This window comes from Biomphalaria glabrata, chromosome 1 (assembly GCF_947242115.1).
Source record: "Biomphalaria glabrata chromosome 1, xgBioGlab47.1, whole genome shotgun sequence".
NCBI classification, from domain to species: Eukaryota; Metazoa; Mollusca; class Gastropoda; family Planorbidae; genus Biomphalaria; species Biomphalaria glabrata.
Genome location: NC_074711.1, coordinates 71,038,280 through 71,160,175, shown reverse-complemented (window position 1 = coordinate 71,160,175; position 121,896 = coordinate 71,038,280). Strand labels below are relative to the sequence as shown.

Here is a 121,896-nt window from a genome sequence, read left to right as displayed (position 1 = left end):
TGAAAAATGCAGAAAACGCTTTTGGCTTAGGGGCTTCGCCCCGAACCCCACTAATAATAATTAGCTATAGATGTCAGGAGAATGCGTTTCTGCCCTGAAAGACGCAAGAAAACGATTTTTCCCACTGGGAAGGCTTACAGCGCTCCCGCAGACCCCCGAGCTATCAAGAGAAAGCCCTTAACATATATGACTGCTTTTTGTGTTTTTTTCGCCGAAGGTTGAGAAACACTGCTTTTTTTTATTTACTTATATATATGTATACTGTTCGCACGTCTTTGCTTACGGTTAGGGTTTACTAACCGTTAGGGATAGGGTTTGGAAAAAAAATCGCCCCCCCCCCCCCACTTCAAAATTCTGGATCCGCTAGTATGTCGCATCATTTAGGCCTACCCAAGATACGCCACTGATATAGGCTAATAATAATCAGTTTTCAATAGTTCAGTGTTAGCTTGCAAAGGGCCGCTTTATTTATCTTCAAAAGCCTTTTTTGGCTCGCCATTTACATTAATGTCATCATAGATATAGGCCTACTCCTGCTGCGAAGTTAAATTAAATTAGGCTGCCTGGTCGTGCGGTTTGCACGCTGGACTGTCGTTCAGATTTATCGATGGTCCCGGGTTCAAACCCTGCACGCTCCCATCCTCCGTCGTCCTGCGGGAGGTTTGGACTAGGAAGTAATTATCTTCAACTCTGAAGGAACATCCGAAACATGTAAAACATTTTACAAAACAACATAATAGGAACTATAACTCTTTTTTTTTTTTTTTTAGTAATTCTGTAGGCCCCTAGGCATAAAGATTATTACATACATTTATAGATCTGGTTTCGTGGACTTATTCAATTTTCCAATCAATGAGATTTTATTAACGGCTTTAATAACCGACGCTTCTAACAAGTTTGTTCACGAAGGTAAACGAATGTTATTTCATCATCATCATGCGGCGCGAAACCTTTATTGGTCTTTGAAATAGTTGATCTATTTTACATTTAATTAATCTTTTTAGATATATGCCACTGTTAATGTTGAAAAATCATGTAAACAGTCTACATAGAGTAGATCAAGAGTTTACATAGATCTGTATCAAATCTTATCTAGAGAATAATCTAGATTTCGATCAGTGACAAGATTTATACGTTTATACTGATCTAGATCGAGATTTTGTTTCGTTTCTTCCAAACATTTCATAAGATCTAGATCTATATAAAATATCTTACATGTCTAGATCTATCTACTCTCAAATCTAGTTTGTAATAATGAAATAATTTTACTTGCCCCCCAAAAAAGCATTTTTAAAGTTATACATCATTATGATCATATTTTTTCCCTTCTTTTTTTACATGTATTTCATGTAGATCTATATAGATCTAGACTCTAAGGGTTACTTAGATATAGAACTAATACTGAATCAAAACGTCCGCGATGCGGCGCCAAGTGTAACAATATCACGTGATCATCATAGTCTCTTGGTAAATCACAAAAAAATTCAGGTGGGTTATCCCGAATAAATATTCTTTGTTCTGTTACTAATTCTATCTTTAAATCATTCCTATTTGCTATTTTACATCGTAATATTTTTTGCTAACATACGTTTGAAGTTATGGATATATTTTACCATTGTTTGAGAAACAAAAGGATAGAATTGCTGAGCAAATCAGGCAAAAGGTTTTAACCAAGGCTATTGTGGTCTAGAAATTAGAAGAAAATAAATTCCAGCATGGCGTCACGTTTCTAGATTTCTATTTCAGATCATCTAGCTAGAGTCTAGATCTAGAATCTAGATTAATAAATAATCTAATCTAGACTTATTTCTAGATCTAGATCATAATGTTCATTACACTCTAATAATAAGTATAGAAATTAGATCTAGAGTCTTGATGCAGAAAATTAGATCTACAGTAACTTACGTTTATCGAACAAGTTAAGCTCATTCGCCGACATTTTTTATGTTTGAATTTGTGTATCTCCGTAAAAATTAGACCTAGAAAAAAACTGATTGTATCTGTGAACTCCTCATCCATTTTTCTTAAAAAGTAGACATGTTTTATTTTATTACTACTCATAGTTAAACTTATATTTGATGTTAAAATGGGTCAGGTTGATGATTTCAAAAGCTTAAATTATCGAACACTTTTTTAGCTTTATCTTATCTTATCGAACATATTAAGAACTTATCGAACACACGAGAAGTATGGTGTTTTAAAAGTGTTATAATCTTAAAATTTTGTGAAAAGTATGGTGTTTCATAAGTGTTATAATCTATATTTTTTTTATTTATATCATTTTCTTTTTCCGCCATGTCAAGAAAGACAGATTTTTAGTCATTTTCAAATGGTCCACATCGAAGGAATCTATCACTGATCAGCTCTGCTTAGAAACTGACGGTGCTAAGCCCAGTAACGCATTACCGTAGTACTTATTTAGGTCTAAGCTATTTTGAGACATAAGGCCATTAATAAATTAAATCCAGATATTATTTATTTGAGGGAGAGCCTAATAAGCTTTGGACGCCAATAGATAATCCCGCCCTCCCCAAGTCATTACAGGACACAACAATTTAATTGGTTGACCTAAAAACGAAACATACGGTACGCGGCCCTACGTAACTAGCCGCCGATCTAGCACGCTCGGTGTATGTAACAGCCCAAAAGTCAGTGCTAGATATTTTTCGATCTGGGCGGGGAGGGGGGGGGGTGCTGAAAAGCTATGGTAGCTTGCAAGCTGTGTTACCTATAGATGTAGATAAATCCGCCCTCCCTAAACCACCTGGTTAACCAAAAAAAAAAACGTATTTTAGAGCACGCTTAGTATTTGTCACACACACACACACACACACAAACAACATATCTATATATACTACGTATCTATCATGCCTAGTGTTTGTGACCTAATTAGCGGCTTGACCGTAGGTACTCGACTGATGGCTCCTCCCCCTTTCCCCTCAACATTGTTCTTACTACAACTTGAACAATGTTTTGGGGCTGTGTTGATGGCCTGGTTTACACCTGTGTGTTACGCTATCACTGACCTTTTTTTTTTGTTGTTGTGTGTGAGTCTGGTGGCTGCGTTTGGATTGAGTCTTGAAATTATATAATTACGTTGTTACTTTGCACTGAAAAAGTGTGAATGTTGGAGAGTGGAAGCGCGGGTAAGGGGGTGTAGGCAGAATAGGAGAGTAGTTATATGCGTTATTGTTATTATTTTGTGTATTTGTGATGTTTCAAAGGAGTGTCTTTGTAGCGCTTTATGAGCTTTATCATACTTTATGGCAAATATATATATATATAATTTTATAGACTCGGCGCCACACGTCTAGATCGAGAAGCACAACTGACTCTTGTATTTGAGGCTGACGTCACATTCTAATGGTTGATCAATTATTGATGATCTCTGGATACAGTGTCTTGACTGTTTCTCTCCCCCACCCCCCGACCTTTTTTTTACCTGCCCAAGACATTTTTATTTCAAAATACCATATCTGCATCCCCCTTTGCCCTTTCGTTTTATTAATATCTCTTCACATCAAGCACATGCGCTAGGTATTGGTTTATAACCAGACCTGCCTACCAAAAAAAGTCCAAATGCGTAACGCTGATGGTCAAAATGCGTATTTTGGCACCAGAATGCGTAACACTTACGCGAACCACTGTTTTGTCATATATATATATATATATATATATATATATATATATATATATATATATATATATATATTAATATATATAATATGAGATCTAGATGTCATGATTAGATCTACAATCTAAATCAATACGACAATAGAGATGATATCTAGACTAGATTTGGATCTATGTCTATATAATGAATATAATCTACTCTAGATATAAATAAATATAATAAATATAAATTATAACACATAATTCAGAAGTTAATAGAATGGGGCAAATTCAGAAGTTAATAGAATGGGGCATCTGAAAAAGAAACAACAACTGAATACATTCCACAACTGAATACATTCCACTCTGCTTCTCCCCGTAGTGAAACACAGATGCTATTAGCATCAAGCTATAATATATGTGTCATAAAATCAAGCTTTTAAAATGGGTACAATTAGTGCATATCGATGTAAATCTATTTACTTAAAAAAATATAGCACATTTACGGTAAACCACAAATAGCTGATCTGATACAAATTGTAACATATGATTAATTTATATCTGTACTTTGCATTACATTATTTTAAAAAAATAACAATTAAAAAATATATAATTTAAATATTTTGTCTTCTTTGGGTTATATCCCTTTGATGTTTATTTTTAACATTAAAATGGCGTTCGATATCTTACGAAGCTGAGATTGCTTATATAAAAAGTGCTATTATCGAACACCCCCTTTTTAAACCTCAATTTTCATGTTTAGGTAACAAAGGACACTTTCAAATAAATAGTTGTAAATATTTCTCAGCCTAATTAGAAGCGTATTATATAGTTTTTTTTAGCTGAAGCATCATTAGCATTAAAAAATACCCTTAACCCGAGACTCACTCCACTCTTCCCAAGAGTTCAAAAAATGTGAAATTTTTATACCAATATTACCAATGCACTTTGAATATAAGTAAAAAAATGATCCTCGGGTGAAAATGAAACTAATTATAACTTAACTATCAAGAAATGGACGATGCACAATAAGAATGGACTAGTTTCTTTATAATCATCGAAATAAAGTAGAATTTTAAAAAATACAATGGGGTGTTCGATAAGTACCTTAAAACGAAGGTGTTCGATAGATGTAAGTTACTCTAGACTAGTCTAATTTAAGTTTACTTCATATCATACCTTGAAATATTTTGTAGTTCAGTTGGTCTTGTCACACTTGTGACTTGTGCCACTGTACTGCATTGGTAGACTGTAAGATTTTATTATTTTAGACTATTAACAAGTTATTAAAACTGATTTTTTTCAACAGTAGGTACTTCAATAAAAATTTCAAAATGATCACAATGCAATGGAACCTATTTAGTTCGATAGAGCTTGAGAAATGCTTTCCAATGGTACCAATTTTATATTGCTGAGTTAATTGTGAGGGAAGTTATTAAATTTTTAATGGCCAAAAATTAGCCTTCTTTAGCCTTTGTAAATAAAAAAAAAATCTGTGACCGAAGCAACTGACAGTTGAACTTAAACTTAAACTTAAATTAACTGTATTACAAAAAGTCTTAAAGATATGGGGTTGAAACTTCACACTCTTTTACATTAACCAGTATTCTGTTAAAATAAATTTAAAAAATAAGAAAAAAAGTTAATTAATATATAAAAAAAGCCTTCGACAAAAAATAAAAATATATATGTGATTTTGTCATCATGATCATATGAGCCCAAAAATCACAAATAAAACAAATCAGATCTGTATTGTGTTTTATTTTGTTTAATTATAACTCTACTGTATTTAAATAGCTATTTATATGCATCAGATAGATAATTCTTATAAATGAAAATAGCACTGCGCAGAAAAATATTTCCTAAAATTTTATGGCTATAAGTTTCATAAACTTCATAAAAAAACAGTTTTAACCTTTTTGTAGAGCACTGGCAAATAATCATTTTAAATGCCTTAATTTAAATGCTTTAAAAATTAGATTGTAAATGAAAAATTTCTTGCTTCGGACAATAAAATAAAAAGAAACCTTGTGATTTTTTTAGAAGTTATTAAAAGATTTTTTACTTGAATTTTTGTGCAATAATAGCTCATCATTTTAAAAATATAATGTACTCATTTATTAACTATTAATTTACATGTATATTAATAGAAAAAAACAACACACAGAAAAAAAAAATTAATTATTAGTTCGCTGAGCTAAAAATATGAAAAAAAAATTGTAATATTTAATCATTAATGTTATTTTTTAAAGTAATTAAACTTTTACTTTAAAATTTGCAGATTACAAAGTCATTATAATAAAGACACATTCCCTCTCCATAATCTAGCATTTAAACACTATAAAAGTTTATCTAAATGAAAAATTCCTGTGTCCTTCTAAAAATAGCTCGTGATAGACAGAAATTGACCATTTCCAGTAAATCACAGTGTTGGTTGTTACTAAAAAATAGATTTTAACCATCAACTTAATAATAATAATATCTAAAGAGTGCGCCAAGCTACAAAGTTCAAACTTAGCACACATATATATATTAAAACATGCTAAATTCAATAGAATTAGTGAGATTGTTGTAACCATAAACACTTTTATTTTATTTAAAAAAGAAAATTTTACCCTTCTTTGTCTTTGTTAATTTTAATATCAAATATCTTTATAGTGCGCCAAGAGAATTTAATGAAATTTGAAATATACATATTTCATAATATGATAAATTATTGTAGCAAACAGCATTGTTGTAACTTTTATAGGAAAAAAGTTGTAAAAATGTCAACTTTCACATAAACTTTTGTTAAGAAAAATTTAACAGATTGGCTTCAAAAGCAAATAAAAATGATCTCTGATATCTTATGTTTACAAAAAGTAATCATAATTATTTCTCAAATCAAATACAATATGCTAAAACTTTGATGGAAATGACCACCCCTAAAAAAAGGGTAAAATGTGCTGACACACTTTTCAGTAAAATTTCAGCCATTTTTTGGGAGAAAAAAAAAAAGGATCTTGGTCAGTTTATCGAAGTACCTATCAACAGAATCTCGATATGAGAATGACTTGAATGACAGAATTCAAGATCATTAGTATCGTAATCGTAGTACTCTGGTGTTTGTAGAACTAGAAATCTAGATTTAAAATTTTGAATCTTACTCTGATTTCAGGCAGTAAATTTGATCAAAGTAATCATGTTGTCTATACTCATTATGACATTATCTTGGCCAAGTCATTCACATTGTAGATCTTTGTCATTTCTTTGAACTGTAAGCCAACAGAAGCTTGCCTCTATCTGCCTGTCTGTGTAAATTTCTTACATTCTTATTTAGTGATAGTCTCTTGTTTTTAGCTTCTGGAACATTTGTTGTCATTCTGTTATCTGGTTCTGTTGATCACGTTGGTTGGGACAGCTTGTTATAGAAGGGCAATGCCAGTAGGAACAGTATTTCTTGCTTGAAATTTGGATGAGAGCTCCTCCATTTCTTTTTTTTTTTTTTTTTTTCTCATTTCTTCCTATTAGAGAGGAATTTTTGAATGTTTTTTTTTTCTTCTTCCATCCTTGATTCTTAGGCCATTATCATTTATGTCTACTTTTTTTTTCATTTCCTTCTATTTCAATGTCAGCTGGGTCGAAGAACGATTTCTTTGCTGTTGAGGTTAACAGGAGTCCGTCATAAATTATTGTAGGAAGCATCAGTGTGTTTCAGACCTCTCAAATGACTGCCCTGGCATTAGTCAGGAAGACAATCTGGCTATTCAGCATGTATGGGTAGCTTGTTAGCTTGGTAGTTACTAGGCTTACTAGCTCTAGTGAAGTGACTCAAGTGCTACTCTCACTTTTCTATGATTATGATTGTCAGTCCAGTTACAATGGACTTATCTATTCTTTCTCCATTGGACTATTCAATTAGTAGGCCAGATACTTCGTTTTTGTTAGATTCTTGATAAATGAACTCAATACCTTTTAAACTAAGTGGAATATTTTACACATTTTTTCTCCGACTTCTCATTCTCTGATCAGTTCAAATTTTGCTCAATTATTCATTGTCGCCAAAACATAAATTGCTAAAAAAAAAAGATAAAATTACTTAATCAGTTGTAACTAATTAATTTTGTTTTATATGTGAAAAGTACTTAGCTAAGTGGAGGTAAACCTTGCAATACCGAGAGATATGACAGCAATTGAAATAATATATATATATAAACTTTTTTTTTAAAAGTATTTGTTTTCTATTTTTCTTGTTATACCTTTGTCTTTAACCTTTCTTATTCACTGGCTTACATATGAGTTTATTTTTTATATGTGGGATTGTAAATTACCAATAATTTAAAATATTTGTTATTCATTTTCAGTTTGAATCTTGTACATAATAAGCTGTACATAAGGAAGTTGTAAGATATGAGTGCATCGGTTGGCACCATGCGTGGTGGCTCAAACAGACACAGTGGTACAAAAGAAAAAACATTGAAGGGTGAAAAAGGCACTGGCTCTAAGCAGAAATCTTCTCAAAGCACATTGAAAAGTGAATCACAGTCCTCCAAAATGCATCCTACCCAGGAACAGATAATCCTGGCCCAAAGGTTAAACACAAATCATTCAGATGCAGACCCTAAGACCAAGAAGCTTGTTGATGAAGTATGTAATGACTTTTTTTTTAACATGCTTTATTGCTATCAAATTTTGATTTAGGCCTGTCTTAAATCTCAAGGCATTAATGATTAATTTTTTTTGTTTCCTCTCTAGCTAATGGAATTGACAGGTAAAAGTGAAGATGTTGTTGTGATTGCACTTCATGATGCAGAAAATGATGCTGACAGAGCAGTAAATATGCTTCTTGAGGGTGACAATGAACAAGTACGACTATATATATTTGTACACATGAAAAAAAATTCAGATTATTTTATTATGTTAATAAATGTTAGAATAATTTTTATCAATATGTATGTCGATTGTAAGCCTACAATGATTAAATTTGCAGCGTGGTGAGTGGCGTGAACAAGGTGGAAAGCGTAAAAAGAAAGCCACAAATCAGAAAGATGGATCGAATCAGGGGAATGAGGACAATGAAGGCCGTGGTAACAAAGATAGAGGTGATAAAGAAGATAAAGACCAAGAAGGAGTGGTGGAACGTTTTGATGCTCCACCAAGGCGAGGGAGACAGAATGGTGGCCCGCCACCTAGGCTTGCTCGAGGGCGTGGAAGAGATAGGGGAAACTTTGGGGATAGAGATCGTAACAATGCAGAAGACTGGGATATTGACAAAGGAGAAGATAGACGAGAACGAAGTGGTAGTGATAGAGGCCGCCCACGGGGAAGAGGTAAATATTGCTCTTTTAATATTTTACTAAGTATTTTAAAAAATAGCACAGAATTTTTTAGTACAATTTTAAAAAAAAAGCCTTTGGGCTTAAATTGATTGGGGTATTTCTAACACTTCTGATGTTATATTTTGTTTTTCTTCTCTTTAAGGTTTTGGAGGCAAGAGAGGTGGAGGCGGACGTGGTCGATTCAACAACAGTTCAGATCGAGATAACAGGTAATTTATTTTAACTTTTTAAATTAAAATTATTAAATGATAAACATTTCTGTTAATAAGTTAAACTGGAAAACCACTATACTTTGAAAAATTAAGATTTCCTTTATTAACACCTTGAAATAGATCTTAAAGCTCTGATAGCTTTAAGTTGTTTGGTCATCTCTTCAGAAGAGTATTATTAAAATGTTTAAAAATCTTTAAAATTACTATATGGTACATATTATGTGTAAAAGATAATTGAAATATCTGATAGTTATCTTGTATCATTGAAATATATAGGCCAGATCAGATATGATGTAATACACTTAGAAATTTAGATCTGCTTGCCCGCCTAGGGTCTTTTTACATGTTGCTATTATATTACAGTGTTCAGAATACACAATTTAGTTTTACTTGTCTTGTAATAAAGTAACTTCATAGACTTTCTACTATCTACGTAGTCAACAATAGATTTTTTTTTTCATTAAAGATACCATTTAGCCAAAGATTTACTATTTACATTTTTTTCAGTCTTGTATAAATTTTGTGCTTTCAAATTATCATTTACCCTATATTATTGAATACTTTGAAGCTTACCTATTAAATTGAATAATTTTCTTTTCCGATTCATTGCATTTAAAATTTTACAAATGCTTTTAAATTGCTCATTAATAAATGTCTTTATATTGACTTAAATTACAATTTTTTTTTTTTCTTTGCAGAAGTTTTAATCGTGTTCCAAGATTTGAGAAGGCTAACCACTCTCAGCCTTTGGAGGGACCAGAAATCGACACATGGACCAATGAAACTGCAGAAACGAATACTAATAAAGATACTGGTACATATTTGGTCTCATAACTAACATTATTTTTGAAGGAATGAAGTATATTTTTAACTTTAAAACACAGAAACTACTGATTTCCCCATTCTGTATTTTCCAGATTGGGATAATTGGAATGACACTTGGGTGAATGAAGAAGATCAATGGACAGGCACTGTAAGTATTATTAGCTTTGTTAAGTATATAATCATGATTATTGTCATCACCTTCCTTCTGAACTTCCTTCTTTTGTTTGTATTGCCTTTTTAAACTAGGAGAATTATTTATTTAAAAAAAAAGTTTTCAAGTAATATTTGTAAGTTTGGATTTCTATGTTCAAATAATCTGAAAGTTATTTACTTTTTTATTTTTTTTTATTTTGATTAGCTGGAGGAGACTAAAGTTTTTACACCATCACAGATGAAGATACCTGAACCTGATCCAGTTATAAGTGAGCCCCCCAGTTCTCTAGGCCAAAGGTAAAAAGACATTTGTAAGACATCTGTAACTCAAAATAATATAAAATGTTTGATGTTAATATGCAATATAAATATGATCAACAAAAACAAAAAAAAAAAAGATGGCTTTCAAATAATAAAACTTCATTAACAATTTCTTAGGTATAGGTATTCTACATTTTTTTTTATATTAATGTTTTTAAAAAAATTTACATATCAAGTAGTTTAGGTTAGGTGACTTTGCAATATTATCCATCTTGAAATAGTATTAAAATCAAGTCCAAATTTAAGTGTGGAATCAGTGGCGTAGCAAGGTACCCGTAGGCCCTGGTTCAAGAATATTTTGATAACCCCCCCCCCCTTCCACATGACAAATTATGTGTGAGACAAAAAAAATTGTTAAAACAGTGCCAGAAGAATATTGTACTTTCTGCTCATATTGTAAAACCACTGTTGCCTTGGCCTCGCAAGTGAAGAAAGATGGTGATTTTGTATTTCATGGAGTATTTGTTCATTCAGTTCTGCAGACTTCTGGTTTTCACAACTATGAAAACTTACAAATGACTCTCTGATTGCAATTTCTTTGGATAGTTCACAAAACTATTTCAGAAAATAATATTAATCTAATCAACTTTGAATATTTCTTGAGTTTTGTCAGCCATAATAGATAAAAATGGTGAAGATTGGATCTTTTTTATTATTTTGGTAAAATTGCATTGCCCAACAGGTCTTTTATATCGCTTTGAATCTGTGGGTCGATGTAAGGGGTTGTGATTTTTTTGTTGTTTTCATAAAAATGTATGTACTGCTAAGAAATTTTCGTTGTTACTTGTGTCCCTAAACGATAACCTTCGCGATGATCACTATATAAAAGGTTGTTGCATGCTAATGTTAAAACTAACATTCACTATGCGATGAAATTTCCGTCAGTAATTGTCAACTTCTTCAATGTGCTCCTTGTTAGTATCATCCACCGTTCTCAGACATTCATGTTGTCTGTATGTTTGACAAGCTTGTTTATGAAGTTAATGAATTATTAGGCCTATAAAGTTTTGTTTTTTTTTTTTAATTCGGTTTAATAACATCAATGCTGTCTTGGGGTATAAACCCAAGACCATCCGAACGACAGTCCATTGCACATTCCATACAACAAAGCAGCCATTCAATTGAAAGACACTTTACCATGTTAAATCTAATTATTATAAGCCTCCTCCCCAATTCAGTCACGATAAGTAGTGCAAAAACGCAACATCTCTAACGATTCCGAAAGTAACACTGTAACAAAATATGTTTCTTTTGCTTGTTTAATATCTAATATACATTTCTGGTAACAGAAAAAAAAAGATGTTTACTTTAAAAAAGAAAAATACTATCAACGATTTAATTAACATAGAGGGAAAATAACCCAAAGAGAGAATGGGACACAAACGTTACTCCCAATGCACCGTAAGTAAAAAAAAGCTTGCCGGCAAGCGCCAGTCCGACTGATTTGCAGGCTCTGTAGCAGACTTTTTTTTTTTTTTTTTTCACATTCATGTTTTGATCTTTCAAACTAAAACTTAATAGGTCGAATTCAAAGAAAGACAGGAAGTTACAATTCTTATTATGGTGCATGCACTATTTCTGAACTTTTGATTTGTATCAAAAACGTAAACAAAAGTTAGAAACAAATCCGTATGGCCCCGGCCTGAGACGCCTAATTTAGTAAGTAGATCTAATTCTAATAAGTCTGATCTGCTGGCATAAAAATTGAAACCAGACCTAGAGGCTAGATCTAGCCTAGAGATCTAGATTCTAGATCTATTTCTACAATTTAATATGATTTTAGAAGTTGAACGTATTTGATTTACCAGAAAATGTGAAATTACTGTACCGTATCATCGCCGTATGAATTACTATGAATAATCATATGATAGTTTATTAGTTAGTTATAAAACTTTTATAATAATATAGTCTTCCTTTTTTAAATAAGTTTTTTTATTATTAATATTAGATCTAGAATCTGATATCTGATAATGCTAATAATAGATTAGATACTATCTACTTTTGATCAACGCTGCTTCTGCCCAGGGACTAGATCTAATCAGGCTAGTGGTATAGTCTAGTGACTCTAGTCTAGAATAGTCTAGATCATCTCAGTAGATGCTAATATGATAGATCGATATCAATGAGTATTAACTATTAGATCTAGATAATTAGAATAATTAGTTAGAATCTTACAGTTACAATCTACCACTAGCCTGACTAGGTCTAGTCCCAGGGCAGAAGCAGCGTAGATCAAAAGTAGATCGTATCTATTATAATCTATTATCATATATAATATTCTACTAGTAAAGTCAAGATCTAATTAAATTTAGATTCTAGATCTAATAATAAAAAACATATTTTAAAAAAGGCAAGACTCTAGATCTAGTAGATGATTCTGCCCTAGCTAGGGCTAGACTTCTATCATCTAGCATTACTAGATTAGTGTCTAGATCTAACTTCAAGATCTAGAACTAAATCTAGAATATATAATTTGGATTTAGGTCTAATCTAGACCTAAATCTAGATAACATCTAATATCTAGTTAACTATTACTATTAGCTCAAGTGACACTCTATTCCTAGACAAGTTAAAGTCTAGACTTTTTAAAAAATTTATTTTTTTAAAAAATAAAATTGCAGTTATTTTCCCCCAATATTTGCCACTCCTGGGTTCATCAGACATGCCTACAGTCCCGCATTATGCGGAACCGTCCCGCAAAAGCATCAAAAAGCTCACATGTTCCGCATTCACGATTTTTTGTTCCGCCAAGTCTGAATTCCGACATATAAAAAAAATCGCCGATTTTTCATTATTTATTAATAATGCGAAATGAAAATACTGAATGCAAAATAAAATATATATACTATAATATATAGGTCTGTGTTTATTGTTTACATTTCATCTCCTCCCGGACCCGGTGTGTCCTAAATTTACGAAGATACTGTTGAGCTAGATCTAGCTAGATCTTAGAATCTAGGTCTAGAATCTAGTAAGTGCTAATAAGCCAAATGTTCCATTCAAATCCCTTACTTTTCCCGACAATGGCTCTACTAGATCTAGTCTAGACTAGACTATTGCTATTTTAAATATTTAGAATCTAGATCTAGATCTAGACCCTAGCCCTAGATTCTAGTATTGTCAGAGTATTGTCATTGTCACTAGATGATACTAGATCATCTAGATCTATAGACTATAAACGATAGTGACTATTCTAATACTTGACTTTGACTAACTCCTCAGGCTCAACTGGTTAGTTTCTAGATCTAAGTAATCTAAGAAAAGGATTTTTTTTTAAATACGTTATTAAAGACCTAGATCTAGACCTAAATGTAATTAATTAACTTAAAGACAGTAAGGCTAAGGCCTAAATAAGTATAGATCCACTTATTAGTATTATTATAGTTATATTTATAGTATTATTACATAGTCTAAATTAATTATTAGTATAGAATCTTAATCTACTAAATCTAGATAGATCTAAAAGTAGCCTAGTAGTAGTAGGACTAGCACTAGATTTTAGATAACTAGATGATTATTGATGGTACTAAATCTAGATCTATCTAGAAATAGACTTAGAAGGTCTAGATTAGATTCTTAGTCTGATTCTAGATTTCTATGTATCATTATGATGATTATGTAATAAATTTAGTTATCAATAAGTCTATAGTGACTAGACTCTATACATCTAGACATTAATTACTGTTTAGATCTATAATCTATAATATTATTATTATAATCTGTGTTCTTAGACTTAGAGTGACTTAGAGGACTTATTAGTTAGATGTAGGTCTAGACTAGTAAGTCACTAGTAGACTCTTAAATTATTTTAGATTTAGAACTAGAGACAACATCTAGAGTGATTAGAGTAGAGCCATAGAAAAGGGTATATAATCAAGTAGATCTAGAATAATCTAGATCTAGTCAGTAGATTTAGATCTAGTAGTAACAAATAAAAATATATATAGTAACATTTTGAGTCTAGATCATTAGAATACATTTTAGTTAGAATTCATCATTTAGGAGTTAGAACTATTGATTTCAAACAAAGGACATAATTATGAATTAAAGGTTTTCTTACTTTTAATTATAATATTTACATCTAATTTATAAAAAGCAAACTAGTATTGTTATTAAAGTAATATAATTGAAGTTTTATTTATATTGCGTACAGTGCCGTACAGTATAGTATGGCTAACAAACATAAACGCGTTTATGTTCCACATTGGGGCCCAAAAGTCCACATTTTCAACCTGAGTGTTCCACATTCTGGGTCTTGGGGGTAGACATGGTTCATGTGTACAGATAACAATTGGTCATTAGTCACGCGCCATGCAGTGCCGACTTAGAAGGCCCTAAGCTATTTGAAATAAGGGGCCCCATATTAGTTCAGATATTATATGTATCTACTAAATATTTCTTGAGGGCCCTAACCCTATAGCTTATGTTGCCTATAGATAAATCCAGCCCTGGCCCAATGGTTGTTACACCATCAGATGTGGGCCCCTAAGTGTTCGTGGTCCCGGGTTCATTGAACCCCTTCGCGCCATGGATGCTACGCCACTGTGTGGAATCTATATTTACTTTAAATACGGAATATTCAGTTAATGTTGTCATTGCAACAAAAATACAATTTAATGTCTGTTGGCAGTACTTTAGTAACTCTGACAATAGCTTTGTCTGCACCAGATGTGAAAAAAATATGCAGGTTGCACTGGGTTTGCATAGTCATGAAACATGCATTTATACTTACTGAATCAAAGACATTGTCATTATTATTAGTAACTTGAAGCTTTTGTTAATCTTTGCCTTTAAAAGCTGTTGGTGTAAAGATTTTTTAAACACATTAATACATTTTTTTAAAATTGATATAAAACTAATTTTAGAAGTGACACATCAGCCTGATACATCTGAGTTTATGTTAAGTAGAATCCATTCTAGACGATAAACATTGTAAACAAAAAATTGAATTGAACTTATTTATTTTTTCTTATTATTCATCATTTTAGAAAAACTTGTATGTACTTTGTTAGAAAAAAATTTGAAACACATATCTATCTATCTATATATATATATATGGCCTCCTTCAGTCGCGAATATATATAGTGTGTTGTTTTTTTATGTGGATTAACTGTCTTGTAGCTGAAATACTTTGCTCTAAATTGTACTTTTTAATGTTGGCTTTTACATAAGCTTAAATAATTTTTTTTTCTTGTCCTGTAATGGAATATTTTCTCAAAAAAATCCTAGAAAACTGAATATTTCACATGGGGAAAAAGGGGGGGGGGGTAGAATGAAAATGTAATGACAATGTTTTCTTACCTAAACCAGGCTTGATGTTGGAAGCTTGTTTATTGAATCTGCCAAGTATTCTAAAGCACCTGACTACACTAAGCCTAGCAGTGATGCATACATCACACAGTTTAATCAGGCTGCCACAGAATCAATCAAGAACACCATAGGGGTTAGTTTATTTTATCATATTGTATAGTTAAAGCTTAACATAATTAAACAATTGTTTAGAGACATTTTTAACTTGACATTTTTTTTTTCTATTCCAGATTGGTAGTGCATCAAGAGCTCCTGCTTCTTCCTTAACAATTCCCCAACAGTCCTCAAGTAATACTCTGGGTTTGTCCTCTCTTACCCAAAGTTCTGGACATGTTCAAAGCAGTGTTTTGGGCAATTTAGCACAAGGATCTCAATCTTCCATGTCACAGACCATGACACAGCTGTCTCAGATAACCCAGTCCTCAAATCAGGCCATTGGTCTAGGTTCTCAGCAAAGCAGTAGAGACCAGGCTCCACCTGCTCAATCTAGGATACAATCAGTCATGCAACAGCAGCAACAACAACAGAATATTCCAACCAGTTTGAGTGCAAGCTTACAACAAAGGCCCAAGCCTCCAAGATCAAAACTACCACCACCCTCAAAGGTACTTGTTGATAATATTTTTTCAATTGCAGGGTTCCTAATGCTCCTAAAATTCTGCAAATCTCCTTAAATTTTCAATTTCTGCTTTACATTACTCAAAATTATATTGAACTGTTGTTTAACTTAAAATTTTAAGTTACGTTGCTATTGTCTTCTTGGTCTGTTAACTGGGCTAAATGAAGCTGGTTTAATTGTTTCTACCACCAGTTATTATTGTATGGACAACCATTGTTAAAGCTGCTTGTTCATTAGATTTATTACTTTTTTTTTTAAAGGTAAAACAATGGTAAATATTTTGTTATAAGATTAGTATACAATTTAAAAAGCTTTAAGGGTATTGTGCAAGTAGTTTAGGATATTTAGAAAATCATTCATCTAGAACCAAATAGTTGTACATTGGACATAAATGACAGGTTAGAGTAAGGACTAGAGAGGTTGTTATTTAACAAGCTAGATCTAAAGCGATAATGGATTTGGTGCTTCAGAATAGACAATAATGAAAAGTAGATTTAATCAGTTTGCTAATTATAGATCCAAAGACTAATTGAAGTATTTCTAGATATTTACATTGTTAGCCTAGCATTATGTTGTCTGCTTTTCTAGAGCATCATCGTTTCAGATTAAAAAAATGTAATTGTAATAATTCAACAGTTGTACTACTATACAGGGTTTTTGTGGCCTAATTTTTTGGTGCAAATTTTATTTCCTGGAATTTTATAATATAGAATTAAAAAAAAGCTTTAAAAATACTCATTATCTCTATTAGGGGCTTGTACACTGGGGCTAGACATGATCTCTTCATATAGGAAAGTTTACAGCTAGCATAGCAAAGCAAACTGATAGCAGTAGTACTGTACCGTAAACAGCTTACCATACTGCGGTAGGAACTATAACAAGATCTATTATTGCATCTACTAGTTAGTTTGTATCTCTAAGAAGTTTAAGTGTATAAGAGTGTAAACATTTATATTAAAATAGTAATTAGAAGTAATATATAGTATGTAATTTCAAAAATAATAGCATGTCTGGTGATAGCATAGTATTTATTGTTTAAATGCAATAGACATGTTTTTAATTAATGCGAAAGTAATTCTCAGTGTTGATGGAAACACAAGTAGGCTTGGCAGCAACTTGCTTGCATTGTTTTTGGCTATTGCAAACTCCCTGTAAAGGCCAAATGGGGGCATTAGTGCTTGCATCCATGCTTATATTGCTGTGACATTCGATGATTTTAAATTAAAAAATTTACACATTCAAAGTTGCACTCAGAAATAAATATTTCTACCTTAGGCAATGCTAATTCTTTCTTGTCTGTGACAGCCAGTGTAAACATTGGATGCCTTGTAAATCTAGTGAAAAAAATTTGATCACTTCTATTGCAAAGATACTAAGACATGGGCTGTATTAATTCTGATGTTGGTTGTAAAAGTTTAGTAGATGGATTAGTATGAAAGGCATAAATACTATTTTTAATGAATGAAAATATTAAGGCTAAATTTAGGATTATTTAGGTATATAATATTAATATAATATTATGGTGCATATAGCCTACAAAAGTCAAGAATTTTGTAGTGAAAAAAATATCTCTGTGGTTTTAAAATTATATTTACACAAAAATCGTCCATGGTAAGAAGACTAGAGAAATTAATAAGTATTAGAACTCGACTTGTATTACTATTCATTGTTTTCTTTCCTTTTTTTTTTTTTTTTTAATGGCTATTTTGTTCAATAGATTCCATCTTCTGCTGTGGAAATGCCTGGTCACATTCCCAGAAATCCACAGTTAGACTTACAGTTTGGAATAGACTTTACTTCTGACTCTGGTACTTCATTTAGTTTTGGAGCTGGTGATGATGGTGAGGTACCAAGCTCTTACCCTACATCAACCTCTAATGGGTAGGTAGTCAGTATTTTAACATGATGCTTGGATATTTATTTTTTTCTTAAATACACTTTTTGTATCTAAATGCTCTGAATCTGAATGACTTTAATTTTTTGTGACAGCTCTCAATCTGTGATATCTAACCACCTGAGTCAGGCTCATGTGGCTAAATCCAATGACAGTAATTCAATGGTGCTGAACATGAAAACATCTCCATCTGCTGGGTCTAACAAAGTGCTGACATCTATGGAAGCTCAGCAGTCTAACAGAACAACAACAGTTTATCACAACTCAGTTTATACTTCCTCTCCACCAAAGAATGAAAACCAAAGCCTAGAAAGAGACCAGAATAAGGTAGGAATAGATTTTTTTAAAATGTGTTCAAATAGAAATTTTTGTCTTTAGTAGATATTGTAAAGCATTTCTTTACCACTCATTAAATTTTACAGAAAATTTTTTTTTGTTTGATTCTAATCTTTTTTTTTATATATTAACACTTTTTAATTTTTTCATTATACTTACATTATCTCGTGAGACATGAGGCTTTAAATGCTCATCTGTTACTCTACTATCAGTAGTTGAAATGATGATTAAAAAGACTTTCGTTCTTCTGTAAATTACTGAAGAAATTGTAAACTCTCTGATCAGCTATGTTACACAATATATAAAACAACAAAGTTTGTGATGATGATTATGTGGTTGGAAGAGAAAAAAAATACAATTAATGCTATTTATATATTTTTAAAAATTCTATCTGCAGTTGGAGCACAAGTCCAGTCCAATGATGTCACAGCGTTCAGGTGAGATCAGTGCTTTCTAAATAAAAAAATTAAAAAGCTATGGTTTTAGTATTAATGAAATAAATAGTAATAAAAAAAAAAGAAATAGTATTCTTATTATAAAACTTGTTTCTTTTTAAAATTAGGATCTACTTTGTCTCAAAGTAAAGAGTCATCTTCAAATTATCCCACCGCCAATGGATATGCTCCATCTTACCAGACACACCAGAAAGCCTCCAGTATATCTCAGACTCAAACATATACTCACACAACTAATTCTCAGCCACCACAGAGTACCAATTTTTCAGGACAGTACCCTGCTAGTCAATCCTATCCTTCAAATCTTTCTGCTCCACCCAGTGCGACACAGTATCCCCCTGGACAACCTCCCCAGTTCAACAATGCTCAGAACCAATACTCTTCAGGACAAGGTCAATTTGCATCAGCAGGGTCATCAAATCACACAAGCATCCCTCATGCAAATCACCAATCGCAGTATTCTGGTACACAGAACAGTTATAGTTCTGGGGGACAGTCGCAGTACTCAAGTTATCCAAACAATAGCTCATTCCCAACGCAGCCAAACTATCCATCTACTAATCAGTCTGGTGGCTCCAACAGTACTTTGTATCCAGTCACCACACAATCTGGTGGATCTTCATATAATTCTCAGTCGAATTCATACCAGTCACCATCTGCTGGTTCCTATCACACCAGAGACAGCCAACAAAATGCTTCTGTCACTACACAATCCAATACAGGCGTGACATATCCAACTGCTTCTCAGTCAGTTTCTTTGAAGCCTGCCAGTTCACAGACCAACACTAATTACAATTCTCAAAACTTTGCTCCTGCACCAGTGACTTTGCAGACATCCTCATTGACCAACAAACTTGAGCAAAATCTTTCAAAAATAACACTAAAGGATACTGCATCATTGGATGGTCACCCTTCAGCTCAGGTAGGATAAAACATTCTTATTATTCATGTCAGTAATAAGACAATACATTCTCATTATTAAACCTTTCTCTTTTTTCAAAGCTCTAGATGGGCTCTCTAAAAAGTGTGAATTAGGGTTTATAAGATTTATTTTGTCTTACATGTGCAACTTGTAAAGAAACTGCAAAATGGCCGTTGTTGGTAGAACAATTTTTATGCATATTTCTGATATCTGAAGTTTTAAGTTTCAACTATTTTGGTTGTACTACAGCTGTAAATATAAATACAGATTTCATTTTAAATACATTTTTCAATCATAAAGTATTTGTTAAAAATAGTGTTGCAATAAGTTTTGAGACTGATTTCAATTCTGACATTTGGAAGGTATTTTTAGAATTTGCCATTTAATTTTTAGTTGAGAACAGTAACATTGATAATAATTCTGTTACAAATAAATATATATTTATTTATTTTGTTTAAGCTTTAATTTAAAAAAAAAATGAATAGTGGTGATTATATTTTTGAGCTTCAAATATATCTTTCAAAATGCTGAATTAAAAATGAATTACTTTGTAGCTTAGTGCTCAGCTGAAACAAAGGATGAAATTAGCATAACAACATAACATGTACCTTGTACATGAAATAGTTATTGAGAGAAAAGGCTCTAGAAACAATCTGGCAATGACTTGCCCAAAGCCTGCTCACATTCTTCTAAACTTGATTTTCACTTACCATTATAACTTGGCCAACAAGTGTAGGGGCTACTTGTATCTTATAATAATATTACAATATCTTTTTTTTTTCATATAGACACCTTTTTTTTTTCATATAGACACCTTTTTTATTGTAAAGATAGATTTGTCCCAGTGTCTGTAAACAAAATATAGCTTTAATGTTTAAGGTTTAAAAAAATGCTTAAGTATCTTATTTGATTAGTTTAAAAGACTTTCTTCTGCTACAATATTGTGAAAAATTGTACTGACATTTTTAATTCTTAGCAGAAAAGTAAAAAAGAAAGCATTTAGACATACTTAATCCTTGTTCATTAGATTGAATTTAAATTAGAATTGAATGGAATTAAAATTAGCATTGTTTACTTGACCTTGTATAAACATTTCTAACTCCTTCACAAATATGTCAAATAGATGAGATGTAGATTACTGTTATTTTTTTTGTATTTTTTTTTTTGTACATGTGACATGAACGTGTGAATGCTGTAAAAATTTTGGTTGTCTTTTTCTCTTTACTTTCTATGACACAACTTCTTAGTTTTATATCTATGAGTTTGTTGCTAGTGGCCCCAGTAGGAGAAAGGTGCTAAAGATGCTGTCTGTCTATCCTTTTATCTATAAGGTTTAAATCTCAAAAACTAAAAGTTTAATGAAAATCTCTAGAATGTTTTTCTTGAATGGATATAAAATACACTGTCATTAAGTTCATCAATTTAGTTTTATCATGTTTGAGTTTAAAAAAAACAAAAAAAAACTAGAAAAATAGGGCTGGGATGAATCGGCCAGTGGATTCTGAAGCTTATGAAGTGCCCTGACAAGGGTTATCAAGGATTGAACAAGCTTAGCCCAGTGCAGGTTCTTATTTCATACTTTTCGGGTCAAACTTTGACTCAATATGCCCCATTCTGAGAAAGAGGAAATCTTTTTTTTTTCTTCAGTAACTCAGAATTACATTTTGACAGGTCGGTCAAGTCACTTGCTCTTCACTTTTTATGGAAACACGTATGTGCGCTGCACAACTGCAGGGTTTCAATGTTGTGATTCTAAGTGATACAATTATTCTTGTTGGAGTTGTTAACTAAAGCATATAGTGGTATTTCTATTGTATTCCTTTCTGAGTTTTGTTGTCGAGAACCAAGGATCTTTTAAATATCAACACAATGTAAGATTTCAAAATCGGTTCATGTTATTCCAGAACTTTTATGTGACTTGGAAGTCTGTATGTAATGAAATGTAGACTATAATAGATATCCTTCGGGCTGCCAACGAGTCCCTTTTTCTAATCGCTTTTTTTTTAAAAACACTTTTTCTGGTTTTATCATTTAGCAATATGTTTTGTTAACAACAAAATAATTCAATGAAAACTATTTTATATACTATTTTTTCCAACCTTTTACCTATTGAATAATTTTCACACTGATAGAATTCATTTTGCCCATTACCATTACTTAATTAGAATTAACTTTCTTGATAGCCAAATTCTTTTTTTTTTAAGGTAGATAATCAATGCGAATCTCCACATAACATTAGCTTGGATTGAGGCTGACACATTTTTTTAGTTTACATTTTATTTTTGAATATATTTAGATTTTTTCAAGATCTAGTATTTTATCTGAATGAGTATTTCCATCAGAAGTTAATAACATATTTTTGTTCTTCTGGTGCAATGCTATACCTTGAAAATCCTTAATTTTTACCTTGAAAACCTGCAAAATTCCTTTAAAATTAATCAAACTGGAAAACTAATTCATGAATTATGTTAAATATCTTCCCTTAAAGTAATCACTGCATTTCTTCCATTCGTGTTTTTACATATTTCACACAAGTGACTTTGGTCTATTAGTTAACTGTCTCCACTTAACTATTCTAAAACCATGTGGGAAGGTTTAATGTAGTTCGCATATTTATGTGAAACTCAAAATTTGAAAAGGTAGGAAAGCAAAAGTTTGTTATATATTAGATACATTTATAATCAATCCGACACACTGACTGGCATATCACTAATTCCCTCACTATCTCAAAATATGATTTTTATCATTTCCTATGGACTTGAAGATGACTGTAAAGTCCAATCCTAGCTTTAAAAAGCTGGCCGCATACGTGGCATGGGTGGGTTAGGTCATTTGCAGATAGGCCTGTTTCTTCTCTCAGCTTTTTGTTGGTTTGGCGCTCTTTCGCCCTGGCCACTCTTCTTGCTTCATATCTTGAGACTCACAGCTTCATGCCTTTAGGAGCAATCGAGAGCTAGTGCTTCACAGCCATGAATGTCGATATCGCATTCCTTGAAGGAGCTCTTGAGAGTCTTTGTATCCTGTATATTGGCCTCCCTGGGAGTGCTTTCCTGCACACAACTCCCCGTATAGAAGTCGTTTGGGAAGCCATTTGTCTGGCATGTGGACTACATGTCACGCCCATCGAAGTTGGGCTAAAGTAAGGCTTAATACATTTGTTATCACGTATATTCAGTGATGTGAATTTTCCGAAAAGTTTTGGAATTCTGAAAGTTTTTTCTTTTTTAATAGAAAAAAATCCTGATTTTATTATTTTCCATTTTCTGAAGAATGCGAAATTAGATTTTTGAAAAGTATAGTATCATCATGCTCGGCCGCTATGCGCTTTGAATTTTTGCTCTGTTGTTATGATGGCCCCTAGATTTGTCTAATTTGAACCCTGCCTGTTGACTTCCTTGAGTTCAAATGGGAATAGATTTAGAAATCTAGATCTATTATAAGATCTAGATCTAGTAGGCCTACCTGCCATGTATATTATATAGACAGACTTAGATGTAGGCCTACTTTCCATGACTATAGTCACACTATAGTGAGTTACTTAGTAAAAGTCTGATAGATTATAATAATCGGATCAAGAGTCACTAGAGATCTAGATCCAAGTTGTTAGATTTAAGTACATCTAGATTATAGATAGATCTAGATCTATAGTGAGAAATATAAAAGTTTTTTTCTATTATATAACTAATAATTATATTGTATTTCTTTTTCCTGATCTTTTTTAAAGATCATGGCTTATATAAAAAAGTAACAGCAAATAATTTTTTTAAGGATTTGAATTAGCTGTGTTTATGAATATTTGTACATGTGTGTGTATGTGGCAAAATGTGCCATGAAAGAAAATACTGCTAATACTAACTTGATAAAGAGGGGGGGGGTATTCTAAAGTGTGAAAATGCTTAATAGGATTAGAACATTTTTGGGGGGGGGGGGGGAATTATGTATTACCTGCACCTTTCACATAATTGATACCAAATTAGATTTCTTAAAATGTGTTAATTCCTTAGTAATTCTTTGTTATCAATATCATCAAGGCTAAAATATTTGTTTAGTGCAGTGATGCCCAAACTACGGCCCGCGGGCCAGATGACGTGGTTCAGACCGGCCCGCCTAAACATCGGCACAAAAGATAGGAAATAGAAAAAAATTTTAAAAGGTTGAAAATTTTATTTTCTATGTTAGGACTCATTTTTTCTTTGATGGATTTCATTCTAATTTTTCGTCTTGTAGTAGTCACGTTAATTTTTTTTTTTTCTATAAGAACACAAGTTGTTTTTTCGGCGACAAGAATTAACAGTTGTTTAGAGTCTTGGATAGTTCTGCGGCTGTCTTGAGCTAGCCGTGTCCTTGACATCTAATGTGTATAACACAGCGCATCTTTTCTGCATCATTTTGATTAGTGTTCTGTCGTTCCATGTAACATTTGTTCGTTATTGTAATGGGATGGTTGAAGAAACGAAAATTGGATGTTAAAACTTTCAGGAAAAGTGGACAGATCTTTTTTTTTTGTAGAACATAATAAATCAATATGTTTGATCTGTACAGTAATGTTTTTAAGTAACATAACATAAAATGCATTCTAAAACAAACCATTACAAAAATATTGAGGCATTGTTGTCTTGAGCCACTACGAAAAGATCGGGAAGTTACGTCAAACGTTGAGAAGAGTTTTGCGATTGGCGAAAATATTTACCAAGAAGTCAAGAAATGAGTCGGCTGTAATAGAGGCTACAGACTTGCTCACATTTTAAGAAGAGAAATGCAGCCTAAAAAAGTGATTGCTGGCAGAGATGGAATACAATCGTCCAGAAAAAAAGCAACAGTTGTAGCTTTCAGCTTTTCTGACATGAAAATTGCAAAATGAGTGAAAGATGTTAGTGAAAATCCAAATTCAGAACTAAATGACAGAGCAGCAGATTTCGAAATCATTTCTATTGCCGCTGAGAAGTGACACCAACTGGAACTGATTGACTTACAAAGCCAGACTTCCCTGCTTGAGAAATTTCTAGCAATACAGACAAAAGATTTCTACGCCTTGTTGTCCTCATAAACCTTGCACATATGCGAAAACAATTGCTGGGTATGGTCACAATGTTTACAAGAACTTAATTTAGTGGAAAAACTTTCAGTTACAAGACGCCTGAAACCATTGTTGCATATTGACTTATGTGTGTAAGTAGATCTACAGCCTACATGGGATTGTGATAAAACTATTTAAAATGTTTTAGTCTCTATTTCTTTTTTTTTTATCTTTCGTTATTGTGGCCCGCGACACGAGTGTCGGAAATTAAAATGGCCCGCAGGCCGTATAAGGTTGGGCACCACTGGTTTAGTACATCATATAACTTAAAACATGTTTCCAGCTATTGGATGCTAATCTATTAGCAAGGTTTTTTATGTTTGTTTTTTTTTTGTATCCTGTGTTCAGAATAAAGGAAGTGTTAAGATGAGTTGTTTTTTAAAGTTAATTTTTTTTTTTATTTAATTTAATTTTATTTTATTTAGCTTTTTTCTAAAAGCTTTTTAGTTGGTAACATTGGAGTTCAATTTAGTGTCCTTGACATCATTTAGTTTTAAGTGAAAATCTGTAGTGTTCTTTTTAACACTAATACATTATTTGACCCAATAGTTAAATTTTTTTTTCACTATCTATTTCAGTATGATCATTCAAATACCTCTACAACAGTCTCCACATCTCTGAGCCTGCCATCTTCCACCAGTTCAGCATCACTTTCAACAGGTACAACTACCATTTCCTCTACATCAACTGCCACATCCATCACATCTACATCCAGAATTGCATCTATGCCATCCACAAGTAAGTTATGAACACATCTCAGTAGGATAGTTTCATTAAAAAACAACAATCACAAAATCTATAATTTGTTACTACTTGTTTTCTTCAGGTAAGGCTCCACCCAATTTACCTCCAGGAGTACCTTTGATGGGGCAGTATATAATGGGGCAGAGTACAATGCCACCTTATTTTGTAAGTATCTGCTTGTATGAACAAGTGACGATAAGCTACAGTGAACTATTGTGTGCATTTGGTTTTGTATTTAATCTTCAAAAAAAAAATTTTTTTTTCAGACTGTTCCACCATTATATGGTTTTGAACCTGATATGTTGTTACAACAAAGAATGCCAATGGTTTGTGCTATATTTTATATTTGGAAAAAGAAATCAGATCTAAATAGTTCTGTTAGTCTTTGAAGGTAAAACACAATGTTCTAATCATTCTGATTGTCTCCAATATTTAGCAAACAGGGAGCTATTATGACATTGGTGCTTTCCCTGCTCCAGCTGGATCAGCTTTACCTACTGGTCGTGATCAGCAGCAACCTTTAACTACAGTTTCATTTTCAGGTGGGTTATAACTAGAGCACTTTGGAAATAGCATTTTATTTTGGGAAAATCTGTAGAATGAGACAAAATAGTTTAAAATTGTTGGTATGATGAAAAACAGATGACTTTCGTTCTTCTGTAAAGTATTGAAGACATTATCAACTGACCAACATATAAAGTTTTATAGAAGGAGTTATTTTTCTTTCTTCTTTCATCTAGTAGATTTCAGTGATACAATTATTTAAATGATAATTTGATAAGAAAATATTTTTTAGGCACATCAGCAGACTCCAGTAAGATGACTCGAGTAGATGCCCAAAGTCCAAACTCCACAAGCCAACCCCAAAATGCCCAACAGATACCTATCAACTTTCACTATGGATACTACTACCCTTCAATGTTTCCTGGGGCCACAAGTATCCAGTATCCCCCCGTGTTTCCTGTAAGTTGATCTTAAATGAAATATATATAGATTATATTTATATATTATATATAGATTATATTTATATATTATATATAGTAACAGGACCATGATACCAGCTTATAAAGGATTTTTTAATTGTTTGAAACAGGTGACTCCAGTGACCAATACAGCAGCTCACACAGGTGCTACAGCCAATCCTCAGTTTCAGAAAACATTTGCTTCCGTGTATGCTCCCAAAGGTATATATTTTCATTGTAAATAATAAACCTGATAAAATGTTTAAATGCTTAAGTGTGCTGCGTGGTGAGAGTATAGCTTTAACATTGACAGGAAAATGTATAGTTAGATATTTATAGATTTTCTGAAATATTAAACCCAGCAAACTACTATGCACATATTTTTATCAGTTATGCTTTTTTATTTAATTTTTCTAGTACTTGTGATTCAGTAATTTATGCTTATAAAGAATATAAATATTGTACATTATTACTTTGGTTTGACAAGGTTTGCGCTATTGAAAATGAAATATTAACTTATTTTAGACGTAGTCTGCACAACGAAGAAGATTTCTTCTGTTTGAAAAGCATTGATACATTTTATTGCACTAATTACTGAATCTTTATTTTTATGTAGTTTAATGCTAGTCAACTTACCTTACTATTCTTATGAAAATGTAGCTTTTTTTTTCTCCAATTATTTGTATTTATTACATTTCCATTTGACAAACAAATTTAGTGTGTGTGTGTGCTTTGCACAGTTCTCTTTCTTAGCTTTTATAAATATTAGGCTTTGGCTTCAGCTAATATTTCAGTGTATAATCTCAATCACCTACTGTCCTGTCATGTTATGTAATAGAAGAGTTAAAAAATGAAAAACCTTGTTTGTCAGGCTATGATGAATTAAACCAGGCCCAGGACTTTTCAAAGACTGGTTATGGCAGCTCTTCAAGCACAGGAAAATCTTCAGGAACACGTAGGTTTAGTCACTAACATGTTTTATAACAGTAAATATGTTTTAGCTGTTATTATTGTGTGTGCTGGTTGCACAATTAACTATCTAGTGTCACTATTCTGTTGTATGTATTCTATTGTATTTTTTTTACTTTCTATCTTTACTAATAAGTAGTCAATTTACTTTCGCTAGAATTTTCTCTTTTTGAATTTCAGTACATTTGTTTATAACTCACTTTAAAAATTAAATAATTAATTTTTTTTTTGTAAAATGTATGAATTTTTTAAGTTACAGTTTTTTAAAAATCTTTTTAATTAGCAACACTATTGGAAACAATTATATATCAAAAAAGGGTTTTTTGTTTTGTTTTTTCTATTTTAGGATCTGGAACATCAGATATTACTCCTAATGCTTACAACAAGACTCATTCGCAGGTAATGAATGGATTTTTTTGTTTCACTCAGCACTCTGCATCTTTTCCTTTTTTTTTTTAACTCAAGCTTTCACATGCCTTATTTGTGTGAGTTTCTCATCTGTAGCTAGATAGCACTTTAACACTTACTGGTAAAAGGTTTGAATTGCTAAATGTAGACACATTACCTAAACTTGTAGTTTTGAGTTTTCATATTTAATTAGATATTTCAACTTGCTGGTGAAGGGATTAATACTTAACATTGACACATTTTCCAAACATGCCTACAGTATGTAGTTGGTTCTGTTGTTGAATGCTAAAGTCAGTAAAGTGGCTGGCAGTTAGAGGCAATATTTGTATCCTGTGAGGTTTCTTACAAAGTTCACCTTGTAAAAAAATGTCTATATATAGGATTGTCTAGATATATGTATATGATTCTTTAGACTGAGGTCTCATTAATACCATTACTACTCTACCTCTTGAAACTTTGTATCCCTATCTATTAAAAGTAAGCAGATTTTCTGTAAAGTAATGAGCACAGATTGCATTAGTGCTGTTTGACATCAACTATTAATAGACCCTAACCATCTTTGATGACATTTTAAGTTATCTCAGAACTCACTGTATTAGTTTCATTCTACTTTGCATGAATAAATCAGGAAAATGATCCAATTGTATTCATGATCTAAATTTTGAATAGTGAGATGTTTTAAAGTTAGACCATCACTAACATTTCATTAAGAAAAAAATGAACTATATACTAGTAATAGTTTTGTTTTAATAAAAACAAACAGGTTGATGAATTCTTGCTACCATCAATCAAATAATAGATTTATACAAACTTTCAGATTGACTAATAATGTAAATTGTGTACTACACTAGAGCACAATTATATTGTGAGCATACATATACAATCTCAGATGAGCTGAGACCAATTATATCCCATTCCAGTTGCTTCAGGAGGAGTATTAATGGTAGTAAAAAGGACACATTATATATTCATTTAAGTAGCATTTCTTAAGTTTCATGTTATGTCATTGAGACTAGTGTCCCATATCCCTTTATATTCTCAGGCATTTGACAAGCAGGGTTTTCATGGTGGTACCCCTCCCCCTTTCAATTTGCCTCTAGCTACAGCCACCCAGGCAGGACCAATGGCAGCACCCACAACACCCTATGGGGCCCCGTTTGTGCCTGTCATGGCCGCTCATCAGCCTCACTCTCAGATGATGCACCATCCAATACAACAGGTGAGCCCACCAGCCAAAATACTTCTTACATTACAGTACTATATGACAGCTAAAGTATTAATTTCATTTGTATTTTATATCTGAATCTGTTTCCAGAATTAACATTTTGCTCATTTCAGAACTAATCATGCATATTTATTTTTCTTTATTTATACTTTTACTTTTAAACTAATATTCAGACACTAATGACATTAAGTATCTCTTATTTGTAGCCACTAAATAACATCCAATTCAATTTTTTTTTGACATTTTTTTTCTTATCTACAAATTGAAAATGTGATTTTAAAAAGGATACTTTCAACATTACAAAACAAAACTTACTCTTTTTTATGAAGACAGGTATGGGCTAAAATAACAAAACAAATAGAAACAAATCATAAATAGCTAGAAACATTGAGTTTTCACAAAAACAAAATAGCATAGACTGGAAGAGTTGTATTAGAAAATGTCAAAACACTTTGTCACTTCTTATTTCATTTGATTACATTCTAATTCTATCTGAACACAATGTTCTGTTGTGAATGCTTTGTATGCCAGTATTTTTTAGATAACTTGCTAAACACACACAGATAAAGGGTGGGGGGGGGGGGGGGAATGTAATGTTAAAATATTTATTCCAACAATAATCACCTTAGACATTTATACAATTATAACCTTGGCTAATTCTTCTCTACCAATCCAAAACCCAGTACTCATTTAAATGGTTTTATTTGATATAGTTATTACAAAGATTTTCTTTCTGCTGTAGAATGAAGGAATGTTTTATTTAACATAAAAATTGTACCAATGAATGAAATATCATTTATTGGGTTTATTTAGCATTTATGTCAAGTTTACAAAAACCTTATGAAGTTTCAAATTACCTTTATTTTTGTTTGCATTTTTAGCTACATTAAAAAAAATTATGAAAATTATTAATTCACACTAAGTATTTATATTATTGCATTTCGCTATGATCAGAATGAAACAGGACCTTTTATTGATTGTTGTTTTAAGTCCTCTAACTTTTTAATTTTAGGAGTTAGTCTTATAATTAATAATGTATCTGTTGAATGTTTTTACAATGGCATTTAGAACCAGTAATTACTTTTTGTGTTGACTAAATTAGCAGAATCATAACCACTTTTACATAAACAATTGTTATATATTTTATTAGACGAGAACATATTTAACATGAATCACTTATTGATATGATGATGTAAAAAGACTTTCGTTCTTCTGTAATATGCTGAAGAAATCATTTACTCTGATCAATTTTGCTGGTGATAACATATATATTTGTGAACACCAAATCACACCATTATAATCCTGTAAAAGTTAGGATTATGTAATATATAAATAATTGTTGTTTTCTTTCAGGACTCCAACAGCTCCACGTCTCGTGGCTTGAATCAACAAGGCAATCAAAGCAAGTCTGGAGGGGCTAAAGGTTATGGAGCACCCCAGTACTGGAACAATTGAAGTTGCCTTAATCTGGATGACATGACAAGCCAACTGCTACTGTCACTGCTACCAAGTAGACATGTCCTTGGCCTCTTGTGACAGTAAATAAAGCCAACCTTAGCATACTGTCCTTTCATGTTTAAAAAGCAGACAAAATGTATAGATAAAATAAGAAAATAGATTCCTCTGTTTTTCTTTATTATCTGTGTGTTAGTTTACGGCACTTTTAAATTTGAAGTTGTGATTGTATGTAAGGGTGGTTGCTTTGACCCTTTACTTTTTAAACTTAAACAAACTTTTATTTAGTAGTGTTTGTATTATCATTTTTTTTAATTTTTTTTTTTTTTTACTTTTTTCCTAGTGTTGTGTATATTTTAGCAAGAGTTCCTTGTAAATATTGTTTGTTGTTAATTGATTGTGTCAGCCATGAAACATCTGTTTTTATTTATCTCTGGTTTGGCCAATATATATATACATGTTTCATATTTATATTATAAACAAAGGGATTGTCAATAAAAGAAATAGCCAATCATACATTTTTGACACAATCAAAATCATTGACTTGCCTATATTGTTGACGGGAGGGTTGCCCAGTGACATAGTTCTCAAAGAAAGGAGAGTATTTGTATTTTATTTTTTTTTGGTCTATTTTGTAATTTGCAACACTGTAAATAAGCTTGACTTTTTTTCTCAGCAGTTAATTTTGGTAATCATGCTGTAGTTGCTTATTCATTTCCCCAACATTTGATCATATATCATTTTTAAAACCCTACAGATTGCCAGTCGTAAGTGACTTGTTTATGTATATAGCTACCTGTACAGTTTTGAAACAGACTTTTTTTTTCCCCTCCACCCCACCCCTCTCCCTTTTCCAATTTCATTTGACTCCATTAAAGTAACAGATTTCTATGAACTGTTGCACTGATTTTTAAATAAACCAAAACAGTAATTGTTAATTATTATTTTTTGGCATTGAGTCTTAAATGTGTTTAAAGATTTGTGTAATAAAAATAATGGCTCTATATTAATTACAAACATTCTATTGATTTTGTTTACTGCACAAGACAAGGATGAAGCATGACAAACAAGAAATAGATCTATGCCTATTAATGCTTTTTTAATGATAGTATCACAACACAAACTAATAGTTGTAACAAAATAGCACCAAATATACATGCAATATGGCATTGGAAACCATATGGTTATATATTCCTGATTCTCAAGCACAAAATGAATACACACACATGTAGAGAGCAAAACTTTAAAAGAGTATCACAAATAATCCAACATGTTGGAATTAATGCTTAATAGTTGAAAATATAGTAAACATGTATGAAAATGTTAATATTTAACATAGTATATGTTATGTATATAATATTTAAAATATACAGTAGTGCTTAAGAAACCCCATATGCATTGCTTCTTAAAGGAATTTTGACCAATTAAAGGCACTATTTAAAGTAAACCAAACTATCTAACAATTTTTTTACCCATCCATGGATTTGTAATTTGAAGGTACAAAGAAAAAGATTGGCAGAGTAATTTTTGTCAACCATATTGTGCAGCTCATCAATGACACTGCCTTGGAAGGTTCAAAGCGACCTTCAAAGCAGTATTAATGCTAGCAGGGTGCAAAAAAATACACTTAACACTCAAATAAGGGTTACCTGCGCACAGGACAAATCTACCCTTACATCTATGAGAAACACATCTATGGAGATATTCATATAAATGGTGGAAAATCTGGGATGCATGACTGATAGGCTTTTATTCATATAAATGGTGGAAAATCTGGGATGCATGACCGATAGGCTAAGTACACTTTGCCACCTATGAAGGGGACTGAGCCGTACACTTTGCCACCTATGAAAGAGACTGAGCAGAGTTGTGTTTACTGAGTAAAGGCAGCACCGAAAACCCTTCTCACCCCCCTCCCACAAATGAGTTTGTGCCATAGCGCTCTGAACATGCTATAAGCATGAAAGTAGCTCTATATAAAAGCTATAATTTATTTAATTAGCAATTATTTGGTGTATCTGGTGTACAAAACATAAGAATGATTTTTTTATGGAGGAAGCTTACTACATTAACTTATGACAAGACTTGCAACTAACTAGCAGTAATATGATACTAAGCTTGACTGCCACACATTGAGATGTTCAAATTCAAACTCAGTGTCTTTGCCATTATTCAATTGATGAAATCTCCAATAAAACATTTACTGGTATATAAATACTATGTTTTTCATGAATTGACTTATAGCAGCAGTCATATGGCACACAATTATAGGTCTAGCTCATGTACACAATATTTTCTACTTTTAGATCCTTAAAAAAAAAAAGGTGGTTTACAGAAACATTCTGAACGCTGAAGTCTATCTTCAAATGCTTTGAGTATCGAACCTTTGTTTGATGATGCTTACAGTATTTGTTTTACTGTAAAATATATTAATTTTCAATGTATACATCCTATTAGAGCACTGTATTGTCAAATAGTCGTTGTGGTACACTTGTGATTTAGATAATTGAAAAAGTAATTTTTACAAAAAAAAAACACTTAATTTTCATTGATTTGACAACTGAAATGCTGCAGCCACCATGTAAAGATAGATTCTAGCAAGTAACTACACTGATGGCAATATGTACTTAAGAAGACCACAACATCCTCCAAGAAGCCATTTGCTATCAAAGTCAATTATTCATTGGTAAGACATACAAGCTACCTGCTATATTTGTTACACAAATAAGGCCAATCACTGCTGCATTCTAAATGTTTGGTTTAAGCCAACAGAGTAGAAATTGTGGTGGTCCTTGATTTGATTGAATGGTAATATGCAACTGCCTTAAAGGTAATAATAAAAGCTGGGTATTTTTGCACTATGGCCAATGCCTGCCAATTGAAGAACGCTTCCATTAAGACATGTCTATAGCCTATTGTTGACTAAAGGAAGAAGTGAAAATGTCCAGTTTTAAGTAAAGCAAGTACTTTCTGAATTTGTAAGGGAACTACAGTCCCTTAACTGAGAACATTTCAAGAGTGTGGCCAAGTTAACTACCAAACACAGATTATATAATTTGGATTAGGTAACTATCCATTAATGAGTAGCTGCAATAATTCTACTTAACTATTCACTTGTTGCAGTGTCCTCTAATGCAATGAAAAGATTCTCTAGTAGTTGACAGTCCCCCAACATTAAGAAGATTGAATATATGAAGAGCTGGCTGTTGAATCCTAAGTTTCAAAGGGTCTTAAAACAAGACTTAGTTTAATTTACAAAACAAAAATATAACCAGTACTAGAAATGATTTTTAGGTACCGGTTTTTAACACTGCATATAACAAAAATAATTAATAATTAAAAATAACAGGCTAAATGAATACAAAATAATGTAAGTAGACACTATCATTGTAACCAACATCTAGCTCACCAAGGAAACTAAAACATGTATTCCATCCATAGTTTCAACATATCCTTTCTTACAAAAGATTCCATATCACAACCTAGACAAAGAGAATCTTTAGACTTAAAAAGCACCAAGTTATACTACTACAATAACAAAAATAGAGACTAAAACAGTAGTTGTGTGTTAAAACTCAAACCACTAGTTGTTGTATATGAGCTCATTGACAAAGGTGTACAAATTCTAACTTTGTTACTTTGTAACTTGTAAGACAAAATGAGTCACATGGTTTGTGCTTGTAAGTAATACAGTGGACCATTACATAATGCTTAAATATTGAAAAACTTGACCTAGAATTGTTTGGTTACGCTCAAATTAACAAAATAGCTGTCACTAATAAAGCAGTAAAAAATCTTGCAAATGTAAATTCTTAAGATATCAACTTCAGTGGAGATATTAAAAGCAGTCAGTGTTGAAACTATGCTCAAAATTGCCCTTAATAAAAAAAAACTTTCAAGTTATTTCTCTCCTCCATAGGTTGGATTTTTGAAAGTGCTCTTGGGATCCTTATAAATAGGGTTAGCTCCCTGAAACAAAACAAAAAAAAAAAGAAATGAGGATAACTTAACAAATGGAACATTGAACATATTTTAACCTAACAACTACAGTTTTAGTTATTCTGTTTTATAGTCTTAAAAAGTATAGGTAAACTTTGCATTTTGAGACTGCATCTTTTAAATTGGAAGAGTATTTCTACAGAAATGTATGGGTATGAATAGTGGTCAAATAATTGAGATTCCCATTTGGCTTGAAGACAACTTACATATTACGATTTGGCTTTAAAATAAAAAACAGTTTTTAGATTTTCATTCTACAACAACTTAGATTCCATTTAGATCTAAAACAACTTACAGATTCCCATTTGGCTCTAAAACAACTTACAGATTCCCATTTGGCTCTAAAACAACTTAGATTCCATTTAGCTCTAAAACAACTTACAGATTCCCATTTGGTTCTAAAACAACTTAGATTCCATTTAGCTCTAAAACAACTTACAGATTCCCATTTGGTTCTAAACCAACTTAGATTCCATTTAGCTCTAACAACTTACAGATTCCATTTAGCTCTAAAACAACTTACAGATTCCCATTTGGTTCTAAAACAACTTAGATTCCATTTAGCTCTAAAACAACTTACAGATTCCCATTTGGCTCTAAAACAACTTAGATTCCATTTAGCTCTAAAACAACTTACAGATTCCCATTTGGCTCTAAAATAACTTACAGATTCCCATTTGGCTCTAAAACAACTTACAGATTCCCATTTGGCTCTAAAACAACTTACAGATTCCCATTTGGCTCTATCTCTTTCTTTCATGAAGTCAGCATATTCTTTGGCATCACGACGATTTCTAATCAAAATGATCAGACAGATAATGAGGAGTGGAATGAGAACTACAGCAGCTACTGTTCCACCAACTATGGCTGCTACATTGGCCGCTGCAGGACAATCTAAACAGAGAAGTGTTACATCATTACAATTTTAGAGAATAATTATACAGAAGCTATGTAAATTTACATTGGCAGAAATGGAATTGAATAGGGCCTATTTTGGGTCATGATTATGTAGTTATGTTGCCAGTTGGGAAAAAATTAAGGTTGGACAATGTGATGGTCACAGAGTTGGGAAACTTAAAGATTCACGATTTGTAATTGTCACAGTCTCAGTTGACATTGCCTGCTTTATGTTCACCTCTGGTTAAGAGGGTGAAAAGACATGTGAAACTCCTAATATAGAAACAGGTTGTAAGAATGACTAAAATGACTTTTAGTCGAGTAGTAACCTTAAGGGTCGAGAGAGTGGTCACTGACAGTCGGTAGTATCTTTTGGTCAATTGGAGAGAGTAGTAACTTTTAAGCAGTCGAAGTCAGTATTATTTTGGTCTGTTGCGGACAGTAGGAACTCAAGTTAAGATGAGAGTAGTCACTTGAAGTCAGTAAGACAGTACACATATTTTGATAGCTATTTTGCATTTGGAGCTAGATACATATTATTATTGTTTATTGTTACCCGCTGTGATGTGGACGTTAATTGTAGTCTATTCTGGAGAGCTTAACATGTTCGATATATTTGATACCGCTGCTATGGATGTGATTATGTTTCTTATTGGATTATGTAACTAACAAGAAGTGCATTATTATTATTAAATAAACTTGATATTTTGTCTGCTAAAGTGGATTTAAGTCAATCTGTAATATCTATGTTTGTCACTTGTTGAGTGGATACACGAACCCAGCATTTTTCTACCATACACAACAAGAGTGTTACAGTAATACTTAAGTTAAGTACTGGTACTTTGTAGAGAAAGTCTTCAATAATGCAGTCTAAAATCATTGTTAACAATAACAAACAAAAAAAAAGTCTACCTCACTTAGCTTACTGAACTTAAAGAATTAACTGAATATGAAATTTTGGTCAACCATGAGTGATATTTTGGTGTTTTAAACAAAAATCCATAACTCCAAATTGAGCTATGAGGCAGAGAGACAACTACCTATCATGAGAGGCTTTGTTAACTATCAAGGGGGCTTGAGTTTGACACCCAACTTGAGCTTAGATGTGTTTACAGAGTGCATAAAGGCAGCACAAAAAAATCACATGTATCCCCTCCTCCCACTGGTCCACAAAAGAGAATGCAATAAGCATGAAAGTTGCACTATGTAAAAGCTATTAAAAAAGAAAAGTTTAATGAAACATAAGAACCTCCTGCAAATTTGTCCTAGTATATGGAACAAAAAAAGTGCCTTTATCTTTGTGTCTGAGAAATCTATGCAAACTAGGTGGTTTATTAGGGTTATTGTGTTATCTTTTCTGGCACTAACAAAAAAAAAGACAAGAAATATAATATTCTCAAGAATACAGTGAAACATTGTATATTCAACAATACCAAGTAGAATAGTTATTGTACTTTTAAAACTATGATGGCTTGAAATTGAAATGTTTGTTCTAAACACTTTCTAGTGTGACAAGGAGTTAAAAAACTGATTTTTGTTACTTGAGTGAATGAATTCAGATTCAATCTGAATTTTATTGATCACTTATACCAACAGTTTAAAATCATTTATTTTAATACAATATTTCAAACTTTCATAATAGCCCTAAAAAATGATGATTCCTGTCAAAGTTTAAATTACGCTAAAGAAGTGCATGTATCATTATAATAACTGTTGCCAAATAAAAATGCTAACATGTCTCAAGTTTTACTCCAGACAAGTAGACTAGATGGCCTAGCATAGATTGATAATCGAACACATTTGACAGTGTGTAAGTGGTTCTGTGCAACCTTTTATTAACCCTCTAGCATGTGTATAGTTGGCAAGTGTTACATTGGATAGAAACAGTTCAACTGTGATCACAGAAATGAATGACACCCAAGTAAATTGGTTTGAATAGAGACTTATTATTATAGATGGTCAGGCATGTCATACAACTATGAAGTTTCATTGTATGTAAGTCAAATTATTCTTACCCTTAGTTTTCTGTGCTTCTATTAAAACATCATTTGATGGTGTGTATTCATAAGTAAAGAAGAATGTACAGCCATCAACATCAATGCCATCACACTCTTTTATACCTTTACCAGCTTAAAGAAGTTTGGAAAATAGATAAGATATTATTATTATACATGCATGATTCAAAATGTAAAAAAAAAGCCAAGAAAAACAAAAAGAATCAATACTATTTTCTAAACATGCTGGGCATGAAGCAATCACTCATCTAGAGATAAATAAATATATTTACATTTAAGTGAATCCACTAGAGTGACGTTTTGACAACTTTTATCGCATTCAAAGCGATTAAACTTTCCAGAACTGTGAGCTTTGCATTGAGCACAATCAATATATTGACTGCATCGACTTGGACAATTCTGACAAGACAATTACATTTTGTGTGAATGATTTAAAAAAAACACTCAGAAAATATGACATGCAACTTTTGAACTCTTTTGTTCCAGAAGAAATCTAGTGCTTTTGCTATGGGATGAAAATAATAAAACTAATACTATAAATTAAATTTTTATTACAAATTACCTGAACAGTTGTTTACTTACTGGACAATCCTCACAAGTTGGCCCCACCATACCTGAGTTTCTTTCACATTGGCATTTACCACATAAGCAGTCTCCAAACCCATTGCACACTTTCTAAAACAACAAGACAAGAAGCTGGTTCAAAACAATGTGATTATACCAACAAGCTGAACACAGTCCTCTGTCAGCTCTTGCTTTCATTTCAGTACCGGTAGCATAGAAAATTTCAAATGTTTGTTCAAAAGTAAAATGTATGATATAAACAAACTGAACACAGTCCTTTATCACCTATCCATTTCATTCCAGTAGTAGAGAAAATTTCAAATAAAAATGTACAGTAACGAGTGTTTAGACAAGCTGAAAATTGTCCTCTATCACCTATTCATTTCATTCCAGTAGTAGAGAAAATTTCAATAGTTTGTTTAAGAGACTATACATTTTTCAAACCACAGTTTTTTCATTTTCTGAGTATGTACAGTATCATCTTTAGCTGCTGAAACTAATTGGATCTAGATTTCCTGTTTGAAGAAGAACTTGATTAAATCCTTGTTAGTTACATACCCCATTGGAGGCCAAGCAACTTTTTGTATCCTTTGAACATTCACAGTTTTCCCCAGACCAGCTGCTGTCACATACACACTTCCCACACATACAGGATCCTTTGGATTTGCCTGAGGACATGTGCAAATGAAAATTTCTTAAAGAAAAGAAGATTGAGGATTAGACTAGTTAAAGAGAAAGACACAAGTGAAGACTTGAAGATAGAGGAAAAGACTGGTTAAGGAGAACTAAGATTTGATGCCATGAAGGTGTCAGAGTCTCAAGTTGAAGGCAAACATTTGATGAACTCAGCTATAAGGCGGAAAGTGGAGCTCAAACCCAATCAAAAGCTCTACTGATGCTACAAACATCCCTCCTTTTGAGCCAAGAATTCAGTTCAAATAAATATTTTTAAATGAGGCAAGGTGTCTAAGCTTGACTTCCCAAACAGGGTCCGGAGTTTGAATCCTGGTGAAGACTGGGATTTTTAATTTCGGGATCTTTGGGAGCCTCTTGAGTCCATCCAGCTCTAATGGGTACCTGACATTAGTTGGGGAAAAGTAAAGGGGGTTGGTTGTTGTGCTGGCCACATGACACCCTCATTAATTGTAGGCCACAGAAGCAGATGACCTTTACATCATCTGCCCTATAGACCACAAGGTCTGAAAGGGGAACTTTTTTTTACTTTTAAATATTTGTAAAAATTGTTTAAAATCTACAGGTTTAAAAAAAAAGTAAAAAAACAACAAGGTTGTGGACATTGTAATGGCCCCCCAAAAAATTCTAACACTAACCTCCACAGATCCCATCAGGTCCATAAGGGCAGTTATAATCGTTGCACTCACAATATTGCCCAGAATACCTATGTGCTGTATCAAAGCTCAAGTGAAAACAATCACATTGACCACAAATACAGTCTCCATAGCTAGAGCATACTCCAGTATCATTTTTTTCTGGACTGAAATGAAGAGCAAAAATATAACACTAAGACATGAAATCAATGAATTGAGCTGTTACTTTCCTTAAATTTCTTATTCAACAAAATTAAGGAAAGCATTGATTGAGGATTGACACAGAAAAAAAAAGGGTTGGCAGAGAAGAAGTTAATTGTCAGAGAAGGTAAAAGGTAGATAATGTAAAAGGTACAGAAGGTAACTGGTAACAGTAGATAATGTAAAAGGTACAGAAGGTAACTGGTAACAGTAGATAATGTAAAAGGTACAGAAGTTAACTGGTAACAGTAGATAATGTAAAAGGTACAGAAGGTAACTGGTAACAGTAGATAATGTAAAAGGTACAGAAGTTAACTGGTAACAGTAGATAAGGTAAAAGGTACATAAGGTAACTGGTAACAGTAGATAAGGTAACTGGTACATAAGGTAACTGGTAACAGTAGATAAGGTAACTGGTACATAAGGTAACTGGTAACAGTAGATAATGTAAAAGGTACATTAGGTAACTGGTAACAGTAGATAATGTAAAAGGTACATAAGGTAACTGGTAACAGTAGATAAGGTAACTGGTACATAAGGTAACTGGTAACAGTAGATAAGGTAACTGGTACATAAGGTAACTGGTAACAGTAGATAATGTAAAAGGTACATAAGGTAACTGGTAACAGTGGATAAGGTAAAAGGTGCATAAGGTAACTGGTAACAGTAGATAAGGTAAAAGGTGCATAAGGTAACTGGTAATGGTAGATAAGGAAGAAGGTATAGAAGGTAACTGGTAGAGAAACGCACTTGTACAGAAAAAGGGCGCTTGTACAGAAAAAGGGCGCTTGTACAGAAAAAGGGCACCAGTAGAAAAAGGCTGTGGAAGAACAACAGGTAACTAGCAAAGAAGAATTAGAATCATTATTTTAACTACTCCCACAGCAGCCTGTGAAATAGTCTCCAATATTGAACCTCTCAAGTTAAGGCGCAACAGAGCAGCATTAGAAGCTATTGAGAGATACAGAAGGTTGGAGGACGATCATCCTAATAAACTACTAACACAGAGAAATAGGAAAAACAACCAAAAAAAGCAAAGGACTCTGATCCAACTTACTGACGAACTAGCCCTAAAACACCACCTACCCAATAACAGAGAAAAATTACCAGATTTTCAAGCATAATGCCCGGACTAAACTACAATCAACCAACCATTAAAACACATTTACTAAATAACACCTTAACAAAAGAATCAAATCCACTGGAGCTCAAAGTAGGCATGCTCAAAACAATTGAAAGCTATCCAAAAACAACTATCCATATTTATACAGACGGATCGGCCTTCAAAGCCACTATCAATGCTGGTCTTGGTGCCTTCCTGGTCTTCCCTAAAAATAAACACTTGGAAGTAGTAAGTGCACCCTGAGGCGATTAATGCTCAAAATTTCAAGTTGAAATTGAGGCAATTACCATAGCACTACAGACAGTGGAAAACAAATTATATGAAGGAGTGCAATCACAATCAGATATTGTTGTCTTTACAGACTCCCAATCCACTCTGCAAGCACTTAACAGCAGCACCTCAAACAGCCAAAGAGAGTTGACAACACTAATTGTGTTAATCCATAAGATGATATCAAAATTAAATATCAATATCACACTACAGTGGATCCTGGACACATTGGCATCATGGGAAATGAAAAGGCAGATAAGTTATCAAAGGCAGGTTCATCTATGGAACAACCAGATAGACCTGTAAACTACCTAAAGTCAATGTTAGTCAACAATCACAAAGAGGAGTGGCTCAACCAATGGGCATCATGAAACACGGGCAGAGCCATGTACAAAGAAATGACTATGCCTAACAAACTGGACAGTATTAACTTCCTCCCCCACAAAGAATAATCTACAATTTTCCAACTAAGAACAGGACACACACCTCTATTAAATTACCATCTGAACAAAATAAACTCCACACAACTGCCCCTTTGCAGACACTGTGCCCACCCTTATGAAACTGTAAACCATATCCTCTTTGAATGCCCCTTCCTAATCCACCTTAGGCAGACCCTACTTCACTACAGCCCAACATAACCAACACCCTGTACGGCAGTGCTGTACAACTGAAGAAAACAGCACACTTTTTTTCCTTGGCACAGTCTGCAAAATGCAAAAGAGCTCACAGCTCAGCAGCAATAAAGCTGGCTAGAAGAAGAACAAGCTAATAACTTCTTTCCTTACAAATGAGTTGGTGACATTCTTTTATGTCAAAATTTCTAAAAATGGATTTTAACCAATCAGTTGTGATAGGTCAAAGTTCATTTAGTTTTGTTGTTGGAAGACCTTTTTTAAGTCATCAGCATTTTTTAGTTTTCTAGAATTCCCAAGCACCATACAACATAGGAAGTTATCCCCCAATTATGCTATTGAAACTGCCAATCTGATACAAAGATAGATTCAGTTTACTTACTTTATGCACTGTTTCAGGGAGTCAGCACTGGAGATTTCTGACTCATCACACTCACATTTACGCCCATAGCGACCTTCATTACAGTTGCATACACCACATTCAAAAGTTCCATTTCCTGCAAAACACTTGTCACTTTTTTGTATCTGTGAATAGAGGACAGAATTGTGAAAACAAAGTATGAGTTATATACCAGCTAATGTCTTGAAAGAACTGTTTAGTACTACAAAGTATGAGGTATTTACCAGCTAATGTCTTGAAAGAACTGTTTAGTACTACAAAGTATGAGTTATATACTAGCTAATGTCTTGAAAGAACTGTTTAGTAATACCCAGTACAAAGTATGAGGTATATACCAGCTAATTTCTAGAAAGAACTGTTTAGTGCTACAAAGTATGAGTTATATACCTGCTAATGTCAATGAAAAATATTCATCATTAAAAAAGTAAACAGTTAATTATGATCCTAGCTTTATAAACAATGCTTTAAAGAGCTAAAAACAACAAACATTGTGAGTTGAATTCTATTTTAAGAGATAAAGGTAAGCACCTCATGTTCAGCTCGCTCACACTCACATTCACAGATGACTTTGAGTTGAATCAACATCTGCTCATTCAAGCCCACGGCATCAATGATTACGTCCTTGTCAACTTCACCACCAGTGTTTCCTTGACAGATGTCACTGTTGACTGTTATGGAGACATTGAACTTAACCTGAAGGCAATAACAAACTTAACATTACAATGTATCATTATCATATGCTACTAGGTCAGTACATCAATATCTAGTCAATGCATCTTTAATTAACTCCTATGTATCTACAGTTACAAAACTCAAAAGTAACTCACAACATCTCCTATCTCCAGATTGTCACACACGGAGGTTTCTCTTTCGATACTTAAAAAAAAAAAAAAAAAAAAAAAAACAAACAGAACAAGATTAGAGCAAGGTTATCAATTTTTTTGTATTTAATGCTGTAAAATTTAAAACATTAATTTGCTATTGAAATTTTGTATCTCTTTCTTCAATGTTTTAAAAATAAATTAGTTCCGAATAAAGGATTCACTTATTCAAAAAAACAAATGTCTAAATTCCATTTTAAAAAATTCATCATTCCATCAACAAATTTGAAAAAAAAAAAAATTAAAACTTCACATTCACAGACCAAAAGGAAAATTGACAGGCTAGATATTAAAAAAATGTTAGTAAAACAATGAAAGTTTTAACATACAGGTTTGAAAATTGTTATACCCAACCTCTTGGGGGTCAAATTTTTTTTCAGAAATCAAAATTGTTAGTTTGAAATAACTCTACATGTGGTCAATTTTCTGTTTCTTTTGCAATGTAATACTTTTTAGGTGCCATCAATAGTACAATTCATATGAATAATTCCCAATTAAAATTATATAACTAAAAAACAGTTTACTAAAGATATAACTAACCATTATATTTACATGTACTACTAAATATTACAAACTTAAAATGGCTCTAGAATTTAAGCAAAAAATGTGTTTATATTGTTATGGTTGGGATAAGGAGTTTTGTTTTTATTTCTATTAACCTCAGCAATGAACCTGATAGTCTCTCAATGTACTACAAATAAGTCACTAATTACAATTCAGTGATTCAAAGCAAGTCTTTGTCCTAACTTTGATGGAAGCAAATAGAGCATGGTTAGAGACAGACATTTGAAAAACTTCAATAAGAAGTAAGTTTGCTAAAACAATATTTGATATGAGAAGGCTTTACACAATCAAAATTAATATAACAAGGCTTTATACAACCAAATTTGATATAACAGGCTTTATACAACCAAATTTGATATAACAAGGCTTTATACAACCAAATTTGATATAACAAGGCTTTATACAACCAAATTTGATATAAGAAGGCTTTATACAACCAAATTTGATATAACAAGGTTCAGCTGTAATTTTTTAATCCATAATTGTGGTATTTAGAACTTTTTTTTTTTTTTGCATTCAATCCATTGTCTCTTACCTTTTGTCCTTACAACTAGAGTAAAATTTGATATCAACAAAGTCACTATTACGTGGCTCAAACTTGATACGTGACCTGAGTTCCTGATTTGGGCAAACAGAGCATGCATAAAGAGGTGTTAGGACACACATCACCATGACAACAGACACATCATCACAAACACATTTCAAATCAGTGTAAAAAAAACAACATGATGCAACAAAAATTTAAAAAAAAGAAAAACAGTTGGTTTTGATGTTCAGCACATTTTGTTTGATGAGTTGATTCAGCTGGAGTTGAGGGTAATATTTTGTATTTTGGGAAACATTTTGGCAAACCATGTCTAAATAAATCATTAGATTGGGTGTCCATTAAATATAACCCCTCTAAATATTGAAATACTTTTAAGCAACTTTTTTAAGGGAATCTCCTCATTTCTCTAGTCATCAAGTTGCTATATTATAATTTGTCAAACAGTTCTGATGCAATGGTATTATATTTAATGAAGTGTTTATGTTAAATGTTTTTAAGATACGTTTTGATATACACTGATGATTTAATAATATTTATTCATACATCCGGATGTATGCAAACCGACATGAAGCTCTTCAAAATCAACAATAGCAGTCATGGATTGCAGATGTCATACACAACAGAAGCAGAAAGAAGGCTGAAAATGCAACAGCGCCTGGTGATTACATATGCCCAACCTGTGACGGCAGCTGTGCATCAAGAATTAGCCTCTTTAGTCACACAAGAAGTTGCAAAGGGAAAAGATCGTCTCTCAAGATGTAAAATGCCACAGACAGATTTATTCATAACAATTATTTCAAATCGTTTTTCATAATTAAAGTAACATTATTTAAAATAGCAACAAGAAAAAATGTTTTTTAAAACATTTGAAAGAGAATTTTGTAGTTAACTTTAAGGGATTTTCATGGCAGCAATAATATAAGACTAAAAACATTTTTTTTTACAAATAAAAGTTACAATAACTGTCCCACACAGCACATGCATACTTCTTCTAGCCAGCTTTTTGCTGCTGAGCTGTCAGCTCTTTTGCAGACTGTGCCAAGGAAAAATAGTGTGCTGTTTTCTTCAGTTGTTCAGCACTGCTGTACAGGGTGTTGGTTATGTTGGACTGGAGTGGTAGTAGGGTCTGCCTAAGGTGGATTAGGAAGGGGCATTCAAAAAGGATATGGTTTACGGTTTTAAGAGCAAGTTGCCAAGACCAAAAACTTCCTTAAAATGCGGGGATTATAATATATTATATATATATAAAGCCTGAGGAAACACCCAGCCTACACTAAATGGCAAGCACACACATACAGCACAGAGGGTGTGGCTATGAACATTTCGTACAAAGCTGAATCAAGATTGTCTGGAACACATTCTTTATTGTGTCACACTCAAATGCACATTTCTGCTACGAACAAGCCATAATCAAAATATGGGTAAATTTTTTGTGTGCATTGGTTCAATGAAAACATTGGAAAGTCCTTGAAAAGATTTTTTGCCAATTAATTGGTGGATCACAGAAAAAGAGATATCTCTAGTTAAGGGATAAGCCTAGTCTTCTAGTGAAAACTTTTTAGGAGGCTTGAAAGCCAGACAAAATATTGCCTAATTGGGGCCATTGGTCATTAACATTGTTCACTTTGCTTTACTAAATATTGAGAAAGTTTTTGTCAGTCAAGCTGTTTTACTTCTTGTATGATTTATACAGTGAATGTAAATATTGTTTATTGTTTGGAGTCTTGATTTCATTGAATTGAGTTTAAAGAGATTAAACTAAAAAAAAATAGAATTTAACACTGAGTTTCTTCAGATTTGCTACTGTACAGGCAGAGCCTGCAGATGTTAATTTTACTTTATGAGACAATTGATTGAGTGAACAACACAAGTGTCAAAAACAAAATCTTGACACTAGGATGTGTTCACATAGATCAAAGATGTAGTAGAATTTAGAAAGGAATTTGTCTTTCTAGTCTGAATATGCTCAGTTAAATCACGGTAACAAAAATAGTTTGTGTTCTAATTAAGTTCAAGTAGTTAATTTCTTGGATCTGATTCCGAGTCTTTACAAACCTGAATGTCATTTGAGAAAAAACAATCACACACACTTAGTGATACCAAAAGTACCATTTGTTTAGTTGTTTTGTTTTATATGTTTTAGATGGTCCTTCAGGAAAAAAAACTTGAAAAATTGAAGAGCTATTTGAGAATGAAACTAAATAGAATTTTTAAAGTTGAAAATTGTTTTGCTGCATCAATGAATTCCCCTCCCCCCATTTAATATATCAGATCTATGAGTTATTTACTACAAAAAAAAATGTGAACGATTTGATTACAGACTAATTTCTACTCCTCTTTAAAGTATTCAATGTTTTCACAAAGTCTTTACAATTATTCTAGATATTTCTTTGTCTAAAATTGAAAACTGTTGAAATGTGGAGACCAAAAAGATTGTTAGTTTCAGAGACAAAATACAAGCAACAAAAAATTACATTCATTGAAAAAAGCAACATAATGCACTAGAGTAACAAAACAAAACATTCAAATGTTATTTTTAATCATATTATTTAACAAAAAAAAAAACCACAAACTATTTAACTATTAGTCTGAGAGTTCTTATGTTGTCTGAGCTACTGTAATACTGTAAACTATGACACATTTCCTTAGGTTTTATGATACCAGGCACACGGACACTTGTAGGCCGAGGCCCGCACAAGTATAGATATTTACAAAGTAGAATATGCTTAATGGACAAACAGTTCATTGGATCAGACAATTATAAGAATCAAATTCTACAGCACAAAAAAAACCTATCCTAAAATATGATCCCATGATCGTGTTCAAATTTGACACATCTCAGAATACTAAATCACTTGCAGGTATATTTCTTGAGCCCTCAGACTTTTTTTTACAATTAACTCTCATCCCCCCACCATGTACTACTCTCTTTATCTATTCTCTTAGCATTAGTCTATCATTCAGTAAGCTGATATGTTATAAAATGTAACCTTAAGGTTAGGACAGACAATGTCTCATCTTGAAATGGTACAATTAACCACATTATCTCTGGATTACGTCTATATAGTGATAGGAGTCAATTTTTCTGGGAAAGGACAACATAATGTGTATGCAGTGATCATGATAAGCCTGCAAAATTTGAATACTTACATAATATTTATCATTGATGAGTTGCACAATATTTTCTGATTGATTTTGCAATACTCCTACCACAGCTCCATCCAGCAGATGAGCCAGTTTAGTATAATGTTTATAGACGTTGTCCATCACTGCAAATATGACATTGGCTTTTTTCTCCCTCAATTTACTGGCAAGCTGACTGACTGATGGATAATCCTTAAAATATGCAATTTTTTAAAAAATAAAAAGCCATACTGAAGGAATGACACTAAAAATTAAATAAATAAACATGCTGGAAAAAAGTTATTCACTGTGTAAGTAGATATTAATTTAATTATGCACTTACATAAATTTTTTCATATTCATATTCATTATTCTTTAAAGCACATTTCAAATTGCTTTGCCTTGTAGCTCCACCAAACTTAAAGAAAGAATGGAAAACAAAACAAATGATACATTTCACCAAAAGACAGTTTAAAGATATATGAGAGCAAATGGGAAAGGGAGGGGGGATAAAAATTGTATGGAATTCAATTTTTTTTGTTATATTTGTTTCTAAGAAATCTATTTATTTTCATTGTAGCTTAAGGAACAATAAATTATATCAAACATAAAATCAATCAACAAACTTACAGGATAGGACATTTATTTACAAATAAATTATATCAAACATAAAATCAATCAACAAACTTACAGGATAGGACATTTATTTACAAATAAATTATATCAAACATAAAATCAATCAACAAACTTACAGGATAGGACATTTATTTACAAATAAATTATATCAAACATAAAATCAATCAACAAACTTACAGGATAGGACATTTATTTACAAATAAATTATATCAAACATAAAATCAATCAACAAACTTACAGGATAGGACATTTATTTACAAATAAATTAACTAACATAAAATTGTTACTTGATTTTATTGAAATTTGGATTATATCATCCTTTGAGTAATGACATTGGTAAAAAAATTACAAATTCAGCTTTACTGGAAAATGGTGCTTTATGTTTTGGTCAATGAAACTGCAGAGATTGACTTCTGAACCAAGAGGTCAAAGGTTTGAATCTCTGTGAACACTGGGAAATTAAATTTTGGATTACTAGATCAACCTTAGGTCCAACCAACTCAACTCTTTCTCTCCTGATTAATGATGCCAACGTTGATTTGAGCCCCATTAAACTAAATTTATTTTTGGATTTATAAACTTTTAATTAGTGTTGTGTAAAAACAACATGCTTTCTCCTACAATTCAATGCCAAATATAACATTTTCTGATAACAAACAAAAAACAGGATAGTGAAATACATATAAGAAGAACAAATAATACTATCGAAATGAGGAAAATAGTTACAGAGAAAAAGAGTTAATGGATACCTGACTTTAGAGGTTTCAGGTTTGAATCTCTGTGAAGACTGAGATTTTGAAATTCGGATTTTTAGGATACCCCTAAATCCACCCAATTCTAATGGGTGTTCCCTGATTTAAGTTAAGGAAAGTAAAGGCAGTTGGTTATTGTGCTGACCACAAGACACCCTCTTTAACTGTCGGCTAGAATCTGCCCTTGTCTAAGAAATATCTTGTATGACAAAATAGAAAACACCAATCTAGAAAATGGGCAGGCAGAGGTAGAAATATAGAGAAGCAAATCTTAAAAAGAAAGTAGAGATAGATTGGTGACACCCTAAGAAAAGGTGCAAAAACAGAGCTAGACAGGCTTTAGATAGGAACCTCCAGGACACAAGATGCAGAGAAAAACCAAAAAGAACATTGGGACACAGTGTACTAGTTGAAGCTGAGAGGACAAGAAAGAGCTGGGAGAGTTGAGATGTTTTTACTGAGACCCAATGTTCCATTAGGAACACAAAGGATGATGATTATCTCCCCATAAGATTGCAAGTTTTGAAAGGGATACTTTTAATTTTTTTTTTACTTACTGTACTGTAATAACAACAGTCCCATAAACATTCTCATTTCGATAGGAAACAGAAATGTGTTATTTGTAAGTCATGAAATTAATTGTTAATATTGCCAAGTTCTTCCGATACTTACAATGTAAAGGAATAAGGAAAGAAATACATGTCATTGACACAGTCTTTAAAATAACTCATTCTACTTACTTTTCCATCGCCAGCCAAATGAAAAATAGAGTTTGAGCAATACACAATAATCCTTCTGGATATGTTTCTCCACCCTATGGACTAGATCAACAGGTACCAGTCAATTAGGATTTCAGCACAGAAACAATGTGAATCAATAGTGTACATTTAAGATCCAATAATTAGTCTTATAATTCATATGTAGTAAGGTTTAAACTTCTGCTTTCACTAAAGAAGTAATTGAAGGTTTGATTATCAAAAGTAATAATGGTCAGAGTTTGTGTTTAGACTAAGGGGAATTCAGGAAATTTAATTCAAAGAAAATAACTAGGTAGCCAGAGCAAAGTAAAAGAGACAGTTTGAAAAGCATCTCAGCATCTAAATCCTGATTAAGGCAAAGTTTTTATTGCAGGCATCGACATTATAATTCACTAGCAGTGCCAGAGAGAAAATCCTAACCTATACCAAAGCCAACCATGAAAAATTCCTAAGGAAATACAACCTATATTTGATTTAGTATCAAATTTATATTTAGGTAATACATATTGAGTCAAAGTTTAGAGTGATGCTGAAGTACATTATATCAAATCCCCTAGCGTCAAAGCTTATGTCAGATAATGATATTATGATGGCAGTGTTCATGTTTCAGAGGAAATAGAGCTTCATCTGCTGTACAATAGAACTGGCAGAATATTTTTGAACCTTAGTTTCTTTAAATTTGCTGAGCATTGCATATCAAACTGTTAAGTTAATAATAAGACCTTACATCACAATCTAAAGCTTGTATTAGACCATCTATTCCACCCTCAGCATCATCAAAATTGAGTGACAAGGTCTGCAATGCATTTTTCATTTGGGTCTGTGAAATACAATGGAAAATAGATATACAATTTTTACATAAGGTAAGAGTCAATACAAAAGTAAAACTAATTCTTTAACAAGAGGAGTTACACTCCGGTGTTAAATGTACTAACACATTACAGCTCACATAATTTCACTTCTAATATGTCAATCTAATTTTTTAAACCCAATACTCACTGCAAACTCAGTCTGAGAATCACTTATGTTTAGCTGGTTTTTAAAATCATGTGGATCAGAACATGGGGGATTCTGGCATCTGTCTTCTTGTCTATACAAAAAACAACAACAAAGCAAGCACCAATGAAGAGATTTGTTTCTATTCCACCCAGGGGTGCCACCCATGAGACCAAGTAAACCCTGAAACCCGAATTTCCAAATTTTACAAACCCTGGAATCATAACCCCAAACTTTACCAACCCTGAAACGTACCGCATATACAATTTAAGCAACAAAATTTTATGAAAGAACAGTATTAAATTACTACCTAGATCTATATCATAAAATGCCCCCCATGTTTTAAATATGTAATTAGTAAGCCTATCATTATAATAAATAGAGTTTGTGTGTATTTATTGATAAAGCTGGTAATACAAGATAAGAGGATTTAGTACAATTTTATATTAACAATGTTTGTACACCCCCCCCCCCCTCCAAACACACAGTTATTTTAAATGATGTTTCTCTCTTAACATTTTTTCCCTCATTATTCATTTGAAGCAGCCTACTTTAATCAACATTGATAAAACTGATTCCATCAATGTACATGCATGGACCTGTAAATCTATTGCAACAAGATAAAATTGATTTAGTCCAGATCTACTCCAAAATGAACATTTAGAATAATTTAGATTTAGTTTCTAATATTTAAATGTAGACCTAGATGGCTAGAATGTGCTGGACTGCTTATACATAATTATAATTTATTTGTATAAATCTATTGACCAATCGATCTATTTTTTCTAGCCTCTAAGTCTTCAGGCGAACGCAAACTTACTCATTTAATTCTTCAATCATTGATTCTAGTTCTGATCTAAAAACGATGTAAATATCCTAAATTTAAATCTAGATCCTACTTCTAGAATACTCTAGACATAAGCTAAGGCTCTATGTCTATATGGAACCTATACAAATATTAAAATATAAAACACGGAAAGAAAAAAAAAAAAATATATATTTAATTTCTCACTTGTGAATTTTTTTTTCTTTCTATTTCAAGATCTAGGACTAGCCACTAGGTACGCGAGTAGATCTAAATCTAGACTATTCTAGACTATATCTATACTAAATTCAAGACTTTACAGTCTAGATTGACTCTAGATCAGATCTAGATTGATCATAGAAATAGATCTAGACTCTAAATTACTCTAAATCGAGCCGATTCGAGGCGCGTTCCGTAGATCTAGATTCCTAGATCTAGATCTAGAATGTTTACACTTTTTTTGACACTTAAAAAAAAAATACTGTACCGGTAAATAAAGCTTAGTGCGCATGCAAAGTGAAAGCCTTGCGAGATATGAGACTGGTCGATTTTGTTTAAAAAATGGCGGCTCGCACGATCGGAACTAACAAACTAAAATTAGCGGGGGAAAATGACCAGAAATTTCAAAAAAATCTAAATCAACGAAAACCCTGGATTTTAACAAAATTGTAGAAGGCAAACCCGGAGGGGGGAAAATCGGACCCCTCAAAACCCGGATTTCCGGGTTATTCCGGAAAAGTGGCACCCCTGATTCCACCTTAGAATATGTAAATAAGCAAACAAGCAGCTACTTCCTAGAACAACCTCCTTGATGACATAGTGCATCAACTTACATTTCAGGTGTCCATGCAATGTAAGGCATCAGCTTCTTGTCCACAAATGTACCAAACCCAAGTCTAAAGTTGTTGGTTATGCCTTTCATTTTTTTAGCTGATATGAAAAGAAGGGAAAAAAAATTTTAAACTAAAATTAACAACATTCTTACAGTTCCTATTCACAGCATGTGTAGTATGTTGTGTATTTAAAATAAAAAAAAAAATTGTGTATTTCAGTAGCGTTTGTATACTAGAATTAGATTCTAGATCTACATATAGATTAGGCCTAAATCCTAGTTACCTAGTAGATCTAGATCTAGTTGTGCGCATCTCTTTCAATAGCCTCAATCAATAGGCATGTCTCACTACAAGTGGACTTAGTTGAGTCTAAATCTTAAAAAAAAAAACACCTGAACTCTAGTCATTTCTGTCTTGTTGTATGCATGTAATTAAAGGGGTCTTAGTCTAAATCAACTTCTTTCTCAATAAAAAGAGAAGAGCCAAATGATAAATAAAGTTTGTGAAATCTAACATAAAAATGAAAGTTAACTGGGCAAAAAAAAAAAAAAACAGTTATAGGGAATAAAAACAAAATTCAAGGTTTATTATTGAAATTCCAGTTTTTTTATGAGCTTTTATCGAAATTCAAGGCTTTTTCAAGGCCTTTAATGTAAAACCTGAATTCAAGGCTTTATCCAGGTTTTCAAGGTGGCTACAAACCCTGACAGAATAGCACCACAAGGCAGACATGGAAATGGAACCCACAAGGCAAGAGAAAGAGGGTGTCCAAGAATCACCTAACGACTTAAACTTTTAAACTTGGCTGCACCTATAACAAGAAAGGATGGCCCAGGACAGGGAAATATGAGGATCTTTTTTTGTTTGTGGCCCATACTCCAATAAGGGTGATAGGCTGTAAGTGAGTAGAAATGGATTTCTCAAAATCAGATTTATACCATTTAAAATAAAAAGAGCTTGAAGACAGCTCTTACAATATTTTAACCTTACCTTTAATTTATTTCTTAAGAATATGGCAGGCAAATCTAAAAAAACATAGAAAAAACCCATCTATCAATGGGAGACAATGTTAAGGCAAAAGAAAAATAAACAGCTTTTCTTTGGCATTCTTTAGTGCCAAGCGACTATGGTTCATCTTATAGAAAAAAGCCTGGGTGGGGATGTCACCCAGACAACAGTTCCCCCTTCTCCACACAGTCTAAAGGAACAACAGGTAGCCAATACAGTTTGGGATGTGTGGCGTGACATGTTCTGTCAAGCTAAGAATGTGTGTATTGCAAGCTTCCTATGGGCTCCTCATAAAAAATCTAGCAAGGTTATTCTGGAAGGCTCAGTCCTGGATCTGAAATGAACTCCAGTTTTTCTTTCAGATTAGGCAGCTCTCTATTTAGTTTGTCTTCTTATGGTGTGTTCTGGGTCCAGAATTCTGTTGAAACCTCTTGATAAACATACAGCATTTCCTGATGACACTTAACATCTTTTAGAATAATCTACAGTATAAGTTGATGGTGTCAGGTTACCTTTAAATAAGAATAATATTTCCTGAAATATATGTGAGAAAAACATCCTATATGATAAGCTTGCAGAAGGAGTCAGATCCAAAGGCCGCCCATGACTAACCTACAGAAATGTCTACTAGCAAGACCCACAGTCATCAATGAAAGTATGTGGGAGGAAATAGCCCAAGACCAGACAGCATGAGACAGACTGTGTGTGCTGATACAAACCTCACAGAGAGCAAAAAAAATGGAGCTGCCTTAGTCAAGAGAAAGAAACCCTGTCAGCTAGCCCTAAACAGATACATATACATGTACAAACTGTGGTGAAATGTGCCGTTCCTGAATTGGCTTGATCAGTCACTCCAGACTCTGCCCTGTCTCAAGGCAAAACTAAAACAAGAGACTCATCTGGGTGCATCCGTTGTCTTCCAAGACAGAAGAATTCATCTGAATGTATGCTGGGATTCCTTGTGTGATTTAAGTACCCTTTAAAAATCCCATCTCAAAAAGACTATAACGTCTAGTCAGATAGTTTTCCAGCATACTGATAAACTTACGTATTTCTTCCCCCAAGGAGATGAGCCTAGGTCTGGTTTCTGCTTTGCTAACACCAAAACTCAGATCCAATAAAAAATATAAGTCAACAGGGTAGTTGTCTTGTTGTTTAAAGTCTAAGGTGAAATATCTGAGATCATCTAAATTAGGAGAAATGTAAACAAATAGATGTACGAAACATGAAACAAAAAAACTTTTATTTTCATTATGAAAGTATCAGATCAAATCATAATGGATGCTGGCACGGGTCATATTGTGACCTTATTAATTTAGACTAACAATAGACATAATAGTTTATATAGCATGAAAAAATTGAATTGTAGGAACAATGATCAAATCATGTAGTTGTTAAAAATAGAAGTCATGTAATTTTATAAATGAATGCACAATACCAAGTTTATCTTATCTTATAAAATACAGACGTAACTTCAAAAAAAGAAGATGATTACATCCTACGTAGTATGCATCTAGTCATGCATATTAACCAATGACCTAAATTCTGCCATATCACTGGTTTTCCTGACTAGCTCAGGCAACCCATTCCATGCTCTAATAGCACTAGGGAAGAAAGAGCACTTGTACAAATTTGTCCTAGCATATGGAATGAGGAATGTGCCTTTATCTTTGTGTCTTTCTGGGTATTTTATTAGACTTTGTTTTTGTATTGGAAGATTATGGTTCAGTGTTTTATGTATACTTGAGTTTTCTACTATTGTATCAAAGTATTTGAAGTGTCTACTATCTTGTTTTATGATATTAGAGTATTCTGTACTATGATGCATATTTTAATTACTGATATTGTGCTTTTTAGAAATATGTGGATTTATAATGAATATTTCACAGAGAGAAGTATAGTAACTTTACTTATAATAGATATATCACATGAGATCTTTTCTGAACTTTCAGACCAGGATTAATAGTAGGTAATGACATTATCCTTGGATAATGATATCATTTAAATAAATAGTCTAATAAAAGCAGTGGCCATTATAAAACCAAAAAGAAAAATCTTACTCTGGAATAAATGTAACCTAACCAAAGTCAAGCGAAATTAAATTTTTAACAAATATTCTTATCAGAAAAAGACATTAACCAACCAGATGATGACCTCTGGAATTGTATTAAAAAAAAACAGATTAAAAACATTACAGACAATTCCATACTAAGTAAATACTCATCAAATAAAATAAATAAATGCTGATTTAATAACAAATTAAAGAAACTTTGCTAACAAATGAAAACCTATTTAAAGAAACTATGGCAGTAAGAGTCCATAAACGGAAACTTAAAATAACCCAAAAGTTAGCAGATAACTGCAGAGTGAACACATAAACAAAGTAATATCTAATGATGACAAAAAAAAAAGTTAAATGATAATGAAATTAAAACTAACATCATTGGCCTCCTTCAGTGGTAGAACGTCTATGGTTCATCTCAGAGCACACTTCCTCATGTGGCTGTGGAGCCCTTTTTGGAGAGATACTCCAGTCCACAGATAGCGCAGGTTAAGGTGGCTTTTGCTTCGGTGGTAGAGGAGCTGGCCGTTTTTCGGATTGTGCGTTTTTCTTCCTGAGCTGAGACCCATGTACTTTCACTGTCCATAGCTTTCTTGGTCACTGTCTCTCTCCATCTGTTGCGGTCTAGAGCTATGTCTTCCCAATTACTGATATTCACTGATTTGAGGCCACATTTTATTACATCTATGTAACGGAGAAGGGGGCGACCAGTTTTTCTTGTGCCAGTCGCGAGTTGACCATTGAGGATGACTTTCGGGATGCGCTTGTCCTCCATCCGGCGAACATGTCCAAGCCAGTGCAAACGGCGTTGTCTGAGGGCTGTAAAGATGCTGGAAATACCTGATCGCGCAAGGATCTTAGTATTGCACACTTTTTCTTTCCATGTGACATTCAAGATCCTACGGAGACATCTCAAATGGAATGAGTTCAGTTTTCTCTCTTGCTTTGCGTAGGTGGTCCATGATTCACTGCCATACAGCAGTGTACTCATAACGCATGCCTTGTAGACTTCCATTTTGGTCACCGTAGTTAGCTTATGGTTTTCCCAAACTCTTGGTCTGAGTCTAGCGAATGTCAAGGCAGCCTTCCCTATGCGTTTCTTCATCTCCTCTTCTAGAGACAAGTCATCTGTAATTGTGGATCCCATATATCAGAATTCGTTTACGGTGTCCAGCTTGTTATCGTCTATGAGGATGGAGGGTGGTGCTGTAGCAGGTGGTCCCATAACATTTGTTTTCTTCGTGCTAATAGTCAAGCCATATTCTTTACAGGCCTGAGAGAATTGGGACATTAGTGACTGAAGTTCCTCTTGCATGTGTGCCACTACTGCTGCGTCATCCGCGAATAGCATATCTCTAACGAGGGTGGCTCTGATTTTAGTTTTGGCCCTCAGTCTGGCAATATTTAGGAGTTTGCCATCAAATCTGGAATGGAGATAGATGCCTTCAGTGGATTTGTCAAACGCGATGTGGATTAGCAGTGAAAATAGTATTCCAAAGAGGTTGGGGCCAGGACACATCCTTGTTTAACTCCGCTGTTTATACTGAAACTTTCAGAGCTGGCACCGTTGAATTGCACTGTACCCATCATATTTTGGTGGAAAGATATGATTACATTTAGTAGCTTGGGTGGACAGCCTATTATCTGTAAAATTTTAAAGAGGCCATCTCTCTGCTAACTAGATCGAAGGCCTTTGTCAGGTCAATAAACACAATGTACAAAGGCATCCTTTGTTCTCTTCCTGGAGTTGGCGGATGGAGAAAATCATGTCAATCGTGGATCTCCCTGAGCGAAAGCCGCATTGTGATTCTGGATCAGACCCGATCAAACTAACATACTAAATAAATATTTGCATCAACATTCACAGCCCCAAGAGACAAAGACATTTGGCTTAATTTAAACCAAGTGAAAAACATAGGAAATATAAATGAACAAGAAAAAGGGATCAAAACTGTTAGATAACATAAAATCAAATAAGCACCTGGACCTGATGATATTCTAGATAAATAGCTCAAAGAACTAAGCAACGAGCTAGCAAAATACTTTTCCAGGCATCACTTAATCAGGGTAGAGTATATATAGGGACTGAAAAGAAGGTACTGTCACGCCCCTATTTAAAAAAGGAGAAAAATCTGATCCAGGAAAGAGAAAAATCTGATTCAGGAAACTGAAGACCAATCACAGCCTATTACTGTTTCTAATTTACATAGATGCCCTACCAAATTTCGTTAGTTCAGGGACAAAAGTTAGATTATTTGCAGACAATTGCATAATCTATAGAACAATAAAAACAACACAAGATAATGAAATTTTACAAAGAGAATTAGAAGAATTACCAGATAAAGGAATCCAATTGAAGCATATCTTTTCACACAGAAAAATACCAGTTATCAAGAGTAACAAAAAAAACTACTTATTTTATTCCTATACCAGTTACACTGTCTATTAACTCAAAGGTGTAATAATAAATAGATAGTTATCATGGAGCCCCTATATTGATGAAATTATTTAAAATCAAACATAATTATAAATAATTTACAAATACAAAACCTTATAAAATACTCAGAAAGACACAAAGATAAAGCACATTTCTTATACCATATTCTAGGACTATTCGTACAAGTGATTCTTCTTCCCTAGTTCCATAACAGCATGGAATGGGTTGGCTGAATCAGTTAGGAAAACCAACAACTTAGCACAGTTTTAGTAACTGATTAACATGCATGACTAGATTGACAATGAAATGCAAAAGACATAAATCTTCTCTTTTGAAGTAATATATGTAATTAATATGATAAGGTATCAATCAGATGATAAAAATTATCATTCGATTTTTTACTATAAATAATGATATATTTGTTTGTCTCTGAAACAGCCTTTGTTACTTAAGTTTATTATGTTCAAGAGAAGGAACCACTGAGAGTGCCCTGGTTCTGGTTCTACCTGGATATTTGCAGGAATTTCTGAGTAAAGCTATGTTTGAACAATTTTGTAATGTCAATGAATTTATCCAGTAACATTTCTGGTGACAAACTTAGCTTTACCACTCACACATATGTACATTACTGAATAATGGTAAAAAACTATTATCTTTTAACATGCCAACGGAATTTTTTTTTTTTTTTTAATCAGACATCTGAAAAGGGACTTAAAAATTATAAAATATTTGGTGCATCAAAAAAATATTTTTTATATTCATATTAAGTTAAAGATTTTTACACTTATTTAAAAAAATTTACTTGGCCGAATTTTCCAAGTAATCTGTTGAGGTGTTACTTGAACTGGTGGTTTGAGATTGTCTCCACTTGTCCAGCTCTCTTGTTTGTCCACTTTAAATTCTGACTGGGGATAGGTTATGTACCTCTCTTCACATCTCCTCTTTTGAGTAGTCAGCAGATCACAGTGGTGGGCACTTTTGTCAAAGTTCTGCCAACAACCAATCAGGTTGACAAGTGGTTAGAAACATGCAGGCATCAAAATATGTCTGGTTTTGTTTTATGAGCCCACTGACTGGACCAATTTTTTTATTATAGCATAATTAATATCAGATTCAAGTAATTTCATGTTTTTAAAAAGTACTTAAATTTTTTTTAAAATAATAATACTATCAATAACAATACTTTACTAATAATTGGTCAGTAATATATAAAAAAATTAATGCATTTATGAATACTATGATATCATTTCATTAAGTTGACGATCTTCTAAATGGTTGCAGTCCTTACCTCTGCACCACACCAAGCACATTTATTGGAGGTTCTAATACATGCACCACATGATTCAGCCAGTGTACAAGGATTCTCATCATCTGGACATGATACAAATGATTTAAAAACCATCACTCCACCAAAATGTCAAGTAAACTCATTAAATACTGAATAGAATAAAAGGTTGAAAATAAATATTACCTGCAAATTGCGTTTGAATTCCAGCTATAAAGAGGCAGAAAAAAAACACTAACAATGTCTGATGCATCATAACTGAAATAAGCAAAGGTAATTATAGGGTAAACAAGAAAAACAAACAAAAAAAATTTTTATGAAAACAAAACAAAGCTTATATTTAGTGTAATTGTTTGGTTTAGTCATGTCATTAAATTTGTAATAGGTCTAGACTAACAATAATAAATCTGTGCGATTAGAAATATTTTTAACCAATTGTTTTTGTTTTGCGCAATTTCATGCTTTTAAATTTCTCAATGCACTATAATCTTACCATTTGTCTGGACCAGATGGAAGGAGGTGGGGAGAGAAGGGCGGTATCTGTGTTAATGCTACTGTGATCGCTTTTTAAATGCATGAATGTTCATTCAGGGCTCAAGCCTCCTCAAGGAAACTAATTTCACTACATCTGTTGAGTATGATTTCTTTCCCTTGTTTGATACCAAACAAAATAATTAATAATGAATAGTTAATTAACTAATTGTATTTGTTTTGTTTTTTAAAATTGATTCTTGTTTTGTCAGGTACAAAAAATAATTGTGCAAAACTTCAACTTGATCAGAGATTGGGGGTGGGAGAGATAATGTGTACAAACTTTTGACCATGCAGACAGACAGAGTGAGGTGATATAAGCCTTGTAAAAATACAGCAATAATATTCAGATACAAAATATAAACTGTGTGTAAAGTAAAGCAACACTGCACAAAACAATATAAATACTGTTCAATTGATGCATAAATGATGTATAAATGATACACTAGAGCTAGATTTTTAAATCTAGATTTAGATTTAAGTTCTAATTAAAATCATTATAGAATCTAGATCTAGAATTTCTTGGTCTAGTTTAGAATTTTTGTTGTTTTACATGTTTCGGTTGTTCCTTCAGAGTTGTCCAAACCTCCCGTAGGACGACAGGGGGATGGGAGCAGGCAGGGTTTGAACCTGAGACCATCGATGAATCTAAACGACAATCCAGCGCGCAAACCGCACTACCAGACAGCCATGATTTAGACTAGATCAAGATCTATAATTTTAATTTCTAGGCTAAAAGTGTAGATTTTTATTTCTTAAGTCTAGATTGTCAATATGTCAATTTGCAATGTTATAAAATACTAAAACTAATCTACTATTTTAATATTTCATATTGCAATTAGTCCATTAATTGATTATCTAGTGTTTTTTTTTATATAAATCTTATTTAAATTACATCTACATTATACTAGATCTAGAAGATATAGATATTGAGAGTGCTAAATTAGTAGTTTAATTTAGGTAGATCTACATCCTCATTCTAGTTCCATTTAAATGAAAATGCTCAATACCAAAAGATTTTCTAAAATCGCTCTTCTGACATATTGTACATATCCGGTAGTTTTCATTCCATAATGTGTAGGTATATTATCAATAGTAGGCTATTAGTTTGTAACCAGTTTGTCATTAGATAAAGAGCAATGCCTGGTGGTGCGGTTAGCGCGCAGGACTGATTATCTCTACGGTCTTGGTTTCATACCCTGCTCGATGCCATCCTCAGTCGACCAGCGAATATGTGGATCCGACAGGGATCCGTCTCCCACGGGGGCCGCCTCTGTAATCTTATTACGATACTACTTGAGAAATAGAAAAGGAAGTAACTTACTGCTCTAAATATCTTCTGCAAAAAGAATTATTTTTCTTCAAAACAAACCAAACCTGCTACCAAAAACATCGACTGGGTTTTCCCTTCCTTGCAGTTTTAGATTCGTCTCATTTATTTTCATTGTTATATACACCATAAAGTAACATTTTTGCAACCAATTGTCGTTCTCTAATTCATAGTGATTAAACTCTTTCACTCTTAACTGATGGTACCAACGTTGATATGACCCCATTAAATTAAATTAATTTTTAGTTTTATAAACTTTAATTTGTGTTATATAAAAAGAGCATGCATTCTTCTATAATTATATACCTTATATAACATTTCTTGATTGCATACAAAAAAGTTATTGAAGTTTAATCATAACAGGGTAGTGAAACACAAATGAGCAAAATTAGTAAATTTGTCGGAACGTGGAAAATAAGAGAAAGAGTTAATGCCTTTTTCATTTAGGAATGTATTTCATGCTTTCAAGAACAAGGCAAAACGTTTCAACACCTTTGGAAAGCCCTCACACTTTATAGGGCAGAAAGAGCTCGTAATACTGAGTCTCCATTTGGTTTAACAATTCTTTACACCGACAATGGTAGAGTGCTTTTGACAAGATGCTGCTAACAATCTTGATTACCAAATTCATGACCTCAACTGGAAATGTTTGGCCACAAAGTGCTTCTTGGTGTATTTTGCAGTGAAACGTAAGAATTTCTCTGTTTATTTTGCTCAGAAAAATCATTGTTGCTTTTTTATTTTTTTTCAGTCATACCTCTGGCTCTCAGTGGCTATTGAAACAATTTTATTTAAATCGATCTTCATGTATTCAAGGTATGTTTGCATGGCATACACTCTACCTTCCCTTCTAGTTTGTCCAGAGAACGCTAGCAATCCTAGATGTTCTTCCTTTGGACCTTGGGAAGACATATACCTGACAAAAAGGGCAACTTTTGCCGTGTATTTATGTCACAAGACTTTTATCTGTAGCAATTGATAAGACAGAAGAAAGTTGAATATCTTCCACCAGCTAATATGTTACATTTGAAGACATTTTAGCTATTCTATCTTCTGCTGTTTTAGCAGATAGTGGCAAATCTTTTCTGGTTTGTTTTTGTAATCACGAAACAGTTCTTCTTCAAACTATACGTCACAGCCAAATCAGTGACGACGCGTGTAATGGGGGAGTGGTGTGGTGAAAAGCGAGTATAATTGGCTGAAAGACAGAATCAGTGCCTAATCCTCGTTAAATGATTCAGAACTATTTGAATTTTTTTTTTCGATAACATAAATAGTATTTGCCTATGGAACTAAAGAGCTGCAGCTTCACATCCAAAGAACCGCATGTGGCTCGCGAGTCGCAGGTTGCTGATCCCCGGTACTGTGGTAGTGCTAGTCCCCTGCAGTTTACGTGATAATATGAAAAACTACTTATTGATGAAAAACTACTTATTGATTGTTGTTTTAAATTATGTCCAACTTATTTGCATAGTAAATAAATTGTTTCACTTTTAAAAAAAAGTTAAAATTTTTTTTGTAAATGTAGTATTTAGTATGACAGAACTTACATAACTTAGCAATTTAATTGTAAAAAAATAATATTTTTTTAATCAAAAATCTAAAACCATTTGCATAAATGTGTTAAAAAAATGGTAAATAGTAATCTCCCTTACTAAAAAGCATCCAGTGTATGTTACTATTAATAGTGAATAGTTGTAAAAATGGTGTATTTTTATGAAAAAATGCTTGCATAATTGATTTTAAAAATTTGATTTTTCACTTTCAGAAAAGAAAAAAGTAGCCGACGCATCAGAATGAATGATCTAAAATATCATGATGCCCGATTTCATTTTCTCTTCTAGCTTCTGAGATCTAATCGGGACAGACGGACGGACAGACAGGCCACAAAAAACTAAAAGTGTCTTTTCCCCTTTTGGGGGCCCCTAAAAATCAGGATATCTAACATAATTTAGTAACAAATATCATGTCTTTTATAGTAAAAGTATTTTTTACTGTGACAAATGATTCTAACTGATATGCTTCATACTTTCATCAACTAGTAAAGCAAGAGCAAGATTCAATTTCAAGATTGTAAAATATTTAGAGATAATAGAGGTAATAGACAGAACGAACATTGAAGCTGACTTAAATGTGACCTGTGTAGAATAGGGGTAATAGCGAAGCATAGAATAAATTTATACAAAGCCTTCAAATTGTTAATACTTAGTTACAGACACACAGCTAGTTTTTTCTATTTCTACAAAGAACTTCTCTTTCTACTTCCCTACTACAACATTTAGAAATACAAATATGAAAATACCAAATACAGTGCCTCTAAATATCTGTAAAGAGAGAAATACAGTAGCTCTAAATATCTGTAAAGAGAGAAATACAGTGCCTCTAAATATCTGTAAAGAGAGAAATACAGTGCCTCTAAATATCTGTAAAGAGAGAAATACAGTAGTTCTAAATATCTTTAAAGAGAGAAATACAGTGCCTCTAAATATCTATAAAGAGAGAAATACAGTAAAAAAAAAAGTAAAAAAGTAAAGAGAAATAAACACTAGACAAGCCAAATGAAGGGGAAATAAATGTTTACAAGTGCCAATAATTGTATTCATAGGCAGACACAGAATAAAAAAAGGGGAAAACATTCAGTGCAAACAATTGATGACATGATGGGTCATCTTATCAGTTGTATTTTTATCAGTTCTGTTGAATCAGGAATCCCTGAGGAGAAATCCACAGAGAGGAGAGCTCACAGCTCAGTAGTTCTCTAATGTCACCAATGAAACAGTATATTCCCATGGATCAAGAGAGGAAGCCCAGTGTTGTGAGACAAATCACAAACCAAAAACAGGATGAGAATGCTTAACAGATAAACTGAATTTATTGAAGAAATAAAACACAAACAAAGAGGATGAGAATATTTAACAGATAAACTGAATTTATTGAAGAAATAAAACACAAACAAAGAGGATGAGAATATTTAACAGATAAAGTGAATTTACTGAAGAAATAAAACACAAAGAGGATGAGAATATTTAACAGATAAAGTGAATTTACTGAAGAAATAAAACACAAACAAACAAGGAATTTCCCCACCTTAACAGACTGCTAGAACTGATACCAAAGGAGCCTAATCTGAACACTCCTTTACTCCCTGCCAGATACACCTAGTCCATAGTGCTGTAGTGTGTGTATGTGTATGGCTTGTGTGCAAGGTGTGTTTACACAGCACTTTGCAGCAAACCTATTTAGTGACAGTAACAGCCAGTGTGTCAGACTACACAACTGCAACATGACACCAGTATCTGTTCTGACCTCTATTCCCTTATACTACAAAAAAAAGTAAACACCTTCTGAATGCCAATAAAAAAATCTGTACACTATTAGAGAAGATAAAACACAAGTGAGGTAATGCACCCACAAAGTGTACACAAATAAAACTGCTTTGCAATTTCACATTTGAAATAAAGATGTATGTATGTCATAGAACATTAAGACACTTTTAACATTAGAGAACAATGAATAAAGAGCAACTATTTTGGGGAAACATAACATTTTTATGTGTTACTATAAAGATATAGGGTGTGTCAAAAAAATGTATACACACTTTGAACTGTCATAGACAATTTATTTCCTGTTCTACAATGCTAAATTTCTGTGAGAAAGTGATGTTATGTTTCTTCAACAAGTTGTAGCAGTGGCAAGGAAGTAACTGCAACATGGTGGACGTGCGTTTGATTTTTGAAGAGCGGACGTACGAGCATACCTGGATCACAATGTGCCAGGCCAGTGGATAGGATGCATGGGACCAATTGAGTTTCCTGCACGCTTTCCAGACCTCACGCAGATGGATTTCTTCTTATGAGGCACAGTTAAAGATGAGGTGCACAAACGTAAACCATGTAACCTGGACACGCTGTGGAATGAGATTCAGGCGGTGTGCGCAGAAATCTCAGTGGACACTTTGGTACGGAATCAGTGTTGACTCGTACTCAGCAATGTATTTATGCTGAAGGCCACCAGTTTAAACATTACTAACATTAATCACATTTATTTTTTCAGTTGGACATTAAGCTTTCCATGTCCAGAAATTTAGCATTGTAGAACGGGAAATAAATTGTCCAAGACAGTTCAAAGTGTGTATACATTTTTTTGACGCACCCTGTAAATGAAACATTTGTGAAACAAAGGTCAAAGTTTAAATCAATATTGCCAGGGCCTCACATAATTCTTCTTTTCACATTCTTTCCATTTGTTTACATGGCTATTAATGGTGTGTGTCTTGCAATATTTGATTATGAAGAAAAAAACAACAAAAAACTAGAAAGTAAAAAAAAAAATTCCCTTTAAGGTTTTTAGGTAAAGTGGTGTTCTTTCATTTTGTTTTTGAAGATGTAATAGTCTCACTGGTTGTTATTGCTGGAAGTGGTAATGGTTACTGTGGTGGTAATGGTAATGGTGGTAATTACCTATAAAATGTTTTCAATGGCATGCATCTCAAATAGCCAATGAAAACCAGTCCAACTCCTGGCCTTCGCATGTGGTTTAGACACTGAGCCTAGCAGAACTGTTACCATTGACAGAAGAAGGGGTAAAAATGAGGAGGGGCTCATTAGCCTTGGCTGGCTACCCACCCAGCATAAGGAAAACTCTGAATTCAAATCTCCGCTACTTTGTGGCTAAGCCCTAATCATTGGAAAGATTTTGGAAGACAACCCTGAGGAAAAATCAGGAGCTGGCACCCCTTAGGCAGCTTGAGCACACAGTTCCACAACATTGTGGGAGAACCTGTGACACTACTGATCCAAACTGTATCAGATATTTGCCGTTCCTTTGGACACATCAACTGTGTGGAGAGGGGGAGCTGCTGTGTGAGCAAAATCATTTCAACCAAAAAAATAATGACCAGGCTTTCATATCATTTGTTTTAAGAGATGAATTACAGGTGCTCTATGACTGAAGGAAGCCAACTTTCTAATGGTATCACTGCAAAAACGTATCAATTTTACTGTGAGATACCAGATCAGATGAGCTCTAGTAATTACCTCTTCCATCAACAGTTCCCACAAATTCTGAATTTCATATTTGACTCATCTCCATCCCCTTACCCTTCTGTGGTAAACAGCAAATAAAAATAGTGAAAGGAGGATTCAATTAAATAAGGATTTTCAAAAGTACTTATCTATGCCCACTAATGCAATGCAGACCAGACTACACTGAACATGCAATGATTTCATGGAAACTAGTGCCCACTGAGCAGGGTGTCATGGAGACCAGAGCACACAGAGAATGATGATATCATACTAGATATAAACAATCATTTCATGTTAAATATCAATCAATACAAGCAGCTTTTCTCACCAGGGCCCTTAAAATATCTCCTTACTGGTCTTCTTATTGTGTATCAGCCATACATGAATCATTCTAAGAGATTTACATTAAACATTGTATGCTTTAGAATACTTTGAAAAATGACTAAGTCAAAAGATGTTTCCTAATCTTCAGTTGAAAAATGGTGAAAGTAACGTGATTCCTAGCTCTTGAAATATCTGTTGTGTTGAAAGATTTCATTAGTCATTTGACAAATGATTCACAGTGTGTGCCACACAAATAGAAGTGTGTAAAAAAGTGTTAGGACACTACAAATGATTCAACTTAAGATTTTTTACTGCAACAATAGAGGTAAGTGGGCAGACATGCATGCTAACATTTGGACAAGGACATGGAGAGAGGCAGTATACAATATAAAAACATCATGGTGTGTTTCCAGAAAGGATGCTAAAAACAAAGTGTTTTTAATGTTATTTGTTTCTAAGCAACAATCCTAGGAAATAACTTTCATTATTATAAAAACTGAATTACTAGAGACCATTATTGATATTTGACTTAGCTTCTTTGTGTGTGTGAGTGTGTTTACTATGAGATCTGATGCAACAATAAAAGGGATACAAATGTGTGTGTATCTGCATGTAGATTGAGTGTCACATAAAATTATATTGTTTTTCTGGTACCAGCAGCAGTGTTTCTCAAACTTTGAGATGTCAAAGGACGTCTGAAGAAAGCTAAAAATTTTATACAATTAAAATAGTTTCTTCCCTAAAAGCCTGTATACCTGATCAGATAATTTTAACAGTAATCAAATTGCCCCTCAATACTTTTAATATGTCTATTACGAACTATTTTATGACTACCTAAACCAAAGGTTTGAAGACATTCTTCCCTTGGATACTTCCGACTGGGTATTGGGCCCTTTTGCGCATAGACAAACTCATATCCCAATCACAGATGAAAGGAGATGAATTTATTCTAATACTGGAGCAGCTTATTTGAAGTATCCAAAAATGAGAAACTTAAATTCAATGTTTGAACAAGGATACCACAAATTCTGGTTTCAAAAACAGATTTCAATTTTATATCCATTGCACAGAAGTTGTTGACTGCTTTCCCATCTTCTTATTTGGTACTAAGACATGAACCTCATCACAAATTAAAGAAACCGACTAGAAATTTGTGCTCGTTGCGATCTGCTACTTATAAACATTGAGCCAGATATAATCTAAATACGCTCATAAAATCTCATTATGTTTATCCAAGTCATTATTTTTTTTTTTAAATAAATTTATAAATATTGTACAAGACAGACATACAGACAGAGTGAGTTGATATTAGCTTTGTAGCAACATAACAAATCAAAACTATTTTAATAAAAATATATGTGTGTGACTCATGCTGAAAATTTAAAGTATTCCACTTAAGTATAAGTGTTGTAACAAATGCTAAGCTATTATGGAATCTCCCTTACTGGTGAAATGAATATATGTAGAAGCTAAAAAGAAGTGCCTGACTTCCGCCCATCAAGTGCACTTGTACATTAGAATATTCAATAAATACTAGAGTTGTGAAGTAGTCATTTTGAGACATATCAAAACTTTATAATAAACAAAATGTATTGATTACTGCCCTTGCAATAATAGGAATTCACTACAGATTAAAATTAAAACTCTAGTCATTGCCAGATCTAAATAAGTTATAGAATATTAGCCTTAAAAGATAAGTTGATTTTTTTAAAAATTAAAATCAAAATAAACTTAGCCTATAGTCTAGATCAAATCTATTGCGCAGCTCTATTTATAGGATATTACAATTGAGACTCTAGACAATAGATTTATAATAAGCCTTTAATCCTATATTTAGATGTAGTGGTATAAGTTGAATTTACATTTTGTAGATCGTTGCTTTAATGTTTGAAATTAAGAATAGAAAACTATGAAACCTTCTATTTTCATAAGCGATTCGCTGGCATAGTAATCAGTTAGTGAGGAAGCTAAGGAGGCTTTAGCCATCAAGTTAGAATTTTTTTTTTTAATAAATATGTATTTAAAAAGCAATTATCCAGATACCCCCTACTTTCTCCCCCACCCCTTTCCAACTGGTCCAGACAAGTGATAGGAGCATAGCGTACTGAGAAAGCTAAAAGCATGAAATTGCGATAAACAAAAACAATTGGTAAGAATATTTGTAATTGCAGATTTATTAATGTTAGTCTAGATCTATTACAAATTTAATTACATAACTGATCCAAACAAATTGATAGAACTATGCTTCATATTAGCTTTGTTTTTTTTTGTAATTACTTTTTTTGTTTTTCTTTTTTCTATAAATAGTATTAGACTTTGATCTTTGTCTCTAGGAGTTTACATTTAGACTAATCTAGAATCTAGAAAAGATGAGTACATATGGTCAATATGGAATAATCTAGGCCTACATTTAAGTTATATAAGATATATTATTTTTATACAGCATATAGAAGAGCCTATAGAGGATTAAGCTGAATATTACTCCTAAGTTATTACACACTAAATTTCTACATATCTATATACTATATATCTTAGTTTATAAATAACAGACATTCCTTCAAAAGAGAAGATAATTATGTCCTATGCATATTGCATCTAAGAATTAATTAAGTTGTGCATGTTGATTAGAAGGTGACTTAAATTCTGGTTATACTCTGCTAAGTCATTGGTTTGCCTTGCTGATACAGTTCTTTGCTCTTAACACACTAGACTTGGGAAGAAGGAGAACTTTAAAGTATATAGGCTATATTGTCCTTGCAAACAGATCTCTGATCTAATAAGGAATTATGTAGCCTACATGCCTTTCTCTTCCTGTCATGTATTTCTGAGTATTTTATTCCATAGAGTGTTTTTGTATTTTATTATAATTCCTAGTACTGATGTATGACTATATAGATCAATATCTAGATTATAATATGACTATATCTATATATATATATATCATTATCATGATATCTATAATCTATTATAAGAGTCATTTTTTATACTATTTCTAGATCTATTACAATTAGTTCAGTAATCCAGCACTAATATAATTTGAATATAGATCTAGTGATCTAGTCTAGATATCTATTTGTAATTATTTGTATTACAACCAATATTAGTATTAGTGACTTATTAGTCAATAGTCATAGATTGACAATTGACATAGATTATGAGCATGATAATTCATGATGTCGATGATGATCATCAGTCATGATAAATCTAGATCTATAATAATCTATATAATATAGATTAGGTCTCTACTCAAATAAGTTCTTAACACTACAGACTACAGATGAGATATCATCTAGATCTATATCTAGCTTACCTGTGAAACACCTGACCCACGGGACACACACTCACTGACTCAGTACACTCTGTGCTGTTCCTGACTTGACTGTAGTGTGTTTCTGTTAGGGCCTGTTAGACTCTACTAGATTATATCTAGACGTCTAGATTCTAGATCAATTTATGTCTATTCTAGATCTAGATTTAGTACTGTAACTGTGTAGGCCTACCTCTCTCTCTCTCTCTCTGATCGAGTCTCCTCTACAGTACTCTACACCGTACCACTAGTCTACACTCTACGACACTCTTAGTCTTAGACTCTACGTCTACAGTAGTACAGTGACAGTCTAGACTGCTCCACAAGTTCACTTCTCCAGTCGAGATGAGATAGACTAGACTAGATCTAGATAAGTATCATTTAATTAATAATTAGAATCTAGATCTCATTATCTAGACTAATACTTTACCAACTAAAATAGTCTAGATAGATCTAGACTTAGACTTTAGAACTTTAGACAGTTAAATGATGAAAATCTAGAGGATACGGTAGCATCAAATTCAATTCGATTGCACTTAAATTATTTCAAGTGCTCGTTTCCGTAATCGACTCGGCCAACCATGCCTGACCTACATTACATTTTGTCAAAAGACTTAGATCTAGACTCAGTAGGTCTACTAACTAAGGTACAAATTTATCAACCGGGCCAACAATGTGACACATGCGTTGGACAATACCTAAGACAAGCCCAACGACGCGGGATAGGCAAATGCTTATAAAAACTTACTCATTGTTTTTGAGTACACAATAGATATAAGAAACAATTAAAAGAAATAAAACATTCGAACTTATGTTAGCCTTCTAGATCTACTTGTGGAGGTGGTCGTATACGCAAGGGCATACACCAAATAGCAGAGGAAATTTGTTTTAACACAAACTCGGGAGGATAGGCGACCTTTTGTGGGCAGAGGCGTAGCTAGGGTGGGGAAGGGAGGGGGAGAATTTGAAAATCCCCAGGCCCCCACTTGAGGGGGGGGAATGAGTGGGTTTGTTTGTTTTTTACATTAAATATAAATATTACGCAAAATGCAGGGGCACCCAAAGAGGTCAAGCCCCTCCCCCGGACCCAACATGAAGGCCACGGTTTAAACTAATACACACAGTAAGAAGCATGGGCGTAGCCGGGGGGGGGGGGTTAACAACCCCCCCCCCCGAAATGAAATCCACCCCAGGGGGGGGGGGGGTCGGAGTTTAGTGACTGATCTATTGCTTTAATTTTGTTTATTTTAGGTGAAATTTTAATACTAAACCATCACTTGCCCTAGCACAGCCAAGGGTTTTTTTTTTTATTGAGTTTAAAACCCCTTATCAGGGGTTTTGAGTTTGAAACCCCCTACCAAGGGGTTTTAAGTTTGAAACCCCCTACCAATGGGTTTTGATTTTGAAAACCCGCTACCAGGGGGTTTTAATTTTAAGTTTAAAACCCCCTACCAGGGGTTATAGGGATTTTGAGTTTGAAACCCCCTACCAAGAGGTTTTGAGTTTGAAACCCCATACCAGGGGGCTTTGAGTTTTAACCCCCCTACCAGGGGTTTTGAGTTTAAACCCCCCTACCAGGGGTTTTGAGTTTGAAAACCCCTACCAAGAGGTTTTGAGTTTGAAACCCCATACCAGGGGGCTTTGAGTTTTAACCCCCCTACCAGGGGTTTTGAGTTTAAAACCCCCTACCAGGGGTTTTGAGTTTGAAAACCCCTACAAATGCAAACGACAATTCCAAGAGCACATCTAAGGAAGAATTTGATTTTAACCCCTCTCCAAAATTTACGATAAACCCCTCTTCAAATAAAAAAAAAGCAAATTACATATTTAAACTGTATGAGCGTAGCCAAAGGGGGTTTTGAGTTTAAACCCCTCTTCAGCTGGGTTTGAAGCTAAAATTACCTATTCAATTAAAAAAAAAAAAGCAAATTACGCACTCAAAATGCTATGAGCATAGCCAAAGGTGTTTTTTTTAAAGTTTAAACCACCCGCCAGTGGGGTTTGAAGCTAAAAAATAAATCTTCAAAATAAAAATAAAACAACTTCGTAATCAAAATTCTATGAGCGTAGCCAAGCCGATTGGGTGTTTTGAGTTAAAATTTCCCTTCAGAGGGGTTTGATGCTAAAAAATACCTCTTCAATATAAAAAAAAACCAAATTACGCACTAAAATTCTTTAAACCAATGGGGGATTTTGAGTTTCAACCCCTCTCCCCCAGATGGCTTTTTTTATAAATTTAAAACTCCTCAAGATAGTTTTGAGGTTTAACCTTCCCCCCCCCCCCCCCCCACAGATGATTTTGACGATAAAACTTCCCTTTTCGATATAACATCTAAAGTAAAATAGTCACATAATTTCAAGATCGTAGTCAAGAGAAGTTACACATGTTTACCAGTGGCTGGGCTCCATTAATAAAGTGCAATGAAATTGAAAAGCACTAAATGTGGCTCTACAAAAATGGCTAAGACGGATTTTAGGAGTCAGTTATAGAGATAGGGTCTAAATCAAGGAAATCCTATGCCGAAATGGGAGTCGATCCCTTAGTAAGGTTGTGACAGAGCGTCGCATGATGTTGACAAAATGAATTACGCATAATAAGAGTTGCGATGACATCCTAGTACAACTTGGCGCCACACTTTCATGGAGGTCCTCAGAGCAGGTGGGAAGAGGCTTCAGACATTGCCAGTGACAGAATTTTGTGTAAACAGCTTGCTAGCAAATGCGCCGAACGGCGCAGAACGGTCTAAGTCAGTAAGAATAGCACATTACGTTTTTCAAATAAAACTTTTTAATAGCAAAATAATGCACTGTAGGTACCTCAGAATATGCATTTAGTTGGCTTTCAATACAAGAAATATTGCTTGGCGGCGGGGCTCTGCCCCGCGCTGGGGGAGCTCTCAGTGCTCCTCCAAGTTCCTTTGCTGGCAAGGGCGAGGAGTCTACAATTTTTTTACCAACTCCAAGAAGAACCTATTCTAGGGCACAATAAACGTCTTCCAAAAGAATGAAGGGTCAGAATGTAATAGAGATTAATTATGTACACACACACACACATTTATCCATACAAACATATAAATATATATATAATTTGTTTTCGGGGGGGGGGGGGATCCCCTCTAACTCCCCCCCCCCCCGAAAAAAATTCCTGGCTACACCCATGGTAAGAAGCTAGAGCCATGAACAAATGGACACGATGAAGAACGAGACACGGAAACTAAAAGGTACATTTCGGTGAGTACACTGGAAGGACAAAGGGACTCGTTGTTGGGAGAGCAGTTACCTAATCGAGACTTTGGCTGTACAAACAGTGCTAACGGAGATGCTAGGAGGTTGTAGTGCCGTGACTGTGTTGTTGGCAAGTCTTGCGGGTGTGGCTTTCAAGACGAGTAGCGGGACAACGATTGCTACGATGAGCTTAAAACGAGAAGTACCGACTTGAAAATAAAGAGATAGATGAAGAAATAAGAGAGGTGTTCTGTTATGTAGCCTACCTGAATCTTTTGCTCCTAATGTATCTGCTACGACTACCTCAATGAGCCAATGATCAAGACAACGTTGGGTGTGCGTCCAAACCTGTTGATGTGGACCTTAAAGACCTCTTTCTGCAAGTACCTACGAGGGAAACTCGAATCTTGATAACTGCACACTCAGTCACTGGCGTTTAACAAGAACTGTACATGCGGTGCCTCAGATGGAGATACCTGCAAATGTATGTCAGAAAAGATACATGCAAATGCGTGGCAGAGGAGATACCTGCAAATTCGTTGCAGAGACGATACCTGCAAATGCGTGGCAGAGAAGATACCTGCAAATGTGTGACAGAGAAGATACCTGCAAATGTGTGACAGAGAAGATACCTGCAAATGTGTGGCAGAGAAGATACCTGCAAATATGTGGCAGAGAAGATACATGCAAATGCGTGGCAGAGAAGATACCTGCATATGTCTGTCTTAGCTGTCGGTTGTCTGTCTGTGCTTGGTTCTCTTTCGCCGTCGTGTCTGTTCACGGCGATGGATTTCCTTTTGGTCTCAAATGTGTATCCCGTGGCTGGGACTAAGCTGGTCTTTAAAGCGTTTTTGGACGGGGGGGGGGGAGCACCTCTGCTACGCTGACAACCTTTCCATATAGGATATGTGCCCATTGAAAATGTCAATAGTAGGCCTAATATTTAAGTGTCTATTAGTTTCCTTTTTTTTAAATTGTAATGTAGAAAAAAAAACTGTGCTACAAAGTATTATTCTAGTATTATATAAAATATATATAACGCATGCCATAGACTATATATTACATGGACTGCCAACACTAAGGAAACTAAGCATAAGTTTCTTTCACCGAGGCGTCCTTGGTTGCGTGGTAAATTGACTTCCGGTAGAATTTGTTACTATATAAAGAAACTATTCCCGAAGATTTTTACCATCAATTTTACAGCAAATCATAAATGGAAACTTAATTGTCATATACGATGTTACAGAGGTAAGTGTGCACAAATCAATTTGTGACTTAGATCTATGACTATAAAGCTTTGTAACTGATTTTCTTAGCCAATATAGATAATTAGCCAAGCCTGTATTTCGTGTATTCTTGTTTACGACATTAATTGTCTGCTAATTGGTGCTGCCAGTTTGGATTATTTGTTTTTCTTTTTTTTTTCATCACATTTGATAATTATTATCATTATTTTTACAATGTATATTTTAAATGTGATAAGCGATTTACTGAAAGAGTCAATACATTTCTGAGAGTGTCATTTATTAATTTTGTATATAATGGGTGATACAGGCCTAAGTTAAGTCTGTGAATGAGTCAGTCTAAATAAATTAACAATATAGTGAGTCAATAATTTTAAGCCTACAATCTTACATCTTTACCAACTTTTGTTCAGATCTACAAATATTTTTTTTATTCAATTTGATTTTAATTTCAAGATAATGTGCATTTTTATCTATAGTAATGGAAAATCAACCATAAAAAAAAAAAAAAATCAACGACGTATGTACGACTAACTGAAAAATCTGCATAAAAATTTCGGCCTTCAAGTTTTTAGTGTTGTTTTTTTTAACTAACTAGAATCCCAAATAACATCCAATTCTTCTAAAAGCTATAAAAAGATCTGATATTGTTTCGAATATATTCGCCCAATAAAATTTTAGAATCATTTAGGCTCTACTTCACTAGAAAGTGATTGTACACATAAACATGTAGACTTTCACCCAGATGTAGTGACCTATGGCTATAAACTTTATCTACAAATACGAACTTACACACAACACACTACTACACTACTATATATATATATATATATATATATATATATATATATATATATATATATATATATATACATTTATATATATATATATAATAGAACACTAAACACTATTTATGTAAATGCCCATTTTTAAGTTTGTAAAATAATAATTTGTTTTTATAAAAAATCTGGCTATGCCTATAGTACTTTAAACAAAATTATGACTAAAAATATTATGAACGTCGAGTCTCTAGATTCATCATCTTTGTGTGTCTGATAAACCCAGAGAATGAAGATATAGAATCTATATAGGCCCCCTATTATATAGATATATAGAATCTAGCTTTAGTTGACTCTAGACTAGATCTAGGATAATTTCAAGTCTAGATGTTCAGCTTCATCTTACCTTGATCATGATGATTAATTTTAATCTGACTTCCTGACTTGTTAACTTAAACTTCGTCTTACTTAGCCCTTAGGCGCCTTAGCCTTAGCTTCTTCATATGTGAATCATGAATGGAAGTGCTTGGCTCACAGTGTCACAGATCGTTCTTTAAACTATTTGAAGATCTACTTTATCTTTACTAACGACTCTAATCTATATCTAGTTTATGCCTATATTTTATATGATAATAATAGACATAGACTCTTATAATAAAGACGAAGTTATAAGATCTAGAATCTGTATCTAGATCTATTCCCATTTGTGATTTATACACTACAGATTTAATGTTTCTGATGAGCAATACTACTATCTACAGCCATGCCCATTAACATAGGCCCTACTCATGTACTAGATCTAGCTCTTTTGATCACAACTCATATCTTGCCTAGATATAAACAACTGTACTAGATTGGACTAGACATTCTAATCGGTTCTATTTTCGTTTTTCATTATTCTCACATATTCTAGTAGGCAATAGGTACCAAATTGTGCTATTTATTCACTGTAGATCTAGATCTTAACTTTTCTCTTAACTACCAAAGAAGTACACAAAGGATGTTGAAAGGTACCCAAAGGGCTCTTATTGCTACCATTCAATGTGTGGAATCAAGTATTTACCCACATACTGTCACAATATGCTCTTATTGTTTTCAAAGGAGTTTTCACACAGTGCCAGAAGCTGTATAAATACATTTAACAGTAAGTTTTTAAGTAATTAATCATTTATTTTTAAACGTTATGTAAGTCTATTTTAATTGTAAGAATCCATGTGCTATTTTATTTAAAGCTAACTTATAGGTGAATATTTACACAATATTGTTGTTATGTTGTAAATAAAACATATTATATTCCCTCCAGCCTGTGCAGGGTATTTCTAAAGTGATAATTTTCTCATGCAGGCCAATACCACTCTTTTGTTATCTAAGGTGTTTTCCTTCAAATTAAATATATTATGCAACAATTCTCAATTAGAAATACAGATTAACCAGTTATCTTGGTGGAAAAGGATGTCAGATGAGTTGAGAAAATGCTTAAAGAAAGTCTTTACATAATTCTTTGAACTAAGTCACTATAAATATTTTGGAGATTTTTAAAATTTAATTAGAATTTTATTATTGCTCACATTAAAAGCAATTGTTCTTTTCTTTTCCGCAGATGTATATTTCAAGAAGAAATGATGCTTTCTTATTTCTAAGAGTTTATCAATAGGATGAATGCCACAAAACTCACTTGTTATGCCAGAAACTCTTCCTACGAAACTTCCAGTAAGTAAAAAAAAAAGTAAAGTTTCCCTTTCAGACCTTGTGATCGATAGGGCAGATGATGTAAAGATCATCTGTTTCTGACCATTCTGTTGCCTACGGTTAACGAGGGTGTCATGTGGCCAGCACAGTGATCAACCGCCATTACTTTCCCCAACTAATGTCAGGTACCCATTAGAGCTGAGTGGACTCAATCTCAAATTAAAAATTCCAGTCTACACCAGGATTTGAACCCCGGTCCCCGGTTCGGAAGCCAAGCGCTTTACCGCTAAGCCACCAGGCCTCCTTTCAGTAAGTAGGGCAGCTTAAAATTTAATACTTTTATCTTAGTGCAAAAAGAATAAAAGCTGTCTTCAAATTCTCCCTTTAAATTTGCAAAGATATGTTTATAATTTAATGTATGCAGTAAAAAATTATGTTTCAAACACTCAGTACAATATTCAATGACTCTCTTTATTTGGGTTACCTCAGCATGCTTGTGCAGAAAATTTCCTGAATTTTTTAAAAAATCTGTTCCCTTCACTTTCAAGTGCATTTAATCATTCATTAAATTTTCATAATATTACTGAATATAATGTCAAAGATTAAATATTGTTATTATTATACTATTCCTTTTTTTTGTAATATTTTAGTTTCATAATATGTTCCCATAGCATTTTTTGTGTAAAACCTCTAATATACTTTACTATACTCCTAATATACTTTTTAAGGAACTGTTTTGTTAGATGTTTTCAGAATTGATTTTATCCGTAAAGGACTTGAACATATGGAAGTTTGGTACTATATGAAACTAAGATTGAATTGGTGACTTGTTATGAATTTAATGTATGTTGTTTCTATTCCATCAACAGTACTAGAATTTGTCCAGTGCCTGTGATCCTCTGAGTTGAAGGAGAATGTGCTCCATAATACCTACTAGGAGCTTGCTGATAGCTGGAAGTTCATGAATACTATGTTGTCCTTGATTTGATGATTCTGAAAACTACCATTTCTGAAGACTTGAGCATTATTTCTATAATTTAAAAAAATCTTTTCAGGAAATATTGTGTTTATAATATTAAGAAAGGGAAGATAATATTGTTCTTACTAATATTATTGACTTATTAAATAGAAAGCACATCATTACCAATATTCACTTGTCAATAAATGTTAGCATTATTCAATTTTTAGTTACATGTTCAAACTATTAAATTTTATTATTTAAATTATAGCAACTTTCTCTTTCAGTCCAGCTTAAGATACATTCCTGTAAAAAGTCTATAATAATAAGTTAATGTCGATGTAGTATTGTTCAGACATTTACAAGTTTAATCATCTATACTTCACAAAAAAAAAGTGTTTGAATGGTTTTCATTTGTTTGTACATCAAATATGTATTAATATAATTATCATTTTTAGATGAAACATTAAATACTGAAGATGACCATCTCAATTTCTGATGTAGGCCTATTCTCATTTCATGAAATAAACAAAATATTATCTGAAATTTCATCCCTTCATGGTAACTGTAACTGGCTTCATAAAAAAAATGGAGTGATGACTGGGTTGACTATACATTTTTGTATAAATAATGCATCAATGAATGTAGCTTATACTGTTCTTTTCCTCATCTTGAAATGTGTGGACTGATAATTAGCTGTTGCATGATACTCTAAATGACAAATATCTTCTACTCATTACAATAGCATATTTCCATGCTGTTTGGCTAAGTGGAAGCAGATAAAATTTGTTCCTCTATTAGCTGGAAAATCTCGAAATTCATGAGCAGCTGAGAAAAAAAGAAAAGAAATTCAAACTAGTTTAGACATGTTATAAATATATATATTTGCTAATTAAAAAATGTAAGACTACTTTATGTTACAACAATGGACAGCATCTTTAAAGTTGATTTCAATGCAATCACAAGAAATAATTTTTTCTCTACAATTAGGCCTGCTTTAATGATTTTTTTTTATGTAAATAAATTTTATGCATAGGATTAAATATAACATGTACTTAAGGAGATTTTTTACCTATTATTTCACAATTACAAGTAATTTAAAGTGATACATGTATTGATAACAGAATGTTATTGGAGAAAGTAAAAAAAAAATCTCACTTGTAGTAGATCCCTTTCAATTTGAAAGTTAGTGACAATCAGATCAGGTTTTTGGAAGTAGTATGCTCCTTAAGTAAAAAAAAACAACGAAAAATGCATTATAAAAAGTTTTCGCTTTAAATAAAATTTCTCTTGGGTGACTTGAGTAGAAAGTAATAGAAATATGAACTTCATTTAGCAATATGCTCACACTAAGCAGAAGTGGTTTTTACTAGTGAAAATTGTCTGTCCAAATAAGCTATTGAAACTACTGTTAGCTTCACATGATATGAACTGATAAGTTTGACAGTTCTTCATCTAAGACTTTTAGGTACCGGTATTATCTATCAAGAACAGGGTAAAACAAGGATGGGTTTTGGCCATCAACACTATTCGGAATTGTTTCGTCTGTACTCTCATAGCGCCTTGGAAGATGGAGTAGGCCCTATATATCTACAGTAGATCGGATGGAAGGCTTCTTAAACTGGCTTGGCCAAAACGAGGAAACTACATAACCTGATTAGGGAACTGATGTTTGACGACGATGCTGCTCTCACTACCTTTCGCAGTAATTATTACAAAGGTTAGTCAATACTTCGACAGCTGCAGATCAATAGTTCAGTCTTACAATAACTCTCACCAAGACAGAAAAAGGGCATAAAAAGTCAACATCATCAAACTCCATTTGAGTGAGGGCTTGAGAGGCTCAAATCTTCTCTTGCAAAAGCCCTGGACAGAAACCCTGCTGTATTGCGTAGTGCATACATGTCACCATACAGATTGAGAATTTTTTGTTCTGACCTGTTGAGACGGAGATCAGCAAGTCTGGGGCAGTCAAACAGAAAATGAGGCACGGGGGCACCAGGATTCGAAATTTGGCCATAGCCGTGAGAAACATGAGGCAACAGGACAGTGGCCTGTCCTGCACCGTGTTATAATAACTTGCCATAAAACATCACAGAATGTACTTTTTCTATTTTATCAACGACAGCATCTAAATGCCAAACATACTTTTCTTACATTTTTCAACTCGGAGAAAACTTTACATCTAGATTTATTACTTTTACTTTAGGCCTACACATAATATAGGACTTTTTTACAACTTATAAACGAAAGGTCATTTTAGCCTATTATAGTAAGAGCATATAGATCTAAATTTACCGGGTTATCCTTCTGAATAAGTCTTACTAATATCAGGTGACCGAGCCTCGCTCGGATGAATAATTTGTTAAGGAAGGATATATACCCGAAGTCATTTTGAGAATTTTTTTGTACCAGGTGGCCGAGCCTCGCTCTGTTAAATAATTTCGGAAGGTTATATACCCGAAGTCATTTTGGGAATATTCTTGTAATTACGAAAATGAACGATCGGATAAAGACTACTAATCTGAAGAGTTGTTTTAGTGTTCTGTTAGTTCTAATTGTAGGCCTAATTGTACATGTCGATTAAATTTAAAGTCTTTTAAGTCCTCCTACAGCCTAGACAAACTACAGCTCACGTCCGTCTTATAGTTTTACAATCCATCTTTTGCGTAAAACAATTGTAGGCTTACTATTAATGGCTTGAAAGAAAGTCTTTGCAGTGTAAATTCTCAAAACGTTATAGGTAAAACATGCACTTAGTGACAAAGTAAAATGGCGCATTTTTTCTTATTAGACTTAAATCATCGCATTAGTTTTCTAAAGAAACGTTTCCGTAGGGCACCTCTGTTACGCCAAACAATATGCTCGTTACCCATACGAGATACGTGCCCTGCCCAGCCTGACTATAAGAAGTTCATACCGGCTTTTGCCTTCCATCCATCCCAGTGGTGCTATGGCCTGCTTTTACACATCCATCCATTCAGATCTCTCCTGGGCCTTCCGTCAACACGCCCTAACTCCAAGCTTTTTACCGAGGTTTATAGTTAAATCAAAAGAGACTGCAGCGTACGCAAACTCGTTGACCGCTAGATGGATATCATGTTTAGTGTGAGCAAGTAAGGCGTAGAGAAGCTGTGTTATGACCCTTTCCTTTGTTTTGGTACAGGACAGTAGACACCGAAGCATGAACACATGGTAATAATTCACCAGCAAAATAATAATAATAATAAGGCTTGTCTTAGAGTCCGAAAATTAATGAGGATTGCAGCTGTGACCTACATATCTTGCCACTTCCAAGGCAAGCATAACCGTTGTCCGCGGTGCTCGATTAAGATTTTCTTTTAGCGTCTGCGTTTGTCCTCGGCAGCAAATTTTCTTTTGGTCTCAAATGTGTATCCGAATTCTTTAAGTCCGACAGTTACGCTGGACAGAGCAGTATCCTGTATGGGAGACGAATCTCAGACGAACGCATACCAAAGGCAGTCTTTTTTGGTGAGCTAAAAAGTGGTCGACGTAACACCGAAACGCTTAAAAGACCAGCTTATGGCGCAAACTTGACTTAGCTGACATAGAAGAGAGCATATGGTTGCATGCAACCTCAGAACGAGACAGCTGGAGGTCACCAGCAAAATAAACAACAAAGTAAAATGTATCTACACCGCTCTACACAATTAAAGAGTAAACAACTTATTAAGCACTTAAAACACAATAACTAATCATATATCGGCACATTTAATTTCATTACTTTTCTTTCATAGTTCTATAATAAATCAATCTACAGTTAGATGGTGTGCAAATGTTTAATTAGGTCTATTGATCCTTTAAAACTCGTTCTTGTTTGCAAAGAAATATTTTAGTATACTGCTGTAAGCTTAGTGACGTAAGCAGCGTTTTTCCCGTTTACGTCATGGAAAATTTTCATTCATAAAACATTCTAGCCAAAATTAATTTTTCGATAATGAGCCATTTTCAAACCGATATAACGGTCGATCTCGAGTTTTCCCGATGTGGCCAATGAGATGCGAATTTTTTTCTCACTATTATGCACATACCGTGAAATTTTAAAGAAAAACGTTAGAGCCGTTTTCGAAATAAAATTTATATATATATATAAATATAAATATATATACATACATACATACATATATACAAGAATTGCTCGCTTAAGAGTATAGGATTTGGTTTATATATATATATATATATATATATATATAGGCTATGCTCTCACAAGAACCTCAATTCAATCAATGTCGTAAACAAGAAAATACACGAAATACAGGCTTGGCTAATTAGTCTATATTGGCTAAGAAAATCAGCTATAAAGCTTTACAGTTATAGATCTAAGTCAGAAATTGATTTGTGCACACTTACCTCTGTAACATCTTCTTTAACAATTCAGTTTCCATTCATGATTTGCTGTAAAAGTGGTGGTAAAAATCTTCGGGAATGGTTTCTTTATACGTAAAAAAAAATCTACCGGAAGTCAATTTACCACGCTACTAAGGACGCCTCCGTGAACGGGACTTGTTTATTGAAAAATATAGGCTTAGTGCGTAGAGTTGGCAGTCCATGTAATATATAGTCTATGGTATGCACTAACCATAGCCCTAAATATTTAGAGACTGACCAACTAGATAGTTAATTTTAACAAGGATAAAAAAAGAAGTTTAGGACCTAAAAAGAAAGCAACAAAAAGCTTACACTAAGTGTAGGCCTATCTATTAATTTGGATCAGTCATGTAATGAAATTTGTAATAGATCTAGAGTCAATCTATATTAACAATAATACATTTGTGAGATTAGAAATATTTTTTTACCAATTGTTTTTGTTTAGCGCAATTTCATACTTTTAGCTTCGTCAGTGCGCTATGATCGCATCCCTTGTCAGGACTAGTTGGAACAGGCTCTTCACTTCACTTCGAGCATGTAAATACGGCACAATTCCCATATTCCTTATCCCCACATTAAAAAGAAGGAGCTATACATTATGTGTTATCTTTTTTTTTAATGACTTCCCAGAAAATCCTAAAATAATGGTTATGCTTCTAAAAGATCTAGATTTAGATTTTGTTGAAAAGACAAGGACTCTGCACTTAATGGAACATTGGCAACAAGGATATGACCTTTGAAAGCAAAGTGCACAATCTGATATAAAAAAAAACAACAACAACACCAAAACTCCCAGTCATCCAAAGCGTTTCTAAATTAAACAGTTTTGAAGTTAAATTGCTAAGCTGTAGATCTATTTATCAATGTCGAAGCTACGTCAAGGTGAATCCTGAAGTCGTCAGTTATAAAATTCAGAGCAACCAAACGTCCTGTCATGAAAAGATTGCTAGCAGAAAAAGTCACTGGACAAGGCAATGCTCTCAGCTTTACTACATATCTGACCTTTATCTTTCCATCAGCTGGACAAGGCAATGCTCTCAGCTTTAGTAGATATCTGATCTTTATCTTTCCATCAGCTGGACAAGGCAATGCTCTTAGCTTTACTAGATATCTGATCTATCTTTCCATCAACTGGACAAGGCAATACTATCAGCTTTAGTAGATATCTGATCTTTATCTTTCCATCAGCTGGACAAGGCAATACTATCAGCTTTAGTAGATATCTGATCTATCTTTCCATCAGCTGGACAAGGCAATGATTTCAGCTCTAGAAGTTATTTCATCTTTATCTTTCCATCAGCTGGACAAGGCAATACTATCAGCTTTAGTAGATATCTAATCTTTATCATTCCATCAGCTGGACAAGGCAATGCTCTCAGCTCTAGAAGTTATTTCATCTTTATCTTTCCATCAGCTGGACAAGGCAATGCTCTCAGCTCTAGCAGTTATTTCATCTTTATCTTTCCATCAGCTGGGTGTAGTGGAGCAAAAAAAAAAAGTTGTTCATTATAAATCCTAATTCTTATTTTTCCCCTACAAATTCTACTTCATAAAATCTGTTTCATTTGTCCACAGTCTTCTCTACATCTATAAACAAGAAAGACATGAGAATACTTAAAAAAAACAACAACAAAAAATTACATGAAGTGTAATTGTATCAGTTTTGATCACTCACGTAATTATAAGCTAACCCTAACCCTAATCTGAGCGATTAAATATTTTTTTACCTATTGTTTTTGTTTAGCTTTTAGCTTTCTTAATACGATATGATCCTATTACTTGTCTGAACCAGTTGTGAAAGGGGGAGGGAAGAAGGGGGTATCTTTGTGAATGTTTACATGATCGTTTTTAAATGCATAAAAAATGTTCACTCAAGGCACAAGATTCCTCAAGGGGACTAATTCAACTTATACCACCACATCTATCAAGTACGATTCCTTTCCCTAGTTCAAGATACCAAACACTTACCAATAGTTAATTAACTACTTGTTTTTTTTTTTATTTTTTTTTATTGATTCTTATATTCTGGTAAAAGAAATAATTGTGCAAAATTTTAGCTTAATCTGAGATTGCAAAATAACTTCTACAAACTTTTTACCATTCAGACAGAGTTGATATAAGCTTTGTAAAAAAGAAACATAAACAATGTAGCTTCCGAACTTTAGACCACATACATTTTAAGCAGCACTAAAAATGCAGCATTACTAACAATTGAATGAACAATCAACCAATGTTATTAATATTTCCTTTATTCTGCTTCTAAAAAGAAAACAAAATAGAGAGATATTGATCAGACACTACAAAGAAAATAAAGAAGTGAAATGAAAAAAATGAAATGACAAAATAAGAGACATGAACAGATTCAAACTTTCAGACAAAATTAGCAGAAAAATTTGAGAACATTACAAAAAAAAATTTTTGAAAATAACATTAAGATTGACTTTTTAAGGCATTTGAAAAACATTAAAATACAAAAAAAAAAAAAATTCGAAAAAAAAAAAAAAAAAAGCAACATGAAGTAATGATTTCTTTTAAATTTAAAAAGAAAAAAAATTAAAATTAAGAATATTGTAAAAACAAATTGTATAAATCTTAAGGGAACTACTATTTTCTATCAAGCACAACCCAGGGTTGAAGCATACAGTTTGGGCCCATAGTTATTATAGCTATAAAGAGTTAAGTATGAATGCTAAATACACTGGTATGTAGTGTGGAGAATGAGGTGGAGTCAGTGGTGGTTACACTATTGATCTACCGGAAACCTCTCACTACTGCAGAGAAATGACTGCACAAGAAAATGTATTGCAAGAAAATATAATCAACACCAAGAAGGCAGGAATCTACAAATTAAAAAAACAACATAATAAAATGCTAACCTGGTTAAATTATTTATTTTAAAAACAATATTAAAAATTCATGATGAAAACAGCATTAACAAAGAGGAAAACTTGTGCTTAAATACAGATATAAAATATACACCAGAAAAATTTACAGAAATAGATATTTTTAAATTTTGCAAAGCAATATCTATGTAACATGTATACACAAAATAGAATATATATTTGTCAAAAGCCAAATAGGAAAGAAATAAACTTGATTTTCTTTGAGAAAAAGATCTGCAGCATGACCTCTACATAGTAAAGATTAGTTGATATTTAACAACACAAGTGGCGGCTGCTGACTAGGAGATGTAAAGCTGAGAATATTTTTTGGTGCATTAATCACAGTTCTAAAGACTATATGGCTTAAAGTAGCACACATTGCCTTGAAACGTTTGCATTTGTGATGAAAAGTTATTACAATATTTATGCAAGTTATATAACACTTTGTTTTCTAAAAAAAAGATAAGATTCCTAACTTTACCAAAAAATTGCAAATTGTGAGCTAAACAGATTAAAACATATCTGGAGTTTGTGGAAAGTTTTATTTCACTAAAACTGACTTACAACAATGACGGATAATTAATATAGTATCATTTCAAGATTATAATAATGTTGAATTTAATAATAAACAATATTTTATTTAAAAATTGTATATATTAGTCATTGAGTTAATAGTACTTAATGTATCAAAACTACAGCTAGGCATTAGGCCCATGGAGGTGAAGTTTACAATAAGAGATTATAATTGATACCAAGCTGGACAATCTTGTGCATAGAATATCAAATAAAGTAAAACTAATTCAACATTGTTTGAGAATATCCTTCAACTTTACAGATCTTGTTGCAGATCCTAATAAATATGCTTCAGCCCTCAAATTTCCTGCTGAACTAAATGAACGCCTTCCATAATATCAAAGTACATATACAATGAAATTGTTTTGGGTCAAATTATAAAGTAATGAACCTAATGAAAATTTTTTTTAAAGCTAACATTTTCAAACTGTGAGCTATTCACTAATACTGATTGATAATTGAGTCAGCAAAATGTTTGTCACAGAAAAAAAATACAAATAACTTGTAAGTGTATAAAGGAATGATGATTAATTACAACAAATTACATTGAAACCAAACATGAAAGAAAGAAAAAGAATATTTTAAAATACACATGTAAAACATAGATATAAAATATAAAATTTGTGTAAAAGATAGCGATTTTTAAAATTTTTTTTTTTTTTTTTTTAGCAAATTCCATCAATTCATACAATTTGGAACTGTGGTATAAAACAAAAATATACTAAAAAAAAAGCATTACTATCATTTTTTTTTTCTTCAGTCTCCACATTATTAGAGGAGTGAAACCCTCAATATTCAATAAAAAGAATAGAAGTTCCAAGTTTTAAAAAAGAAAAGCTTCTTATATTTTGAATTTGTACAACTTCCTTGTTATATTAACCATTCATAACTTCCATGTCCAGAGCAATGCTAATGATAGCCATCTATTGATTTCTACAAACAAAAATATTTCTTTCATTAATATTATAATTATATTATACAATCTCAACTGCCTACCCACAATGCTGGCTACTTTGAATCTATTTATTATTTATACTCTATATACTCTTCCTCAACCCAGCTTGTAAACAATGCTTTTTTTTTTAATCATTATATTATTTACAAACTATCATGTAACAATCTCCGTTATGCTACACTATACCTATTGGAAACACATCGAAGCTGTTTTTCACATGTAAGAGAAGCTAAATAAAACTAAATTTGCTGTGTGCTAGAAATGTAGGGAGTAAATGGATATTTTGGGGAAAAAAAAGTTGGCTCTTTTGTGCAACTTTAATTTCTTCACAATCCAATTTTTTTCTCCCCCATTGCTTATCAATTTTAAGCTACTTTTCTGGATAAAATGACATGTTCCAACTGGATTCAATATACTGATTCTATTTTTAGTTGTATCTAATGTTCAGTCAACTATGCTGTCATATGCAAAAAATCATAATTGTGTATTTGGACTAATCTACTCAGTATTCATGTATTTTAATTTGTAACAAAAATCACCTAGGACTGTACAACTCCTGCGTTTCCAGTAATTGATGTATATTTTGAACTATGTTTAACGTAGCTACTGAAAACTCTATTTATTATTTTAGTTTCTGTAAGGGAATGTAGAATCATACTTGAGTTTTGGTTTAAAGGACATTTCTGACAGCACTACAAGATACATGTGATGAGTTCATTGCTTGAGCACATAAATATGCAACTTAAAGATATGAAGTAAACTAAGTATTTGAGTGATATGAAAGAAAATGAAATCTCAAATTATCTTCCTTTATCTTTCACCAAACAGTCACCTCTGCTAAAGCATTTTGAAAGCAAGAGTTCATCCTGAACTTGAGAGATTCCTTCAATACACTGTGACAAAACTAATACAAAATTTGGTAATTGAATAACAATTTCCATCATGTAAAAAATTTAAAAAATAGAACACATCAATAAAATGATATCAGCATACAATCAATCACTTAAAATGAGTTTAAAAAATGAAGATTATCCAAGCTAGCCAACACTGAATAAAAGTCTGATAGATGCAAAATGTGTGACAATTCTTTTTTAACAACAAAATTATTGTTTTATTCTAAACTAGGTCTTTGTATACCAAGCTCTGGGGGGTTCACATAATCCTTTTCAACACGCCTTGTCTCCAGTTCTGCTATTTAAGAAGGTGGCCTAGCTCATTGAAAAAGTCGCAGAGAGCAAACCTTCATAAACAACTGTCAACCAGTATTGAGATTTCTGACAGATGCAGAGGTGTCATAGTTATCAAATCAAAAGCATAAGCTTTGGTTTGGATTTACTGAATTGTTAACCAGTTAAATAAAGTTTTGATACCAAAAATAAAGTCACAGAAATATAATGGCAGCATATTTTCACACAGACAATTGAAATCACCCATTAATTATTTCATAAAAATGTGTTATCATTTTGGAATAGCTGGTCTAATTAATACAAAGTAAAAGAAAAATAAGCAAAGCATTTAACTGAAATTGTATACTCTTTACAATCGTTTTTTTTTCTAGTCATTCTTCATATCAATGCAATACATTTAAGTCATTTCTTGAGAATAGGATGACAAAATGAGCTTGACCAAAGGATTATACACTACAACAATACCCAAGTAAATTAGAAAGCCTTGGGCAGTATAAAAACAAGTGACTTGCATCAACAAACTCAATGGCAGGATAAAGGAAGACCTGGCAGGAATACAAAAAAATATGATCACCCATCAGAAAAAAAAAATACCGGTAAGTCAATAGAACGGATATGGTAAGGGGACTGTATTTATAATGTAAATATACAGGATATGATCAGGGGAAATAAACAAATACAATGAAAGCACTTTTGTGTAAGGTTTGCATTCATTTCTTAAATAGAAAAACAAAGTGTTTAATGAATCTATTAATGAGGACTGATGTCAGGATACAGGGAGAAACTACAGCCCACTTTATACATTTGACTTAGGCTTAAGTTTGACATTTACTTAGACTAAGGTCCTCCAGTAACTGGGAGAATATCATTAAAAAATGAAAAACTAATAAAAGACATTTAGGTATGTATCAGTTTGTGTGCAGCAGTTACTACATTACAGATGGCTAATATGTTACAGTCTACATAAAACAATTGTAACAAATTAGTATGAACACTAAACTAACATTTAAAAAAATGCATACAGTCACATAAAAATAACATTTACAATGCTAGATGGAGAACAATTTTTGTTATGGTCAGGACTACACAACAGATTCTCAGAATACAGTATATCATAGTTTAACATTTACTTACTAAATCTTTTTTTTAAACTATGGCTTAAATGAGCTATATTAAAAAAAAAAAAGGTTCTATCATTGCATACAGATATTAATTTGGAAGGTTCGGATACATAGATAACTGTTTTAAAAGTTGCATTCAATTGAAAGCATTGGAGGGACAGTAGTCAACACTGCCACATGTCCAAGCCTCAATAAGTGAAAAAAGCAACTAGTTTGATTTTCTACTGAATAAAATGAAATCAAATAATTTTATCAGAAATACTTCTATTGTTAATGAAATCATAAAGACCAATCAATACAAACATAGACTATGTTCAAGAGAGGTTTTCTTTTGTTTTTATTATAAAATACATAAAGTGGTTTGAAAAAAAAAGGTGAAAAACATAAAAAAAAAAGATAATCTTGGCAAAGATATGTCACAATTGAACCATCTAAAGACACTGAAGGCCAGATAAGTAAAATAAGTGTAAATATGTTACTGTCTAGTTTTGATTTAAAGAATATTTTTTGTACAAAATGTAAAAAGTGAAATTATTTCTGAACCAACGTTATGTCATTCAGTTTGGAACTAAACTAAAAATACTGTACAAAATAAATGTACACAAAAAAAAAAAAAACTACCTAGAACAAACAGTGAGCCCATTCTACTAGCAATCATTTACTGGAATGTTAACACAAAGATTTTCATGAATGATAGTCAAGTAGATAACAAAAAGACACTTTAAAACTTATCACAATTTAATACATAACTAAATATTAAACAAACATACCATCTCAAACCCATTAACATTTCTTGTATCCAAACTTTTTCACACTTCCAGAATTATTACTTTTATGACACAAAAGACATTTTTCTGATAAAAAAAATATTTACCAGTAAGTCTGCACTTACACTTACCAATCATAAGCTTCTTTGTTTTAAATGTTTTCAGCATGTTCCTTTACAATTGAAGATTTTATTACATCCTAGCCCAAACTTCCCACAAGGCAGTGGGAGATGACAGCGGGCAGGCTTCAAACTGGAAACCATCAAAATGACAGTCCAAAGCCCAAACAATCATCATGGTTTCTATTTCAAGATGTTAATATTTATAATTGTTATTTAAGTGTGTGTGTGTATGAACTTTTAAAAATGAACACAATTTTTTGCAATAAAAACATTGTCAGTATCAGTAGACATCATAATAAGTCTCTCATTTAATAAAAGTCTAAATCTCAAAACAATAGAATATTGAGTTTAAATTTACTTGATAGATTTAGAACCTTTTTAATTTTCAGTTCATTATTTTTCTTTTGACAAAAAGAAAACATTAACATTTTAAAAGTTTCTCTGAAAGTTTAATGAAAAATAACTTATTTAAAGTAAACCAAAAAACAACAAATATCTTTAAATACAGATGGATATTGTTGCTCATAATGAAATATTGAACTTGAGAAGTTTTTAAAGTAAAATCTTTACAAGGTTTGTTTCATTAAAAAAGAAACATTTTAGTGGCTCATTGAAGGCTACATAACTTTTTATTTTGACAGCTTTATACAAAAATTACAATAAAAATGCTATTAAAGCAAAAACTGACTTAGACAAAAATTGACTTTTAAACCCTGATCACAAATAATGCCATGAATGTTAAATTGTCCTCAATAAGAAACGTTTAAATGATACTTATAATAAAACTTGTTGCTTAAAGGAATGAAAGTTTTTGGTTGAACTTATCTTACAGTTTATTATCTTATGAGACAATAAAAGTGACCTTGCATTTAATCCAGATCCCCAAGGCTAGCCAAACTTTTTTTCTCAGCCTCTTCAACAATTGTGGCCAATTCAGTCGGCTTTTCTTCTGGGATTACTTCATGAGCTTCCTCTTTGATGGGGGCCACTACGCTGCTGGAAGAGATTTCTGTCATGGCAATGAGGGTCAAGCCATCATCTTTCTTTTTAACACCAGTGGCTGAGAGGTTGCCCTGTGAAAGAGGCAACAGTCGTTGAGATTGGATATCCTCCTGTGCTGACACTTCCTCATCACTGCCATTGGCATCATCTGAAGCTGAGATGCGTTGGAGAGCTCTTTCAAGATCATCCAGAGAATCATGATCATCGTCTATCTCAGGTGAGTCGTGCAATAATATAGGTATTAACATGGCCACAAAGCTTCCAGACATGACAATACAACCTTTTTAAAACAAACAAAAATGTTTAGAATTATTTGATTCAAATTAAGATGATTTTTTTAGCTTGATTTATTTAACATTAATAAATGTTTCAGTGAATAACTTTACTATCAATTTGAACTTAGTATAATGCTTATCTATCCACATGCAATTTACACTAGACAGTGACATTACATGTTAGATGCAAGGACTTTCACCATTTTAACCAAGGACTGACAACCTTCCATTCCTAACACATGTAACATGTTTTACATACCTGATATTATAAAAGAATTTTTATAGCCAAAGTTATTGGACAACACACCTGAAAAAATACAAAGAAATGATTGTGTCAATCAGGTTTCAACATGCTTTAGCAGGCTTCCTTAAAAAACAATGCACAGAATTTTTCACTTTTTGTAGTAAATAATGCATGCAAACCAAAGTAAATAAGATGACAAAGATGTTAGTTTTACAAACTAATTAGCAGAAGCCCCTTTTGGATCAGTTGTGCTTGCATATATCCCACAAACTCACCCTTAAAATTACAATCATAACAGTAACCTCAAAATTAACTAATAATTACACCTGTATATTCCATTTTCAACTACTTTTTATTTTGTTTTTTAAAACAAAGACTATGGTACAATATCTTACCTGCAACTGGGGGGCCTAACAAATAGCCAATGCCCTGAGCCATGGACAAAAATCCAAAGCCCAAGCCCAGCTCACCAATGCCCAATAGTTCAATGGTTATGAGGGATGACAATGGTACCAGAGATCCAGTGTAGAGTCCAAACAATGTGGCACACACCATCTGCTGTATGTATGTCTCAGTTATAAATGGACACACTGCAATGACCAAGCCTCCAATGAAGAGACAACCTGGAAATAACATACAATAAACAAAATATATTTAAAGTAGAAAATGACAATGATCAGATCCTCCATTAAGAGACAACTGAATTATGAAGTTTACTAGCATGACAGATTTGACAATAAAAGGATATAGGTTTTGGTATTTTATGGAAATTATAATCCCTAAGTGAAAAAAGTTGGTTCCAATTATTTATTAAATAAAATATGAATAAAGATTTATTACATATTCAAAATAAAACTTGGGTTTGTACCTGTTTGCATATATCTATACTATAAAGTAGAAAGTAAGTCGTATGTATGTATGTTAGGAATAGAAATAAAAACCGCTTGACCAATCTTGATAAAACTTGGCAGAAATATTCCTTAGGTACTAACTTAGACCGTAGTGTATGTATTGTAGCCCTAAAACAAACTTAAGACCCTCAAAATTAAAGCTATAGTATTTTATGGATCTAGGCTTTGTTTACAATGTTGAGATGAGAAAAGATCGAAAGAATTTAGATCTACTTTTAAGAAGTACACTTTGCACATATAGTTTTTTACTTTGACACATGAAAATACAAAATATAGTCTATTGATTTCATTATTCAATAAAATTAACCTTCAAATTTGTGTTTCAAAAGCATTATTACATAAATTCGTTCCATATATCTGCGAATTCAGAACGTCGTGACTTACTTATAATACTATTCATTTAACAAATCAGGTAAACCCGTTTTAATTGTACTTTATATCCTATTCATCTATCGCTCCTTTTGTTTTTAATAGATATGAATGTATCAGCTTCGGGTAAACCCATTTTCGCAAAACTAATTTTATTTTCATAGCGAAAGAGAAAAACTTGAAAGGATCATTAGCTAAGTTTAACATACATCTAAATCCAATCCACTAGATTAGTAAACACAAACTAGGACCTGCAGGCCGCGGGTAATGTCAGGTTAGTATATATATATATATTATAACTAGTGTTATCTTGTCTATTGTTATAGTAAGTACTTAAAAAAAGAAATGATGAGACTTTTTTTTTTACCTATATGTAATAATATTGGGCCAACACCACTATCGCTGGCAACAAGACCAGACAGAAATCTTCCACACATTGAGCCAAAACCCATTCCTGTGAACAATGTAGCTGCATCTTTAAGTGATGTGCCTTTCCTGACAAGAATTTAATCAAATTAGATTTTGGATCAAATTATTTCTGTCATTAAAAATAAAGATGTTTATCAGTTTGCAGTCAATAAACTTAACTAGAACTTAAATTGTTTTTATTTCATAAATTGGACCACATCTGTGTTCAGACGGTCTCTTTAGGATGTATGCGTCAAATGAGAAGCAGATGTTGCTTCAGATCATCATCACCTGGTCACCCAGAGCCGAGTTGCCTGGAGAAAGCTAGCTGGTGGCCTTTGACAAAACCACAGGCAGAGATGAGATATCACAATCTGGTTTTGTATTCTAGTTACTAAATTACAACTTTCATGCATACATTTGTATTGGTTGTCAAAAAAAAAATATTTGCAAAACTTGGACATGGAAACAAAAGTGAGCATAAAAAAAAAAGTTGATTAAGTCTTGCTACTCACTCCATAGAATATTGTGGAAGAAAAATGTTGAATGGTGATTCACCAAAAGCCCACAGAAAGCTAGTTGAGATAAATACAAGGAACGGCCAATTTCTGAGCAATCTCAAGGAATCTAAAAATCCTAGTAAATAGTCTTTGGCAGTCTGCAAAGTAAGAGAGATGATTATTGAATAAAAAAAAAGAAAAAAAATATAAGGAAAAAAAAGACGTATCTTAGTTTTATGCAAATTAAATAAATAAGATAAAAAATGTAACCATGTTAGAATAAAAATGTAAAAAAAAATGTAGTGAGAATTCTAAATAAAGAAAATTAACATATATGTAACATTAATATATTCTCTGGCAGGCAGCTTTACAGCCAGCAGGCCATGGTTTGAGCTCTTGCTTTGTAAGTTTATAAACATCAATTTGAACAAGAAAAAACATTTTCAGATGCATGACACTGGTCAATGGAGCTTTATTGGAACTATAACAAAATAAACAAAAATAAGGCAACAGGCTCTATCTCAAGTATAACATTACACAAGTAACCCTAACCCTAAGCCATACTGTCAGAGGGATTAATAAATATTTTATAGCTTCATTTTATTTCCATTTATTCATATTTTTCTTAGACATTATATACAGTTCTCTATGAAGTAACAAACTCCAAATATTAATAAAACAAGTAAAAAAAGGGACCTCATTTCTTTTGATAATAATGATAATTTATGATCAAAGGCTTGGTGGCTTCCGAACCAGGGTCCCAGATTGGAATCCTAGTGAAGAGTAGGATTTTTACTTTCAGGATCTTTAGGGTGCCTCTGAGTCCACCCAGCTCAAATGAGTACCTGACATTAGTTGAGGAAAAGTAAAGGCAGTTGGTCATTGTGCTTACCATCCTCATAAACCATGGGCAAAAGAGACGGATGACCTTTACATCATCTGCCCCATAAAACAAGGTCTGAAAGGTGAACTTTTTAATTTATGATCATTGTTAGGAATATGATTCTCAGGTGTGAGATAATAATGTGAAAGACTGATCTGTATAGGAGGTAACCTAGGAGTTTAGGTCAATTAGAAAATCCATATGCCAAAATGATTTTCTTTCTTTTGAGAGCCCTAAGATCATAAAATTAAAAAGTAAATAGATTATTCTGAGAATGATATACCCAAAGGAAAAAAATTATTTTAACGAAATAATTAACTAAATGCTGATAAAAAGTTTCTTTTTAAGACATTAAATGAGAAAAAAAGTCCAACTATTTGTAAGAGAGACAAAATTCTTACCTTAGGTTCAGGACCATCAATAGCTTCCAAGCGTGACAAGTCATCCTTGACAATAGCTAAAGCAGTTGGGAAGCTACTTATGCTACCCATCAAGGAAGATATGCTTCGTGAGCCAAGCCGGTGTCTGGGCATTAGAGCATCACGAGGCTGCAAGTGGGAGACCAGAGTGGAGGCAAGGGACTCATTATCTAAATCATTTCTTTGCAGCTGCTCTCTGATAGATGGGCGGTGGCTCAGTCTGCCACTGGAATACTGAGACTGGGCCTGAGAACTTTGTGAGAGAAAACGACGACGGAACGGTTGATTGTACTCTGTAAAAGCCTGGCTGCCAGATGGGGATGATGGGATGGGTTGGCTGCCATCACTGTCTTGGACAAGGGCAGAATCAGATAGAAACATATTATCCTGGTTGGGTTTTTTGGTGGGTGAAACCCTGTCCCCCTGTTCTAGTGCAGCCAGTGGAGAGGCCACCAAAGGGCTATGTGACATTGGTGTTGTGCCTGGGCTAGGTGACACAGACACACTTAATCCGTCCTGACCTGTGCTGGCAGGACCAAATGTAAATTTGCTAGTTGTGCTTGGGCTCGATGATACAGCTGATTTCTGCTTTAGCTTATAGGACCTGTTAGTCCCAACTGAGTAGCTTGACCTTGACATCTCCTTGTGCAGCACAGTTTTTAGCAGGGGTGCAACATTGATCTCACCTCGGCTGAGTTTGCTTGGGTACCTCTGAAACCTGTGAGTTAACCCTTGGTGCTCACCTCCACTGTAATTACTATTAAGACCACTGACGACACTGTTTCGACCACTGTTCCAATCCTGCTGACTGGTTGGAACAAGTTTCTCAGGCTCTTTCTTCATTCGTTTCTCTGCTTTTCTGAGTTGCTCCTCAGGTGATGGGCGGAGTAATAAGGCAAAGATAAGAACATGACTAGTTACACCACCCCATAAGAGGTATGTGCCACTTAAGCCATATGCCTCGTGAATGAAATTTAATGCATTGCCACCTAAAAGAAAAACAACAAAACAAAGAATATTATCAAAGAAATGTACATTCTTTCAAATATAAATGAGTCATCATTTAAAATACAAATGTCTTATTGTCCTATTAGTATTAGGTAAAAAAATAACAAATATAGCGGTTATACCTGTTTGTTAACTTTTACTATGAATTGAGAGTTTCATAGTTAACAAAAATATATCTTAAATTTGACAAGCCACAATTCTTTTAATTTGATTCTTTATATAATTTTTTTTCTTCAAAATATTATATTGTCAACATTAATTCAATCTGAATAAAGTAAAAAAAAAAAAAAAACCTGCAAGCATCCCTACTCCAGAGCCAGTAGCCAGCAGACCACAAGCAAGACCTCTGTACCGATTGAAGAATTGACCAACAGTAACAAACATAGTATTTAGAATAAAGCCAGAACCCATTCCTGCAATGAACAATATATATTGAAAAGATATACAAAACTATTAATAGTTAAAAATAATGCCATAATTTTCTAATAATACATTTTTTTTTTTCTAAATTTATGTTGTTATTACCTGAAATTAATCCATGGGTCAAAATCAAATAGGGAACAGTTGTACAAAAAGAAGCTCCTATCATGCCAGCAGAAAGGAAAATTCCTGCACAAAATACAGTCCAGCGAGAACCAAGGCGAGACAGAACTATACTTACAAAAGGACCTGAATAAAATAGCATTATTGTAAAAGCAATTAGTACAATGCAAGACTGTGTATCTGGGCTTATAACTAAGTTTACTGCTAAAAACATTTCAACTTAAAGTCTTCCGTTCTAAGCCATGGAAGTTAAGAATTCAGAATTTCAAAGAGTGTCCATACATCAACTAAGCTTAAAACATCTGTTGCTAAGAGTAATGATGGATGGATGTTGTGCTGATGGCAGATAACCTTTGTTAGCCTAAAGCACCATAATTTATCCTTCTCAGTGGGCATAGGGTTCTACAGGGAAGGTCAACAGCTCCAACAATCTAAGGTGAGTTTTACTTCACCTGCTCTAAAAAAACTTTTATACCTCTAGGTTACACTAATTTTTTTACTTTTATATTTATTAATCTGTATAACCCACAATATGATTTCATTTAAAAAACAAACAAAAAAAAACAACATGATTTCGTTCAGTAGTGTTCAACTATATGACATAATTAAGAAAGTAACACCCCAACAGAATACAAAAGTCACATACCTGACATACACAATACACTGACATGTACTGCACCAATCCATGACACTACTGTTTTGTCATTATTTATGTCTTTCAAGATAGTAGGCATCAGTACTCCTGAATATATGAATAGTTGTAAGATACACACAGTCTATGATATCAATTAATATACAAAATACATAGAAGACAAAGCTCTCACTCACTAATCTGGCTGCCTGGTCGTGCGGTTTGCGCGCTGGACTGTCGTTCGGATTTATCGACGGTCGAGGGTTCAAACCCTGCCCGCTCCCATCCCCCGTCGTCCTGGGGGAGGTTTGGACTAGGAAGTAAACTATCTTCAACTCTGAAGGAACATCCGAAATATGTAAAACATTTTACAAACAAACATTTTAATTACCAACTATACTACAGAATGTCCTTGGAAAAAGATTTTTTCTTGTTCATACCACACATATAACTGTTCACAAAATCTTTGTTGATCTTTTTTTTCATTCCAATTTTTCAAAAATTTTTAAATGGCTTTTATTAAGATTTCCAATCCATGTTTTCTTAATTTTAAAATAATGTGAATACAAAGAACAGCAGTAGATAGCCAAAAAAAAAAAAGTCTGGTCCTGTGTTATTGCTAGGTAGAGTTGTCGAATTGGAGGGTCCATGGTTTGTGCCCTGGTCAGGATTATCCATAATTTACGACATTTAATTCACCATTTTTGCTTATACAAAATTTGGTCCCTCGCGCTGCCTGTATGTATGGAGCATGTATGCATATATAATTGAATAAATGTTCCAGTTATAAGAAGTAAGGAATGTATGACTATACCTGCAGTGAAGATAGTTGCTCCTGTGAGTGTCAGTGAGAAGAAAGCAGAAAAAAGAATCACCCATGCCCAGCCCCTGTCCATATCAGGGGGAGATGGGGGACTGGAAACAGCAAACTCCTCCAGATCTATGTTGGCATTCCCAAAAGCATCATCTTCAACAGCTTGGCTAAAATCAAGGAGTAAGTAATGCATGACAATATTCCAAAAATTATTAACTAAGGTTTATATTATTATTACAGGGATAAAAGAAATATTATTTATAGCTGAAGGTGGGGTATAAACATTTAGTCATTTTTTTTTAATTCATTTTTAGCAGTCATATGTTAGACTACATATGTTAGAAGACCAATATTGCTTCCTTTTAGTGAAATATGATCATGAATCTTCCAGGAAGCACATTGGTGCTATCTGCACTTGGGTTGAGCTGAAAATTGGTTTATGACATTTGTATGAATATGTTTAAGAAGCTTACAGAACGCTAATTGAACACTATGTATTTTTTATGTATACAATATGCATGTCAGTACTTAATGTTATAACTACAAAAGGGAACACTTTCAGAAGACCACATGTAGCCAGTACACTTATTATGAGCATGAAGAAGGTAATGGTAAAGACAGATTTTCAGATTAAGTTTATAAATCAAAGTAGACAGCTCAAAAAAAAAAAAGCATTTTTCTCTAAGGCAAATGCTGAAAATACTAATACAAAAAAATCAATACATGGGCCAATGAAATAGAGCATGGTTACTTACCTGACGGAATACTGGAGTCGCTTTAAGAAATCTGGGTTATCTAAAGGCCCAATAGTATCTTGATTTGCACTAATGTTACTTTGACCAGAAAAACCATCAGACGTAGAGCTAGCCACCTTTAGAAGGGTCGGTCTCTGATTTTCTGGCTTTGGTTGTTCACTTTTTTCTTTAGCCTCAATCTCCATTTTTAGGGCTGATTCATCAACATTAATGACATCAAAATGTCTGTGCCCACTCTGATCTAGGCCATCTTGGTTGGACGGATTTGAATTAGTGTCATCATCTTTAATGTCATCAAGAAGTAAAATAGCTGGAGCATCTATGAACTCTTCACTGCTTGGACTGTCAGCTTCTGAAATAGGTGCAGGTTCTGAAGGTTCATCTATACGTACTATAATAGGAGAGAGGGCAGAGTTATTTAAATCATAGAGTTCACCATCCCCACTGAATGTAACTTTCTTTATTCCATCCTGACTGGAATCAGGACTTTCAGAATTTGGTGAAGACAGTGGGCCCTGACCATTGACTATGGGCTGTGTTGAGCTGCTACTGATGTCAAAGTTTGATGATTTTAATTCACCTAGGGCTTTGGTTCCTGAAAGATCTTTTGAATTCAGCAATGGTCCATCTTCTTTTTCCTCACTAGTGCTTTCCTCTAAGAATTCATCAGAGGAGTTTCCATTGATCAACCTTTTGTTTTCACCTAGATGAGCCATTATGGAATGTTTTTTTTTTTATCAAACACTGTTCATATATCACAGGTCTATGTCGTTCAGGTCACTCTACTCTGGTCAGCATAGAATATCATACATAAAGAATTACTATCCTGACAATGCATTAGATGTCCTTTCATCCTAGGTCATCAGCTTTCACCACAGACAACTCTTACTCAATCATCGGCTAAACATTGGCCTGAAAATGAATCAATAGAAATTCAACAATTAGATTAAAAAAAAACATCTTAGAAAACCAGTTTCACTACACAACCAATCAACAGCAGAAAAAATAATGCAAAAGTAACCTAATAATAATATAGTTCTTCCTACACAAGATGAGCACAATCTCATTGCCTATGAATGTTTTTCCCAAAAGCAACCTACACAACAACTAAACAAAGATTGTTCAATTATTTAAAGATTAGTTTTTTATCTGTCAAAATGCCATAACAGCTTGGCGAAAATCGTATACAGGCAAAAACCAAAAGGCAGGCAACCCAAAGGCAGACCCCGAATGCGATGGATTGACAATGTGGAAGCAGATCTGAAGCAGTTTGGGGTTAGGGCGTGGAGACGAAAGGCCCAGGAGAGATCTGAATAGAAGGATGTGTTAAAGCAGGCCAGAGCCTTCCATGGGCTGTAGCGCCACTGGGATGGATGGATGGATGAAAATCAGGAAATTAGTTAGAAAAGTGTAAATGAAATCATTTCTTTTAGATTCTTTGCTTATAAATTACAGATGTTACTTCAAAAGAGAAGATAATTATGCCCTAGATGCATTTCATGTTAATCAGAGACTTAAAATCTGCTAAGTCATTGGTTTTCCAGGCTAATTCAAACTAAGACTGCTTTATTGATCCTTATGGAAATTTGTTGTGATTACAAGGACTCTTTTCTCATTTAAAAACAACACAACAGAAACATTCACATATATAGAACAGACACAACATTAAGAGTTCACTGAGCGAATACACACAGATATCTTGGTCCTTTTCATGTTTCTTGATGAATGAGTTGAGTTGATATAGTCTGACAGACTTTTTGTACCACTTGGTTCTAGTCTTGATAGATAGAAGTCGTCCACTTCGCGACGACTTGATGTAGTTATGATGGAGCGGGTGGCTGTTATCTTCCAAGATTTTTCCCATTTTTCTGAGACATTTTTGTTCAAAAAGTTCATTTAAATATGGTAGTGTTGTGCGTGTGATTTTAGATGCTTTTTTAACAATGCTGTCTAAGCGGCGCAACAGTTTAGATGAAGTGCTGCCCTGCCAACAAGTTATTCCATATGTTAGCAGATTTTGCATAGTCGCGCAGTAAAAATTATATAGTATCTTCTTATTTAGTTTAAAGCTATTGATTTTGTATAGGAAAAATAGCCACTGGGCTGTTTTCTTTGCCAGAGTTTTAAGGTGGTCTTCCCACAAAAGCATATTATCAATGATGACGCATTCCATTCTTCATGGCACAAGGGAAAAAAAGAGCACTTTTACAAATTAGTCCTAGCATATGAAATAAGAAATGTGCCTCTATCTTTGTGTATTTCTGAGTATTTTATTACGTTTTGTTTTTCTATTTGTAAATTATGCTTCAGTGTTTTATGTATAATTGCAAATTTACTTTTATTTTATAGTATTTTAGTTATTTTTATAAGTTCCTGTTTCATTTGTAAAAAAAAATCTTTTTATTAAACCCTAATGTTAAAATTTTAAAATAACTTAACATTTATTACACCTAAGAATTTTTGAGTTTTTATAGTCTGCTAACTGGTTTATCATGATCTAGACTCTAGACTATCATCTATTCTACAATTTAGTAGATCTATAATAAAAGGATTAGATTCCCATAAATAGATATATAAAATGTATGTATAGATCTAGATCTAAATCCTAGTAGATCCATAAAAATAATAAAATGTTCTAGACCTATCTAGATCTAGTCAATCTAGAATCTAGTATTAGTAGTATAATCTAGATAATAATTAATGGTAATAGTTAATAGAATAATATTATTAATATGCTATAGACTATAGTTATAGATACTTATATTCTACTATTCTAATCTAGACTGGGGACTAGTCATCAATATATTTATCATGGGCGTAGCCAGGATTTTTTTTTTCGGGGAGGGGGGATTTTTTTTCCCTCCCCCCGCCGTTCGGCGCATTTGCCGTCAAGCTGTTTCCACACAAATCTGTCACTGGTAATGTCTGAAGCATCTTCCCACCTGCTCTGAGGACCTCAATGAATGTGTGGCACCAAGTTGTACTAGGATGTCATCGCAACTCTTTTTATGCGTAATTCATTTTGTCGGAGAACATGTCTCGCAAACCTCATGCGACGCTCTGTCACAATCTTACTAAGGGGTCAACTCCCAGTTTGGCATAGGATTTCCTTGAATTACACCCGATCTCTATAACTGACTCCTAAAATCTGTCTTAGCCATCTTTGTTGAGCCACATTTAGTGTTTTTCAATTTCGGCAGACAACTATTGACTGCACTTTATTAATGGAGCCCAGTCACTGGTAGAAATGTGTAACCTCTCTTGAATACGCTCTTGGAATTAAATGACTATAGTTTGCTTTAGATTTTATATTGAAAAGGGAAGTTTTATCGTCAAAGTCATCTGTTGGGGGTTTTAAACTAAAAAATCTCTGGAGTTATGGGTTTTTAAAAATTCAAAACCCCATTTAGCTACGGTCATAGAATTTAGTAACTGTAGTTTGCTTTAGAATAATATTGAAGTTAGAGGTTTTTTACCTCAAAACGCTAGTAGGGCGATTTTAAACTCAAAACCATCTCGAGGGGTTTTAAACTTTAAAAAAAGCCATCTGTAGGAGAGGGATTTAAACTCAAAACCCCTAATTGTCTTGGCTACGCTCAAATAATTTTAGTGTGTAATTTACTTTTTTTAAACTCAAAATTTTGGCAACGCTCATAGCATTTTGAAAGCGTAATTTGCTTTTTTCTTACATTGAAGATGTATTTTTTAGCTTCAAACCCCACTTGATGGGGGTTTAAACTCAACACCACTTTGGCTACGCTCATAGATTTCTGAGTGTGTAATTTTCTTTTTTTTTATATTGAAGACGTATTTTTTACCTTCAAACCCCACTGAAGGGGGGTTTAAACTCAAAACTGAGTCAAAACCCATTTAGCTACGCTCATAACATTTTGAGTGTGTAATTTGCGTTTTTTTATACCGGGTATTGAAGAGGTATTTTTTAGCTTCAAACACTACTGAAGAGGGAGTGGGGGTTAGCTCAAAACCCCTTTGGCTACGCTCATAGAATTTTGAGTGTGTAATTTTCTTTTTTTATATTGAAGAGGGGGTTTATCTGAAATTTTGGAATGGGTTTAAAAATCAAAATCTCCCTTAACTGTGCTCGTGAAATTTGGTGGATTGTCGTTTGCATTTTTTTTGTAGGGGGTTTTAAACTCGAACCCCCCTGGTAGGGGGTTTTAAACTAACCCCCCCCCCCTGGCTACGCCCATGATATTTATATATATAGACTTATGTAGATAGAATATGATAGATAGATCAGTAGGATTATGAGTAGATCTTTAGTACTTTAGTACATCTTTTAATCTTGAATCTAAGTCTTATAGTACTTATACTTATACTAGTTACTAGATCTACTATAGGTCTAATAGGGGTAATACTAGTAGTAAGTATAATTTATACTATCTCGTCTATAGAGTATACTATAGTATAGTTACATTACTTACATTATTACTATTAGTCTTACTAGTACTTACTAGTATTACTAGACTAGTAGTACTAATAGTAGTATACTAGATCTAGTATACTCAGTATAGACAGTATGAGTATAGTTAATTAGTTAATTAAGTTATAGTTAGATAATCATAATTAATAATAATAACACTAATTACTAAATAGTCTAGTAAAGTCTAGTTAAAATAGATCCTAGAATGATACAAGACAGAATCTAGTTAAAGTCAATAAAGTAGTTATATCTATTAATAGATCTAGAACTAGATCTACTTATAACTTATAGACCTAGATCTAGGTCTAGAATGTACTTACCTCACTTTATTCATTATTTTTATAAACCGATAGATAACTATAGCTTCTTTAATGTTGAAATATTTGATGGGCGTGCTGATACTGTATAAAGTAATAGAAACCCTTCCATATTTCCTTCGACCTCTGACCTTCATGTGAGGGTAACACGGGTAAACGAAGTAAACAGAAATTAATGTTCTTGGCAGTCTTGGCTCGCATGTGGAGGCGTGGCGAGCTTCAAGAATCGGAGTGGGCTTGGGTCATCATCTTCATCCTAGAATTTAGATCTGTTACTATCTAGAATTTAAAATTTCTAGTGACACCGACTCACTATGGCCTATACAATAACCCATCTAATTTATGATCTAATCTTAAATCCATTTTTCTAGATTGATCCAGAGCTCAAGTTTGCATGATTATCTCGATTATTTCTCGGGTGGGCAAAATTTTTGGTCCGCTGCCAGTTATAAGTAGTCTGAATCTTCTATATTCCTTTTTTTTTTCTTTAAGTCTGCAGATACTTTTTGAAAATATGGTTAAAAACGCAATCAGCGTGCCGAGAGAATTTTCCACCAATGCAAATGATAGATTCGGCCAGGGGCGGACTGGGTATGAAAATCGGCCCGGGCATTACCAGATAAACCGGCCCACAAATGGCATGTCATATCATACCCCCCCCCCCCCGAAATATATATATGAGTGTGTGTGTGTGTGTATGTAATTAAACTTCATTACATTATGACCTTTCATTCTTTCAAACGTTTTTTTTCCTACCCTAGCCAAGGACAGCTAGGAGGGAGCGCTGTGAACTACTCCAGTAGATCTAAGCATTAGTTCCGTTAGTTTAAGCTTTTCAAAAATGCATATTCTGAGGTATCTACAGTGCAATTAGCCTGCTATTCTTCCGCTAAAAATGTCAAAAACCAAATCTGCTATTCACTGCATTAATTAATGTAGTCCAGCGACTAGTAGAAAATGATAACTATGGTTGCTTTAGCTTTTTATTGGAGGTTGAAAGTAACTAAATAAAAGACCCTTTTGGCTACACTCATGAAATTTGGTGACTGTACTGGGGCAGTAAGTAAAGTTTCCCTTTCAGAGGCAAATAATAGTTTGAACCCCTCCCCCTCCCGGCTACGCCCATGTGTCATATTATAGGTGTATTGTGTAAGTCTAATTCTCTTCAAAATATATAAAGTTTGATAACGCATCGAAAACTGGATGTATGCTTGCGTAGGATTATATAATGTATTTTATTTATACATGTATGTAGTCTGAAAGCTATAAACAATACAATAGCAGCCTTAATGAGTTTGAAACTTTTTCGTATTAGGCCTACTTATATATAGATTACTGACGTTTCTTTAAAAAATAAGAAAGTTACGTCCTACGCATTTCATGTGTCAATCTAGTCATGCATGTTGATCTGTGACTTAAAATATGATAAGTCATTGATTTCCTGGCTGACCCAGGCAACCCATTCCATTAAAAGATAAGAGAATGCGGAACGGTTAGAGAGGCACTTACTTGTAGGCCTACATTCTCAAAAACGCGAATTGTATATGAATATATCATGACCCATTATTTAAAATATAAATATAAATCTCCTTTCATTAATTAAATATCGGATGTGACAGCGCTATCTATCTATATATATAATTCTCTTCATGGCTCAAGAGTTTGGACACCAAGTAATGGAAAGAGCACTCTTTTATTTATGCAAGTCGGACGGACTAGCTTTACCCCACATAATTTTAGAAGCGAAAAAAAAAGAGGGGGGGGGGAACAAGTAGTATTCACCCGTCACTATATAGCAGAGCCGGACTTAACCATTGTGACCAAGAAGTCATGGAAAGAGAACAAGTAATCTACTCTGTATTCACCTGTCACTAAATAGCAGGGCCGGACTTAACCACTGTGGACCCAATGCGAAATGGATTTCACGGGGCCCAGTTTGGGTAGGGATACGGATAATAAGTAAAAATTAAGAGTTTGTATTAGAAAATATTTTCGTTTCTGCATTTTATTCATTCTTTTCTACGCACAGAATTACTACACGAGCCTTGTGTGTAGCGAAGTCATACAGTATATCATAAGAATTCTGTTTCCTACATAGAACAAGCACAATAGCAAGAATTACCAAATGTTTCAATTTATCTGAGAGAATTGTTGACCTCAAGTAATTCTTCATTAGTTTGAGGCGCGAGAAGCTTCTTTCACTAGATTCCACAATTATGGGTATTACATAATGCCGTTTTTTTTCTTATTGTCGGTGCGTAGATTATGGCATTCTAGCACCAATGTGTATTAAGTGCACTATTTTTGAACGCACTTTCTTTTTGTTGCCTTGCTTGTAAGCTGATGGAGTGTTTTTGTTATGCTGGTGTAACGTTTGTTGAGATTCTTCTGTGTTCCCCTGTTTAGGGTGAGTATCTAAGGCATAACTGCGTTTCGCAGTTGTTTTGATGCCTTAAATAGTGATAGTCTACTATACCTTTTTAGCTTGTCTTTACTTTGTCTTTACAGGGAGTTAGTTTGGGATTGGAAGTCTACGCTGGTGACTAGAGACAGCAGTGTGTTGTGTTGTGGTTTCGAACATTAATGTGTACGTTGTGGGACAGCAAGGTGTAGAATTATTATTTAATTAATAGATCCACAATATTATAATGTTCATCATAACTTAAAGTCCTATCATTAAACATTTACATTGTCAACAGTGAGTCACTTATTTATTGCAAGCACGAAGGTGCGTGGTTAAATGTCAGGGGCCTGGGCAAACGAGCTAAGGCCTTAACATAACCCTGACACTTATCGCGCGTAGGATTGGCGTTTTCCATATTGAATGACATCCCAAAATGACAATTTTTGTCTATATAATTCAGGAGATTTGTATGAGTTTTCAAAAGATTTTAATAATTTACGGATATTTCCAAGACTTTTTCGTATATTTTGCAATTTCAGGAGATTTCCAGGAGCTCTTGGTAAATCGAGAAGAGGCCCCGGGAAATCTGTTATAAGTTATAAAATGGTTTAGTTTAATAATTTATACTCCTAGAATTAGCGCAGGTCTTATGAAAGTGCGGGTCCTATGAAAGTGCAGGACTCACTGCGGTCGCATAGGTTGCAGTGGCCTAAGGTCGCCCTGGATTCGACCTATAAGCCTATAGCCCCTATATGCTATATGCTGTATTATAGGCCTATGCATTTATATGGTTCGACTAACCGTCGATTTGTGATATATCTTAGTGGAGATCAAGTTTAGCACAGGCCTAATCGTAATTGTAGAACAATGTGTCGAATGGCAATCTCCTCTCAATGCAACTTTTGTCGACTTTGAAAAAGCTTTTGATAGTGTCGACAGAGAATCTATCTGGACTGTAATGAGACATTACGGGATCCCCAATAAAATAATTACCATAATCAAGAATAATCAAGAACCTTAAAAATGGTTTCACCTGCCAAGTAACCCACTGTGGCAAGCTGTCAGATTAATTTTCAGTCACAACAGGAGTCAAACAGGGATGTCTTCTTTTACCACTCCTGTTCCTTCTAGTATTGGATTGGGTCACAAAAGAAGCCTACTCTAACGCAGGGAAAGGAATCCAATGGACTCTCATACAAAAGCTGGAAGATCTGGAATTCGCTGATGACATAGCCCTATTATCACACAGACTACAGGATATGCAAGAAAAGGTCACAGCTTTAAGCGAAGTAGGAAAAAGAGTAGGCCTCAAAATAAACCACCAGAAAACAAAAGTACTTAAAGTAAACAATAAACAAATTGGAGACATAGTACTGGATTCTCAGACAATAGACCATGTAGAAAATTTTATATACCTTGGGAGTGTAGTCAGTATATCAGGTGGAACAGATGAAGACATTAAACGCCGTATAAATCTAGCGCGTCAGAGATTTACACAGCTAAAACCAACCTGGAAATCTCATCACATCTCAAACAAGACTAAACTAAGAATATTTAACTCTAATGTCAAGGCTGTCCTACTGTATGGTTCTGAAACATGGAGATCAACTGAAGCGACAACAACAACAAAAAAATACAGACCTTCATCAACATATGCCTGAGAAATATCCTAAAAATACACTGGTATGACAAAGTAGAAAACACCAAATAGTGGGAGATAAGTGGACAGAAAAATATAGAAGTGCAGTTCTTAGAGAGGAAGTGCAGATGGACTGGTCACATCCTTAGAAAAGATACCAGCAACAGAATTAGGCAGGCCTTAGAGTGGAACCCCCAGGGAACAAGACGCAGAGGAAGACCAAAAAGAACATGGAGGACCGGGAAGAGCTGGGAAACCATAAAAAAAACTAGCAAGAGACCGTGGAGAGTGGCGTGTTTTTGTCGAGGCCATATGTTCCACGAGGAACTCAATGGAGTGATGATGATGATGATGGGGGATTTTCATAATTGGATATGCATCTAAAGCAAGATTTGTGTGTGTGTGTGTTTCCGGTGTACTGCGATAGTAAGATATGCATTTAAAAAACATCTAGTATTTTGTGCCCTGCACAAATCTACGAGTCAGTCTACTAACTCCAGTAAGAACCTATTCTAGGGTTCAAAGGAAGTCCGAAAAAAGAAGGGCCTGGATGTAATGTATACATTAGTCTGTTATATGTAAGTGTGTGTGAAAATCACACCCCACCCCCACAACGAAAAAAAAAAAAAAGGCTACGCCCATGATATACAGGATTCTTAGTTTTGTATTAGCCTACAGGTGTAGGCTTACGAAAAATTCCGAGGCAGATGGGCCCCTTGTCTAGATCTAGTGTTGAACTAGTGTGTAGTGCGGAGTTTCTGTCGAGACGTCAATGTGTTCCTGAAAAACTCATTAGTGTTGAAATCCGATGTGAGACCATTTCTAGACAACAGAGCCTCCGATACTTCCGATAGCAATGCATCACGGTTAATGAGTTTCTGAATCAGCTCGGTTTGTCCTTCCTGTCGGTTGAGCTATCGTTCTTTCAAATCCTATTTAGGCCTATACGCAGTCTACCTGCCTAGTTTTTGTATTTCTAATAATTTCTAAGATGCAAAAGATCTTTAGCATTCATCGATTAAACTGTGTAGACTTACTATTGAGCAAGATCTTATCGTCTTTCTAAAACAAAAAGCTGTCAACGATTTTGTTTTAATACACTGGTGCGTCCTATGTTAATTGTGAGTGAAAGCTACAAAGACTGCTCTATCACTAGAATAGATATATAGTTCCCCTTTTAGGCCTTGCGATCTATAGGGCAGATGATGTAAAGGTCATCTGTTTCTGTGTCAACGGTTAACGAGGGTGTCATGTGGCCAGCACAATGACCAACCGCCTTTACTTTCCCCAACTATTGTCAGGTACCCACAAGAGCTGGGTGGACTCAGAGGCGCCCAAAGATCCCGAAATTAAAAATCCCAGGATTCGAACCCAGGACACCGGTTTGGAAGCCAAGCTCAGCCACAACGCCTCCCCCACCTCTCTCTCTATATATACACACACTTATTATTTGTCTTTAAAAGTCTAGATTCCGATGAAGCTTTGAAACGTTTATAATCTGCCTTTTAAAAATTGTTTTTAAACTTTTCAGCCTAAATATTTTTGTAATACCTAACTGTGTACTCATGGGCGTAGCCAGGGGGGGGGTTCTTGGGGTTCAAACCCCCCCCCCCCGAAATGAAATCCCCCCGCAGGGGGGGGGGGACGGAATAAGTGACTGATTTTTGCTTTCATTTTGTTTATTTTAGGTGAGATTTTAATACTAAATCATCACTTACCAAGGCACAGCCGAGGGGGTTTTGAGTTAAACACCCTCTACCAGGGGGTTTTGTGTTTAAAACCCCCTACCAGGGGGTTTTGAGATTTAAAAAAACCCTATCAGGTGGTTTTGAGATACAAATCCCTCTACCAGGGGGTTTTGAGTTTAAAACCCCCTACCAGGGGCTTTGAGTTTAAAACCCCCTACAGGGGGTTTTGAGTTTTAAACCCCCTACCAGAGGTTTTTGCAGTTAAATCCCCCTTTTCTTCAAAACAAAAAAAAAATGCAAACAACAATCCCCAAATTCCAACAGCACAGTTAAGGAAGATTTTGATTTTAAAACCCCCTCCAAAATTTACGATAAACCCCCTCTTCAATATAAAAAAGCAAATTACACATTCAAAATTCTATGAGCGTAGCCAAAAGGGTTTTGAGTTTACCCCCGCGATCCAGTTGGGGTTTGAAGCTAAAAAGTACCTCATCAATATAAAAAAAAAAAAAGCAAATTACACAATATAAAATCTATGAGCGTAGCTAAAGGGGTTTTGAATTTAAATCCCCTCCTCCAGATGACTTTTTCTTTAAAGTTTAAAACCCCTTCAGATGGTTTCGAGTTTAAAATTCCCCTACAGAGCGTTTAGAGTTGAAAACCTCTCTCTTCAATATTATTTTAAAGCAAACTACAGTCACCAAATTCTATGATCGTAGCTAAATGGGGTTTTGAATAAAAAAAAAAAAAAAAAAAACTCCAGAGATTTTTTAGTTTAAAACCCCTCAACAGATGATTTGACGAAAAAACTTTCCTTTTCGATATAAAATCTAAAGCGAAATACAGGCATGTAATTCCAAGAGCGTAGTCAAGAAAGGTTACAAATTTCTACCAGTGGCTTGGGCTCCATTAATAAAGTGTGAATAGTCTTCTGCCGAAATTGAAAAACATTAAATGTGGCTCAACAAAGATGGCTAAGACAGATTTTAGGAGTCAGTCATGGAGATCGGGTCTAAATCAAAGAAATCATATGCCGAACTGGGAGTTAAATCCTTAGTAAGGTTGTGACAGAGCGTCGAATGAGGTTTTGCGGGACATGTTCTCCGACAAAATGAATTACTCAAAATAAGAGTTGCGGAAACAGCTTGCCGGAAAATGCGCCGAACGGTGCAAGAGGGTCTAAGTCAGTAAGAATAGCTCATTAGGTTTTTGAAATAAAACTTTTTAATAGCAAGATTATGCACTGTAGATCCTTAGAATATGCATTTTGTTGGCTTTCAATACCAGAAATAGTGCTCGGCGGCGGGGCTTCGCCCCGCGCTGGAGGAGCGCTGCGAGATCCCTCAGACCCCCTTGCAAGCAAGGGGCGGGGAGTCTACAATAAATAATAAACGTCTTCCGAAAGGGTCAGGATGTAATAAAGATTAATTACGTACACACACACACATATATATAATTTTTTTCCGCGGGGGGGGGGGGTGTGATCCCCCCCCCCCCAAGCCCCCCCCCCGAAAAAAATCCTGGCTACGCCCATGTGTGTACTTATTTCTCAACACTCACAAAACAAACCTATTGCCAGCTTTTTTTTTTTCTTCTTTTTTTTTTTAAACTAAAAAACACTTTTTTTTAGGTCTAGCTGTTATAAGTGTTTGACATCTCTTGTCGTAATCATCGCTTCGTGCTAGTCACGTGATTCAGAACTCATCTTCGTAAGTGGATTAAGCCTAAGATTCACCACCATTATCATAACCTATGTTAATTAGGATTTTAAAAAAAATGGATATACTTGACCAATGCACTGTAGCACACGGCGAAGACCGCACCAAGTTTAGAGTCATTTCTCCAAAATGTTATCCCATCAATCCATTACAGTGCAGCGAGGTAGCTGATCATTGTTATAAACACCAGTAAATAAAATTACCTATATAGGGAATAAAGACACTTCTTATTTTACCCCCCCCCCCCAAACAACCTTATAGGATTTGGATCATTTTGTAAAAAAAAAATAATCCTCTAGCAGAAAGGATTAGTATAAACCTGGCCATTGGCGCCCCGCCCCCTACATAAAAGCCAGCTACTCAACTGTTTAGGTGTAAGCATTCAAGACTATTTCTAACACGTGGTATCGGCTTTCTAAAATCAGGTAACCCAGAACAGACTGGAGATCTAGATCTAAATACAGTAGGTCAACGTGACAACTCTATCTTAATGAGTGCCCAGCTGGGCCTAACTGGCACTTCCCGCAACTCCTCTTTCTGTAGCACACTCATATCCAAACACATAGCAGTCATGTAGCCTAACTCTCAACACACAGAGTCAATAATAGGCACGAAATGTTGATAACAAACCATTTCTAATAACAATGTAGGCCTGTAGGCCCCTACTTCCAGTTCTTAAATAACAATGTAGGCCTATAGGCCCCTCCTACTTCCAGTTCTTAAACTTCATAAGATAAAAAAAAAGCGGCGACTATTAGCCGAAGAAGAGGGCAATGATTATCTGTAATATTGAATGTTCTTACTATCTGGCTAGCAGTGGGGGTTCTTAAGTCACTATTTGGGTAGCAGAAGGCACATGTGGTAGCCAGAAAGAAGAGTTGCGAAAGTCGCGGAAACGGAGAATGCCAATATTGTTTCAAAATAATATTATGCACAGAATTAATTAAGAAACACCATTCAAGAGATTTATCGTGCATGCATAATTAATTAGAGAAATAAGAGATATGCGTCCATACCAACATTTACATCTAGAACACATTAAGCCTACTTGTCCAGAGAGAACCGGTCGCCACTGGTTCAATCGTGTCAAAAATAAATCTACGCTTTTATTTTAATTTTTTTTTTTACATGTCTCGCACTTAAGGTGGTCATAAGCAGCAACAATGTACCTTTGTAACTAATTTAAAAGTGCGTTCTTTATACAATGTACTTTTATAAGGCGATATGACGAATTTATAATGTATAGTTAGAAAGACGCGAGAATCTAAGATAAAAAATCAATGCTTTTAAGTATATTAGCTCTTTTTTAGAAAGTACTAATACACAATGGCGTTACTATGAGCGTTCAGGGATTCGGGCCGCATCGGGTGACAACCAAGTCTGAACAATAGGTATTTTTCAAATGCAGACATCGTTTATAAAAATAAAAAGTGATGGGCGCTGGCTAGCCTGACATGTTTATTCACATTTGAAATATAAATCTAGAATCTAGATGTATAGTAATTATTTTCTTTTTATTAAGCCTTACCGAAAAAAAGGGGGCGGGGGCGGGCGCGAAGGCGTTTCTTAAGAAAAAAAACTAGTCATTCCCAGTGCTTTATTTGTAAAATGAATAACTACTAATAAATTAATAATAACCGTTAAAATACAAGAAAAGTAGGCTAATAATTTTTCCCCACATTGAAATAGGTGAAGGTAAGCCGTACCGGTGCGTACAGTCACAAAGAAAAGCCCTGGACCTTATTCCATAGTTCTGTAGAATATTTAATCCGTTAAGAACGAAATTATTACCAATGCTTAAGAAATACATGATGTAATTACGTGATGTCGTTTCATCATCTAATATAAAAAGGAGTACTTTAAAAAAAAAAAATTTTTTTTCGAGCATCACGTTATCAGCTAAATGGAGTCAAAAGTCTATTGTCAAGAAGACATTTCAATGTGACTTCATTAACGCGATTCCTTCCTTATGTCCGTACTAATAAATTTGTCCCGAGTGAAGTACCATAGTTTTAGTGACTTTCATTGAACTGAAAAAGCCCGCAACAACATTGCTTTTCAATCTTTTTGTTTAAGAATACTTTGGTGAGTGAGGCGCGTTGGCTGAGCGACTGAGGGGTCCCGAGTTCGAATCCTGGTGAAAAGTAAAAGCGGTTGGACGTTGTACTGGCCACACGACACCTTCATCAACCACGGGCCTCAGACATAGATGACCTTTGCCCTATAGATCCCTACATATATAGTTCTAATTAGTGCTTTTTTTTTACGGCGTACCTGCACCTTTTTCATTGTGGGGAAAAATTATTACTTTTCTTGTACGTATTTTAACGTTTATTATTATATTAATTTATTAGTAGTTAAATTTAGGTAATCCTATGTTTTTTTTTCTACAAAAAAAAAAAAAAAAAAAAAAAAGCACTGGTTCTAATGTATATTTGGATAGATCTACATATTAATAAAAGCAAAATACTAGGATGTCTTCTTTTCATAAAGTTGTAGTTTCCAAAAGTACTGATCGAAGAAGTCTATGTAGCCTACTATAGTAAAAAGGATGGCTTCGTGGTTGTGTGGTAGGCTATGTGCTCTGGACTGTGGTATCGATGGTCCCGGGTTCGAGGCCCGAGCCCCGCCCTTCAAGCGGGAGGTTTGGGATAGGATGTAAAATCCCTCCCTTCTAAGGGAACATCTGAAATATGTATAAAAAAAATAATATAATAGACATGTTTTAGTATAGAACAGTCTTTCAGTAAAATGTAAGCGTAAGACCCAAATGTAACCAGCCTTTTTTTGGTACAGTATATATAGATAAATGAATAGACAGGGGCGTAGCTAGAAATTTTCCATCGTTTAGGGGCCCGGGGAGCTTGACCTCTTCAGGGGCCCTTGCATATTGCGTAATATTTAATTTTTAATTGAAAAAAAGTACACTCATTTGGGTGGGGGCCCGGGGGGATTTTCAAATTCTCCCCCCTCCTCCCCCACCTTAGCTACGCCACTGTAAATAGAAAGTGGTTATGGTTTTAGAGCTTATTCGAGAGTGTTCATGATCGTCGGCTGGTGAAAAACGTTATTTAAATTGTGGTAGATCTGGAACAAACCTACCTGCTATTTCCGCCTTCCAATGGGCAACTTCGTCCTAGTTTTGTTTCCCTTTTTCTTTATCAATTATGACGCATGACCGGAAGGGGAAATGAAAGACTTATTATCTAGTTCAGTGCTTCCCAAACTTTGGACACAGGCGTACCCCTTCAATAATTTTCCTAACTCAGACTCAGAATAACCCTCGCTCTCCCCCCCCCCCCCCCGGCCCAAATAAATAAATAGAAACGAAAATAATAAACGAAAAAAAAATAATAAAAAAATATAAATAAATGTTAAATTTTAAATAACATTTATTTAGAATAATGAGAAGCATTGATGCGCTGAGATAAAAGATCATCTTAATTTGGTTTCCTGGTTGTCAATTTTAATCAGAAATGCCGTGCCACATCTTATAGTCTGTTCCTATGTTTTCAACTTAATGTCTAAAAATGCTGAAAAAGCAACTACACATAAATATGGAGTTGGAAAAGGTAAACACCGCATGCACATTTGTACTCTTCGAAAAAGTCCGTTAGGGAATCGGGAAGGGGGGGGGGGGAGTCTTGCAAAGCACTCAATTATTCCTTTGGCCGATGGAAAGGATTTCTCCTAAGGTGTGGAACTGGATCTCTTCATACTAAGACCTGTCTAAGGATTCCACGATGGCAGCGACAATTATTATGATTGGGTCATGCCACATACGTAGCACGCTGGCTCAGGTCCTGGGCCCTCTTGCTACAAGCGGCCGAAGACCGCGCTAACCACGGGTACTTCCTTCTTATTCCTATTCTGTATCCGCAACTAAGCCGTGTAAGGACCACTCCTCCAGCCATAGGTCTCTGATGACGGCGCCCTCGTGGAACTTGCTGGACTGGGTGGTCAGGTCTCTCTTTCAGCCTCACCCTGGATTAGATTTTAAAAAATAAGCGAAATGCTCACCCAGAGTAACCCGAGAAAGTCCATATTCGCTACCCGTTGTTCGTCTATCCAGAATTTGTAACCAAAATGATGTAGTACATTCCTTATGAATCCGCCTGAAGCCCATTCCTTCTTGGATGTATGTTTTGATATTATTAAATGGATCACTTATCCATTCAATATTTTTGTTTAAGTCATGGGAATAGTTTTTCAATACTCTTTGCAATTTCTCGAAATGCTGCGTTATGCATTTCAAAGTATCAGCATCAATTTTAGCAACTGTTGTAAACTGATGAAAACGAGTCTATTTCTCCATTATTATATAGTAAATTTTGCAATGGAAGCGTTTACTTTATCTCGAACGTGAAACAATTAAATGTATTTGCCTGTAGCTATAAGCTGAGGTAATTTGAAACTCTGCTAAGTATGTAAGTAAAAAAGTAAAGTTTCCCTTTCAGACCTTGTGGTCTATAGATGATGTAAAGTTCATCTGTTTCTGTGGCCTGCGGTTAACGAGAGTGTCATGTGGCAAGCACAACGACCAACCGCCTTTACTTTTCATCAACCATTAGTGCTGGGTGGACTCAGAAGCGTCCGAAGATGCCGAAATTAAAATCCCAGTCTTCACCAGGATTCGAACCCCTTATCCCGGTTCGGAAGCCAAGCGCTTTACCGCTCAGCTACCGCTAAGTATGTTAGTTTGTAAAACAATGTTTCAGTCTTGCAAACAATTTCTCAACTCAAATCTATCAGTAAGAAAACATTGAAACTCATGTCAAAGTTTATATTATCGATTTAGAATCGTACCACGTGATAGCCAACGAACATCGGTAGGAAAAAGAAGCTGGGTATGACTACTTCCCTTTTCTTCACATAGTAGAGAAACAGTAAACAAATTAAAGCATATTCTAAAAGACCAGCATAGTTGATGATTTGAAATGCCTACCCTCTTCACAACTCTGGAGGGTACGCGTACCCCACTTTGAGAAACACTGATCTAGTTGATAAGATGATGTATAATGAAAATAGGAACAAATATCCTATTTTATAGTTTAATCACGCGGTTCTGCTCCCCCCATCCCAGCTTTTTGATAATAGCTTTAAAAATATGTAGTCCCGTTAGCTACACATGCCAATAAGCTTTGGTAATTCTTGGGTTACCTCCTGAAACGCTGTTGGATGCTTTCTCAAATCCTGTGATAAAATGTACTTTTTTTTTTCTTTTTTTTAAGCTAACAACACATTTCACATATTCTTTGTATGAGAGTTTCTCAATCCATATCTGGTTTCCTGGTTGTCAATTTTAATCTGAAATCTCAGCAAGGTCAGTTACAAAAATACATCACAGAAATGAACTCCATGAGCGCCAAGTCAGTCAAGTAAATTTCTTGCACGCCAACAGCGCTAGTAAATAAAAGCCGAACTATTTTTAATTTATTCTTAGGATTTAAACTGAGTCCCTTATTTCACAAATAGTAATGAGCCAGTTATCCCGCAACAATTATTATATCATAGATTATAATACACTGGCGGATCCAGAACTTTGGAGTGGGGGGGGGGCGATTTTTTTCCAAACCCTAACCCTAACGCCCAGTAAACCCTAACCATATGCATAAACGTGCGTACAGCATATATATATATATATATATTCGATATGTGAGAATAAAATAAGACTGTTTCTCAATCTTTGGCGAAAAAAAAAAACAGAAATAAAAAAGTCATGTTGAGGCTTTTCTCTTGCAAGCTTGGGGGTCTGGGAAAGCGCTGCATGTTTCCTCAGTGGGGTTCGGGGCGATGCCCCGATACCCAAAAGCGTTTTCTTGCATTTTTCAATGCAGAAACGCATTCTCCTGACATCTACAGCTCATAATTTATCAGTGGGGTTCGGGGCGAAGCCCCGACGCAAAAAGCGTTTTCTTGCATTTTTCACTGCAGAAACGCATTCTCCTGACATCTACAGCTCATTGTTTATCAGTTGGGTTCGGGTCGAAGCCCCGACGCAAAAAACGTTTTCTTGCATTTTTCACGGCTGAAACGCATTCTCCTGACATCTACAGCTTATTTCTTATTAGTGGGGTTTGGGGCGAAGCCCTGACGCAAAAAGCGTTTTCTTGCATTTTTCACGGCTGAAACGCATTCTCCTGACATCTACAGCTTATTTCTTATTAGTGGGGTTTGGAGCGAAGCCCTGACGCAAAAAGCGTTTTCTTGCATTCTTTACTGCAGAAACGCATTCTCCTGACATCTACAGCTTATTATTCATCAGTGAGGTTCGGGGCGAAGCCTCAACGCTAAAAGCGTTTTTTGGCATTCTTCACTGCAGTGACGCATTCTCCTGACCTACAGCTCATTATTCATTCTATTATAAAGGACCTTTTGAATAATGTGGAAAAATATTCTAATATGAATTTATAGTCCCTTAAATACATTGCAAATACAACCGATTTGTTCTTTGAAAAGATAAGATACCCACCATATTTAGATTAAGGCTTTGAGGATCGCCGCCGAAAAAAAAAAATCCGATTAATAATATTCAATACAATGTAAGAATAAATTGTGAGTTATAGTCCTAAATTTATTTAACTAGAAAAATATGAGATAGAGTAAAGGTTGGAAAAAGTCGACTAGGATTATCTGGCTTTTGAACTCATCTCAACGTATGGCTGCCTGGTCGTGCGGTTTGCGCGCTGGACTGTCGTTCGGATTTATCGACGGTCGAGGGTTCAAACCCTGCCCGCTCCCATCCCCCGCCGTCCTGCGGGAGGTTTGGACTAGGAAGTAAACTATCTTCAACTCTGAAGGAACATCCGAAACATGTAAAACAAACAAACAAACAACCGTGACTGTTATATTGAAAAATTTCGTTTGAATTATAACTTTTCCAAAGCAAAGTGTTTCTTAAAATACTTATGATAAATTCATGTGAAATTACACAAACTCTGTCTGGAAAGGGGAAGGGCGGTAAAATGAATTCCTCGCTCCTTTTTATAATTTCTGCTAATGATTGCATTTTGCATTAAAGAATAGAGGTTGGGCGACTCGATTTTAGAATTTACTTTATAGCATATATAAATTATATTAGTGACAGATTTTTAAAATTTTGTAATTTCTTACTATAATACAAAAAGAAAAAGTATTGGTTTGTCCGATGGGGGGAAGGTGATTGCATGTATCGCACTTCCACCTGTTTATATTATATAGATATTCGACTAATTTTGTTCACATACTATGATTTCTCCATAAAAGTAGGACCGCCCCCCCCCCACTCAAAGGGTTTAGATGGGAAGGGCAGTAGAGGTATTCGATCCTCCCCTTCCAATAGGCCAAAGATGAACGACATAATACCAAGACCGGTTAAAATACCAATAACAAGTTTTAATCATATAGATATTTAATTGATTCTGTTACCAAGCTGTGATTTCTGCAAATAAATAGGACCGCCCCCCCCCCCACTCGAAAGTTTATGGGGGGGGGGGGGCGGATTGATGCCATCGCCCCCTCCCGACCCTACGAAATCGGCCAAAATACTAGAAAGGGGGGGGGCGAAATAATCTAAAAATAGGTTGAAATATAAATAATTAGTATATATTATTAACATAAGTAATAAATTCGTATACAAATTGTGCGAATCTATACTAAAATTCGTCCGCCCCTCGTCGGGGGGTCGGCCGAGTGGGGGGGGGGGCGATCGCCCCTACCGCTCCCCCTGGATCCGCCAGTGTTATAATATGATTAGACAGTTCAGTTTATAGTTTACTCTAATAGGATGTATTCCTCTCACATTTTCCCTTTCCCAAAACTTGTAGATAGTTAATAATTCTAAAGTGAAAACATTTCATTTCACTATAATAGTTTTAAACAGGTAAGATTTGTCTACTTCGAACTTTTACCTTTTCGTCAACCAAGCGTGACGCAGAGACACATGACCTAGACCACACCCACTTAGCAGACAGAACAACAACGTGTTCACACCACAATTCACAGCCATTCCTTTTCTGTGACAACTTTTTAATAGGACAACAAAAATCAGAGGATGAAGTGTAAGGATATCAGCACGATAGTAAACCTTTATTAGAAATGGGAGTCCACTGTTTGGGACCCTCAACTCAAGAAATATAAAGAAACTAGAACAGACGCAAAATAGAGTCACGAGATTTATAACCAACGAATAGACACGTTTGACTACAATAACACTTCGAGTTTTGAAAAAAAATCAACAACTTAAAGGTCATAGAACTATATGTTAGAGACACATCCGGTCAAAAGACTAAAAAGTAAAGCAGAAATAATACACAAAACAATGAACAAATTTTACAAATATAAAAAATAGAACCTTAATAAAATATCCATGCTCATAAAGATAAAAAGATAAAGGCAGTTTTTAAAGGTACGTTTCTACTTTCATATGCGCGGACGATTTCTTAAAGGGGGCCTAATTGCTCCTTCTCTATGCTATTAGAGCATAGATCGAATGGGTAGCCTGAATCAGCCATAAGACCAAAGACTTACAGTTTAATTCTGTAATTAACTTGCACGACTAGATTGACACATTGATGCGTGTAGAACGTTGACCAGTGTTTCTCAAACTTTTACCCCTTAAATAAAAAAAAAATATTTCGATTATTTCATCCCCCCCCCCAGCCCAATAGGAATGTGATGAGTGCTGTAGACTCCATAGAGGGTTTTTAGAATGTAATGGAAAAGGTTTTTACCGGAATTGGTATCGGAAATGCAACAGGTCTTCCCTTTCTCCAGCAAGTCTTACCCAGTGGTGTCCAGAGCGGAGCCACTGTGCAAAGCGTTCTACTGCGCTCTGAGCTTCAGACATTTTTTTATTCCTGGAGTCTACAATGCCTTCTTCTAATATTAAAAAGAGGTCATGTACAAATGCGTAAGTAAAAAAAAATGTTTTTAAAAAGTGGTGGGGCGGGCCGATATTGAAGTGTTTTCTTGCAGCCAGAGCGCACTATTCATCCTGTCGCAGGTCTAATGAAGTCTAATACATAAGCGAGGCAGCACTAATACATAAGCGAGGCAGCACTAGTCAATAAAATTATGTGAAATACGTTCGAGGCAATGAAGCTCTTCGTACAAACATCTTTGTGTTAAACAAGATCTCTTGGCACAATCTTCGTACAAACATCTTTGTGTTAAACAAGATCTCTTGGCACAATCTTCGTACAAACATCTTTGTGTTAAACAAGATCTCTTGGCACAATCTTCGTACAAACATCTTTGTGTTTAACAAGATCTCTTGGCACAATCTTCGTACAAACATCTTTGTGTTAAACAAGATCTCTTGGCACAATCTTCGTACAAACATCTTTGTGTTAAACAAGATCTCTTGGCACAATCTTCGTACAAACATCTTTGTGTTTAACAAGATCTCTTGGCACAATCTTCGTACAAACATCTTTGTGTTAAACAAGATCTCTTGGCACAATCTTCGTATGAACATCTTTGTGTTAAACAAGATCTCTTGGCACAATCTTCGTACAAACATCTTTGTGTTAAACAAGATCTCTTGGCACAATCTTCGTACAAACATCTTTGTGTTAAACAAGATCTCTTGGCACAATCTTCGTACAAACATCTTTGTGTTAAACAAGATCTCTTGGCACAATCTTCGTACAAACATCTTTGTGTTAAACAAGATCTCTTGGCACAATCTTCGTACAAACATTTTTGTGTTAAACAAGATCTCTTGGCACAATCTTCGTACAAACATTTTTGTGTTAAACAAGATCTCTTGGCACAATCTTCGTACAAACATTTTTGTGTTAAACAAGATCTCTTGGCACAATCTTCGTACAAACATTTTTGTGTTAAACAAGATCTCTTGGCACAATCTTCGTACAAACATTTTTGTGTTAAACAAGATCTCTTGGCACAATCTTCGTACAAACATTTTTGTGTTAAACAAGATCTCTCGGCACAATCTTCGTACAAACATTTTTGTGTTAAACAAGATCTCTCGGCACAATCTTCGTACAAACATTTTTGTGTTAAACAAGATCTCTTGTAACGACCTTTTTTTTTTTTTTTTGGGTGCACAAAAGTCGTCAACATAAAGATGTACAACAATTAGGAGTATTTTGACCATAATTCTGAAACAAGAAATTTGCGAAGAATCACGTTATCGTAGAAGTTGCCAAATTTTGAGTCGATATAGTTGCAAACACCTCTCGCTAGAATGTTATTGATTTTAAAAGATCCTTACTTACATATTTTAATTATATTTTATATGAATGTCATTTTAATTGGTGAATATTCAAACATGGATTCATAATAAGAATAAATATTTACATTTTTGTTACAATTGAAAAATAAATTGACCGGCTTCACCCCCCCCCTCCCCATTTTTTTTTATCAGGACATCGCGTCCCACTTGAGGGGTCACCCCACAGTTCGAGAAACGCTGGTCGTAGGCTATCTTATATTAATTTTTTTTAGGGAAAATGTGCAATTTATAAGATAAGATCATTTGTAATTGAAAACTTGTTTACAGTTCTTGGTGCAACGGCTCATCTATGAGACACAAACATAAGCTTTTATAGTCAGAATAAAGAAAGCTGGTTAATTTGAACACGAGAAACTAACAGTGAATTCTAGTGTAACCAGCGATGACATCATGTGCACAATTCATCTTCTAGCCTACACTCTCTAAACCGGTTGTTATAACCTCGTATGGTGGATCTACATAAACAGCTTTTAAAAAAAGCTCTACTGTCATGAACTGTCGTGCTCTGTAGCGGTCTTAGGGGGTGGCAAGTGGGGCGACCGCTCCAGGCCCCGCGCTTGAGGGGGCCCCGCGATAGGAGATTCCCTTGTCACCATCAGGTTAAAAAATCAGACCAGTTTTCATAAACTAGGACTTGTTGCTCAATATTTTGGAAGCCTTTTCCTGCATCTATGTGATAGGCTACTAATTACAATGTAAGCTCTTAGAATGACATTTTTGGTTTCGAAATACCGTTCAGTTTCGGCAAAGAAAGCATCTTTTGATCTGTACATTCACAGTTTAACAGTTCACCTTGGTATACAATAAAACATTAGCCGAAAGCAACCAATCAAAACTATGTATTTCGTAAATAAAGAGTCATTCGGTATTGTTATATAGCATTGCAGTATAAAAAGAATTGGTACGTATACAGTAAACATACTGCTACTTAAGTCCGCTATAGACACAAAAAGGGACAAGGAAAGTGGGACCTGCGAAAGTCAATGGACCATAGTAGCTCTTCTTATTGTACACTTTGTTTTTATACCAAAGTCTAAAAACAGTATTTTCTTTTCCTAGTAACTTGTTTGTCATGATAGTTACTGGAGGCCAATTAGCAAACGAAAGCTGCTGTGACGCATCTTGGTAATAAAATTCAGCAGCACGAGGTTTCTGTTTCTTTGTAAAATGTTTTAAATGTTTCGGATGTTTCATAGTACATAGCTCTTTTCGCATTTAGCATGGTAAGTTGACACAGTACAAACTATATAGCAGACTTATTGAACGAGGTATAGGGCTTACTGTCTGACTTAATAGTTCGAACATATTTTTTTTCCTTCTCAATGTCTTAATTGGAATAAT

The 121,896-nt window shown here is 34.0% G+C and overlaps 3 protein-coding genes and 2 long non-coding RNA genes across 14 annotated transcripts; 2 read left to right on the top strand and 3 right to left on the bottom strand.

Annotated features, from left to right (window-relative positions):
• Nucleotides 1–1,332: 1,332 nt before the first annotated feature.
• Nucleotides 1,333–32,327, top strand: LOC106079908 (protein lingerer). Of its 6 annotated transcripts, none has more exons than XM_056012200.1 (24): nt 1,333–1,488; nt 7,956–8,238; nt 8,347–8,457; nt 8,582–8,921; nt 9,073–9,139; nt 9,841–9,956; nt 10,060–10,115; nt 10,326–10,417; nt 15,752–15,884; nt 15,982–16,356; nt 18,088–18,251; nt 18,360–18,591; nt 18,998–19,037; nt 19,163–19,977; nt 25,633–25,714; nt 25,881–25,963; nt 26,065–26,124; nt 26,235–26,340; nt 26,595–26,761; nt 26,892–26,982; nt 27,632–27,715; nt 28,076–28,128; nt 29,180–29,356; nt 30,716–32,327. In XM_056012200.1, exons 2-24 carry the CDS (start codon nt 8,002–8,004, stop codon nt 30,815–30,817), a joined length of 3,783 nt encoding a protein of 1,260 aa, XP_055868175.1. In that variant the 5' UTR covers nt 1,333–1,488; nt 7,956–8,001; the 3' UTR covers nt 30,818–32,327. The 6 variants fall into 6 exon arrangements, with proteins under 6 accessions (XP_055868175.1, XP_055868162.1, XP_055868186.1 ...); XM_056012187.1 differs by having other exon boundaries at nt 25,633–25,792; XM_056012192.1 differs by lacking the exon at nt 1,333–1,488 and adding an exon at nt 1,545–1,663 and having other exon boundaries at nt 25,633–25,792.
• Nucleotides 31,896–70,316, bottom strand: LOC106079902 (integrin beta-1-like). Of its 4 annotated transcripts, XR_008774998.1 has the most exons (23): nt 69,456–70,316; nt 59,123–59,194; nt 58,940–59,022; nt 58,454–58,640; nt 54,201–54,338; nt 52,145–52,241; nt 50,510–50,600; nt 50,238–50,330; nt 49,493–49,573; nt 47,708–47,782; nt 47,392–47,577; nt 44,230–44,312; nt 43,077–43,125; nt 42,778–42,942; nt 42,232–42,374; nt 39,624–39,787; nt 38,851–38,960; nt 38,311–38,403; nt 38,001–38,127; nt 37,729–37,842; nt 35,544–35,710; nt 32,663–34,786; nt 31,896–32,629 (listed from the first exon to the last, which is right to left on the bottom strand). XR_008774998.1 is itself a non-coding variant. In XM_056012232.1 (22 exons), exons 2-22 carry the CDS (start codon nt 59,190–59,192, stop codon nt 34,718–34,720), a joined length of 2,385 nt encoding a protein of 794 aa, XP_055868207.1. In that variant the 5' UTR covers nt 59,193–59,194; nt 69,456–70,316; the 3' UTR covers nt 31,896–34,717. The 4 variants fall into 4 exon arrangements, 3 of the variants coding, with proteins under 3 accessions (XP_055868207.1, XP_055868209.1, XP_055868214.1); XM_056012232.1 differs by having other exon boundaries at nt 31,896–34,786; XM_056012234.1 differs by lacking the exon at nt 69,456–70,316 and adding an exon at nt 63,885–64,035 and having other exon boundaries at nt 31,896–34,786.
• Nucleotides 70,317–75,366: 5,050 nt separating this feature from the next.
• On the top strand, nt 75,367–77,497 carry LOC106056805 (uncharacterized). The gene is made up of 3 exons (XR_001215762.2): nt 75,367–75,844; nt 76,301–76,410; nt 77,259–77,497. It is a non-coding gene; the product is annotated as an uncharacterized LOC106056805 (long non-coding RNA).
• Nucleotides 77,498–77,523: 26 nt separating this feature from the next.
• Nucleotides 77,524–81,247, bottom strand: LOC129923081 (uncharacterized). The gene is made up of 3 exons (XR_008774990.1): nt 81,093–81,247; nt 78,506–78,573; nt 77,524–78,175 (listed from the first exon to the last, which is right to left on the bottom strand). It is a non-coding gene; the product is annotated as an uncharacterized LOC129923081 (long non-coding RNA).
• Nucleotides 81,248–83,967: 2,720 nt separating this feature from the next.
• LOC106059482 (uncharacterized) lies at nt 83,968–103,056 on the bottom strand. Of its 2 annotated transcripts, XM_056012162.1 has the most exons (13): nt 102,870–103,056; nt 99,798–99,973; nt 98,106–99,017; nt 97,351–97,517; nt 96,552–96,647; nt 95,888–96,031; nt 95,656–95,775; nt 94,337–95,343; nt 93,068–93,210; nt 92,512–92,639; nt 91,260–91,487; nt 90,880–90,927; nt 83,968–90,625 (listed from the first exon to the last, which is right to left on the bottom strand). In XM_056012162.1, the coding sequence occupies exons 3-13, from the start codon at nt 98,819–98,821 to the stop codon at nt 90,213–90,215; spliced, it is 3,210 nt and encodes a 1,069-aa protein (XP_055868137.1). In that variant the 5' UTR covers nt 98,822–99,017; nt 99,798–99,973; nt 102,870–103,056; the 3' UTR covers nt 83,968–90,212. The 2 variants fall into 2 exon arrangements, with proteins under 2 accessions (XP_055868137.1, XP_013072558.2); XM_013217104.2 differs by lacking the exon at nt 99,798–99,973.
• Between the last annotated feature and the right edge of the window lie 18,840 nt (nt 103,057–121,896).

Bases quoted from the DNA above. Each gene is read 5' to 3' on its own strand.
- LOC106059482 (XM_056012162.1), bottom strand. From the start codon at position 98,821: ATGGCTCATCTAGGTGAAAACAAAAGGTTGATCAATGGAAACTCCTCT. The intron at 95,776-95,887 runs GTAATAACAACA...TGTTCATTGCAG, and splicing joins GACCCATGGATTAATTTCAG to GAATGGGTTCTGGCTTTATT. The intron at 95,344-95,655 runs GTTTTTTTTTTT...TTTTTCTTTTAG, and splicing joins TGGAGTAGGGATGCTTGCAG to GTGGCAATGCATTAAATTTC.
- LOC106079902 (XM_056012232.1), bottom strand. From the start codon at position 59,192: ATGATGCATCAGACATTGTTAGTGTTTTTTTTCTGCCTCTTTATAGCT. The intron at 44,313-47,391 runs GTAAGTATTCAA...TGCCCAAATCAG, and splicing joins TCATCAATGATAAATATTAT to GAACTCAGGTCACGTATCAA. The intron at 34,787-35,543 runs GTAAGTTGTTTT...GTTTTGTTTCAG, and splicing joins ATAGAGCCAAATGGGAATCT to GGAGCTAACCCTATTTATAA.
- LOC106079908 (XM_056012187.1), top strand. From the start codon at position 8,002: ATGAGTGCATCGGTTGGCACCATGCGTGGTGGCTCAAACAGACACAGT. The intron at 8,922-9,072 runs GTAAATATTGCT...CTTCTCTTTAAG, and splicing joins AGGCCGCCCACGGGGAAGAG to GTTTTGGAGGCAAGAGAGGT. The intron at 25,964-26,064 runs GTAAGTATCTGC...TTTTTTTTTCAG, and splicing joins GTACAATGCCACCTTATTTT to ACTGTTCCACCATTATATGG.